Here is a 129,191-nt window from a genome sequence, read left to right on the forward strand (position 1 = left end):
GAAGTCCCACAGCTTTTCTGTTATTTTTATAATCCCCCCACCACCAGAAAAGGTCTCTGGTGGGCACTGAAGATCTGGCAGACGGAGATGACCCCGGGGACCCGTGGCTTCCCTAGAGAGCTCTGACAAGATTGAAAGGCCGTGCCTGTCGCTGTGGAGGCCCCTTTGCTCCTCGTGAATATGGGGCGATTAAACCGAGTGCAAGGCTTCCTTCCCCGACCCAGCGCCTGACACCACAACCTGGGGAGGTACTTCCTCTTTTGCCCCAACTTTGGCTCAAGTTACTTTGGCCTAATTTCTAGAAATTAGTGCCTCTCCAGTTATCGCCCCAGTTGTATCTGAGAACCCAAGGCCGCCGTGTCATGTGCCCTCAGGTGTTCCGCTTCCAGCAGACTTGTCCTGCAGTCACTCAGCTGCCGTGGCTGAGCGCGCCTCACAGGCTTCTGTCCTCAGAGACCACCTGCCCTCCAGTGTGACTGTGCTGGTGCCCCCGATGGCCCTGGGAGGGTGCTGCTCTCCCTAATTTTCATAGTACAACGAGGACCAGGAAGTAAGTTTTATCAAGAATGTCCTGAAGAGTTAAAGATAACACACACCTAGCTCAAAAAAGGAGTTTACGACTGCTATTAGAACCCCAAAGATGACCTTTATATAACTCTGGGCGGCCTGCAGGTGAGGGCAGCTTAGCCCCTGCATCATAGGACCCTCAGACAGCCTCACCGCTGTGTCCGGTCTCCGCGAAGGGGAATGTTCTCTTTTGCCCACGCTGACTGGCAGAAAGCCTGCTCTGTTCTACTTACTTTATAGGCTTTAATCATCACCTTGCAATAGTGATAATAATAATAATAACCACCACCATAATAATCCATTTTACAGCTGAGGACAGTAAGGCCCAAAGAGCTTAAAAGTCATCTTGCTCAAAATCACAAAGCCAGGATTTGAAGACCAGACTCCCTCACTTCAGGAATCTAGACACAAAATTCTGGGAGTGTTCAGAGCAACAACCTCAAACATGATTTAGTAAAATTCTGACAGATTATTGGGTGAAGGAGACACAGGGGCCTTGGCCATGATGAAGGCACCAGGCAAGGGAGCTAACAGCCCAGACTCTGGATGGGCTAGGAGAGAGAGCTGCGTCTGAAACGGCACCTGCTGTTTTAACATCTTTGCGGTGTTAATGTTCATGCACTCTGAATCCAGAAGAAAAGACGCTCCTCTAGCCACCCCGCCGCCACATCTGCCTCCTCTTGTGGCAGGAAAACAGAAGATCCTAATACTGGACCCCCAATACCATGAGCAGCAGGGAGGGAAGAGAGAGAGATGATGTTATTTCTCTTGTCTTTAAGTGTCCTTCCTATTCCAAAGAAAGTCCGCTCTTACAGGTAAGCAGCAGGTGAGCCATGCTTCATCAAATGGCTTGGACTATGCAGGTGAATATTATACATCTATATATTATACACATCAGAAGTCAGAAGTTACAGTGCTGCTCTGCAGAGATGTGGAAAGTGATGCAAATGGTATAAAGCCAAAAGCCAGAACCTGGGGACCCAACAGCTAAGGCTGAGGAGATGAGACGTGAGCTCTGTAGGAGGATGTTCACCACAAGAGAGAACAGAAGTCACGGGTGAAGAAGAAATAGCGGGTCTACTCCTGGTGCGCAGCCGGCAGTCAAGCAATAAGATCCCGGAGAGTTGCTCATCAGTGAGACAGGCAAAAATGCACTTTCTCTTTGCCTCAAAAATATGAGCGGCAGTTGGTAGTTGTGACTGTTTGACACAATTAAACTCACTGCAGATGGTATAAGTCTTTGCACTGTCCTGTAGATTGTACAACTACTCTGAAAATACAGCCGTTTGAATGGCCCATTACTTCATTTCTTCCATTCCCTCAAATTACTTGATGCAACAGCTTCGTCTTCAAGTCATAGCACGTTTACCTTCAAGATTCTGCAAGCGCTTAGCAGCAATTATAGTGACAATTCCCATAGAATTTATGAATTGTGTGCTCAAGTTAAGGTCTGAGCTGAGAAAGTGGAATTCCCTTATGAGATTTTATTGCAGAAATCTCTATCCTAACAACACGCTGCCATCTTCAAGGCGATTAATCCAGGCCCAAGGTGGCACACTTCTTCCCCAGTCAGGGCATAAAGATGATGACTAAAGACGTACAAATATTCCTAAACAACATATCTGAGCTCTAAGTATGACTAAAGTTGACTTCATGATCTTAAATTCACAGACGAACAGCTTTTAAACAGAGCTTCCAGAGTTGCACAAGCATCACCTGCCACACAGCAATCCTGTCTAAAGGACAGTGTCCACAGCGCGACCCCAGAATCTGCTCTACCTGAAAAGACCTTCCCGGGGAAGTTACATTTTTGTTAAAGTCTCCAGACTCTGATCCAATACGACTTAGTGCTTTTGTTCAACCACACACATGCACGATCTCAAATCATCCTTTCATTGGTCAACATTGCTAACAAATGACAAAGGGATGAAATCATACTCACTGAGGGAATTATTCCAGGTCAGAGATTGACTGTGATTTTCACTTAATTCATATTATATATTTTATATAAGTAAATATGTTCCAAGAAATAAATATTGGAACATATGTCATATATTGGAACATATATAATGTATGATACAAATAATATATAATATATATTGGAACATTATAAATATAGATATATGTTCCATCTGTAAACGATTACTTCATTGAGCCCCTCCAAGTATCTTCAGATCTATTGTACCTGCTACATTCATACTTACTTTGATTTCTCTTCTTTTTGGTCGACTAAGTGTTGCTGTCTATCTCTAAAGATAGAATTTTTAGTCCAGGACAAGACCTTTGATCTCCAACATGTCTATTCTGTGACTGTGATGTGTGAACCCAGAGAAAGGCCCTGGGAATTAGATGATCACACTCAAGGCCTTTGACCTTTTCTACCTTCTGCTGCTCATAGCAACAAGCTTAAGCCTCATCTTACTCTCCACATGGGGTTTTCCTAACAGTGGGGTGGGAACAAATGGTTTAGCTCTGTACAACTTTCCACTTGTAGATACAAACCCTTTTTAGGAAGGAAAGACCCAAGTAAGAAATTTTTGTGTCTAATCTCACAGGGTTCTGGGTACAAGAGTTTTTCTTACTCCTGACCTTCATGGCTGATTCCAAGATGTGATAACGGACTCTAACCCAGCTCCCCACCTGAATACATTGGCCTGTTTACCTCCTTGGTTCTTGTTGCTGAATTTCTCCAATAACCTAATATCCTGATTCATTGTTTTGACTGAGTGCTAATTGGCAAGTCAGACCTTCTGGTCTCCCACGGAAAGCACCGTGATGCCCACAGTTTACCCGCACCCCCGTACTGCATTCCAGTAGTACTAATACTGTCCAGTAGCCCTAAGACGTCTAGCAGTAATAATATTGTCTAGTAGAGCTGTCAGCTGAGGTGGAACCTATGCTGAGCCATTTCCCATTAAATCTAGCAACCACTAGAACAGTTGTTTTCTGATTCCCACTTGGAACGACTTGTGCATTTGAGGACAGTCTGTGTCTTTATAAAAAGTTATCTTCTGCTTGTAAATTCTCTTTGCTCAAAGCCCCACCTCACTTTTTTTCCCCGCCATTCAGGCTCTTCCTCTGGGTCAGTTCTTCCGGGATGACTCCGGTACTAGGTCCAGCAGAGAGCAGACAGCCCTCACCTGCAGGTGGGGACGAGTCTCACACTCCCAGACTCCCTGACGTCTGCTTATCCCCCCAGAAGAGTTTGCTTAGGTAACAGCTGAAGGACGTGTTTGGTTTTTTGGGGGGAGGGGGAAGTTTTTTAGGAGGTTTCTTTGTAAGGAAAGCAATCAGAGTGAGAAAAGAGCCCAGTTTTTCCAAGAAGGCCGGCTACAGCTGTCTTTGTGAGCAGGTGAGGACAAGAGGGCAGGCAGCTGTTGCACCCTCAGGCTGCCCCTCTCGGTAGAGACAGGTCCCCAGAATGTCTCCCTCACAGGGGCAGCGAAGCGTGGCTTTTTGAGAGACAGGAAGTAAGAAGCGTGGGTGGGCAGGGTGTTCGACAGAATTTTGAGGAGTGGTTTCAGAATGAGGGGAGAAGGGCTCCAGACATGCTTGAGGGATTACAGAGCAAAGGAGAGGGGATTGTTTATGCTGCTTTGTTTATTTTTCTCAGAAGTGGGGCTGTGGGCTGTGAGCTTGATACCCCTGAATGTTTTTCAAAAGACAAAGATAAAAGCAGAATTCAGTTTTAATGTTTGATAGTTATTGTACATTTTAAAATATCTCCTAGGGCAGTCCATCACTTAGCTTTTGCTGTGTAGCAAATTACCCTAAAAGTTAGTGATGTAACAAAACAATTAATTCTTTAGGTCACAAGTCCTTGGTTGCCTGTTTGGCCTGGGCTCAGAGAGGCAGTTCTGGTCTCACAGGGACCCGAGTACATTTGCCGTCAGCAGCTGGTCAAACAATTATGATTTGTGGGGTTTGCTGGCCATGAACTAGGCCAGAGGTTGGAGGTTGGGGCATCTGGGATGCATGTCTCTCCTCTTCTTGGGAGAAGCTGGAAAGTCGCATTGTTTCTCCCGTCACTATGGTAGAGTCTATTTCTCTGTTCCCTGAATCTGGGTTGTCCTTGTAGCTTGCTTTGCCTGTATAATATGCAGGAAGCCAAGTTGTATCATTTTGGAGCCAATTTGCTTCTGCTGTCTTTTTTTTTTTTTAAGAACACTACTGGGTTACCCATGAAACACTGACAAAATGTCACTGAAATCCGAATTGCAATCTGGAGTTGAACGCATGGTTCGAAACTGGCTATTTTGGGTAGAGAATCAAATTTACACAATACTGTATTGTTTCAGTAACTTAAAACTCAATGTCTCTCTTATGAAGTTGTGACATTGCCAACCCTTTTCACCCAACATCCATGAAGCACTAGATTTCCTGAGAAATGACAAGTATTTATCAGAAATGACAAGGACAAGATTACTGTCCTTCCTTTCATCAATGCAGATTTATTGCTGTGCTTCACTGATAGACCCCACATTCTTTGTGGAGGTGGTTATTACTGTCTGACTTGTAATCAAGCAAGCTTTAATGGGCATAAGGTGTTTCTACCATAAACTGGAGAAATTCACAGAGGGCACAAGTCTCAAGATCCTCAGGAGAAGACGTTGAGTCTTTTAAACTCTACCAGTGACACAAGACAGGACAGACATCTCAGAGGTTGAGAAAAACCAACAGCCAGAAGAGAGATTTCTGGGGTGGTTCATGGCCTCAGAGACATACAAACTATGTAGAATGACCTCACCTCCCACAAACAAGTGATTTGGAATACAGTAACTAGGATTCCCACAGCTTCCTGTTCTAATTGGAAGGAAACCTGTGGGCAAAGAATGTCGCCTGCCGTCTCAGTAAACAAAAGGATGTTTCAGCCATCAAGTCCTGGAAGTAGAATCAGATCCCAGAGGTTAAGGGCTCAGTCCTACAAGACTGCTCCCCACCAACTTCTGACACTCATTTCAAATCCAAGTTATCACCTGTGCATCTGACTGATGGGCTATAGATTGGAGGCTCCCACAGCCTCCTCCTCAGTTTCAGTTAATTTGCTAGAGCAGTTCACGGACTCAGAGAAACAGTTTACCTACTAGATTACCAATTGATTTTAAAAGGATATAACTCTGGAACAGTCAGATAGAAGAGATGCATAGAGAAAGATGGAAGGGAAGGGCAACAGGCTTCCATGCCCTCTCCCCAAATCTCCACACGTTCACCAACATCCAAGCTCTCAGAACCCTGTCCCTTTGGGGTTTTATGAGGGCTTCATTACACAGGCATGGTTGATCAAATCATTGGCCATTGATGACTGATTCAAACTCTAGCCCCACTCTCCTCCTAAAGTTGTGACTGAAAGTTCCAACCCTTTAATTACATGGTTGGTTCTCTAGACAGCCAGCTTCCATCCTTAGCTGTGGTCCAAAAGTTGTCTCATTAACATAAAAAAAGATACCATTTGCACTCATCACTTGGGAAATGCCAAGGGTTTTAAGAGCCCTTTACCACAGTATCACAGAGGGTCTTTGCAGGTAAATGGCCCACCCTTGGAGTATCATGTTCTACCCATCTCCAAGGGGCCTGGGCTTTATTTTTTGATGGAGACACCACACCACTTTGGGTCACTCTGGGTCTAGATATCCTCAAGTAGAATGATAAGGCAGAGGGATTGAAATGAGGAAGTGAATGGGCAGAGGAAAATTGGAAACAGTGATGTCTTTTAAATTCAGCTTTGGAGCTCCCTCATACTCTCGCTGACCTTAGAAATTTTTGGTTTATTTGTGTAACAGTCATAATAATCACTGTGTGGGATAGTGTAAAAAATATGTGTTTCTGTGACTCACAAACCAGGATCTGAATCTCAGTCTGAATTAGCTATGCTAATTACTGGCTGAGATAAAGTAGCTTAGCTGAGTCCTTCAGTTCTCGGCAGGGCTGTTGTAGGACACCTGAACATACTCTTGTTCAGGTCTCCTTTCTTATTGGCTGATGCCTGTATTCAATCAGGTATCAAATATTTTGAATACTAGCTCTGCTTCTCTGAGTTTCATTTTCCTCATGGGTAATAGGAGGCTAGTGATATCATATTCGCCAGTTGCTGGAAAGAATAAATGAAATAATACAAAGTTCCTCAGACTTTACTTTCATTAATGAGATTCCCTCTCATACCTGGAGATCTTGTTAAAATGCAGATTTTGATTCAGTGAGTTTAGGATGGCTCCTGAGATTCTGCCTTCCCTACAAGTTTTTGCTGGCCCAAAAATGTCACATTAATTAGCAAGGAAATAATGTATGTAAAGCATCTGGTACAAAATAAATGATCAGAAATTATTGCTAGTTGTTATTCTCAATTATCATCATCATCAAACTCAAAAATGTAAATTGCTTCCATTTATATTTAATTATCACACAACAATGATAATATTTCATTAAATTATCCAAGCTGACTTTTACTATAAACCTGGCTTAATTTCAACAATGGGCTCTATCCATATATGTTTATTCTTTATATTACATGGTTCATTAATTCACAATTTAAAAAACCAGAGAGAATGACCATAAAAATCTCTTCAACTTATCATTTTATTTTAATTCTCTCTCTCCACTTTAGTAGATAGAGAAACTATAATTTATTGAATTGCAAGAAGTATTCTTAGTCTCACCCAATCAAAAAATATTATTGTCAATAGTAATACTTGTTAGCTTCCTCCAGGAACAAAACAGTACACTAAATAATGATACCGATTATTATGTGTTCGGAGAAGATAAAACTGGAGGAACATGCACCAAATTATCTGAAAATGATGTTATCATAGCCTCATGTCAGAAGTTACTTCTCCAGTTTTTACTCTTTCCATATAATATAGTTTTATACTCTCAGACTTTTCGTCAGTCTTATGTTTGACATTTATAATTAAAAATTTAAAGGAAAAATAATTATTATTTTGGGTCCTTGGTTAATCTTGACTCTCTAGAACACTAATATCTTTGTAAAATAGAGAAAATTTCCTTCAGAGTAAAGTACTTCCCCTTACTGTCAAATGTTTTTACACAACAATGAAGGACATGATGAGAAGAGTTTTCCCTAAGGCCTCATTATTCCTTGGCAGTAAATTAGGCATTCAAGTGTTTAACTTTGTAGTTGTGCTGGGAGTCCAGCTCTTTGAAGTCTTTGGTAACTTTGGTTTAAGAGCTGAAAGAGTTAACATAATTCCATGAGTAGAATCAACTCAGAGTAGACACACTGTTGAACAATGTGTTATATTTTTATGGTAGTCTTTCTCAACTGTACAAGAGACATTAAAAAAGCATAAAACCAATCAAAATGGAAATGTATTGTTTGCTGTTTCGGGTGATACCAAATCATAGAATCTTTGACCCTGATGGGATTTTTAGGCATCATCTGTTCCAATCCCATTTTTAGGTAAAGGAACTGAAATCTCCAGGGGTTAAATGAATCTGATTCCTGGTAAGGTTGTTAGAATGACTGCCACAGGAGAATAATGCTTTGGTTTAAATTATACATCTATAAACAGACCTCAGGACTTTTCTCCTTGGTGTACAAAATTATTTCCAATACAAGCTTCAAAATCATCATGTGAGTTTCAGAGTGCTGGAGCTAGAAGTCTTCCCCTTGTTATGTAACCTTCTGAGTCCTTTGGGATAAAACACTGAGAGCCCCTCCCAGACTTCAGCACAGTAAATGACTTTCCCATAAAATATCCATAAAGCTAATCATTTTAGTACCTGTTTTTACAGTTTTAAAGTTCCTGTCTATTCCCAAGTGTACAAACCCTGTGATGCTGTAGATTTGGAGTTAAACATCTAAAGATCGCATGAAGACAACTGACTATAAATGAGGGTCATAGAAGGTGGAAATCACAGCTTAAGATCAGAAGTAATTTTTCTGTTTTAGATTTTCAATTGAAAACAAGAAACTGCTATAAGAGAATGGTTCCATCAAATAGGATGTGTAGGCTTTCCAGTACCCAAAGTCAGTTTTCACACAGATGGAGAATGTATAAATTATTCAGTGTTGGTCTTATAAAATCTGGTCCAAAATGCCTGACTTCTAAGTTACTGCTCTTCGGGTGGTAATTCCTGTAAGACAGGAATAATCAAAAGCAAATGTAATGTTAAAAACAGGTATGGTTCCTGAATTTGGGTGTGAAAACATATTAATGTGTGTTGGAAACAGGAAGGGACGCAGTTGTGGTGAGGCTAAGAGGCTAAGGGTTTGAGCGTCAGAGTTCTCCTGGGATGTGTCTGCTCTGTTCACACCTGGGGTTGCCTTTTAAAGATCACCACATCTTTGGCCTGGTGTACAGTGATAACTAGACTTTGGTCCCAAACAGCTGCATTTCTGATTTATCTGCATGTATGATTCATATCCATTCTTTCATCCTCTTTGGAATTGAGATTTATGCCCCTTCTCTCTCCCGACTGTTTGCCTGATGTATCCTCTTTTTGGCAGAATTTTTCAGAGAAAAATGGGATCTAGTCCTTAGGAAAAAGTAGAACTGATGTAAATTATGAGCTGTTTAGCCCTTTCTTACCTGTGGTGGAGTTAAAGGGGGAAAAAAGCATGTACACACACATACACACAGTAATGAGGAAGAACTCAGGGAAAATGCATAGAACTACTGAGTTCCTTAAAATGATAGTTCTATTGGGGGAAAAAAAGTGGGGAAGAAAATCAAATTTAAGCATCATATCACAAGTATAACTGTTCCTAGAGTTTTATGAATGGGTATTCAAGTTTGCAAAATGATGACAAAAATTGTCTGTTCTTCATGTCAATTTTCATCCAGATGAAATTTTATCAAATAGTGAAATCAACTATACTCCTGGTTGTTATGGGAGTTTGAAACCGAGAGAAAAAAAATGCCATTTGAGAGAAAAAAAAAAAAAGTACCATTTTTTGATGAAGTAGAAAGCCCAAATTAACACTAGGTTTTATCCTTTATAAACTAGGCTAGGAGACAGTGGAGCAGAAGTCATATTACCCTTCTGGTTTGATATCCAATCTGTTGAGGCTCCTGGCACAGCCATCTCCATCCTTTAAGTAATGCTACAGGTGATGTTCTGAAGTTGTAATGGAAATACAATCTCTGGTTTGAATCTCTCAAGGAAACAGTGAGGACCAAAGTTTGGCGGGAGGCCATGGCCTCCCTCTTGAAGGACTCTGGAGGCTCATCAAATGTCCCTAACCTGCAGGAAGCTCTCACCCAACAGACAATTCATTTGAACAACTCCCGAGGAAACTGTAGTTCATGGTACAAACATTGCTAGGTTGGTTTTACATTTCTTAGAAAACCCTGTGAACTTCTTAGCTGTGGTACCTACGTGATGGTCTCCATTCAGCCTCCATTCTTACTCATGATTTGGAATCTGGGATGTTGGGATGCTGAGAGGGAAAGGAGCCTGAGTTAGTGGTAGGGAGGAGGGGAGAGGGCCTGGAATCTTGCCAGAAAGCAAGCATGTGGAAGCACTTTCCCTGTCTTCCTGAGGACCCCTGTGGACGGCCTGCACGTGAGGTGCAGCTGAGGTCCACCGGAGCCTTATGACTGAGTGACACACTCAGCTCATCTTTAGAGACAGGGTGGATTTGCCCTTTCCCAAGCCTAAAGCTGGGGAACTTCCTTACCTTAGCCTCTTTAATACTCTCAATATTAGTTCCGGACAAAGGAAGAAATATTGAACATGACGTTCTCTTCCCCCAAACTCAACTCTCGGTGGCCTTGTCTTACTTCACCAGTCTCATTTTCTCCCTTTTCTCCCCTTCCCCCTCAGACAATTGTACCCTCAAGCCATGTGAAGTTAATTTTGGATCAATCACTTTAGGTATGAGTCTTCAAGTTTTATTAAATTTTTTTTCAACTCATTTCCTTATTTTTCCCTGAAGGTAAATGACTAAACAAAATGCTCTTTTGTGAACAGTAAAAATTGTTCAGTGGGCAGACAGCCAGCTTTTGCTTGCAGTTGCTACTAAGTGGCTTAGATGTACACTAGAAGCAGCACAGTGCTTTCTGGACCAGTAATGCCTGTGTTTCACGATGGTGTTCTAGACAGGGGCCAGCGTCCCCCTTACGGTTAGAATGGTGGGAGGTGTAGATAACAAGATCTGTTCTTGTGCTTTAGGGACCCTTTTTTCTCCAACATTTGCATGAGGTAAATGAAAATGATCTCTTACTCCATTTTCCACTGACTAGCATCACCATCCTCATGGTCCATCCCATAGCTTTTAGTGATCTTCCTGCTTAACCATCAGTGAACTTTGAAAGAAACGTCCCTGCTTTTTCCACACCCTTTAATTTATGTGGTCATCAAATAAAGAGGCACATGGCTTGAGATAAGATTGGTCCTTAGACACCCTGTGGGAGCACCTCAAAGTTTTAATAGCAGCAATTACATGGGGCACTTGTGGAGCACTCTTATTTAATTTTCAAGGAAATTTCAGAAAAGGAAAATATCAGTTAGATCTAGGCTTCCAGTCTACAAAATGACTTGACTTTCCACCTTATTGCTGTTGGCTGATAAATGTCTCCTTGCTCTTTTGGTATTACACTAAAATGGCATATTCCTGTGAAACATTAGGTAATTATTTTTCTCAAATGGAAAGAAACTAACAGGGTAAATGTCATTTTGTGTTCATTCAAAAGACCTTTTAAAAGACATGCTCAAAATACTCCAGGAGATCTTGAAATGACAATATTGGTATTTTCATATCAAATATGTTTACTTTAATAACTCAGATTAAGGACATTGTTTCCTCCCTAGTTTCTATTTAGATTTTTTTTAAGTTAATGGTATGTGCAAGCTATATTGCATTATAGACTTTTTTTTTCTGGAAAAATTTTGAAAATACAGAGAAAAAGCACACACACACAAAAATAACACTCATGACTTTACCATTCAGGATTGAGATTTATAACATTTTTGTCATGAAAAAGATAATGTTGAAGTTCTCTTTGGGATTTGCTGACTTTCCAAAGTGTATCTGGGGAAGTGGAATTGTAGAAGTGGGACCTTTTGATGGTATCAGCCTACTTTTCTGAAGCGCAGTGACTGCTGTGGTGACAGCTGAAGTGTACCAAACAGTCAGACTCTGGTACGATCTGTCTTCTCCAGCATATTGCCAGCATGCTATTGGCAGTTTACCTAATTTCACTATGTGTACGAGAAAGTGACCACTTCAATACAATCAGTGGTGTATATAAGCACTAATGATTGCTACCTGGTATCTCATCCACAATGATTTCATTTCTGAATTGGCACAAATTTTGTTTTTCCCTTTGGAGAGTTTTCCCACTGCTAATAATTATAGTTTGGTGAGAAAACATATATTATTTCTATCCTCTAATGCCAGTAAAGGAATATAGAGACCATAAATACAATTTCCTCTCTAAGAAAACACTCATCAACTCTTTTTTTTTTTTTTATCTGAAGGGAGTGGGCTTATTTCTAAATTACTTTAAAGAATGAGTGTTTAAATGTTAACCTGGGTGCTAGCTCTCTCAGGGAAAGAAATAGGAAGATGAAACAGAGGAACATTCCTAGAAATGAGTGTGTGACCTATGTGGTCCTTACAGTAAATTATACAAATTCTACATTTGTGTTTATGTGTTGTGGCCCTATTAAGCTGATATAACTTTTCCATGAAGTGGGCAGGTGGATTTCCTGTAGTACCCCCAAGCGCCTGAAGAGGTATGTTGTTTTCTTGTGTTTCCATTACAACATAGCGACTAAGAGGGAATCCTCTGTGGTATTTTCACATCTTTTATCTGTAGGTTGTACTTGTATCCGAGAGGTGAATATTAATAGCCTCTTGGCAGCAGAGTGACTTTCTTAAAAAAGGGGTTTCCCTGTGTATGGGTGGATTAACCTTTCAAAATATATGTTTCTACTTAAACCACTTAGTTACTGTTTGATTCAAAGGTTGTCATAAAGACAAACCCTCCACATCTGCCCTTGTAGTACGCTCACCTAGAGCGGAGAGGAGCTTTCAGTATAGAACATGGTGAGTAACGTGGGCTTTGTGCCTTTACTTTCATTTCGCTTACTTACCAGAGCTTGCGCGAACTTAACTTCTTTTTCAAATGCCTAAACGTTCTCGTATTAAAATGGCACGTGTGATTGATTTTTGAGTTTGGTGACAAAAGCATTTAATTTCTGGCTTCATGCATTCCGTGTGGGAAATGAGAGAGAACTTATGAAGTGTAATAATGTGTGATGCTCTCCTTTAAAATTTTTATTTTTATTTTTTTTTAACAGTTAGCCCTTTTGTCCATGTCAGGTAAAGTGAGCTTTTGAAATGACACGTTTAACTGTTTGATGTTGTCCTATTTACTTGGCTATTTCTAACAAGCCTGTAAATAATAACTAAATTTCAGTCGTCATATGAGTAATTTTACTACGCTTGTCCTCTTAGGCTATGGTGCAACGCTTCACTGCCTTATTTAAGCAATGATCAGGGCAAGGATCCAGGTAGTGTGCGCCACTGTCTTGGACAGCCTTCATCGTATTCTTCATGGTATTCTAGAGTCATGTTGATGGGACGTATGCAAAGTTCTAAAAGAATGTATTTCTAAATATAAAGTCACTGGATTGATTTATTTAAATAGTTGAATTTTCCAAAGCAGATTGGAAAATAAACTTCCCTAGGTATAATTTAAGTGTAAGCAATCAGGTTGACATGCAAGGAAGGTTCATTTTAAAAGCCAGCAGTGGACAAATCTCGACCAGATGATTATGAGCAGTGTGATGCTTTTTCATTAACCTAACAACATTAAGTTTCTGGCATAGCCACAAAATTTCCTGCTGTAAAATACTAAGCAGCTCCATTTTTCTTAGGAATCTCAGGCAGTGCCCTGTTGCAGAAAATCCAATAGCCCTTTTGAAATGGCAAAGCATCCACAGACCTGCCCCCACAGCATAAGGTTCACATAGGGTCTTAACATTATGGGTGACAAGCAAGGATCTCTAGAATGGGTCAGTGTTAACACAGTATTTTCAGAAATGCTCTCCTCAAATTTTTGAGGCTATTTTTTTAAAAATCAGAATTGTAATAGATTTTTAAAGTCCAGAAATTAAAGAGAAACAAGTCCTCTTATTTCCTCCTTTTCTTTTTCACTGTCTCTGTCTCTTTCCTGTCTTTCTGTCTCTCTCTCTCTCCCTCTCTCTGACTCACTCTCAGCTAGCTTCTCTCTCTCTCTACTAAGCATGCATTTTAATAAGTACATCACTGGCTTCCAGTACAATTTTTCCATTGAAATTTGCAGCCACTATACAATTTCCCAATTTTAATGAGATAAATGAGACACAAATGAAAGAGGAAGAAATAATGATTTTTAAACATGGGAAACTTAGTATACTCAATTCCTCCTGTTAAAGGAATCAGAAACACAGCTGTCAAAGGGACTTGTGGAACAACAGAAGAGACAGGGAACCGTCCGATACGCCTGATCAGTCAACGTCCCTGACTCCTTGACTGTCTTCTTCCACTGGTGGAGGGAATAAAGGTGCTTACTAAGTTCTTTGTCAACTGAATACTTCCTGCCGAGGACAAACCTTAAGGCCTCATTTTGACTGTTAACTTTTAAAAATTGCTCTTTAATGTTTTAATTTTAAGCACTTTAGCTATCAATTTCTAAACTTTGCTTCCTCATGAAGATGAGATAATGAAGGAAAACCTGCTGGTCCCAGGTGTTACTCCATCTGTTTGGAGTTGTGACAGTTTAGATCTTTCAAATATTGTTTTCATAAAGGAAGAAGGACTTAAAATAAAAGAAGCATATTTTACACACGTATGTCCTCAAATCTTTAAGAAAGAGGAGGGCATAAAAAAATGTATATGTCTTTCTACTGAAATTGCACAGGGCATGAGTAAAAAATTATTTTATTTGAAAACACTGCCAAGAATAAATATCCCCAGGGTTTCTAAAATAGAAACAACATATGAGTGAAAATTACTCTGGTAGCTGCAAAGCACAGTCCCAGCAAGCGGATCCCTGGATTGATCTAAGAAAGTAAAAAGCCTTGGATGACAGAGAAAGAGTCACAGTGGGACGGTTAGTACACAGTTAACAGATTATTGTGGTAAGTAACCAGAGTTAATTATTCCATGCTTTTGCCAATCTGACAACTGTAAATTCTGCAAGAAGAAATATATTAAGTGGTATAATTCATAAAATACATTTAAAGGTAAATTACCCCTTTCACAGTTTTAAATTACATCTTAAATGACAAAGATGGTGGAGTATTTCCTTTTGATGTGAATAAATATTGGTAAATAGAATAAGCTACATCCAGAGGACTCTAAAACAAATTGCATGCTTACAAGATCTATCAGTACGTTCTTCAGTAGGTTGCCATATTCATTTTTTCCCTTCAATTTTAAAGAATATATTATCATTTTTCATAAACCCTCTACTAGGAGAAGCTGTTCAAAAATCTCCTGGGAACATGGCTTACATTTTTTAAACTACAGAAGGCAAAACAACTGTAGATATTAAAATAAGCAAAAAATTGTTCAGCCTGAACAACAGGAAAATGTGCTTCCCATTTGAATTCTTTTTGTAGAGAGGAACGAAACATATTGGAACAGGATCAAACTGATCAGGCTCGATTTATGATTGAAAAAAGTGAGTAGGAAGATACTCAACTTTAAAGTGTTTCTTGTAGACAAATTTAATCTTACCCAACTATGTATCAAAAAATAAGATGAATTTCTAATTAGAAATTGTTCTGTGGCTCATTTAAAAACAAGAAAAAATATCAAAAAATAAACATTAACATTTAGATAAGACTAAGGCAGAAACTACAGAATTAGTCTGAAAGAGTCTTGAATTTCACATGTAAAAACCAAAGGATGGATTCTGTATCTGAAATCACAGAGGTCAAGTCTCATCTCAACTTTTCATTACCAGCAGAAGGCATTTATTAAAATCTCAGGAATGAGCTCAGTGAGCATTCATTTTTATTATATTAAACAGCCTTTCATTTATTTTCATTTGAGTCATATTAAGATAGTAGCACTCTCTCTCACTCTCTTTCTCTCTCTCTCTCTGTTTGTTAATCTAGTGATAATCACCTGGATGTTAAAATTCCAAGGCAATTTCTATGTAGTCATGGATATTTAGATTTATTACAACTGCTTGATTTTAATAATAATAATAATAATAATAATGACATTATCTCTGAAATGGTTTCTATTGCTAAAAATTTGGTGCAGATCAGAATATACTCACTTGAAGCAAGTCCCACAAAACAAACAACACATCCTTAATCTCCCATTTTCATGATTATCAACAAAATAATCAACATTCATAAATAATAGCATACATAAAATATTTATCTCCCATAATAAAATCACTTTCTCTACAGGCTTTCCATTGAGTTTTAAATGTTGAACAGTATTTAAATTCTACAATATTTATTTAAAGCTTATTATTCACCAAGACAAGGAGGCAAATCTTGTAATGGAGGTGAATTGGAAGTGCTTTCAAATGCAATCTCTTGTTTAATCTTTATGTTCTTCCCTTTGAAGATAGGAAGTATTATTTTTACTTCATAGATGAGTATGTTTGGGCTCAAAGAGTTTAAATAATTTGCCAAAAGTCACAAAGCTTGTTGTGTATAAGAGTATAAGAGTTGTTGAGTATAAGAAAGATTGGGATTTACATCTTTTGAGTCTTAATCCAATCATCTTTCTAATATACATGTTAAGAAAGGTGAATTTATAATTTGGGGACCTCATTGAAGTTCTTCAATAGAAGTCCACAGTGCGAGAATAATTCCTCAGATAGAGCTGGATAAAAGACCCAGAGTAAGCACTTGCTTGTCTTGCTGCAGAATGAAGGACCATTCTACAGACAACAAGACCCTCTCTACAGGGTAAGAACTGACCATTGCTCATATTTCAGTAAGCCTCTAATACACATGCGTCACAAGTGATACTGCAATATGTATAATTCTAGGATGACCAAGTTGACAGCACTTAAGTGTTGGAAAGGCTCTTAGACATTATAATTCCAATCACTTCAAATCTGAGAGATGGTGATAAACAATTTACCCAAGGACAGGCAGTTTAGTGACAGCCCTGGGGACGGAATCGTGGCCTCTTGAGTCCTAATTCAGGAACTTTTCCAATTTCAGTACCCAAACGTTAGTTTTTCATATGGTAATAGTGCAGGTGCCCTGAAGTGATTGAGCAATAGAGAATCTGTGGTGGCAAAGAATTTTACTTTATTGCTATAAAACGAAAAGGCTTCTCAGAAGGAAATAGATGATAAAAGTCCCCTGATTTGGCACCTTTCTCAGAAATATGAAATGGAAAAAAAAAAAAAGCTCTTCTTTTAGTCTTCTTTTAGGTATTTCTTCCTTTTGGTTTAGCCAAACAATGTGTAGCCAAAAATCTCTTTCTTATTCTCAATTTCCCGCAAGCCATTACTGTAAACGAGAGTGATGTGTAATTTTCCTCTCTTCCAATTTCTTCCACAACTGCAATCAAAGAGCCTTAAGTACCAATTTAGATACAGGAATCTTATTTACTAGAGAAAATAAATGAATGAAAACCTAAAACACATGCTTTTTTTCCCCCCCAAATGGCATTATCATAGTTTTAAAAAATCTTGATCATTTGCCTAATTTAGCATAAAAATTATCTGAAATATTTTAATGGAATCTTAGCTGTGTGCTTATCAATTTAGGTTTTTTCTTTTTTTATATAATCACCTGATATACTTTATAGTCCCAGTTTCTAGGCTAAGTGAATTCCATTTTCTTTTTTCTTTTTTTCTTTTTTTTAGCTTTTTGAAGATCAATGACTTTGATAGGAAGCTCTGGGAATAAAACTTCTTGAACATACAAACTGGTTTAAAGAGTGATTTGGGCTAAACTAAAGTATTATTAGGAAACCATATTCATGATTTTGTATTAAAATGTTACAGTTCCGTGTACTGGCATAATTAATATCCTTCAATTCATTCATTCAATATCTGTGGCACATTAAACCTATTACAGACACTGAACCAGGTACTGGAATTTAGCTGTGAGCAAAACAGATGGAAAAATCACAGAAGTTACAGTCTAGTCTTGAAAAATGACCTTCAGCAAGTACTCACTCACACACCCAAACAGCGAAGGTACAATTATGATAAATGCTACAAAGGGGAGGTGCATGCAGTTGCAAGAGTGTATGTTAAAGGAATTTGTACAACATAAATCAGGGAAGATTAACTGAGGGAAAGAACAATCTAAGGAGGAGGAAAAACAGCTTCAAAGATTATAATGGAAAGGGGCATGGCACTTTCAAGGAACTTACAAAAAGACTGATGGGTGGTAAGAAAAGAGGCTAGAGAGAGGGTAGAGTTCAGTGGTAGAGCTCAAGCTTAGCATGCATGAGGTCCTGAGTTCAATCCCCAGTACCTCTTCTAAAAATAAAAAAACCTAATTACTTCACCCCTCCCCCCAAAAAAGGCAAAACAAAAAGAAAAGAGGCTGGAAGTTGCTTCTGGGTCGTTGAGGGTGGGGAGCATTTTTGGTTATTGGGATCTGGTGATGTTAAGCATCTTGCAATATTGGAAGACTTGTCACACGACAAAGAACCATCACTTCCTATATCCAATAATGACTGATTTGAGGCATGCAGAGCACTTTAGCTGTGATAAGGACTTTGAGCCCTGTAATGTAAAACCATGAAGGTGTTTATATCGTGGGGGTGGCAAAGTCAAATATGTGTTGTGAAAGGAACACTACGTCTACAATGTGGAGAGCAACTTGAAGGGAGCCAACAGTGGGAGGAGGCAGACCAGCCAGGATGCCACTCTAGTTGTCCAGGTTGAAAGGCAAAGTATTGTCCGTGGTTTGCCAGCATTGGAAAAAAACCTATAAAATACTTGAAGTTATTTCTTACTAGCCAATGTAATACAACATTAAGCATAAAGAAAAGTTTGTTTGGCCCGTTAGCTCCCCAATTCATTCTTGAATTTTGTACAAGTTGCCTAATTATAGTTTGAGGAGAATCAAACACGGAGGACAATAGCGTCCATGACTCCTGCCCATCATAAGGGTTAGCGATCCTGGTCATCGTCCCTAATGCTGACAGTAAATATGTGGCAGTGATCACCATGGAATTTTAGAATTCAAAGAACATTAGAGACAATCTGGTCAGGCCTTGATTCTGCAGAAGAGGGCTAAAACCTGGAGAAAATCATTAAAATGCTTAAAATTTTACATCTAGTTCATTTAGGAATTGGGATCAGAAAAAAAAAAAGTAAAAAAAAAAAATAAATAAAATAAAACTTCTGGTTTCTAATCTAGTGCTTTATAAAATATTTCTTTCTTGCTAATAATTGCAAGGATCTCAAAATTAATGGAATATTATTTACATATTGGCAACAAATAAACTCATACTTTGGAAGTTACAAAAGGCTGTGAAAAATAGACTTGATGGTTCCTGAAAGTCAATAGAATTACATTTTTAAGAGCATTGTCTTTTGTTTGTTCATTTTACTTTTTTTTTTTAATTGAATTTTAAAGCCTTCAGGCAGGAGATCATTTCCTTGTTATGCACAGGCCCTACCACCACCTAAAGTCACCAATTTATCTTAGCTTCCTGACCCCGCAGGCTTTTTCCCGCTTCTGACTGAAACCACAGCTCTTTTTTCCAACCTCCACTTAACCAGCTCAGCATGGATTAACCATGGTGTTCATTCTCTCTGTACATAGACTGGCACTCAAGGCACGCTGAATGCTCGCAGCTAAGAACATTCACTTATTTCTGCCTCCAAAAGTCGAGCAGTACTTTAACCAAAAGTCAGTCTTTGTGACCAGGCTACATGTGACCTTTTTTTTTTTTTTTTTGCAATTACATAATTTAAATAAAATTTGTATAAGCTTTTGATACTTGAGTCCAAAAACAGATGAAAAAATTGTTCTATGCAAGCCAATTTGAGTACCTGGGAAATATCCCACAAAGGTGAGTTACCACATTCAAATTGGAAGTGGGTGAGGCAAATTTAAAAGACTGGACAAATATAAAGATCTCAAAATATTCTGTTTCCAGATAGCTTTGTAAATGTCTCACAATTCTAATTCCCTTGTAAAGAAACTAGAACTAAAATTCACGGGAGATCTGTTGTGGGTCACCAAGTCTGTGGGGAATGCCATCAGTAGGTCTCTGCTGCGAAAAAAGGGCATAGCAACTGATGAGCACTTGTGTGTTTTCAGTTACAATAAATTAATATGGAATTAATTATTCTTCATGAGTCCCAGTTTTAACTAATTTTGTAATCAACTGACTCATTGTAGTTCTCATGTGATCAATAAGAAAGTATTTATGTATTAGACACCAATATATCACTTCTTAAAAAATCAATATAAATACTTTCATATATGTAAGTATCAGTGCATAGGTATGTAAATTTTTCAGCATATTGTGACATCTTTATTATTTATCATATATAGATAAAAGGATAATAATTTTCACAATGGGTTAGTACTTACCTAGGGCATTTCATTCTACATGTACTGAACCTGGTTAATGTTTGATGTTGAATTTAATAAAGGTGCACTCTGGAATGAAACAGATTTTCTGGGTAAGTATTATGTGTTCTGAATTGTATGCCTTAGAGGGCAGAGCATTTTACATAGATAAAAATCACTCATCGGCCTCAGGTTATTTCTCTTTTAAGTAAAGCTCTCATACCTTTGATTGCACATTTATTTTGATACATTCCAGTGCTGTAGCATAGACCTGATCAGCATAACAAACTTATACAACAGTAGAAGAATTCTTTGGCAATTTCTAATGTGCTGTTTTCAAGATCTGTAAAACTGATTTTTGCATAGTTGACTATGACTTGTGATACTCACACCCTCACCCTTGAACCTGACTTCAGAGACCCAAGTGTATTAAAAGATGACAGCACAAATGGCAAAAAGCTCATAAAACTTGGTTTACTTCCAAAAGTCAGTTTATCCTCTAAAGTTGGGTTATTTTGGAACTGTGGATTGTGTAAACGTCTGCTTAAACAATCAAACAGCTTATGATCTTCACTGATGTACTGAAATCCATCCAAGAATCCAGGACATCCTTTGGTTAAGTTAAACAGAAAGCAACAGCTGCTTCTTAAGAAGTAAGAAACTCCTTAAAAAGAGGAGGAACTGACGGGAATAGCAAAAGGAGGAAGTTACTCAGTGATGGAAACAAAGAAATTTGTTTGCTTTTAGCTGAGAGGATGCTGTCAGCCAGCTAGGTACTCTAACTCCTGTGGGCTTTAATTGTAAATCTTTTGGTTCCCAGAAATTATATGTGGTTTATACTAGTATTCCTCCAGGAAAACAAAAGTATAAAACAACTTCAAGTAAAATTTTAAGCTCTCTTAAAAGGACTTACATGAAAGACAAAAATAAAAGGATGTAAATAATCCACTAAAAATGTCTGAGCAACTGCTATTGGTCATTATAAGTCCTATTATCCTCAAACTCTTAATTGTCAATATCATTTATTTTTCATTTTAACATCTTTTATTTTATACAGTTAGGTAGCCTTCTTAATTCTGTTAAAATATTTGGTCCTCACTGTGAGATATGCACCATGTGGGATCCTGGGGATATGAAAATAAGAAGCACCTGGACTTAGGCTGCTAAGGCTTAGCATCCTATTTTTTCAAAAAGATGATGAATTCTTTGAAAGCAAGCACCAAATTCTTTACTTGGAATCCTAGAATCAGAGAATTTTAGAGTCACAAGGAATCTTAAAAGTTATCATCAAGACCAACCCCCACACACCACACACTGAGCTCTCCTAACATGAGCTGCCCCACTATGAGTCAAAATGGTGAAGGGACCACAATTATTTACCTCCTCCCTCCTGGACGCTAGCACAATGACACTCATTAACAATTACAGACTACTAACTACATGCCAGGCACTACTGTATACATTTTACATGTATCAACATATTTCAGCCTCATTACAGCCCTAATGAGGCAGGTACTGTTACTATCCCCATCTTACAGAAGAGGAAACAGAGGCACAGGAAGGTTATCATCTCCCAGTCGAAGAGTCACGAGAGGAGTCAGGACTGTACTCCGGCAGGCTTGCTTCCCAGCCTGCTCTTAATCACTGCGCTACTCTGCTTCTGTACATACGAAGACTTTTGTTTAAAAGTTTCCTTGTTTGTTTGTTTAAAACTTTTGTTTTAAAAGTTTACGAATGAGAGAAGGAAGCTCTATTTTTTTTCGCCCTATGTCTTTAAACCACTGATATTACTTAGCTTTTCTCTCTCTACCTTATTTACCAAACTTTAACCTGATAATTTAGTCCTTTTCCAAAAATTTTTGAAAGAAGGTGCCATAGATTCTGGAAGTAATTTCAGAAGAAGGATCTCAGTATTTAATTCATAGTAGCTTTGTTGGCAGAGAGCAGTCACATTATGGTCACACCTCTTATTGTTATGAGTCCAAACTCGTTCTGCTCACCTTACAACAGGCCAATACATCGGGAGACAAGGTGTTGGGGCAAGGAATAATGATTTTATTTGCAAAGCTGGCAGATCGTGAAGATGGCAGACTAATGTCCTGGAGAACCATCTTCCCCAAGTCACAGTTCAGGCTCCTTTTATACTAAAAAGGGAAGAGGGTGTGGTTATGTGTTGCAAACTTCTTGGTGTTGAAACCCTTTGATCTTGCACCTTTCCCTGCAGGTCAGGTCATGATGTTCCCGGAAACCTCCAACAAGACAAATGTTATTCTATGTTCTGCAACACTTTATATGACTGGAGGAGTGTTGTATCCTTAAAGGTCAGAGCCTTGAGAATGGGCTGTCCTGTATATTTCAGGCTCTAGGCAGCATTCTTTTACAAAAGGTGCGGAAGCAGCATGACTAAGCACAGGAAACAGAGCACAGGGTTAGAGCTAAAGGAACAGACCTAATAAGATCTAATATGGACCCAGATTTGTTCTTCTCTATTACATTATAAATGATGATAGTGTACAAAGTTTCTGTGTCTCATAGGCCACATATGTGAACATATCTGGCAGAAATAATAGCTTTTCAGATGACCCTGCAGGGTGAAGGACAAATGTCCCAGACATGAGAGAAAGAATAGATTTGTTGACTTCTACCTAAAAGCTAACAGAAATAGGAGTATACCAGGCAGACACCATAAGCAGCAGTTAAAACTTGACTAGTTTATACCGTAAGTACTTCAGGATGAACTATCTGAGAAACTCACCTTGAATGAGCAAAAGGTTAAGAGGGATCAGGTACCCAATCTTTTCTTTATCTTTCTACTATTTGATATTCAGAAACAATTTGCTTTAATGAAAGTTCACCATGTTCTATCTCAGACATGATTGCCCCATTCTTGGATCTGTTTCAAATATTTTAAATGTTTAGCAAGGTAAAAATATTTGAATTACACATTTTATAAGAAACAAACGAACCTCTATCAAACTGCAGTGTGCTGCTTAGAATTGGGAGTTCTGACTACGGAGTCTCTTGATTTGTTGTAGCAGGTGCCTGGCTCCTGCCTGTTCTCATGTCTCCACACCTGCCAATAAAAATTCAGGAAGTCTATTCCCTCCCTTCCAGGCTGATTTTGTGCTTTTGCTCGGTGAAAAATTATAGGAAAGAGAATCTCAGTAGAATTCCTTGTCTTCAGAGAGGCACACAAATGTTTGCTAAGTCTTATGAGACTTCTGAAATTGTTCATTTTCTCCACAACTGAAAAAAAAAAAAAAAGTGAGGCACTGATATTGAGAAAGGCCCTGTATCCCTAGGGTTGGCTTGATTTTATTTGCTTCCACGTGAAAGAGAAGCCCTTTAGTTGTTGTCTGTTTCTGATTCTGACTTGTTTCTGTTCCATTAGAAAAAATCCCTATCAGTGAAAATGGATAAAGTATTGGGAATTATAATTATTCCTGGGATGTCGACTTTTCTGATGACCACTAGTTGACATTTTGTCTTCCTGGATAGAAGAATAGCAAGTTTAAAATTCCAGCCAATGAAAAGGCTTTTCAGAAAGGAAATACAAGTTTGGTAAACTATACCTTTGAGATAATAACTATCTGATCTCTTTCTAGTGCCTCGGAAATATTATCTGTGAATTTTAAACTATAAAATTTTAAGTCTGGACATTTCCCTCTCCACATGCTGTTTTGGGGGTTATTTGCCACCAGAGTTCAAATAATACAGCATCATGACCTAAGAAATTTATTTTATGAGGTTTTGTCTATAATGTAAACATTTCATATATTACTTTTTAAATATTCTAGTACTAAAATTAGATCTCACCTTATTCCAGACTTGAAATTTCATCTGTAAAGTGTTTAGTTATAAAACAACAATAAAAAAATCATAGACTAGGAGTCTAGTGGCTTGATATCTAATGCTAGATCAGCCATTAATTAGCCAAACCACTTGCCCTCTTTGGGCTTCTGTTTCCTCTCTTGTAAAATGATGGTGTCATAATTCTCAGAATATTATCCAAAGTTTCAATTTCTGTGATTTTTCTGATATTCCAAGACCCCGTGTGTCATCTCAGTTCCACGGGGAAACTAGCATTTTTTAAAAAACTATTTTAGGAATAATGAAACCATTAAAGACATGTTTTAAACCTTCCTGTAGTTTTATTTTATTAATTAAAATTTAAAAACCTCATCTTCCAGGAATTACAGTGTGGGAACTTATTGCAAGCCACTCTTTGTCAGGTAGCACCTCACTTGCGTGCCTTTCAATGCGTTTGCAGAACTGTATAATATTTCCAGAGTGTCACATGAAGAAATCGGGCAATCCTGTGATTTTGTATAGTTAAAAGTTAACTGTACTAGTTGGTGGTCTAATTCCTACCGCAGTCTTGAAAGGCATTTGCTTTCATCTAGTAACTGGCTACCATGGTGGCAATGAATGACTTTTAAACAGCTGTCACAAACTGAAAACAAAACAAAATTAAAAAGCCACCCTCCCACACTGTACAGACAGCTTGCCAATAGTTGAAACAAATCCTTCTTGGAGCATTTTAACAAACAGACTTTTTTGGGGTTGTTGTTACAATTAAATAGAAACTCATAAAACACAGACAAGCTGAGTTCATGTTTCCCACAGACCTGAACTGCCTGACTTTTCTAATGGGATCACAGCAATTAGTGGTTTACAGATGCATTTAAAATGTGTTAAGTGCCTGCAGAAATTGGCTTTTAAAACATACACAAGTCTTCAAATGCTTCAATCTGAAGAATCTACTATAATCCCCAGGAGGGACTGTGATGTCTGTGTAATGTTTAGCCACAGTTTGGTGCTTACATTGCAATTAATATTAATAGAAAAAGAGTGGGAAATGGAAAAAAAAATCTGTGTCTTACACACATTTTAAAAAATTTCCTCCTTCTCTTTTAATGATCACATTACCAGTTCCCTTGTTATCCTGAAAATCAGAAACAATCACTAAATTCTACTGGAGAAAAAAGCTGGAGTGAATGTTGTTCTGAGAAGAAAGCTCTTGGTGTCGCTGGTCGTTAGGCACTCCTGGGAAACTCGTTTCTGGACTGTGGCTAATTAAACCACAAACATGTCAGTCTGACAACATGGAAGTTTACGACTTGTGCGTTGGAATGTCCAGCTTTCTTTACTTGCTCCTGGACAATTTCTCCCTGTCATGAGACTCTTCTTGAACTGAGAGGCTGGGTCCTTATGTTTACACCCAGTATTTTACATCTGATTAAAACTAAGCAGAAGGCAAGTTCACAGTCTGTCTTCTTATACCTGGCAGTGTTGAAAACAAAACATGAGAGAGAAACATGGCTTTGAGGAAAAATGCATTTAACAAGTGGTTTCTCCTCCAGTGACTGACATAGTTATCTTCACTTGACATACAGCCAAACCTCATGTCCTTTATATTTTTTTTCTTTTAGATTCCGTGTGGACGACTTTCAAATAAAAACGAGAAACATGAAGAGAAACTGGTAATGTTCACCAATCAGGTAGAAGATTCCGAAAGGTAATGATGACATTTCATTTAGAGGATGTATGACTCTAATATTAATATTCGAGTTAGAGCACTTCTTTCAGACAAAAGTGATGAGTCTATTCAAGGGAGATGAGAACCTATCTGGATACAACCATAAAAATAAGGAAAAAATGGTGGATAACAGTGTGAACTATTTGAACACATTTTCTTTTGTTGCTATTCAAAGGGCAAGGATCGTGGTAGGTTATGGTAGTTATTTGATTTTTTTTAAATATTTGATATATTTCCCTTGACAAGTTTGGATCTTAAGGTAATTTCTCTTGAATAGCACACATTTTCTCTTAGGAAACAACTCTATTTCATTAGTAAAGAGTAGTTTTATCTTCTCTCCTGAGTTATTAAATCCTTAGCTCAGGTACAGGGTAAGAAATTTGCTAAATCTTTTACCAAAAAAAAATCCCTTCTTCAGTCATTTTCTACATTCTATCAACCTCCTTTTATGGCTTTTCTCAAGCTTCAGCGTATTCATTGACCCCCACCGTTATTTCTCTGACTGCTTATTTGGCACCTTTTTTGTGCGAGACATTGTGCCAGCTGCTTGCAGAAGATGAATCAGGTCTGGTCCTTTTCCTCTAGCTGCTTGCAGTTTAGAAGTGAAAAGCCACACACAGACCTAAGTATAATGTATGTTGAATGTTTTGCTTTATAAAAGGCACAGATAAATTGCTCTGAGAAATCAGAGGACAGTGAGATTCTTACCTGTGAGAATAAAGAGATGCATGAAGAAAATTTGTTTGACCTAATTCTGGCAAAAAGAAAATACGGGGGAAGATGGAAAAAGAGAAAGAAGCTGAAGTCAGAATGTGTACGAAAATGTTGTGTAGGTAAGCTGAGGACTTGTGTTGGGACCAATGAGCAGTTCCGTTTGGTTTCTGCATCTGACGTGTAATATAAAACATTCTGAGTGAGAGACTAGATAGCAGAGAACTTATTCTATAAGCCAATGTTTCTCTGTCCATAAAGACAAAACTTTCAAGTGAAAGATCATTTAAACAAATAATAACCCTCAGTTTCTTAAGTCGGTGTTGTTCAAACTAGGGTTCCCATAACCCATGGATGTGGAGACATACTCTCAGGGTTCTTGGTCTGTGAAAAACTTTCCATTATAAGAGGCCTGTATGTCCTTCTTCTGTGAGAATCACAACTCTGTACAAGGAGAGCCATTAAGAATTCTGAACAAGGGATTGATGATAGGCTAATCTGACAACAGGGTTTGAAATGGGGAAGGGGGAAGACTAGAAGCTTGAATAAATATAGAAATGCTGATTTCTCCCATTCCTCTCAGTTACATCCAGCATTTACAACAAGTGTTAAAAAGGCTAAAAGCCTTTAATCATATAAATTTAGCATTTTATTGTGCACTACTCTTTATTATTCTATAACTGTGCTGTATGTATAAGTCTCATTTCCTTGATAAGATTTTATCTACCTCAAGGGAAAGAACCTGGCATACAACAGTATAACCCACTTTGACAGTAGTTCTACAATAGCACTGATCAATTTCATATAAATTGTTATAAAATGTGTACGTGAAATATAAATTCACATCACAGGAGTAGGTTGAGGATTAACTGATTATATTGACAATCTCTAAGATATTATAGATATTACAGAAACATTGAAGACAACATATTATGTTGAACAATTTCTAGGAAAGAGGATACCTCATTCTCCTTTGGTAGCAAAGGTCCGTATTTGGGATATTTTATCAGTTTGCGGAAAAAAAGAATGAAAGAGAGGAAAGGAAAGAGAGGAAGTGAAGAAAGAAGGAAGGAAGGAAGAAATGCAGGCAGACAAACCTATTATTTCTGTGTTTTGGAGATACGTATATCCTAACTTTTCCTTCAGTTAACCGTGATGCGAAGAAGCAGCAATTACCCTCCCTGCCTCCACCATGTGCGCGCGCAACCCCCCGCCCCCATTTTCTTCCATATGGAGACTTACAAGGACTCTGTAAGCTCCCAAGTCCCATTCTATTGCCTCCCTTCCTCAGAAGTGTATATTAATGTTTAGAGTCTCTCCATTTACCCATGATGAAAATGACTCGGAATTTAGTAGTTAATGTACTTTTTTTTCCTACAGTAGTAAAACGTGTGTGTTTCTGAGAGAATGAGAGAGGTAGGTCCTTTGGCAGCGATTTAAAATGCTCGGAGATGGTTTTCATGTTAGCCTTTATGGTGAACATGACCTGGGGTCCAGAGGAAGGATGAGTGGATGAGGCAGATGTCGCGCTCATGCTTTTATCTCGGGGGAGATGAGAGAAAGAAGAAAGGGAGGCAAGAGGCGTCAATCAGGGCAGGAATGGAGGAGTGAGGCTACTCGTCTTTCCGTCTCTCTCTCCTGAACCGACTTCTTTCTACTTGAACCACTTTAGATTCTGCAGGGGTAACATTTGCAGCCTCTTGAAGTATTACCTATTGATATCATGGTTGTCGTACCACACTTTCTTCCAAAGCAAAAAGTGAAGGGGCAGGGGAAACAACTTTGATTCCAGGGAGAAATCAAAGTAAATACAATATTTTACAGTTTTTATATTTCCCTTTAAAAAAAGCTCAAAGCATATTGTTTAAAAAGCAGCCCCACTCAACATATTATGATCCCAAAGTTCATCCTTGCTTTACCGGACTCTTATAAGACCAGCTCCTCGTCTGAATTTTTCTAAAGCAGATTTTTCCCTGTCCTAAAATTTATTTTAAGAAATGTAAGTACTTTTTAAAATAAATTTTGTGTTCAGAAAATTATCACTGTAACCTAGCCAGGAAAACTATTTTGATTCATTATAGTTTCAAGGAGAGGTAATCTCAGTAGAATAGGATGAATGTTAAATTCTGATGATGTGCCCTCTTTACCTGGCGTTAAACTCATTCACATTAGCACTGACTAAACCTATGTCTTAAACATGGTGGAATATCTCTGATATTTGTTGCCTCCTGGGAACAATATACTGGTTTTAGATGCACTTAAGGAGCTCCTGTGTCTTTCCCTATATTCAAAGCATTCAAATGTCTTTATGCAAAACATTGGTGTACTTTAAGAAAATTAAACAATAGTTGTTTGTTTGTTTTTTTTTTCCCATGTGGATAGTGCACTCCCCTCCAGATGCAGTATTTGGCAGCCAAACAGCTGCTGGCCATTAAATGTCCCTTAAAGCTTCATTTTTTGCTTATGAAGGGAAGAGTAATGTAGGGACGCTTATGGGGTGATGGGTAGATGTTTTGGTTTGAGCAAGACTATGTGCTAAGCAAAAGCTAAAATGATCTTTTTTATGATATCATCAGCATTTTTACAATTCTTTTGACCTTTTTGTTTCTAACCTCTTTCTTACCTGACCCAAAGTTAAACTATTCTGAAAGGGCAGAATAAAGAGCCATTTATATAGTTACTGTCCACATTGTAGAGAAGTTAATAGTATCATCTGCTTTCTCAGACAGACATTATTTTCAGTCCATTCACACTGTTCTGTCAGATAAAAGAAATTAATTTTGAAGTGCTGAGTGAGTATTTTTAATGACTCACAAAACATCACAGATCATCATAAATTTTTTCTCATGAATTTTACTAATTCTTAGTCATGCTTTAATTTAAATAGTTTCAATATTAAAATTCATGAAACGAAATTTGTCAGTTTTTCAGAAATTCTAGTTCTTCAAACTAGTAAACATCAAAGTTACGTTGGGTTTCAGGACAACAGTCTAATTAAGCCTCTTCTCTTTCCAAAATAAGAAAGTAGCATCTCAAGCATGTGTTTCTGTGTAATATCTTACATAAAATCAGCCTTTATTGGATGGATACACTTACAGAGGTTTAAGATAGGGGGCTTTTAGAAAACTTGGGTTTTCAGTCAGACTCTGTAGAGTACATTTTGGAAAAGTTTCTTCCATACAAACAACACCCATGGGGTGAACACAGACTTTCCATTTTCTGAAGCCCAGCTTTTCCAAAATGCCCGAGAAAATATCTACAGTATATCTTTTGTTCTGTCTTTAATACTTTATGCCTACATAAACTCTTTGATTCAATGCAGCAATCATTTGTAAATTTCCTACTGTGTGCTAGGAAATGTTTGGGGAGATATCATTGGAAAGAACACCAAATTAGAATTCTCCAAAGGAGCTACTTATCACTTACCTGGGAAGGGCTGGTACTCCCTCTCTGCATGAAATTCGTGTATCTGGAGACCGAGTTGCTAGCTGTTACCTCAGTGGAAATGTCTTTAAGTGTGGAGGCGCAGAACTCCCTTGGAGGTCTACATTAGGCCTCAGGAGGGCCACAGACAACAGGCAGCCAGCTGAATGAGTTATATGTCTGCTCTTTCCATGTGTGACAACTCTTAAGAGTTGTCCTTTTCTCACAGGAGGCTTCAGAGTTTAAGCTAATGGCATGTCCTCCAACGTGGTAATTAAATACACAGACCCTCCTAAGGAAGTACATTTAGTTCCCATGGCTTGAATCTGATGTAGTTCAAAGCCAATTAATATGATGGAAGTTATTGCATTAGCAAAATTCCAGTTTTCAAGGCAATTTGAAAATTATGAATTCACCGCTCTATGCTATGCTAACAGGAAGTTATGTAAAAACACAAAGTGAGGAAATAATGTGGAAAAATGAAGGGATTTGAGTTTGGAAAATTCGATTTGGTTTTGGTTTGGCTCTTTCTCTTTTATTCCTTCATATAAATTGAACATTTAAATTTAATATCCTCAGTGAATTGAGTTTTTTCATCTCTGGGAGGCTTCTGCTTCGAATACTACGTTCGTCTCTGTTCAAACATAGGTTTACTTTAAAGGAGGCAGGTTATGTTCAGAATTTATTTGAAATAAATTTTCATTCCCTGCATTTAATCATTTTTATCATTTGCTAATTTTTATATTGACATAGTGCCCACTCTATATCCTGATATACCTCTCTGTTAGGAAGGATTGTAATTACTTAAATCACACATCACCTCACTTTCCAAGGCAACTGCACTAGAGAGTCATTTTTCCATTTCTCATTTAGGAAATCCTAAGCTAGAGACATCTGCTTTCCAGATAAAATTAATTCCATTGTTCTAAGCATGTAAGTTCCATTATTCTCTGTATATTACCAGATCAGTGTTTTCAATTATTACAGAAAATAAAGCATGTGAAAAAGTGAAGTATCATTTGTTTTAAGACTCAGATCATTTGGATGATTTGTCTTTTTAAAATTTTTATTTTACTTTGTACTGTATCACTTTATTTTAGAACGTAAACAGGAAAAGGAGTGTAAACATTAGCAACAAAACTTAGATGAGTTTCATACCCTATGCTGCTGTTATTATCAATATTTGAATGTGACACTGTTGAGGTGTTATGCATAGTCAGACTTACGTTTATCTAATATTTTACACAACTTGGAAAGTCTTTTCACCTTTACATCTAAATTTAGCATAGGTTACAAGCTACAGAGAAAAGTAAACTTCAGTACGTGATTGTTGGTTATTTCCAACTGCTTCTGTCTTACCTTTTGAATGGTCAGTTGCTCTTTACAGGAAAAGAGCTGACCACGGGGCATAGCACGTGGTTAATGTTCTGAAATTTTTGTTGAATGAGTGGGTAAGTGGAGACTAATTTAGCCTCTACTCCTCTGCTAAGCAGAACACTTTTCTGAACATTACAAATTAACCTGCCGCCATGTCATCTTCTTATTTTCCTTAACTTTCTCTTTCTTTTTGAAAATCGTTTTTATTTTCTAATTATAACATTAAAACATGATGTATATAAGTCAGTTCTTTGTGTGTGGCATCTCTAAGAGTTGTTATATTTATGCAAAAGGCTTTAGTGTTTGCAAATCAAGATGAAAAGGAAGAAATGGAAACTCAGGTTTAATCCTCCCATGCAAAATAACTACTGATAGAATTTTTCACCTCTCTCTCTACAACGTTTTGTTTTTCCTTGAAAAATGGGACTACAGAGAAAAGGTTGTTTTCAAAAAAAAAAATTTAGGTAGGTCTATTATGAATATTTTCCCAAGAAAATATTTATCTCTATAGTATCCAGTTATATAGCTGTATCGATATTTATTTAACTGATTCCCTGTTTGAGACATTTATGTTTTATTCAGTCTCTTACTATTAGGAACAATGCTGCAATAAACATATTTGTATTTAAACCTTTGTGCGCATTCGTTTTTGTTTTCCTAGGGTAAATTCCTAAAAGTGGAATTGTTGAGTGAAGGTTGAGAAAAGACTTTCGATATGCACTTAACAAATATGCACTTAACAATGTTCTCAAGCGAAATAATGCCAGATTACCTCCCTCCAGAAGTCAAGTAATTTTTCTACATTGTTATTGTTGCTCCGAATATTATTTACTATTCAACCAAGTACTTCACTCTGGTCAAAATTTCTTTCCTAAGAATGCCATCCCTTACTGGAGTTAAAAGTTGCTCTGCCACTTCAGTTGGTTGACTTTCTAGACGTCCTTCTCCCCAGATGAGACAGCCTACTCCTTGATTTCCTCTATAGTCAATCCCATCAGTCACTTCTTTTCTAACATCCTCGTTTCTTGACCTTATTGTCCATCTCTCCAACCGGGCTTGTTACTCTTTGGCCAATGGTGCAGCTTTTTTTCCTAGAACTTATTTTACCACCACAGCTCTTCTGATAGTTGGTTCTTTTCTGGCTGTTCAGCTGCTCTAGGGAGGTTTTTTCCAATTTTTAGTCTTCAGACATATGACTGGCTGTAGGTATTTAGAGCAGAAGTGAGGGACGGGATCTCAAACTACTACAGTTTACTATGTAGATTTTCATGCCGCACTTCACCTCCACCCCAGACTTCTTTTGTGCCTCCTGTCCCTGAATCCAGAGGCTTTTGTTTTGTTTTGTTTATTTATTTTCCAGAGGCTTTTGGTTTCATCTTTCCAAAAGAATCAGTCTCTGGCCACACATGGGGTATATTTGCCTGGCTGCCAGGGTTCACATGAGGAGAGACCTCAGGGATTCAAATGCTCCAGAATCAGAGAGAGAATTGGTTCCCTAGTTTCAGCATTGTCTTCAGTCCTTTCAAGTGCTCAGCTTCTCAGATATTCTCTGGAACAAATTGTCCTCTGTTTTTGGTGGCTTCTCTCGCTAAAGATGTGGCCTTTACCTTCCTCTGCTCCAGTAATTCAGTTATGACTTCCGATTTTCTTTTCCCCAAAATTGACTGAAAAATGTTCATCTACTGTTTCTTCTCTCCCAATTCTCCTTGCCCTTGTAGAGTAAGGATGGTTTAAAGAATCCCATTCCTTGGGATTTTAACAGGGCTCTAAGAAAAAGAGTTAAATTCATAACATGCTATTTACCATTGATGTCTGCCTATTACTGAAACATGGTAAAGTCAAGATCAATTTGGAGAATTATTTTAGAAGTGAGACAGGATTTAGATACTATCTGAGGCTTTATGTTTTCTGTCATTTTCAGTTTGTTGGTCAGAGACTTGGTAGTTCATCAAGTGTATTTACATCCAGTTAACTGCAACGTGCATTAACTTGTCTCATTTAATGCTTTGCACTCAAATTGTACCTTGCTGATCTCAACCCCAGCATTTTGACTGTTGTTTTCGTTTGTCGGCTCTGCCTTGGCCCAATACCTTACTGTTAGCCTCTTGGAATCACTTAGTTATTGAGTGTCTTTTCTACTGAGCAGAGATACGGATTTTGCTTTGTAAGCCACATTCAAAATCTTGTTCATTAAATAGCCGAGATAAGCTGCTTTACATGTGTTGATAGGATCAGCATGTTTGTTCTTAATTCTGTCTTCTTATTTGATGTTACTATTAATTTTAGATTTACAATGTTTCCTTCTCCACTTGGTCTGTCTTCTTTGCATATTTGAGTGCTTATTTTCGCATTTAAGAAAGCTTGTATTTTTATTCTAGTAGTTGCCTAACTCTGCGCTAAGAACTCTTAAAATTCCCTTAATCCTTTTTTCCCCTTGATTAAGCTTCTGTTATCTGATTTGTTAGATTTAAATGGTATTCTTTGACTCCTATCTATAATCTATGCAACAATCAATGAATTTATTCATTAGAAATACTTCTACTTTTTCACAGAAATTATTCTACTTTTCCCCCTCTCACAAATTTTTAAATTATTTTTATGTTGTCAGAACACATAATTTACATAATGCCTTTTCATACTTGTTCTCGTCTTTGTTTTAGCCTTGGGTATATTCTTAGACCTACTATTTTAATACTCATCAGCAGTCCTTTTGCCAAAGCTCCTTTAGTTTTGACACATGTAAAACAGCATAGCTGAATACAAGATTCTTTACTCATACTTTCCTAAATTTTTTTTTTAAACACCATGTCATTTTTGTCTTGCTTTCGATATTTCAGTCAAGAAATTTTGTAAATTTCTTGGTATTTTTTTTCCCAGAGGACCAATTCTTAAAAAATTGAATAATTTTACTAGACTCTGTCTTGTAATTTTGAAGGTATGAGGTGGGGACTGGGAGGCACTTTCAACAATAAGATTAAGATTTCGTTGTTGTTTTTTTTTAACTTTGATTAGTTTTTATGGTAGCTCTATTCCATTGTTTTATTTTTCTTATTCAGAAAAATGAAACGTATTGGATCTTTTTTGCTGTTCTATATTGAGCACTTTCTTTCTGATCCTATTTATTTCTTCATTTCATTTTTGTTCCTCTGTTCAAAATCACTTATGAGACTTGTAGTCAAATCTATTCTTGCTTGGACACTTTACAATTTGGCCTTCACCTAGGAGATGACTTTTACCGTTTTTCCAATTTGCCTTCCTGAATTTGATCATATCTCATTTTAAACTGTGCTTTTGTTCACTTCTGTACTGGGTTTTTTGAATTTGTGATTTAAGGTCCTCCTTTATATCTAAAAATGCTTATTTAGAGATGTTTAATTCTTGTTGGCGTAGGTGTTTTATCATAATTTCCCTGTGCTTCATGTTTAGGTTTTTAGAGACTATTTTCATCAGCTAAAATCTTTTGAGTCTCATTTTCTATTTTCTTCTTGTGTTTTTCATGGTTGTCACTTGTCATTTTATAATCATTTTCTTGGACTGGGAATAATAGATGTTTTTATGTTGATTTGGTGATAATGTCTTGCTAGGTTTCTTCTTTTAAGAGGCCCCTCGCCTGCTAGTAAAGATAAATGCTTTTTCTTTGGTAGTTGGTCTGTTCGAGGTTGATGTATCTTCTGACTTTGTTTTTATAGGGTTCAATTCCCCAACTTGCTCTCTTGTATCTCTTCACTACCAGACTCAACAGGATGCTTCCTCCTTCCAGGTCTCACCCTCTCCTTCACGGTGGCGCCTTCCTAAGGGAGACAGTTCTCCACGGCCTCTCACACTCATGCGCGTCTGACAAGCAGAGGCACTAACTGCCTTTGTTCTGGGTTACTTTTTCAAAGATATTTACTGAAACAAAATTCTTAGAAGACAAAAGGAATAGCTTCTCTGGACTAGAGGGCACAACTACTTACAGTCTTGGCATATAGTGTCTCCCTTTGTAGCAGGTAGGCATATTTACTGTCCAGGATAAAATATTCACTTTCCTGAGATCAGGGCTCCTCCTCTGTAAGGCAATGCACTTGGTCGCCAGTGCCACCTGGCCCCTCACTGTGAGAAGCAGGCTTGAGAAACTAGCCCAGTTTATCAAAAGGGCTGATACTCTGGCTCCTGCTCTTTCAGTGAGCTAGAAGTCCTTTGTCTCCGGTGTAGGAGCCTCATCTCTTCTGTCAGTATCCGTGAAACACTGACCGGCTAAATTGTTAGTTTCCAAGTAGGGTAAAGTCTCAGACTCGTCACGGTTCTTGATGGCGGCCTTTTGATCTCTGGGTCCCCAGAAACCAGTTCTCAGACTCATTCTGAGGATTTTCCCATTCAGAATGGGACTTTCCCCTCTTTTATTTTTCCCTCAAATTTTATGGTATATTCCTTTTAAAAAATGTATTGTGAATATTTTCAAACATATACAAAAGCAGAGAGAATATTATGGTGAACCCCTTAATCATGATAGCAGTTTTTATAATATTCAACACATGAGCAATCTTATTTCATCTATATCCACACCTACTCTGCAACTTTGGATTTTGAAGAAATTCCAAAATGTCATTTCATTTCATCTGTGAATATTTCAGTATTTCCAAAAGATAAGAATTAAAAACTAATACCAACAATATCATTATTACACCTAACGTATTTAACAATAATAATAACTGCTTCTTCTTAAATTTTTTTAAACTTTTAAAAAATTTGTTAATTTATTTTTTGTTGAAGTACAGTCAGTTACAATGTGTCAATTTCTGGTGTACAGCACAATGTCTCAGTCATGAATATACATACATATATTTGTTTTCATCTTCTTTTTCATTAAAGGTTATTTCAAGATATTGAACATCGTTTCCTGTGCTATACAGAATAATAACTACTTCTTCACATCACAAAATATCCAGTCTTAACATTTTTCCAATTGACCTTTTTTTATTTACAGTTTATTGAACTAGGATCAAGCATTTAAGTTGATTGATCCAGCTCTTAATTATCTTTTGGTCAACAGTTCCTTCTTTCTCTTCTTTTTTTCTTTGCAGCTTTGTTGTTGTTTTGTTTTGCTGCCTTTGTTCTTTTGAAGAAACTGGATAATTTGTAGTTTGCCAACAACCATCATCGTGACCCTTTAATATACTCCTCTGTCTACTGTATTTACTATAAATTACTCCTTGGGTCTAAAAGCCTGGTCAGAATCAAGTTTTATTTATTTATTTGGTAAGACTACTTTATAAGCTATCTTATATCTTCTACCAGGAAGTACTTACAGCTGGGGGTTACTATCAGCCTCTGATAATTGCCTAGATCCATTCATTCATTATTATTATAAAATAAAAATGGAGCATTCTACCATTTCTTCTTTATTATGTAGAATACTTTTATAAATAGAAATTTCCCGCCAAACTATAGACTATTCTGAGACATGGATTATATAGTGGAGACAAGATAAATAACTTGTTTCTGTCATGTACCTGTTTTGGAAATAATGAGGACTTGTTCTTTCTCAGGGAGATTTTGTGGCTGTTCATCACCACTAGACCTCAACGAGTGTGCTTCTCTTTTCCACCCAGTCTTCACCAGACCCTGCTCTGGTGTGGTTGCCAAACCTAGCTCTGTTGGTTTGGAATTAAAATTTATAGTATTCTCTGTCTCCTATTGCTATGGACTGAACTGTGTTCCCCCCAAATTCATATACTGAAGCCTGGAACTAATGTGACAGTATTTAGAGATGGGGTCTTTAGGGGATAAATGAGGTTAATTGAGGTCATAAGGGTGGGGTCCTGATGAAATAGGATCAGTATCCTTATAGGAAGAGATGCCAGAGAGCTAGCTTGAGCTGTCTCTATACACACAAATGAAAGAAGAGATCATGTGAGCAAGATGGCATAATCTGCAAGCCAAGAGAAGAGGCCTCAGAATAAAACCTACTTTGCTGGCACCTTGCTCTTGGACTTCCCAGCCTCCAGAACCATGAGAAATAAATTTCTATTTTTGAAGCCCCCCAGTCTGTGGTATTTTGTTATGGAAGCCCCAGCAGGCTAAGACATTTATGCTACAGGTGCCTGCTATGGATTTAATTTGCTCTTCTTGTTGATCTGTAAGGGTTTGGGAGGACTTGTGGAGGAATTTGGATTAGGCAACTGCTAAAAATTTAACAGGAATCCAGAAGTCCAGGCAATATATTGGGAAATAGTCTCCTAGAGAAACACAGGTACTTAATTATTATCAAAGATATGATTCCCAAATCTAGTTCAATTTATGACCAGTAGAAATGTTCTAGAGAACAAGGATTCATTTCATCTCTATATAGTGCTAATCTTTCCTTTATTATACGGTGTAACTTGTTAGAGGATGATGAGACCCCATCCTCATCAATGGCACACGGAAAATCACACCCATCCTTTTGAGCAAAGCTGACAGAAGGTCTTATCTATTGACAAGTAAAGAGCATCCACTATCTCAGCAACACCATTTAAAAACAGTTTTGTGGTTAAGAGTGTGGTTCCTTGAGTCAGACTGCACAAGTTCAAATCACACTTTTTAGGTAAGTTACTTCATCTTTCTAAAATCTTCATTTTTTTCATCTTCCTGATGGGGATAATAATAGTGGTGAAGATTAAATAAAATAATATTTATAGAGCCCCTGGCATATAGCAAGCATTCAGTCATCCTACAGATGTATTTAAAACAATCAACAAACAATCAATATAAGTTATGTATAGAAAACATTTTGCCTTAAAAATATTTCAAATTTCAATAAATTTCTCTTTACTTAGAAACCATCATGTAAAATTAGGTGTAAGTCAATATAATACTCAAAAATAGGTTATTAACTTGTCTCTCGCAATAAGAAATATAAGAAGCATCTAGGACAGTTCTTGGCCCATAACTAACTTCAATAAATATTTGTTGAATGAGTGAATAAAAAACATATAATGAAAATATACAACTCATATTTAGCTCGCCCCATTTGGATCAAAGGATAAAGGACATTGATTCTTCTGCAGTTATTCTATGGAGCTTCAGAGCCACACATGAGTATTTGTGAGACTTGCCATAACTTTATAGATCAGAATTTACAAGGCTAATCTGAAGCCTTGCTATTTCCTCTGAGCTCAATATCCTTTCTATTTATAATGCTACTTGGGTTCATAAAGCATCAGTCATATCCAATGTAACATTTTTTTCTGACATTCAATGAGTGACTTTTGACATACCCCGTTCTCCAACACAAATACAAACAATTCAATTCAATTTTGACACTAGCTACCTAGAGTTAGCACAGACCCCACAGGTTAAGGGCTCAGTCCCACAAGACTGGCCCCACTTTGAACGCCAGTCAAAAGTCCCAGGGGCCACCTATACTTCCTACTGACCTGTTATACATTTGGGGCTCCCATAACCCTCTCCTCAGGTTCTAAATTTCACTCGAATGTTAATACCTCAACTCAGTGTTAGAGCAGTTAATTAGAACATTTAAAAATCACCAGACTTATGAAATAGTGTAGAGAGATTTAAAGGAAATATAGCATCTACATAGACTTAGTTGCTTAATTCAATGACATTTAATAAATCATGTACAGAGGTCCCCAGCTTAACAATGGTTTGACTTAACCATTTATGGAATTTATGATAGTGCAAAAGTGATGCACATTCAGTAGAAACTGTACATCAAATTTTGCATTTTGATCTTTCCCTGGGCTACTGATATGCAGTGTGATATTCTCTTGGGATGCTGAGCAGCGGCAGGGAGTGGCAGCTCCCAGTCAGTTGTGCCATACCAAGGGTAAACCACCAATATACCTACAACCATTCTATACCTGTACAACCATTCTGTTTATCACTTTCAGTGTTCAACAGATTGCATGAGATCTTCAACCCTTTACTATAAAGCAGGCTTTGTGTTAGATGATTTCGCCCAACTGTAGGCTAATACAAATGTTCTGAGCACTTTCAAGGTAAGCTAAGCTAAGCCATGACGTTTGGTAGGTTAGGTGTATTAACAAATGTGTTTTCAACTCATAATGGGTTTATTGAGATGTAATGCCATCATAAATCAAGGAAGATCTGTATTGGTGTATCTTGGTTTCTACCAAACTTGAATAGATCCAATTTTAATGGAATTTTCTTTGATTTTCCTGAGACTTGCTAATTAATTTCTCTTTGTGATTTAGAAGTTCCTGCTTTACAGCTGTCAAAGCTTAATGTCTTTTTATGTTCTGAGCTATGCATCATTGATCATTGTTTTGTATTTTTTTAACTGATCTTGAGGACTTCTCTGCACTTCTGAACAATTCTCTGAACACTCATGGTTCCTTCATCTTTTCTCTTCATTTGTGGGCAGCTAACAACACCAAAAAACAAATGGCAGAGAAATGAAACAAAACAAAACACCCAGACCACACACAAGGTATTCTCACTAATGTGACACTCCATGACGATTCTTTTCCAATGAGAAGGTTTTCCTCTAGCTGACCACCTCTTTTTCTTTAGCTCTTAGCCCTTTGGAGTCAATGCTTAAATGTATTTCTATTTTGAGGCAAAATGTCAAGAAGTAACCCCCATAAATACAAAATTAGATAGCTCTGTACCCTCAGGGGCTTAGTACAAAAAGAAAAATTCAGGTTATTTCCAAGTCTAACATTTCAACACTTTCAAGTAAATTTGTATTTAAAAAGTCAGAGCACTGAGTGATGTGTCTATGCTAAAATGCCTCTGCCAATAATGAATAATTTGTAGACTTCTCATTTCTCAGACTACCCAGTTTGCTCCTCTCTCAGTTTTCTGTCTCAATAAAGGGCAGCCAGCATCTCTGCCCAGATTCGTGAATAGCTTTCTAAATGGTCTCCACACCTTTACCCTTGCCTCCCTGCAGTTTACTCTAAACCCAGCAAGCAGAGCAGTCTTTCCAAAATAGAAGTCATCATATTACGCCTTTGCCCAAACCCTCATCTCCTCAGAGGAAAAGTTGAGTTTTTTTTTTTAATACCCATAAGCTCTCCTTGAGCGGCTCCTTCTTACCTCTAGTATTACCGACTAACCTCCCCCTCTAGCTCCTCTTCTCCAGTTATATCTTCCTCCTTGGCATCTGTTGGACACACCAGGCAAGCTCCAGCCTTAGGGTCTTGGCACTAGGGAATATTGCTTCCCCGTGCCATGTGGCTCACTCCTGCACCTCTGGCAAAGCTTGCTTAAACGTCTCCTTCTCAGTGAGCCCTGCCTGTGATCACCCTATGTAAAATTGCAATCCCTGCCTCCTCAGGTCAACACACCATAGTTCTGACCCCACTTACCTTGCTTTGTATGTTTTCTGTAACACCTCTACCTGTTACTATGCTAAATAGACAAGTATTGCAAATGGGAAAGAGAAAAGAGAAGAGAAAGAGAAGTCAGTTAAGAACCAAGTCTAACAATTACAGAAGAGAATGAGAAAATAACAAATATACTGAAATTTGATCAACCCCCTTGGTAAGTAGGAAAATGCAAATTAAAACAACAATGAAAAACTCATGGTTGGCAAAGATATTCACACATCTAGAGCTGCCATCAATTGCAGGAAAATAAGAATTCTTACACATAGCTGATAGGAATGAAAATTGCTGTAACCAATTTGGAAAGTAATCTAGAACACTATTAAAAGTTTGAACATTTATACCCTAACTTTGGTAAATCTATTCTATGTAAAAAAAGTACTAGTATGTAAGAGTATATCTAGATGAATATTTCTCTTACAGCATTGATTATAGTGGCATTAAAAAGAAAAAATAATTAGAAACAACTTGGTAGTCCATCCTAGGGAAACAGTTAAATAAGTTTGGTCCATACATAATGTTCAATATTATTTAGCCATTAAAAATAATTGGTTAGATCTATATGTATGAACCTGGAGGAATGTTCAGAGAAATGCAGAATAACCAAATAATTAGCAGGGTAGTGTATAATATGACTGCATTATTTTTTAAAAAAGGAAGAAAGAAAATATCATATATCATATAAATAGACACATATTTTTATGAGCATAGAGAAAAATACGGAAAACGGGTGCTAATACTATCACAGTAACGTGGAACCGAGGGAAGAATAAGGTGATTAACGTTTTTATCTTCTCTAATGTTTGCTTGTTAAAATGGGAGTACTTTTAAGTGTGAAAATATCCAATAAAGAAAAAAACCAAAACAGGTTATTATTTGAAAATATATAGCCTAATATTTTGATAGATACCTAATAAGTTTATGTATCATATCAGAGGACTTGGCTTTTTTAATCTCTGTCCTCAGAAAAAAAAGCGACATGTAAAATCAATTACATGAGTCCAACACTGAGTTGATCTAGGGTAGTTCCATTTATTTGCATATGAGGAAAATGAGATCTTCATGCACAAGGCAGGTTCTCAGTAGATGGCCACTGAATGAATAGATGGATGCATTAATTACCAGACAAAGAACGAGCTAAGTACTTGCCCAAATCACAGCTGGAACCCAGATCTTCCCATTCCAAGTCCAGGCCTCTTTCCATTAGGACATGGGCTTGGGAAAGCAGCCTGGAGAAAGATGGGTGTATTGCCTAAAGCAATGACAGGTGTACCTGGAAAACTGTAAACATTCTGGCTCTAACTTTGCTGAGGCAAAATCATGACACGCATGGTGAAGAACCATAATTATCTTTCTTCTTAGAAAGCTTATTACTTTGTGTTTTGGGGTTTTTTTTGTTTTTGTGTTTGTGTTTTGCTTTCTGAAGCATACAAAGCAATGCTTAAAAATTAATTTTAAACACACAAGACACAAAACAGTGCCCGATAATCAGATGTTCTACTCTGGAGCCTGCTGCTGTCAGAAGCAGCCCAGTGACCACATACCATCTTGCATGGAATGGCCTCATGGCTTCTGTGGTGTCCTCCTGTGGTCCTTCCAAGCACTAAATAAAGCATCAGCATGGCTACCCAATTGTTCCCTTTTGTGGAACATTTGATTAGCACGTTTTCTGGACTTTCCTCACACACCAAAACTTCTTTTCTTGCCCCCTACTCACCCAGGCTCGTCAGAAGCATCCACTGACGTAGCTTAGAGTCCATTCATAAATTAACCATAATTATTGCAGCCACCAAATTTCCCCCTTGACCTTCAACTCCTACTCTCTTCCCCAACACACAGTTCTGCTTTTACTAATATTCAGAGCCTCTTACCAAAAAGTGACCTTTACTTTCACTCTCACCTAGCAGATCCAAAGAACCAGTTTCACTTTGTAATACTTCCCTCAGGGTTTAGTTCCATGTAAGGTACATTATTTTCCAGTACAGTTCTGGTTTTTTGTCTTAATAGAGCCTAAGCAAGGGACTTGAAATGGCCAGCCAGTCTAGGGGTTGGTTTCAGAAATCTGCTGGATGCAAAGAAACAAAAAGCTGAGGGAACAAAAACAAAAGCAAACAAAATCTGTCGTGGAAAAGATAACCAACATGCCTACTTGCTGGTAGCAGTTCCTTGATCATTAAATCAGCCACAAAGTAAGAGGCAGCCCCAGTTCTGTTTGAACTGGATTGTTTGGTCAGAGGAAAAGGATGTTTTCTCATCGGCAGTCGGTTGGTGGTTACCTCCAGTACCAGGGGAGCTGGGACCCTGTGGGTCAGGACGTGTGTGCTCAGGGGTCCCTCTGTGCATCCAGAGACTGCTGGGGACCCAACAGCTGCCAACTGCCACAACTTTGTGTAAAGTTGAAAAATGTTGCTCAGAAGTGTGGAAACCCCCCTGAGACTGGCAAGTTCTAACTAGGTATAGTTTTGAGAAATTGAGTCTAAATAAAGATGATGGAGGCCCCTCCTATAAGAGTTTTGAGAAATCTTGAACTCTAAAATGTCCTCTTCTTAATTTAAGACTAAGTAAAGGGAGTTTTGTCATTTTTATAGTATCCTCTTCATAAAACCCTTTCTGCAGTTGTCCCAGTACTCCCAGGTGTGGGGGTGTCACCTATTGGGGTGAGAACAAAGGCCGGAGGAAGTCCCTGTAGTGTGTCTACATCCATTTGGGGTCTGAGAAGACAATGACTCAGAGCGGTTGCAGTGTCTCCACATCCCAACAGAAGGAAAGCCAAACGCCACCCCAGCATTGACAGGTACGGGCTTTGCCTCTGACGGTGGGTTTTGTAGAGGGGACACATTTCCTGGGGCACTGCCAGCCCATGGAGTGCCTTTGTGTCACTGAGAACCAGGTGCTCCTTCTGCTGGTGGATGCGGCCCCGCACAAGAGCTCCTGGCCTGGCAAGAGGAGAACTGGAGAGACCCCAGCCTTCCCCTGCACCAGCCAGCGGCTCTCACACAGCAGCCTTGTCAGCTACTCTGACAAGTCACCTGCTCTAATGAGTAACCCTCCTTAGCATCCTTTCTTATCTGAGGGTACCCAAGGGATGCTTCAATGCCAGGCACTGTGAATTGGGGTTTACATGATCCATTTTCTCTTCGCCAGGACATTGGTCCCTAGCCATGGCAGCATGATACACACAATCAGTTCCAGCTCAGTGCAGGGGAATTTGGAAGATTAAAATCAGTTCAGTTATTAGTTTAGTCTCACATCTCTCAGTCTGTCTGTCATGGGTTGAAATCTTCAATCAATGGTTCGCAGTTGCCACTTTCTTTTCAGATCCATTGACCCCACCTCATGGCCAGGACTCATGGAGGCCTTGTTTTCCCTGCCCTCTTCCCTCTGCCAGGCTGGGGTATTTCCAAACTAGACTCTTTTCTGTGGGCCCCATGCCAGACTTCCTTTGCTTTTAAATGAAAACTGCTGTCAAAGTAACAATGAACTTCTCTGATGTGTCTTTCAGCTCAGTACCCAATCAATCTTACAAATATTTTACTAAACTCTTCCTGGCTCTTGGATTCATCCCTTCCTGGGTCCCTGAGGTTGTGCCCTCACCCCAACCCCCCCAATATCTTTGAACACTTCCCAGGTTTCCTTTTCTCTGGGTTCTCTCAGATTTTCTTATTTTTTGATCTTGGGGCTTTAAACTATCTCTTCTCTCTTGTCCTTTGCACAGTGCTCTCAACTGGGCCTGCCGCATTGCAACTGGGTTCTCTCAAGAGTTTGATTTGTTTTGTCTTCCAGGTTCGCTAAACTTCCTCCTAATTTTTTTTTGAACAACTTTGTATCTCTAGCCATCATAGAAGATCTGTCTATACCCTTTTCGAAATAGCTCTTTAAAAATATTACATGTTAAAGGTGATCTCTTGCTTAGTACACTCCATCGTTCTTCTTTCTTTTATCTTTTTAGCATAACTACCTCAGAACTGTGCGAGTATTTTATGAGAGAAAACTGTAGGGTCACAGGGCCGACCATAGTCACTTTGTGGTGGGGGAGTTGTTCTCCTAACATAGTGCATGATTTTGTTAACACGCTCTTTGAACCTACTCACATTTTCCAAATAGATTATACTAAACTCCTAATTGCCTTAAGGCAATTAATCTTCTTGATCAGTAGAGCGGCCCTCACTAGATCTTCTGAATCATGTTTATTAACGAACTTGACGGCAAATTCATCGTAAGTTTCTTCAGAGGCAGGAAAACGTTACAGTTGTTTTTAAGAAATCCTGGAATGTAAGTGCCAACAGCAAAGGGAGGTTTTTTTCCTTCTTCTTCTTTTTTGTTTATTGATATAATGTGCTGACCATCAGAAAGACTGTCTGGCACATAATAGGGGTTCACTAGTTATTTGCTGAATGGATAAATGATAAACTCCAGTCACTTTTTGTTTTGCTTTTTTACCTCTGTAGCGCTGTGAGGATGAGTTCATAAGTAAACAGTCTGCCATGCCGTGTCAACCTCTTTGTAACTGAACATTTAGGCCACGGATATCAGACTCATATGTTTGGGGTTATTTCTTTCTCCAAATGCTATTCTCTACAACGGAGGTCGTATACTATTTTTCAGCCTATTCCCATAAGTGTGTGCACCATTCCTGTAGTTTATTTAGTATTTTGGTTTGAAAAGGCTTTTAAAATGTCATTGTTATGGTTTACCTTTTCTTTCCCGTAGTTTACAAAAAAAAAAAAGAAAAAGAAAAAGAAAGAAATCTTTCCTAGCCCAGATCCCTAAGAGGGACCAAATATTTATGCTCACCCAAAAATATGTCTTTTACCTACACCCTTCTGTTCTTTTCTGGAATCCAGTTTTTAAGACATGATTAGACATTTCTGTATTTACTCAACTTTAAAACTGCCTTTGCCTATAATCTTAGTGAAGAGTTTTTAATGTATGTATTTAATCAAACAAGCAACATTTGTCCTCACAGAAACCTTTATTTCCACAGCTTAAACTACTCTCATATTAGTAAATCTATATCATAAATTCCACTTCTCACTGATAAAGTCTTTAACTTTCTTATAATGCTATTCTTGTTAATTAAAATAGTATTAGCAATCCTTGTTTCTCTGGTGGCTTACGTATTTTGAAGAAAATTCCTAAATTTGCCCTCAAATTCCTTTCAAGTTCTTGGGTGAATCCCAATATTTTGTTTATGTTTAGCTTTATAGCTAGGCTAGAATAGATCATATGTGTACTTAAGCTTAGACCTAGATGTAAGGGACACTCAGAATCTTTAACAGTAAAGTCAAAAATCAAATTTCTTAACCCTGAACAGCCATCTACTTGGTGAGTGCAACTCTGACATTGTCCTGGTAGCCCCATTGCTTTCTAACTGGTGTTTGCCTATCTTTGATGTACTTGACTACATTGTACTTTATTGAAATCCATTAAGCCTAATGCTTTGAGCCAAATCTGTTCATGTTTGTTCTTGAATGTTTTAATTTGAATTCCCTTGGATCTCTTTACTAAAGGAAAGTCCTTTAATAGTCTGATGATATATTAATCAGAAAAAGTACAATATAATACTTTTATATACCCCAATCCCAATTGACAAAAATATATATATGCATATGAAGAAAAAGGGTACATGTACCATGGTTTTACTCTAAATTTTCTATATCAAAGTTGGATTACTATTATAATAATTATTATGAAAATCTTTATTACAGAAGATTAGAATATTTGTTTTCCCTATTTATTTATTCAGCATTTGTTGAGACTTGATGTTGCTAGATATGCACACTTTTATTTGGTGTGAGCCTATGTTTTTAAGCAACTACTAATTTTTTGCATCTGCAAAACTAAATACTCTTCCCTGGGTATTCTGTAAATTCATTTTTGTAAAATAAGCCTGACCAATTCTTTGGTTTTCCAGATCTGACTGAAATTCTGACTCTAATTGTGTTATGATCTTCATTTCACAGTCAACCACATACAATCTCTTCCTGTTCCAGTTCCTAATTTATAGCTCTAAAAATACAAACATTGTACATGCCTTTTCTTTTCTTACAGTGTTTAAAAAAAAAACTGTTATAGAAAAAAGAACTGTTCATGAAAAGATCTGTCTCTACCAGTATCTCTAGCTGATCTGTTCTAATTCTTTACCTTTGGCAATCTATACAAAATCCCTGCTCAATGAAACGCAGTGGTTAAGAAGAGCTCATCTTGGGCAAGTTACTACATGCCTTTGAACCTCGCTTCCTCAGCTGCAATAGAGGGAGAGCAGTTCCTACCACATGGGGGCGCTCTGTGGTTCGCATGGGAGAAAGCACAGACTGTGCTTGGTGCGGTGCCTGGCTCAGTAGACGCTGCCCCATCACTGTGACCCGCCCGGCCAGGGGGACTGTGTGTTGGTACATATTTCAACAAGCGTCAGCTGAGTAAGGGTGAATCTCACCTTTTTAGCAGAATGCTAGTTTCCCATCCACTCTGTCATCACTTAATAAAAACAATGTCACCTCACCCACCTGCTGGTCCTTGTGTTTTACTACAGAACGCTACCTGGCCTGTTTTTTCACTTGATCTCAGTAATGCCAGTTTTATATGAGATTCAGTTTTGCTGCCAAGTATTCTAACTTACCCAGTTTTAAGAATTCCTCCTCTAGTCTTTGTATAGTTGCATTTATACAAGTACATGAGCTTTTATGTCAATCTTGTAAAGATGTATGAAGAACAAAAAACAATTTTATACCAAATAACTGTTTCATTTTACTGGTTTCTCATATAATCATGACCTTTGATAATTTGAATCTGAATTCAATGAGTTGATATTTTATAACAAACAAAGAGAAGCCAGTGTACTTTTTTCCATTTCACTCAAAAATAAATGACCCCATTCTCTATACTCAGACAAGGTCAGCCAATATTTTGTATTATAGCTTTTGTTTCTTAAATTAATAAATATCCGTTTTAAATCCCTGTGATGTTCTCTGATGCCAAAGTTTGTATCATTGTGTGTAAAAAAGTAATTAATGAAAGAAAAAAACCCTTTTATGTACATTACTTTCATTTGGAATCACATGAAAAATCATGAGGACACAGGCTTTTGAAGGTTAATGAGCTTTATACAGAGAAATTTTAAAGAAATATTTGTTGAATTAAATGAGAAAAAAATATTTCTGAGTTTTGGGAGTTTTTTTCTGTTGTGAATGGGTTTTAGCACTAACTCACATTTCCAAAGGTGGACATATCTAATCTGGAATTATAGCAGAGAATTTCAGCAGACCCTACATGTTTATTATGAGAAGTCTACAGGGAGGTGAGATGCCAGACATTTCAAAGCAAAGATGAAGATATTCAAGGTTTGAGGTTTTGTTTGTTTATTTTGCTTTTTTTTTTTTTTTTCTATCTGGGCTTTAAAATTATGGCAGAAATAGCTCATTTCAGTTTTGGAATCCTTGGGCTAGAATAGACTATCAAAGTATTTGATTCACAGAAAAGCTCTTCTGCCATATTCCTTTAGAAAAGTGGAACAAAACACTAAATTATCTTTGCTTTGTTTTGGTTTGCACTAATTTCACAAATCTCAAAGAAGATTTACTGGCCTGCATCTTAGTTTCTGCTACATAATGAAATGCTGATTTCATTTTTATAAGATGGTTTCTACATTGAGCATAGTAATTTAAGTGTCAAATCAGATTTTATTTTTTTAGGTTTAATATTTATGTACATTTTAATTTTAAAATAATTTCAAATTTCCAGGTTCTTTTTTTTTTTCCCTGAGCCATTCAGAAATAAATTACCACTGGATTACTTAGTGTACATTTCCTACAACCAAGGACATTCTCCTGTGTAACCACAAGATAAGCATCTATCAGGAAGAAAAAAATTTTTCCTCTACCCTCTTAGGTTCAGTGTCAGAGGGGCTAAGAATTTAACAGATTGACAAGAGAAAAGGAATATACATTTATTAATATTTTTAATTTGCATAGGACTTCACAGAAAATAAATGAAATTCAGAGAGGGAGTTAGACTTAAGAGCTTTGATACCCTTCTTAATAAAGGAAAGAGAGTTTGGGCTTGAGGGGACAATAAGCTGTAGTGAAGTTACTGAGAGATATATGGGCCAGTTTAGTGAGGTTTCTTTACACAGACTCATGTTGGTGCCAGCTCGTCATCTCCAGTCTGGGTCTTTCTTCTCATCCTGGTACAGGAAAGGAGCAAAATTTATGCCATATTCACAAAAGGAAATATGTGCCTAGGGAGATCAGGGGAGAGCAGATACCTTTTCCTGAACTTGTTAATTCTTAATTGCCTTCAGCTCAAAATAATCCTTCTGTCAAAGTGGCATATTTGAGAGTGACATATTCTGATCAAAATCAAAAATGAACATTGTTACAACACTTCCATCGAATCCTCCAACCCGTTCACTCTTTTTGCGTATTTTCCTGTTCATGTCCTTCATAGAAAAAGAAAGATCCAATGCAGGATCATAGTTTGCCTATAGTTTTCACGATTTTTAGCCTCTTTCAGTCTGGGACAGTTCCCCAGTCTTCGCTTGACTTTCATGACCTGACACTTAAGAAGACTATAGGCTTGATGTTTAACAGAATGTGTCTCAGTTTGCTTTTGTCTAATGTTTTCCCCATAATTAGATTCAGATCATACATTTTTAGCAAGAATACTACAGATGTGAAGCTATATTTTTAATGCATCTTATCAGATGATCACTTTGGATTTTTCTCATTATAGGTGATTTTAATCTTGATCATTTGAGTAAAGTGGTGTGTGCCAAGATTCTCCAGTGTAAAGTAACTCTTTAGGGTTTCCTTTAGTATCACTAAGTATTGGAGGAGGGAGAGCCTGTGAGATTATGTAAATATCCCATTCCTCATCAAAAATTCAGCCATGAGCTTTAGCATCCATTGAAATTTGCTATTTAAATGCTTAATATGATGACTACCAAATAGTGGTTTTCTGATACCATAATTTCTTCTACATTTATTAGTAGGTATTCCAATGTAATAAAAAGATTTCTTCTGTCCCCATCTGTTTCTTTTTAAATGTTATATATATATAAATGAACGAATCCTATTTTATTTAGTTAATGAGTTATAATGTATTCTTATCATTAATTATTTTGATGCTGAAATTGTCCCATATTTAACTAGTTCTTAAAGTACTTCCTAATTTCTGGAACAAAAAAGAAATTCTAGGCTCAGCAATTTCACATCCACTTGAACACTGGGAAATAAAAAAAAGAAAGAAATGAATATAAACTGCTACAACCTTTAATGAAATTAACTTACCACTGTGGGAGGAAAGCTATTTCAATTAAGCCTATTACATAAATGTAAAGCGATGACTACAAAAATCCAAAAATAAACTTTATTGAAAAGGAAGTATGTTTTATTAAAAGTTTAAAATTCAGTGAAAAACAAAAGAAATGAGCTAAAATTATTACAAATGTTCGCACCACACATTCCCCTCTTTTTCTCCTGAGCTGAAAACGATGAAAACCTTAACAGAAAATGTGAACATAAGAAACTAGTTTCTACCTGAACTGAATGCAGAGCGCCCTCTAGAGGCATCATTCAATCAATGCAATATTTTCAACTGCAAATGAACCTGTTTATACCTTTGTAAAACGTTTTCAGAAGCAGTTCTCATTAAATACGTAGGTTTACTCTACACATACTAATAACTGATCATGATTTGACTTAGCATGTTATGAACCACCTCTAACAAAACGAATGCAAGAGATTCAACAAAAAGTGGCTCCCACTTTATCAGCTAGGCGGAAGAATTGGGACGTGTGATTGCAAGATAAGAAATGAAATCAAATTGTCGTGTCAGTTTGTGACCCTTGGTAAAGCTGTTATGAAATATTCCAAATATTTCACACAGAAGAAATGTCTCCATAGTTTATTCCATTATTTCCTCACCATCCATAGACGAGTCAGGTGTAGATTCTGCTCGGAAACTGCCTCATTGTCATCCTCCACCTGGCAGCTGCAAACTCCAAAACTGCGGACGAATTAAAAAAAGAACTGTGATTAATCACATGTTAAAATGAAACTTCAAGACAGATATGAAAAACTCACGCTTAAACTGATATAGTTCAAATAAATATTATTTAATGATCAAATAAATAGAAAGGTAAACTATTTCTACTTAAAATTTTTTATACAGCTCTCAAGTATATGATGTCTAAATTATTTAATGCTTCAGATATAGTTATTAAAATATCTCTTTCTCACCATTTTTGCAATGATTTAAAATAATTTGCATAACATTATTTTACCCATGGCTGGCCTTAAAAAACAAGTCCTTTCAAATATTTGTCCCAATGAAATTCAGCTTTAACAATATTGATTTGAGAGAATAGTTTTAAGATAATATTGTTTTGTTATCTGATGATAATTTTTACCCAAATACATAGTCAATAGCATAAATAAATAGCATAATAAATAGCATAAATAGCAATGAGATACTAGGGAAAATATTATAATTATTAGATATGACTCAAAATGCAGTCTTCCAACCTTCCCAGAGAATGTCACAACTTGATATTGAGTAAAGTAGAGATTTGAGAGATTATACATTTTGATAAATTAAAGGAAAACTGCAGATGACACCAAAATGACCAAAATGTGGTTATATAAGATGAATATACCAGATCTAACTTACCTACTTTGCTTTTTCAAAAGAGACACAACTGTAAAAGATATAATTTAATGATCCTGTTGAAATGCTTATTTCCAAGAACAGTGTAGGGGAGAGAAATTCTTGGCTGGGGCTCTGTAACAAAAGATAGCTTAAGGGAAAAAGCACACAAACTTAAGTTTTCTGTGACATGGGAACCCTCTTAAGGAAATGAAGATTCAAAGAATTGGCAAAATTGGTATATTTAGTATAAATGCTTTTATACTAAACTGAACAAAGAGAGACAATTATGGAAAAATAACTGAAATGTATGGTGAGGCTAAAGGGAGATAAATTTTAACAAGGTCTGTTTATACAGATTTGTCTTGGCCTTAATTTCCCGTCCTTGATGATAAGAATGTTTCTTTCTTCCTGGTATAAGGAGAGCATTTTTCACAAGGGACTTTAATCTCCTGTTTTCAGGAAGAAAAAGGGGAGATCAGAATGCTTTTCTTTTATCTGCTGTTTTTTGAGTGTATTTTGCTCAAAATAATCCTTATGCTGCAGTAGCATGTTTCAGGGCAGGATACTCTGCCATTGTTCAGCATTCACAATTAAATATCTAATTTTGCTCTGCATGGATAGCTACTTTAATTTTGATTTCCATAACTCAGTACGAGCATATTTACCCTGGAGAACCATGTGCAAAAGCATTAACAAATTTTAGAATAAGTGCCAATGCTTTCCTGACCTAAAAATAGAGGTTTAACTTGTTCATGATGCTGGTTGGAAGTTATGTTTCCTATCACCTGAATCCTTAAGATTATTGACTTTTTATAGTCTTTGCTTCTTCAAAAGAATGAAATTTTAAACAAGTGAGAAACAACCTTGATGACAGAATGCCATATTAACACAATAATAATAACACAAACACCAAGGAATCTACCTCTATTGACCCATAAAGCTACCAAACTCTGTCTTCCTGTATTCTTGTCAGTGGGTGCATTTTGTGGCGTTTTCAACTCTGTAATAAATAGCAGGGAAAGTAGCAATTTTGGCATGACTTTGTTTTTCTGCTGTTCCTCTTCGAGGGACCCTGCTTCCCAGAGAAAAGAAACTCACACCCCAGCAAACCTTGGTCTTTTAGGTTCAGCCTACGCATCAGATCTAATGTGTAAAAATGGTGTTATTCTTCTCTTAATAAAATCTCACGGAGCTTGTTAGGAGACGGGAGAATCATGCTGACTACTTGCCTTTGGATAAGATTTTATTCCTTATTTATGTTTCCTCTCAAGTAGCAACCTGACCATAGGTTTATTTCCCGGGAATTGGAAAGGGCTCCTCCACTCCGAAATCCCTCCTGCTGATGCGGGAAAGTCTATAGCTTGTGACAGAAAAGTGTGTCCCAGGTCACAGTCTTCACTGTGAGGCCTTGGTCAGCTCCTTTTCCTGGGGCAGATGCGCTGAGAAGAGGAGGGAAGAAATCACGTGGATCCCAAGGAGAGCCTAGATGGGACTTTTCAGGTTTTTTTGTTTTTGTTTTTTTTTTTTTTGGAGGTACTGGGGATTGAACCTAGGATCTCAGGCATGCTAACTAAGCACGCGCTCTACCACTGAGCTATGACCTCCCCCCTTTACGTGGGACTTTTTAATACAAGCTTCCCCTCCTTCAGTACTACCTGGTATCCTTGTTGACCTCAGGCCTAGTTGTCTTTGACTATTTGTTCTCTTGTCAAACATTAAATAATCACTGGGAGGCTCTGGAGAGAGGATGAACTTGTGCCTGCCTCCAGGAAGGTCTCATCTAATGGAGGAGACATGCGAGTAGACACGCCGTTACAATCAGGTGTAATAAGCCGTGGAGTGGGGGAAATACAGGTTGCCATGGAAATACATAGCTGGAACACCTCGTGCAATCTCGGGTGCAGTTTCCATCCCAGGTTTAAGATGAGAACGGCATTTAGCCAGGCAAAAAGGCCAAGTTGTGCATGTACCAGAGTATCTTCAGTTGAAAACTGTGTGTGTCTACAGACGCTGTACCCTGTCTCAGTCTGTCACTCTTCCCTCATGGATGAGAATGTCTCGCTGGTGCAGAACAGTTCCAATAAGGAGGCCAAACCTATCTCCGCAGGAGAGTTGTAGGGGATGTGGGTCCTACAGCCCGTGCAGACCTGTAACCTTTCGCGGTCTGATCAGCACCTGCAGCAGCGCTTTATCTCTGCTCCAGTCTGGCTCCTCTGCCCCCCAGTTCCTCCAGGGCACAGCCACGAGAGGTCTGGCTCGGGTCCCTGGCCTCAGTTCAGCTACCTGGCACATCACAAAAGCAGAGAGGAAGTAAACAGGGATCCAGCCAAGAATGCAGATTGAGGGCAATAACAGAGCCTGAGTTTATAAAAACTATCCCTATCCTCTGGGCTTTACTTTCAGACTTGCGAAGACCACTTTTAGACATGCATTTAGATCATTAAGCCACATGGCCTTGGGCTAAACTCTAGGAATACTCATTCTTTCCTGAGGCCAATGCTACTTTCAAAATTCTGTGAGCAAACCTTTTCTCTCCCATTACCTCCTTAAATCACAAATGTTAAAGTTCCCAATTACTAAAATACTTAAAACGCCATGACTTGTGGGTCTAAAACACATTTACACAGAGTAACTTCTTTATTGAGAGTTTGTTCCTCCCCCAAATAGCCAGGAGTGCACGCTGAGTACTGATCACAATGACAAAAAGTAAAACCTACAAGTTACTGCTTGATTGTAGGTTTATAGACAACACTTCTTATTCTGGGTCCCCAGAGGTTACAATTCCTGGTCTTTGAACATCTGGAAGCATTTCCTTTAGAGAAGAACTTGCTATTGATTTTTCCTTGTCTTGTATTTGAAAATACGCTTTGTTCTCCAGAATCTTCCCTAAAAACACTTGGCTTGTGAAGGAAGATCAAAGCATTAAATGTGACCTTGGCAGCAGCCTGGGAGGAAATGTGGACATTTGAGGTCGGCGAGTGTGTGTAAGAAGAAAAAACCCTAGTGTCCCTAATTCTTGCCCTGGCTTTGCTATCTGCCATTTAACCCCTCTGAGCTTCATTTCTCTGTCTTCTAGAAGCAGGAGAGGAATTAAATGATCTTCAGGTTATTTCCAAGATTGTGGTTTCTGTTTTGTCTACTAAATGTAAATTTTTTTTTGAGGAATTTACACTACTTGTCAAGAATAATGAGGCAACCGTAGCACGTAACCATAAAAATCAGGTCTGGTGGTTTTGGGCCGCACGCTCACCAGAAGACATTATCAGTGACTGGACATTCTGTGGTCTTAAAGTATAGATAGCCAGCGGCGTTCATGTACAAGGCACAAAAAGTTGAAAATACGACTGTCCTACAAATATAAAATGAATGCACGTCAACTGTTTTAATTCAGCTCAGTGGTTAATGAGGTATCCAGAAAGGTAAGAAGGCTCGCTCAAAGAGTATTTGAAGAACTGGGTATTTACAGGCAATTTAATAAAGGAATATTAGAGTAAGATGTTTAGATTATGTTTAAAAACTGGTAATGCCTTATAAGGCAGTAAGCCAAAATCCTTGAGATTATCTTTTCTATCAGTGAGGATTCTGCAAATGAACAATGTCTAGGCTCTAATCAAATAGTAACATTTAAATCATTAATAAACCTTAGATAAGCCTATTAAATAATAGCACACAAAGACATGCTGTGTCCCTCGCTTGCTTTATTGGATAATTTTTTGGAGGCTTCTGTACTGGAGACTCTTGAATATGGGATAAAAGTCTGAGGGCTCCAAGTAGACCTGAAACACATTCCCCTCTTTCCCTGTTTTCTCTGGTTTCTCACTGGGTTACCGGGCAGGTCGTCACCTCCCAACAGCAGTTTAGGGGAAAACAGTTCACACATCATATATAACTTAGGGAAAGCTATTTGTGAAAAAAGCTTCATGGTCACATTGGCTTAGCCTACTATTCTATTGCTAAAATCTAATTCATATTAATATCATTTCTATTTACTTTCTAGGTTGCTTTATTCTTGTGGGTGAAGAGTAGGAAGGAGGGATAGTAACGAAGGAGATTCACATCCATGCAAGTTTAAAACAAGCAATGAATAAGCCAAAGGCCCAACAGGAATTTACGGGGCTTCACTGAGTTCTGTCACTACTAGGAGAGCTCTCAGCCTAATAGTACCACCTATATAATTCTCTGTTTACTTGCAATTTCATAAGGAGGCCACCTCAAATCAGGATTTTAGTTAATCGATTCAGAGTCATTTCTGAATTTTCACAGTTCTTTTGTGCTAAATTTTTTTTTTTGAAATCAAAATGTACTCAGACAAATGATGATGAGATTCGAATTTAAAGTAGTCACTCATGGCAATAAATTAACATGGGTTCATGACGGGAGAGGTCAAGAAAAAACAATAGACCCTCTCTTCAGAAAGAGACAATTACAACATACATAATTTTGTATTTAGTTTGATTTAGGGTGATTCATGAACCTGCTGCATCTCATTCTGGACTCTGGTCCAGGACTCCAAACTTAGGAAAACCAGGGCCACATAAAAGATAGGCTGTTGGTGAAGCACCTGGTCCTCATAGCTTGTCTCTAAGCCTCTCCTAATACCTGACTTTATAGGTCAGCCACAGGTCAGCTGTGGGCACCAATTGGCTGTTTTCTTTGGAAATGAAGCAGAAATGGCCCTTATAATGGAAAACCTAAGCCTAGTTAGTTGGGAATGACACAGTCCTCTGTGGTCCGGCTGTAGTCACTCTTCCTAAAATCACTAGCAACCCAATGGTAAATTAAAAAGCCATGGGCTTCAGAGTGCGTACTTACCCTGCCCCTCATAAGTCAAGTGACCTTAAGAAAAGGTACTTAACCTCACTGAGGCTCACATTTCTTATCTGAAAAAATAAGGGTGGCTAAGGGATAGGGCCCAGAGTAAGGACAAGTGGAGCTGCACCCCTCACCTAATCAGCTGAGTAGAACCAGGGAACAGATCCTAAGGTGAGGATAAGAGGTACGCAGGAAAACTGAGGCAAGGTTACGTAGGATTTGTTCTATTTGCATTTAAAAGTTCGGTAGAGTGTTGTTTTTTTTTAACTCTACTCCAAACCTTGGGTCATAACGTTATATTAAGAATATAATTTTGCTGTGTGCAATTATTTAATGATCTGAAGAGAAAAGGAGAGTTTACAACTTTTATTAATTCTTTCTTTCAATTGTCAGAATTTAGAGCTTTATAGGAAAGAAATCAACCTGGATAAATAGTACTTTCTTTTGTAAAATAACTCTAAGGCCTATTAAAATTCATAAAATGTAATGAATTTCACTAGTTAAAAACAATATAAAACTATTTTCATTCACTAAGTTCTTATGTTAAAGAATAATCTAAAAGATCTGAGAAGAATTTCATAAAACCCAAGTAGTAACATAGCCTTTATCCAAGGTGTGACTAAACCTGCTGATTATGTTTTTAACCAAATTTTTTGTGCTTTTAAAATTATTTTTATTTTCAGCGACATACTACATTTATGGTTCCTACTTTCCAAACTTATTTGTTAGAATGTTCAGTAACTGGGCCAGAGCCTCAGAGTAAGAGCAGTGGCATCAGTCACTAAGGACCTAGGTCTGGTGCTGCACCCTGACGTATGTTGTCACTGGTCCTGCTGCCAGCCTCACAGTGCAGCATTGTTTTTCTCTTCCTATAAACCAGGCCATAGAAAGTGAGAAACTTACCCTAGGTCCCACTGTTATGTTCAACCCTAAAAGCCTGTTTTCTCCATTGTATTGCATCATAATGCTTCTTTCAGAGCTTCACATGGAAGTTCTGAGGCGCAGTCATTAGCGATGACAATGATGATGACAATGGCCCTGAGAAGCGAACGAAGCATCAAGTCCTGGCTGAGCTATAATCTCTTAGCTCCATGCCACCCATGGCCCTTCAGCTCTGAGCTGGGCTCCTGGGGCCGAGCCCTGTCCCTGCCACAGTGGTCAGCACTGAGTCCCCCCATCCCCACAGGTGTGACCAGAAGCTCCCCACCTCCGGTCCCCACCGCCTGTTTCTCTTCCTCTTTGCCATCACTTCTCCTCTTTCCATGGGGGTCAAAGTCACTGAAGCTCTGGTCACCAGAGAGGCTCACTCTGCTCCAAGACCAGGAGCCCATGAGTTCCACAAGGGCCCCTCCCTCTTTGGCTATTGTTCTGAGGGACGAGTGTGAACCCCGCTCTCAGGGCAGGGAGCAGGGCCCCTCTTCTGAGGCAGAACCTTTGCTGATGTGTCCTAGTAAGACACAAAAAGGTGGCCGTTGGCCTCTAAGCATATTCACCACTAAAGCTGAAATACTGTGCAGATCATCACTGATTATGATTATTTCTGCGAAAAGTCGGGACCCTGCAATAGTGGATACTCAATGAATGATTGCTGAGTTTCGAAGAAGGCACATAATTCAAGTGTAAAAGCACACACGACGGCAGTAACTGCTAGGCTCACGTGTCCACACTAAAGCTGCTGTCAACGTCTCCTTGCTTAATGATTTTTGTCCCAACTTTACCGGTCTTGTGAGTTTGAGATTATTTGCATACATCTTAAATAAGTAATTCACTGTAAGATTTGAGTTAATATTTTGAATTAAACTTCATCATGGAGTCACATTTATTCAATAACAAATATTTATTGAGGGAGGTCACACTCTGGGCCAAGAAACAGAGCAGTGAATAAAAGCAGACAAAGGCCCTTCTTCTTTTACGGGGCAGGTGTGAGGCCTGTATGGGAGCTGGGGAGAGGAACAGTAAACAAATATGAAATCAAAATAATACCAAATTCTAAGGAGAAAATAAAACAGAATGAAGGGCCAGTAGTGATGGGTGTGAGAAAGCTACTTCAGGTGAGTTGCTCAGCAGAGGCTTTTGTGATCAAGTGACATGCGAGGCAGGCTCTCAGTGGCACGAGGGGAGGAAAGGGCACACACCAAGCCTCGGTGTGGGAAGCATGCTTGGCACGTTCTGGACACTGTGATGGGGCCTAGAAGAAAAAGGCAGGGCAGAGGGGAATAGAAGATGAGCTCAGAAGCAGAGCAAGGGAGCTGGATCATTTTGGGACGAGGAGGTCACAGCGGGTAATCTCAAAATGATCCCCTCTGGGATTTGGATTCAGTAACATGTTTGCCACAGTGGAACATAGTACCAGAAACTGTTGCGACCTCTTGGCAGGCAAGTCTGGTTCAGAATAGGTCAGAAAGCTGCCTCGGGGGCTTGGCATTCAGTCTAGTCCAATTCCATTGGACTAATTAATTAATTGGGAATCTAATTAACCTGAAGGATTGGGGGCAGTTATTAAAGGAATTTTGTGACTCTTCTCTGAGAGTTGTGAGAAGCCATGAGGATCGGTCCAAACTCAATGCTATGCACGACGAGCGTTTGAGCCACGAGGGGTTTACTGTACACCCAGTAGCTTGTTATATATGGTGGCATCATATGTGGGACATGAGGTACCAATATTACACAGCCCAAGAGAGAGAATAAATAAATATAAAATGGAAGGGTTGAGGTGTATTATTTAGAGATTTTTTTTTTCTATTACAAATAACAGACACCAAAAACCTAGCTTAAAAAAAAAAAAAGACAAAGCTAATTCATTGTAAAGATTTAGGGTGATTAGCAGAATGTAAAGGTAGAAGGGCATTCATGGCTTACAAAGGGCTGATTCAGGACTAGAAAATTGCCAGGACTCCATCTCACTGCTCTGCATTTCCCGACCCATTTGCTTCATTCTTAGCTCCCTCTGTGCAGAGAAGAGAGTCTCACTGGCCAAGCCAGGATCGGTTGTTTACTCTTGGTCCAATCAGTTATAACCACGGAAGTGAAGTCAAGTAGTGTCAGCAAGCATGGCTGTCAGAGCCCCCTTCTGGGAGCCATTCTCAAAGGAGGTAAAGGACTGGGCAGAGAGCCCATGTGATTACGTCACCCACCTACATATTTATTTTACTTGGAGACACCTTTTAAAAGTGCTCCTGAAAGAACTCCTACCTCAATCCAAGGGGTTATTTTTTAGGGGGTGAAAAATGGTGAGGCAGGCAAAAAAAAAAGTAAAAAAAAAAAATCACAAAATGAGTGCATTTTTCTCATGAACTGTATTTTTTATGAGAAAATTTCTCCATCAAGCCAACATGATCTAATGGAAAGAAAAATGGACTTGAGTCAGAAAATCTGATTTAAATCTTGACGTTATCAGTTAATTGTCATGGGAATGTGAGCAATTCATTCAGGTTCTCTGATAAATGATACAAGTTGGACTAGATTGTCATTAAAGTAACTTCCAGATACTCTTTGGCTTTAATATACTATTTCCATTTGGTGGCAAATAATTGCTTAGGGATTTGTTCTCAGGTTAATTGGAAACAGAGCAAAAATGGTCAAGAGACAAGCTATAGAATCCTACAGATCTGAGTCCGATCTTGGCCCTGCCAATGTTTTGCAGCTTGATTTCACATAAATTAGTCACTTGGTTAACTTCCTAGGTCCAAGTTTGCGCATCTGTAAAATGCAGGGAATGCTGACTATTGCCATGGATGATTGTGCCCGCTGAGTAAGAAAATGTATGTAAAGCTCAGGCTCACTGTGCACGCTCAATTCTGGTCACTGTCATCAGACCGTGAAAATTCGTCAGCCTGTTGGTATCTTACTTCATTACTTTGAATCAATGTGCAAGTAAGTGAAAATTAAACTCTCATAGTCTTTGAAGTGATCTCATGGCAGCAACTATTGAATATAAAATGAGATTAGAGATCTGAAGATTCTAGAGAGGTATCATACACAAATAGCACCTCCGAGTCATTCACAGACACGTAACAATTTTAATGACCTTTGTAAAACCTGACTCTCCCGTGTCTCCCGGGTAGATGTGAAAGCGTGGAGCTGGATAATACAATCTGCGATCTGATTGAGAGGAGTGCTTCTCCTGATCCCAAAGGGTTCCCCCCGGGGGCCATGCCAAGCTACAGAAGTCTGTGTTCTGTCAAGGTAAGAAAACACCTTCTTTCTACTTTCTCTCCATACACCTTTCAAGAGCGTGTTCACCGAGAGGAAGGTATGGGGACAGTCCCCACGTCATTTACAGTAACAGACTTCCTTGATGGCTGAAAGGACAAAGTGAACCAGTATAAACTTCTCTTACACAGTCACTTCCTGTTACTAAAGAAACCCTTCAGCAGAAGGTCCTTCCAGTTCAGAGTGTGATACCAGGCGACTGTGACCACAGGAAAGGGGGCAGAGCTCATGCCCTCGGTAAGAATGCTTAATGCAGCGACAACTCATTTTTTTGGGAAGGAGGTCATCTAATTTATGTAAACCCACTTAAACAGGGTTACTAAAATCAGCACATCTCATGTCCATTTTTTAAAGGAAAAGTAAGATTTTCCTTATTAAAGGAGTTGTTTGAATTTCCTCTTGTTTCAAGATATTTGTCTATGGTGATTTATGTAAGCAAATAAAATTCAAGGGGAAGCTCAAGCTAGGACTTTTGTGGGTGACTTTCTAGAAATACATCATAAATGACAACATAAGCTCTTAAGCTCTGCCACCCTTCCAATTAGAAACATCTCTAATGATCACTTCAAAAAATTCTAATGTAAGTAAATGAGAGAGCATGACTGACATTAGAAACATTTACGTACCTCCTACTTTGGTTCTTATTTCTAAGGTACTTCATACTCACTGTGGAAAAGCTATCCTAAGCTCTGAGAAAACTGTAAGAACCATGTAGAGACAGATTTCTTGTGCAGCTAGTGAAGCTTGCATTCCCAGAACAAATATTTACTTTTGTATCTAATTTGCATTCATAAATTTGTATCCTTTTTCTCTTAAAGGAGGCCCTGGAATTGTATAAGCCTCAGGCCTCACCAAACATGTACTGGCCTCTGAAACCCTCTCCAAGCCCCCCTGCTAGAGGGCATCTGGGCATTTGGGAACTTAGTTTCTCCTTCTGTCACACGCACACACGTGTGCACACTCGCACGTGTGCACGCACTCTGTTTTGTTAAACCTGCCTCTTCTTCACTTCATATGTTGTGGATACCCCTGTACCTCTTTCTTTCATTCATTCAATGAACAAATAGTATTTTGTGTGTTCTATATCTATGCACTTCTTCTGGCTTAGAAACTTACTTCTGAAAATGAAGTACTTCTTTTCCACGTTAGAAGTGACTCTCTGCTAACGATGAGAGGCCAAGGAGACTTCTCTCCCCTCCCTTTCTTCTCTTCTGGCCCCTGCTCCCAACCCTCATACATACACCTCTAACTCCCAGCAAGGGCTTCCTCCCCTCATGGGAATGTGTTCTTTTCTCTAGCAGCTGTCTTGTCTATCCCAGAAAGAAAGTTAATGAAGAGAACTTGAATCCCTCCGGTACCCTGACCCTCATGTTCTCTGAGTCTCAGCCCCTAAGACTCATTTGCTCACGACTGACTTCCCTCCCCATTCTGTTCATCGTCTTCTAGATTCCTCCTTGTATGCTGAAGACCACTCCTACATCCTTATTGCCGTCCTCTGGTTAATTAGTTCTCTATCTGGGGACTTGACTGGAACCTCTGTATCTCTTTAAGATACTGTTTCCCTTATTACTTCCTTGAGGAACTTTGCTCGTTTTCCTATACATATCCAGGCAAAGAAGAGCAGATTCCTGGCTGATGTTTTTTTTTATTTTCTACCTGAAGTGTGAGCTAAAGACATCTAGCTAAGAAGGTGAGAGAGTACCAGGTGAGGTCCAGTGTTTGAAACAGGGGAAGATATGACATGGACATTGAGAGACAGAGAGACAGGAGAGAGGTGCAAAACTAAAGTGAGTTGCTGAGTAGTGATGAAGACTGAGTTGAGTTTGAGTCACCACATTACAAAACTAATCACTAAACTGTGTTTGGGCTACTGTATCTTCAGTCTCTCCATCACCTCTTACCAGCTTAAAAGATGTTCAAGTCTCCTCCACTTTTGAACACAGATAACACCTCATATTCTTCTGTGGGTTATGTTCTAACTTGCTCTTACACATCACAGCCAAGCTTAGTGATCATGGTGTCCAAGACTTTCTGGCCCCGTCACACCACTGACAAGCTCTACCTTTATAAATCTGTGGTCATTTTGCATCTGATTTTTTCACTTGTCCTCTCATTTGCATTTGACACCATTCATGAATTCAACTTTCTTAAAATGTCTTACTCCATTGACATCTATAAAATTATCCCCCCAAACCCTCCCTGTTTTCCTCTGATCTTCTCACTCAACCTTCACTGACTTCTCTTACATCACCTTCCTGGGTTATATCAATGTCACCTAGAGATCTGTCCATAGTCCTTGGCTCATTAACTACAAGATACATGCTGATGACTTATGACATGGGGACACTTACTAAACATGGAGTTCTTTTCTATATTCACATCAACTTCACTCAGCATTTTCAAAGGTGAATTCAATATCTTTCCTGCTAAAACTGCTTAGTTCCCCCCCACAACTTTCCATTGCCCATCTCCCAGGTTAACTTATCTCCAGAATCCTTCCACAAATAATTGTCAAAGTCTACAGGGGACTGTTGAATGTACACTCACAAGCCCAGTATCGTATCCTAAAGCTGGTGACTGCCACTGGTTGTCAGATGCTCACCTATCACTGCGGCTTCTAGATGTCAGCTGTACCGTGCTCGAATGCGTCATCGTGGCACCACTCACTGTGCCAAGTCAGCCTAATATTCTGATATGTTCTCCAGAGCCCAAAAGCAGCTAAGCACTACTACTCTCTCCACTTCAGTGGAAAGATTTCCCCTCCCCCAACTTTAGCTACACGGGTCCCCAGGGGTACTTTACACAGTCAGTGTTTGTCAGAGGTATGTGTAACAGTCTTTTTGATTTTCCGTGGTTTGGATTTTAGCTGCCATATATTGAGTGACCACTCTGGGTTGGCTGTTTGCAAAGCATTTCTATACATCAACCCATTTAATCCTTATCTAGATAGGAAAACTGAGGTTCAGTGAGGCTAAATAATTTTCTCATGGTCCTACAGCCAGTAGAATTGGATTTTGGACCTCAACCTAGATCTGTCTGAACTTGAACATTGCCCTATACATGGTGCTTTTAGCTCCCCACCCCCCTCATATAAGAATCATGGTGACTGCACCCGAGCTCAAGTTGGTGTTAGGAATGATGCTGCTGTCAGAGCATCATTTAAGCCTTTCTGGCTTAAAGCATCACTCTGGGACCAAGCTGCTGTGGCTTTGCCCTCTCTCTTGCTCTCTCTGAGGGTGAAGTCTCCCAGGAACCATCCCCAGAAGTCTCTCTTTTTCTCACAGACTTCTGTCATATCCTCCTCCATTGTCATCTGAAGTATCTCCAACTATTTGATTCCTTAAGTAAACACAGCTTAGTTTCCAGCTGGAATCTCTGCTGAACTACTATTTACGATAATACTCTGCAGAAGGAAATCCTACATTCAAAACAAACAAAAATTTTACGTTCTCACTGAGATAGTGATGGGACTGAAAAAAAAAGCATAAGAAAAATTCTTTTTGAGGAAGACAAGGGTGAGCCGATGACAGAGGAAGTGTGGAGGGCATCTGTCACTTCCCCACTGAATGAAGTAAGCAGAACAGTAAGGTAGACTCCCTCCCTTTCCAGGAGGAGGAAATGAATTTCTTTATGACTTCATGCGATGGGAAGAGTGTAGCTGAATAAAAGAAATATGATATAATGAAAAGGCCTGAGACATATGTCATGTTCCCTTTTTGTTCTGTCTTTGCCAAGAATAAGAGGGAGAATTACTATAAGGAAAAGTGAACAGACTGACTCATTGCTTTGAGGAAACAGAAAAGCATTATTGAGGAATATGAGGTATTCCATCAGTGTGTAAGAAGGTTTTAATATTCCGGGAGAGTTGAGGTAGAAAGTTGGTGAACAGAGAGCACTGAAAGTCTTGTAGGCAACTGACAAATAATTTTATTTCAAAAAAAATTTTTTTCACTGGAATTGAACCCAGGACCTCATGCATTTTAAACATGCACTCTACCATGAGCTATCCCCTCCCCCTGGACAAATAACTGTCTAAGTGAGAACAATATTCAGCTCCAAAATGGGTGTTAATGGAAGTTATACTAAACCAAGACCTGGTCTTAACACTATGAGAAAATTAACATACGAAAAATAATTTATGACCCTGTAATTGTATATCTTCAAATGCAAAGAAAGTGAATGAGAGGCTTGAAATGTATTTCCTGGACAAGCAAGTAGATTTCCAGCAATGCTTGGGAACAAGGATGCAACCTGGGGGTGGGAAGGAAGTGTCCACATTTTAAGATGATCCACCAGAATTGAATTTGCTTAAGAGCATTGTCTTGTCTTTTAGATTCAATCTTGCCTTTCCGGTTTTAACTAAAAGACGGCATTAGGAATTGGCTTTTAATAACTTTGGTACCAGCTGAGGGAAGATTTCCCAGGGACTGGGGACAGATTCTAGCTCTGGGTGTTCTCAAGGTAAAAAGCCGTGGGAAAATGCTTTGGCTGGTTCAGAGAGTAATTTGAACTTATGACACTTCGAAAGATTACGAGGGAAAATCTTCTTGGAAACTACAGTAAGTTGACACACACTTTCTGTAACCACATAGTTTAAAAAAAAAGATCTCGTTTCCCTTTCCTTATTTCCCTTTTTTGAAAGTTAATCTATATTTCTTTACCAAAATATAATTTGGATTATCAAAATCTTATTTTCTCATCTATAAGTGGCAAGAATATACTGACGTGAGTGAAAATGCGCAGGCACTTTGTCAGTGTAAAGGGCTAAGCAAGCCCTGTTTTTGATGATAATGACGTGGGATTAGCTTGAGCCTCAAAATCTTTCGAGTTTTTCTCATACAATTACTTGCTTCCTCTTTGAATCCCATTATATAATTTTCAGTGGGAGTACCTGTGGAATGTTTCGATCCTTCTTCTTCTTCTTCTTCTTCTTCTTCTTCTTTTTTTTTTTTTTTTCCTGTTAGGGACAAAAAGTTGCATTGCTGTATGAGGCTCTGTTTACAATTCCCTGGGAAATGTTTGAATAGTTGGCCGGAAAAAACAGCAAATTCTTAGGCAATGAGAAGGCAGGTCTCAGCTCAGCTGCTGCACCTCGTGGTGTTTGAAGCTCACAGTTGGCAACCTGGGTGAAGACACTGAAATGAGCTATGTATCTTTCTCTTACCTATGAGTTCAGTGAGTCGTTTGTAGTCTTAGGGTTCTAAAAGTATAATCAAATCTCAAAGCTAAACAGATGAGTGGATTAAGAGGCCGGGTTGTGTCTCCCAAAATATCACCAGAGAGTTAGGATGATCCCATGACTAATCAATGATGTACTAGTCTTTCCATTCATTGCAAAGATTTTGAAGGCTTCCACTATGTGTGAATATCAGATATATGTCCAGATAAGGAGATCTCGCTGTGTATGCGCACCCCGAACCCTATTTTAAAATGAAGTACAACACCAGGCAGCACAGGAAAACAGAGACACAAGTCGGTAAGCTAAAATCACACTCTAAGACACAAGAATGAAAACTGTTACAAAAGAAGGGAGACAAAAGCTCTCCCTGACTTTTGAGAGGCATCCATTTGTTGCACAGATGGCTGTCTAAAGAAGAGGAGAAGTGAGGTAAAAAACTGGGGCTCCTCTTGGTTGGTAAGTAAGAGACACTTTGAGCCGGGCACTCTCTTACTCAATGTCTTTCTTTTCCATTGCTGCGATGATTTGCCCCAAGTTCACAAGAGAAGGAATTCGAGAAAACTGGAAGGCACAGCTTGTCCTTTGGGAGATGCAAGCAGTAGCTGGAAGAGGACTCTTTCTGTCTCAGTGAAAATAATCATCCTAGAAACTCCAGTGCAGGCCACTTTGGCGGCCAGAGGAGCAGCACAACAACACTAGGGGTGTGGGTGGAGGAAGCCACCAGACCTTGAAGGGAAGAGCGGGAAGGGCGGCATCCAGGGGGAAGTTATAGTAGATCTGATCATTTTAAGTGATTAAAAGAACATAAGGCATCCAGGAGCCTGCAAAGCAAAGAGAGAGAATGAGAGTCTCAGGGTTTCCACTGAAAAGGCACTTGGAGCTCAAAATATTATCCTTACTTTTGGAATCATTAGTCTACCTTTGCTTGTCACCTCCTAGCCTTCTATGACTTCACCAATTACATTTGAAAAAACTTTAGATACGCCTTTCTTATTACACAAAAAGAAGAGTAACATAAGCCTCTGGGTCCAGAAGTTTGTAAATCTGTGACACTATTAAGGAAGCAAAATTCTTGGCGTGGGAGTTACCATAACACGTCCGTAAGAGTTGTTTAGCAAATAGATATTCTTTCGGTTCTTGATCTGTTTAGCTCTGTGATGGAGGTGGATCTCTCGTAGGGACTTCCAAACCCAAGCTGGGTTTGGAATCTAATGCCTCAATAAGCCTTCTTTCTCACACAGTCTTCCCCATTTCTAGTTTGGTTAGAAACAATTTATTTAATGAGTGTGGGGGGAAATAATGAACCAAATGGGCACTTTGAGCTCTCACTGAGGAATGCTTAGCTCATTCTAACGTCTACCTTCTAGATGAAATGCGTCTTATGACTTTTTACCTTCTTCTGTACTTGTGAGGAGAGTGAGGCTTGACACACAAATTAGATAAATATCTTTTCCTATAGGATTATGGATATAAGCAGCAAAAAGTGAGATCATTGATTTCTTTTTTTTCCTCCAGTGAGGGAGATTTATGTTTTAAAATAAATGCTCCTTAAATCACTAAAGATCAGTTAGCAAATGTTTGCAATTTTTGCAGGCTATCCTATTGAGAGATTTTTTAACTTTTTTTTCCATTGAGTCAGTTTACAATGTTGTGTCAATTTCCGGTGTAGAGCACAATTTTTCAGTTATACATGAACATACATATATTCATTGTCACATTCTTTTTCACTGTGAGCTACCACAAGATCTTGTATATATTTCCCTGTGCTATATGGTATAATCTTGTTTATCTGTTCTACGTATGCCTGTCAGTATCTACAAATTTCGGAATTTGAGAGATTTTCTTTGCGTCAGGATTGTTTTCAGACAAAACACTCCCAATATATGTTATTTGATCACTTGTGTCCCCACAAGTCATCACCATAGTCTCCTGTTATTCCTCCATCATTTTTATACGTACAAGCTCTTTCATGATTATTATACATAACTATAATTTTTGGTTGTTTAAAAATAGCATTTAAATATCTGATATAATGTTGCAATGTCTTGTCTCAGGAAGAAAGCAGTCTTTTTCACCTGAGGTCTCCAAGTCAGTCACTTGGTGATTATGAAATGATGCAGAATTGATTTCTTCATCAGTGGAGTGGTCCCTCTAATCTTCAGATCTTATATTAAAAAACCAGAAAGTACATGAAAGACATATCTGTTTTGCTCATCTAGTACTTAGCAAACACCCAATCCACAGTCCATAATCAATAAATGTTTATTATAAGAATGAGTACATGAGTGAAGGTGAGGTCAACACATAGGCAAAGTACAGGAGAAAAATAAAGTGATTTGCAATGACATTAAGTGATCATGGATTATAGTCCTGGCAGAGAAGAGAACATTTATTTTTCATTCAAACATAGAATTACAATTTTTGAAGGCTAAACCTCTCTTTTGACCACCATTCATTGGCAGTAGAAATTAATTTCTGGACAAGCAGTGGTGGGAACTGGTAAGATTTTGTTTGGACATGATTTCGGAGGTTGAGCCAGTTCATGTGTAGTTCTCAAGAAAGTTCACTTCCCTTCAAACTTTTCTGAATTATATTTCTTAATGGGTTCCTGCATCAAACAAGTAAATTATGTTTTGTCCAATAACTTTTAGCTGTGTTATTCATGTCTCCCCACATAGGGAAAAGGTTCTTTTGTGAGGGGGTTAAGCCAGGGGGACTGGGTTCTAGTGTGGGTTCAGCCACCTACACGTAATGGGATGACGGGGGCAAGTCACTTAACATCTTTGAACTTCAACTTAATCCTTATTAACATCAAAGATGCCTCTCCTAACAGCCTCACAGGGCTGTTCTGAAGTTTAAGTTGAAGCAGATAAATATTTCAAACCACAGAACTCACATGTGCAAAATTGTAATTTTCTTTGTGTTTTAAGATGAATTTAGTTTCAATCTAGGACTGCCATCCTGTCTTTTAGAAGATAATTTAATCCAGTTGACTGCAGGAAATCTCAGCCACTTTGGTGTTTTCTCAGGCAATTTATATTTTCAGTGCAGTCACAGGCAGGAATTCTCTCTTCTGTCTCCTTCTACTCATAACAGCACCTACAGTCCGTGAAGCAGGTTTTGTGAAGAAATCCAGGTGGAATAGGGTTGCCAGATATGGCAAATAAAAATACAGATGCCCAGTTAAGTTTGAATTTCCAGAAAATATTGCATTGATAAACAAGAAAATATTGTATGGGACATACATACTTTTAGGAAAAAAATTTTGTGTATCTAAAATTCAAATTTATCTGGATGTTCTAGGTTTTTCTGGCAACTTTGGGGTGAAGGCATCCGGGCTGCAATAACCCACCATCTTACTCTGCCATTAGCACTGGTGTCATCTACTCCTTATGGTCTTTTCATTGGCATATAGCCTCAGTGGCAATCAGTGAAGCTTCCAAGTCCCTCTTCTTATCTCCTGTCTTCAGATCCATGTGGTAAATACTGCATTTTCCTCAATTAGATGGTGAAGACTCCTTAAATCATTTTAATTAACCACTTGTGCAGCCTTCTCAGGAATGTAAGAAATTTCTGGCTCCACTTCCAGACCACTCTGTGGTTGAGCTGTCTGTCTCAGAAATTTCCTACCTACACATGCCCCAGAGTTCCAGCTGTGGGCCATGGTGCTATGGAGAGCTTCTCTTCAAGACTTGTGCCATTCCCAGGCTTAACCCAAGGGGTAAAGCTAAAGCTCTGTCTGCTCTTTGATGTTCAATCTGGGCAGTTCAACAGATGGGATGAGTCCCTGAAAGTAGAAAAGCTGGACTCAGTTTCCTCAAGATGACTCACAGCATTCAGGTACTCTTTTTCCCTATTCTTTTTGTTCTCTTCTCATTTTCCCTCAGGTCTTGATAACTTTATCTACTCTTCTCTGTGCACTGTGGTGGTGGTGGGGCAGGGAGGGGGGCCAGTGCGGCAGAGAAGGAAGAAATAGGTTATACTATCTCTCTCTTTTTTAACTGAAGTATAGTTGGTTTACAGTGTTGTAATTTCTGGTGTACAGCATAGTGATTCAGTTATATGAATAAAATATATTTACATATATATATATATATATTCCTTTTCACATTCTCTTTCACCATAGGCCATTACAAGCTATTAAATATAGTTCCCTGTTTTATACAGTAGGACTTTGTTGTTTATCTGTCTCTTCATCTACTCTCTTTTCTATCAGTTGTTTATGGCATAAGATTCTTTTTGCTTTTTTAACATTTTTTTATTGAGTAATAGTCATTTTACAATGTTGTGTCAAATTCCAGTATAGAGCACAATTTTTCAGTTATACATGAACATACATATATTTGTTGTCACACTTTTTTTTCGCTGTGAGCTACCACGAGATCCTGTATATATTTCCTTGTGCTGTACAGTATAATCTTGTTTATCTATTCTACATTTTTAAAATCCCAGTCTGTCCCTTCCCACCCCCTGTCCCCTTGTTGTTTATGGCATAAGATTTTATGCCTTGATTCTAATTTTTTTCTCAAACATTTTGTTATAAAAATTTCAAATATATAGCCAAGTTGAAAGGATTTTATGGTGTACCATAAAATGTACATTATACCATTAAAATTTCACTCAACTTGTTTATTGTGTATCTATCCATCTGCCCACTTCTTTTCATCCATCAATTCATGTTACTTTGTGAGGCATTTCAAAGCAAATTACACAAAAGGAATTAATCTTTAAAATTAAATATATATATACAATTTTCATAAACACACTCTTGCAATTCAAAGCTTTGGTTTTCAGGATGGTCTCTAGAGTTTCAAGAGTCTGTTTGGAAATTCAAAAGCTGAACAGGGGCTGTTTTTCCCTTTGCCGTCAATGACAAACTTATTCAGCCCCGAGACAGAAATTCTTTACTGAGCAAAGGATTAACTACATGAAACGAAGAACTGTGTGTGCTTGTGGGAGTCACCAGTTAACACTGCAACACATTAACTTATCTCATAAGATATAATAAAGCACAGTGCAAATGTAGGAAATGTTATTGAAGACCACCTTTATGCCTTTTTAAAATTCCCCCATAGCATGTATGATTATTTACGTTGTTTATTTATTATATATTCACCAAGGTTAGGAGAAAAAAAATTTAAGGGGGTTTTGTATGGAGGCAAAATAATGTTGTTCACATAACCAAATTAAGAAAGGGTGAAATATTTGCCTATAAAGTGAATAAAAAGAAAATACATTTAAAGAGAACAGCTTTTAAAAAGTGAATTGATATTCCTACTTGATCCTTTCTGATTTAGAGACAAAACACATAACTTTGTGTATCCCTGTGGTCGTTCTCTTCTCAGCTGTGTTCTGAGAAGTAGAAGTGTACTAGGATTTCCTACTAAAGATTTTTTACATAAACAGATTTGTTAAATTAAAGTATATATCACTACTCTGTACTCTGAAGGTACCATGTTAGTTCCCAAAGCTAAAATGATTAATATTGATCCTACCTTCAAGAGGCTTACAACCTCTCGGGAGAGAAAGGTAGATAAAACTAACCGTGGTTTTATGATAAGGGCTGGAACTGATGCTTCACAAAGCGCCGTGGGATCACAAAGGAGGAGGTTACTGACTGCTTTGGAAAACCGGGGAATCCTTCTGAAGAGGCTGGCAGTCTGGCTGGGTCAGATGGTTTACTGCTTTGGGCAGCGCTGAGGCAGGCATGGAGGTTTCATATAGTCTGCACTTTCATTAAGACCACAGACTGGTTGGCAAAATCCAATTTGCCCTATGTTGTATCTGATATGCCTTAAAAACTAAGTGTGTAGTGAAAATAGACATGGCATGAAAGAATTGCTTCAAAGTTCCAACCTAGAGGGACACAGGCATATGTCCCCTATGAGGCTATAGAATTTGGAACATGCCTTTTCTAGTCCAAGCCCAGATATGGGGTATGAAAGAGAGGTAATCTGCTAGTTTGGAGGCCAAGAAATTGACATTTCTGATCTTTAGATCTTTTATAACCTCTTGAGAAGATACCTGATTCGGCAACACTATAGATTTAGTCTCAGGTGGGGAGGAGGCTTTCTGTGTGTCTGAGCACTACGTGTACTTGCACTAAAATCGTTGGCACTATTTTAGGTTTGAGAAACATAGAGTGAACACAACAGACAAAAATCGCTGTCGTGGAGTTTACGTTCTAAAAGTGGGAGGCAATGAACAAAAAAGAGAAATACATAGAGTATGATACACAGTGCTATGGAAAAATATAGCAGGAAAGCACTGGGATGAAAGCAGTTTTAAATAGGGAGGCCAGGTAATGTCTCGATGAAGAGATGGCATTGAAGCAATGACCTGTTGGAGTTGAGGGGTAAGCCATGAGGTTATCTAGCAGAATAACAGTTCTTGGCGGAGACAATAGGAAGTCTACATGACAGGTTCATGGACCAGTAGTGTGGCTGGGACATGGATCTGAGTCAGCAAATGGGAGATTGCTGAGAAAGAGGTCAGAGCAGCGCAAGCTAGCGTGCGTAGGACCCTGTGCGCCACTATAGAGTTCTGCTTTCCCTCTGAGTGAGCTGGGAAGCCACTGAAAGATTTTGAGCAGAGGAGTGACATAAAATGGTACATTTTAAGGACTCAGAGTGGCTACTAGATTGATAATCGATGGGAGAAGAGCAAGAGTGGAAGCAAGGAGGCTGTTAGGTTACTGCAATAATCCAGGTAAGAGGCGATGGAGGCTTGGTCATTGCAAAGATGCTAAGCATCCTGCCCAAGGTCACACAACTAGTAAATGATGGAATCGGGCTTTGACACAAAGACAGAAACCAGTCACTACCGGATGCTCTCTTAAGAATTTTCATGTGAATAAAATTAGGAAACAATCATTGAAGTTCCCATTTTGAAAAGTTATAAATATGCGTGTTTATTTCATTTCACCACTCCCCACTTAAAGCGGGAAGTCTCCAGGCACTGGGGCAACATACTGCTCTCCTTTTGAAATATATTTTCAGAGAGCCTTAAAAAATGTCCAGATGCATTGGGGTAAAGGCTGTGAGAGGAAAGGAGGAGTCAAGGATGACTCCAGGGTTCTTAGGCCAGAGCATGAACGTTGTCATCGATTGTGATGGGGAAGACAAGTTCTGTGGGAGAAGATCAGAAAGTAGCTTTTATACAAGTGCAGAAGGAAGTCCCTAGTAAGCATCCAAATAAGGATGGCAAGTAGGCAATTAATATAGGACTTTGGAGTTCAGAGGTGTGATTCATTCCGAGCACCCCGGGTGAACTGATTATTAAATACTTCAATTACCACGAGTTGTTAAAGATTTTAAATATTACTTTTGATAATATCCAGTAAGTGGTATTACAGCTGTCAATCTCATCCGTGTAGTACATAACGCACATATCCAGGTTTATTTTTACTAAAATCCACTTTGATCACGTAATACCTTTGTGCAAAGGTCTTCAATAGCGCCCCATGGCCTATGCAATAAAGGTAAAATTCATTCGTCAGAAATTAAGAGCCTTTCACAATTTGATCCAATCAGCTTTAGACAGACCGGTTATACTGGGCTTGCCTGCATCCTTCTTACTTAGATTTGTCCATCTCTGTTTCATTTAAGTTCCTCCCCTTATGGTAATAGATCTCTAAATATCTCAGTTCTCACCATCTATGAAAAGTCTCTCCACCCATCAAGGCCCAGCAAGAACTCCAACTCCTGCAGTAGAAATAAAGCTGAGAATGCGCTCGCTCTCTGACTTCTTACAGGCAGGCACACAGGCTACACAAACTGTGTGTGTATGTGTCTATATATATACAGACATTTCACTGGAAGTAAGAACTTTTATTTTCCTTTGGAACCCGCTTAGTACCATGTTCATGGTAAGTGGTATGTAAATGACTGACGGCCCCATCTTTCAGCTCATGTAATTATTAGTATCTAAGCTCTCACATGTTATTATCGCAGACAGCAACTCTAAGAAGGCAACACTGCTCCTATCCCCATTTTACAAATGTGGGAGCTGAGCCTTAGGGTCCTTACACATTGCTCCTGAATTTACAAGCAATGAATGGTACAGATGAGCTGCAAATCCAGATGACTGGACTCTAGAGTCAGCTCTTTTAGTCACCACGAGGCACTCTGTCTCCTACCTAGACAGCACAGTCACTTAAAAATCCACGCAAATAGATCCAGGAAGCAAAGGAGGTTTTTCAGCCTCAATACTGAAAGAGTATTAAAGAAAAAGCCATGTTTATTTTACCTGCCAAAGGATCCCTCCAAGCATTTATAGAAATGTGATGATCTCTCTTGGACTAATTTTGAGAGAATTATCATCAACCTGAATGATAGCTACAGACCAACGATGGGTAGTTCCTTGGTCTTTTACTTCGCCATATTTCCCTTTGTTCGTTATTTTCCTCTAGATATTATTTTAGTCACTTGAGAAATGAGGACTCTTCGAAATCACTTTGGAAACATGGAGTGATGTGTCCATTTCTCTGAAAATTATTGCAGCCAGTGAGACTTATGAAACAAAGCTTGACTAATAGCCAGACTCTTAAAGTATACAGCACATGCGAGAGGGTTGGAGGTGAGGCGAAGAGGGCATATGTAACAGAAAATATCCAGTTTTTTTCCCTAGGACTGGACTAGTGCAAATCCCTTTTTTCCTCAAACCAAACTTGGAGCTCTCTAGCAAAGTTCTTGTTTATTCATAAATCACCACATGGCTCTCTGGAGCTAATAGAAAATCTGTTTTTTGTTAAACTGCCATAGCAGAAGAGGCAGAGGAATTATAATGAAAAATGCAAAGATATAGGATTTCCATTCAAAGAAGCAATCACACCATGATGTGCTACGAAATGAGTGTGCAACAGGATACCTGTGCAAGGGGCCCAAAGACAACAGTGCCAAGGAGAGTACTTTCTGGCAAGACAGTGTTCTTTCTTGGGCTCACGACTTAGAAAACAAACTGGTTACTGAGGAGAAAGGCGGGGAGGGATAGATTAGGAGTTTGGGATTAACAGATACACACTACTATGTATAAAATAGATAAACACCAAGGACCTGCTGCAAAGCACAGGGAACTATATTCAATTCCTTGTAATAACTTACAATGGAAGAGAATTTTAAAATATATATATATGTATGTATGTATGTATACGTAGAATTGAATTGCTTCGCTGTACATCTGAAAGTAACATTGTAAATCAACTTCAATAAGAAATAAGAATTAATTAATTAATTAAGGCCCTATACCCTAGTCGTAGATGTCAATGCAGTAAAATTGCTAGATCACTTCTATGAATTTTAAAATGTATGAATTTTAGATATTTTAATTTACCCTTGGTCAGTAAATACGTAAACTGACTCAGGATATCTTAAAGACTTGACTATTCAAACAAAAAAAAGACAATGTTCTTTCTAACCACTTCTTTAGATCAGTGTTACCACATTACTGAGTTATTATTACCAAATACACAGGTAAGGCTGACAGACGCCTTGAGCCATATGTAACTCTGTTGTGTGTGTGTGTGTTTGTGTTGAGGGGGCAAGAAAAATATTTTTATGTTATTGTCTTTTTTTTTCTTTTCTGATGAGTAGATTTTAGTGTTAATGAAGTGTCGGTCTCCAGGAAATCCCTGCTTACATTCCATAAAATCGGATATGTGAGTCATAAGTTTTACCTTTAGAACTCTGAACAAATTTGATTCCCACTTGTATTTTTGGAAACTGCCTTAAGGAAAGATCATTTTGTTTCACTCACATGAACCCCCCCCAACAGACCAAGAAGCCAGCAGAAAGTAAACACACATACATACACATACAGACATACACATTCTAGGTGGAGAGAGTGCGTGTGTGGGGGTATGACTCAGTTCTCAGTTCGGGAAGCAGAGGGAATTCAGCAGGGCTGGAGCACAGGGGGAACTGGAGAGTGGTAGATCTGAAGGAGACAAAGGAAGGTCAGATCTTCGCCACCCACTCATTTCCTGCTAAAGAATTTGAATTTCAGGAGTTTTAGGATTTATCCTATACGTATGTGCGTGGCTGTACGCCTGAAAGTAACATTGTAAATCGACTTCACTTCAATAAAAAATAAGAATTTAAAAGTTAATTAATTAATTAATTAAGACCCTATACTCTAGTTGTAGGTGTCAGTACAGTAAAATTATTAGACCAAATAGGGAGATCTAAACAAAAATGTAAATTCAGTGATTGCCTGTAAATTCCTTCTTTTCTCCTTTCAACAGCACATTCTTCCCTTGCCTTTTCTTTTGCTCCCTCTCCTCCGAGTCCAGAATGAGGTCTTCTGCTCTATCCTGGGCCATGGGTGCAGCTCCAAGCGTTTGCTTTTATCTGCACTATCTAGCAAGTGTGCCGTTGCCTTAGTGCCCTGTAAAATGACAAGTCAGCTTATTAAAGCTAAATGTTAGTGCCCCCCAAAAAAAGTTTTTTATCGTGGAGTCATCGAGAATACCTGGATAACTTATGAAAAAGACAGTCTGGAGACTTGAATCTTGAGAACCAAGCTTAATCTTCCTGCTAATATGGAAGATTAGCTTTATGAACAATGCCTGATATCTTTATAATGAATTATCTTCTCTTTCAGTTCCATAAGAATTAGTAGCACTTACAGAATTATCTATGATTCATTAAATGTCACACCGCGAAGCTCACATATACAGGACACTGTCAGAAGGTCCTGCCTTTAGGGAAGCAAGTAACCAAGCTGTCAAAAGGTCGACAGTTACTTACTTGCACTGGGAAATACAGTGAAATTATGGCAGTTAGGCTACTGAGGAAAGGCTTGGTTTGCCCAGGCGTTCTTGGTAACTTCCTCCTCCAGCGGGAGAAACTGCCAGTAAAGGAAGAATGACAATTTACATACCATAGCAAGGCTAATCCGCCTTGTGTGTTAGTCACAGCACGCCTACTTGAGACATCCTGGGAAATCCCTATCTGGAAGAGAAGAAAAGTTAAAATCACCATTGCTGTGCTTATTCTGTGGAATTCGTGGACAGAGTCACTTCTATTCATTTTCAGTGAAATACTGAAAAACTGTTCCTGTGATTTTCTATCATGAGTTAACTGTTTGTGTGATCTTTTTTAAATTTGATGTATTTGCTCTCACTTTAAAAGATACCATAAGAGACATTTTCTTTCCTTTTTTTCTTCCTACTATCCAAGACTCCAGGAAAAACAGCTTCCGTGGTAACTTGCGTCCAGAGCACAACTAGAATGAGTGGTGCGGAAAGTTGTACGGAGCTTGCAGAGGTAAGAACACATTTCTAGGGGGTGAACTGACTGTATTTAGCATCAACAGCATTGCTACTGGCTCATTATGCAATGATTAATAAGAGTAGAAATGGCTAGTTTGCTTTCTTTAGCTAAGACCTGCTCTATATTTTTTAACAATGTTATTCAACAACAACAAAAAAACTAGGTGATGGTTGCATTTTTTTTAACACCTCTGAGCTGCGTTTCTTCTTTTACAAAATGAGAAATTAAATTCCATCCTCTCAGCTTTTCAATTCTGTGTGTTTCATATTTTGTTCTTGAGTTAGAGGAATTTGGTTCAATGTAAAATTTAAAAAGAATATTATATTGATGCGGTTAGAAATAAAATCTATTATAGCAATAGAGTGTCTATGGTAAAATATTTATTTATATATGCAATTAATTATGTAATCTTTGTTTGTTAACTGGTTACTGCAACAAATACTAATTGAATAAATGAATGAATGAATGAATAAAAATGTTTCTTAAAGGTTTTTTTTTGAGAGATAACTAAGATATTGTAGGAAACTCAGTGAGACTCTTGTTCATTTAGGTGTTTAATTTAGCAATGTCAGAACTTGAATATCTTAGAGGTTGGTCTGGTATTAGGATAAATGAGAAAATAATGCCCAGCCACTTTGAACACAGATTACATTTTATAGGGAATAACTGTTCTTTAAATGGGCCCTTAGAAGGACCAAAGACTAAAAATCTTCCTATTTATTGCAAATAGCTTTATTAACAACTGGAAAGCAAAGCAAATGCAAATGAAAAGTTTCCCCCAAACTTTGTATTTAATTGATTTTTTTTCATTTTAATACATATCTAAGACATATGAACCATGGTAAAATGTTGATTGATCTCCAGAGAAATCCCTACATTTATGGCTTATAAGCCATACCTATTGTTGTGATGATCTTGTAAATGATTTTTATAAAGAATTATTTATATATAACTTATTTATAAAAAAAATCAAGAGTCAAAATATTTCATAATTTTTTCAGAGAAAATTGTATATGGAAAAAAATGCACACTCTCTGATTACTCTTAATCTAAATTCCCAGAAGGCAAGGTCATACAAATGTTTGCTGGTCACAGATTTTTTTGTGTGTGTATATCATAGATGGAGAAAAGACTTTTTGAGGACCTAAAATCCATGTTCCGAAGCACAGTGTGGAATGCAACAACCTTGAACTTTAGTATGAATATGATAGTCTGTGAAATTTATTAAAAATAGAGGTCAGATAAATAGGTGGAGCATAGAGGATTTTTAAGGCAGTGAGACCATTCTGTATGATACTATAATGATGGTTACACGTCTTTACACATTTGTTCTAAAACCATTTGTCTAAACCCATAGAATACACAACACCAAGAGGGAACCCCAGTATAAACTATGGATTTGGTTAATAATGATGTGTCAATATAGGTTCATCTATTAACAGATACACCAGCCTGACAGGGGATGCCAATAATGGGGAAGACTGCCACGTAAAGGGGCAGCAGGTGTATGGAAAATCTCTATACTTTCCACTCAGTTTTGCTGTGACCTAAAATTGTAAACAAGAAGATAGAGTGCTATGGCTCCCTTTCAGACATTCTGATTCAGTGTTCAGAGTGTTCTATGTGTAGCAAGCTCCTAGGGAGACTTTGATGCACTCTTGTGGTGAGAACCCCTGGCGTAGAGTCCAGGCTTACCGCACCTCTGCTTTGCTGAGCACAAGACACTCTCAGCAGGGTTGGCTCACAGCATTTTCCACATCAAAGCTGCCTAATATTTAGTCTGTTCTGATCCAGAATGAGTCCAGACCCCTGGAAGTCCTGAAAAGGAGAAACCTCAATTGCAGGACCAAACATACTTGCCACCTAGAAATTGATGTCACTTCTGGCACTCAGCCAAACCAGCTGGGGGTCAAAGGAGGTCTAATCATTCTGATTTTGTTGACCCACAGAAAAAAATGTCTCTTTTAAAATGCAGTCTTAATTATAAATGGGTCTGAATAGGAAGTAGCTAAGAAAACTAAGAACTGCGTTTATAGAAACGTAAGATACCATCAAGACCTAGAACGCTGAGTGAGACAAAAGTAAGTAAAGATAGAAAAATAGTTTTATAAGTCATTTCTAATGCAAAAAGCCCTTGAAATCCCATGATGATTGCAAAAGAGCATTTCCTGTAACGTTTCTGACAAAGGCCAACATGTTCTGAAAATATTTCTTAAGTGCTCGTGAATACCGTTAAGCAATTTCGTGGTCCACAATATCTACTGAGCCTGAAACTGAATAGCAGATTTGGGGACTACCCTCTACCTAATTTACTGTATTACTTCTATGACTCAGCCGTGAGGTGGTTATAAGACTGTTGAGTTGGAACAGAGAAATTAGTACTTAAGGGAACCTTGCTGGTGGTCGATTTAGACAGATGGCAGGCAGTTTCCAGAGCTTTTGTGCTTTCTTTAAATACATTGAAAAGAAAAAACCCTGTAAAGAAAGGTGGTTAACTTTTTCACCGTGCCAATGATTTATTGTTAATCTAAATTTGTAACCTATTGGGTTTATTCAAAAGACTGCTTAAAATTACACCATGCCAGGTAATCTATGCCCACCTCCATAACATAATCGTATGATGGTCATTGAGGGTAGTTAATTCATTGTAGTTTCCAGAATCGGTTTGCTGCCACTTAACTGTCAGGTGTTGGTCTTTTTTTCTTGATGGTTCTATCACTCCTCTGACTTTTGCCCGGGCCACTCTTCAGATCATGGACACAGCTACAAACATAATTTTTCAGAAATGTTTACTAGGTAAATACCTAACATGTATCCATGAAACTTACCTGATTTCTATACACATGATATGCTGGGTTTTTTTTTTTTTTGAAAAGGGTTGAAATCCAAATTCATAAAATCCTAATTTCTTGCTTGCCTCTTAACAGACACATTTACAATTTATAAGAGCATCATTTTGGTAGTTGACTCATATAAAGGAGTCCAAAATATAAAGCTTATTCATCAGCAGGTCTCTTTGAAAGGCTACAGTGTGGGGATTGCCACTGCTAAAATATTTTTTAAAAATCACAACATGAGAGTCTGTGAAAGAAGCATTTCTCCTGTTTTCTTAATAGACTGTTCTGTTTCACTTTTTTTTTTTTTTAAGTGTGCTCAATCATCAAGAAGAAAGAACTTACCAAATCCTCTTGAACAAAAGATAAAGTGCTTGGAACAACAGAGGAAAGAGGTAATTCTGAAATACTAGTTGAAGCAACATGCATGGATTGATGCTGAGAATAAAACAGACAGTGTATCACCTAGTGCCTTTTATTTTTGTTATAGGGTCACAGTGTTTATCTCTAGGACCCTGGACTGCATTACTTTGAGAGCAAATGCATCTTTCTAATTCACCTACATATTTCTTACTTGGCCTCTCGGTGTTAAGAAAATGAATAAAAAATAGCAAAGTCATAAATCCAATAATTATAATCTTAACTTTTTTCAAAGCTGAGATGTTTCCTCCGTGTGGGCCAGGTGAGCTTATCACCTGTCACCTTTATGCCCTGCAACTTGACATACCCTGAAACTCAAACTGTCAAAGGCTTTATTGTACAGTTGACTTAGGTGCTATGACTTCATGAGTTGGGGTCATTATCATTAAAAAGAATCTTTTATTCTAAAATGCTTTGGGAATGTGATGGGTATTATTTTGAGTTCTTTTTTGTTTTCTAAGTTATAATAAATATTAGAACCTCCTTATTCTCCTAGATAGAGAAAGAAGTGAAAAGTCAGCAATTTTAGTACTATGTTGTCAATTCTGTAATTCCTTTTCTAAGTCATTTTCTGTATTACAGCCTTCATGTTTTCTCCTATAGTGCCTTTTACCCCTCTTTGTACTGCATAAAATATTGTGCCCTTCTGGAAAATTACTGAGCTCTAGCAGAGTAAAATTACTATAGCATAGAAATGCTAGTCCCTAAAATGACAACAGATCAGGTATCTTTATATAATAATATTATATAGTCTTATACTAAATAGTCATCTCTAGTTCCAGCATAAGAGTTACTTAGTAACTGCTAGTCTGGATTAGATATTTTGTTTTGTAATTAAGAGAAAATCTTGCTACCTTTTAGTCATTTGACTATCCCCTTGATGTCTGTCCCATATTGATAGGTGTTGGAATTTCTCTTAATATGAGAAGTTGTAGACTTCCCTTACAGGAAAACTAAAAACAAGTCATAGTGTTTTTTCTTTTATCTATTTAGCACATTGTTTTAAAACTTTCAAATTGTTTTCTGCTTAATTATTTCTAAATATTGCCTTATGACAAAACTATTATTCCTTGAAAGTCTGTACCTTCAAAAAGGTGATATTATTCATTCACTGAGTGTATATTACAAATCACGTGCTGATTTAAAAAAAAAAAAAACCATAGTATTGCAAGCAAATGATTATCAGTTAACAGGGCTCAGAATTTTTTAATAGAAATTCTGCTGTTAAAAAGCTAGAAGAAATATTTCATTATAATAATCAATGTAAGAACAGAGAAAAATATGAAAAGATTTGAAAAAAGGCCCTTCATATATTAATAAATCTCACAGAATACCATTAATATATTTTTTATCAGAATCTGGTTGGATTAAAGAAAGAAGATGAAAATTCAAATAACTAAGCAAAGTTAAAAGTTGCCAATAAACTGTTCAGCTGACTAATCATACCTAAGACCTAACAGTTTTTCATATGTGAACCAATTATGAAAGGGTGAGAGTGTGTTCAAGTAAATCATCTCAGATCTACCAGAACTTGGTGGAATTGTCTTCACCCATGGCTTCTAATAAACTTCAGTAACCTCAAAAAAGTGATTTCATTTTGGCTAAGTTTCCAAATGGGCAGAAATCCTTTGTTGATTTACTAAATTTTAATAATTTCAGCTCCTGGAAGTTAACCAGCAATGGGATCAGCAGTTTAGAAGCATGAGAGAGTTATATGAAAGAAAGGTAAACACTTCTCTGCCTGGTATTTGCTTTAACTCAGTCATCTGGGGGAGCCAAGGGTGTGAAGATTCTCATTGATTTCAGCTAGAGGAGATTTGTGGATAGCCAGCGGTCTGTTGAAGAATGATAAGGGGGTGGTGGGGGTGCTGAGTGTGTTACTGGCCCCTTGATACTGAGGATTAATGAACAAAGGAGGGTGTCAGTGAATTGTCTTGAGTGTGGCAAAAGAAAGTGCTTAAAATAGCCTCTAGCGATGTCTCTAGAGTTGGCACGAACATTCATCACAGCTCACAGAGCATCCTGGCCTCGACTTTCTTACTAGCAGCCATAAAAACACAAGGTTATATGTGAGGGCAGAGATGGCTTAAAGTTCAGACTGTTCTATGCAAGGCTAGCTCTCTAATTCTTTGGGGGATAAGCTATTTTCCACAGATGGAGAAACAGTGTGAGCAGTGAATGTGTGAGGGGAAGTGGGGCATCCCCTCCTCTCTCTAGACTATGTCCTCTGTCAAGAAACTTCTGGGAGAAAATATCTTTTAATGGGTAAAAGTCAATTTATAATTTAAAATCATCCCACATTCAAAAAGAGAGGAAAGAGAAAGTAAACACCCCTAAATAATTCAGAACTAAGAAACTTAACCACAAGTGAGTAATACAGCAGTATTGCTCTTTTCTTCCCCATTTTGATACTCAGACATATCAAATTTAGAAAGAGCAGGATAATGTCCCCCTCCACAATGCCATAGTCAAGCCACCTTGTAATATCAACTCTGAGGTGGGTCTCCCAATTTTAAAGAACAGGATCCCAGAAAAAAAAATGTTTAAGCTACTTTCCTCTACTTTCCTGAATGACTTGCAGGTGCATGAAGACCTCGGGTTAACAAGGGGAACAATTCCCATCTTTGGTCAAGTGCCCGTCTTCTCAAACTGGATGGTTGTTACTCGGACTACTAATCTGGTTTTGAGTAGCAGATTAAGCCCTGCAGGTTACCGATGAAGGCCATGTCCCTTTTCTGTGATGTAGGCATACTCACTTACCCCTGTCCCTCGCTGCCGTTTGCAGCTCAGGCAAGGCATTAACTGGAGAGTTGAGAGTAGAATGACAAGCCTAGAAGGCTCCCTGTCTACCTGTAGTCCCTGGAAAGTACTGTGGTTTGGAGAAAGGGAAACCCTGGCGGCTGTTTTGGCTTTCCTGTATCAGAAGCTTCTATCTTTCTTTTTCTTTCTTTCTTTTTCTTTCTTTCTTTCTTTCTTTCTTTCTTTCTTTCTTTCTTTCTTTCTTTCTTTCTTTTTCTTTCTTTCATTGAAGTATAGTTGATCTACAATGTTGCCTTAGTTTCTGGTGTACAGCACATTCAGTTATACATATATATTTTTTCATATTCCTTATTATAGGTTATTATAAGATATTGAGTATAGTTCCCTATGCTAAACAGTAGGAACTTGTTTACCTATTTTATATATAGTAGTATCTGCAAACCACAAATTCCTAATTTATCCCTCCCGCCCTTTCTGCTCCTCCCCCATCCCGCCCCGGTAACCATAAGTTTGTTTCTTTTTACATGCAAACGTCCTGATCTGGGTTAGGGGCGTGAAGTAGAGCCTCTCCCTAGGGGACGCCCGGGAGTGGGGCAATTCTGTCTCGGGCGCTTAGGCTGGGAGGGAGTAAACCCAGAGGTATGTGGGGTTTAGAAGAGCTGTCTGTGGGGTTTAGCTGCAGCTGTCTATGACCCACTTCCTTAGGTTGCAGAGCTGAAAACGAAACTGGACGCGTCCGAAAGGTTCCTGGGCACGCTGGAGGAGGAGCGGCTGCAGAGTCAGAGGGAGATTGACAGGCAGCACCGCCGGACCCGGGAGCGGCTGCGGCGCGAGGAGGTGGGCGGGGCTCGGGGAGCGACCGCCCCGCCTCCGGGAGCGAGGCGGGCAGGCGGGCTCTGGTCCCCCGGCTGTTGAAAAGCGACCGTTTTATTACAATCAGCCCTTGCGGAGCAGAGTGTGCGAGGGTGTTCGGGTTACGCAAGTCCCCAGAGCCCCAGATAAGGGCCACTTCTCTAGAATCAAAAGGAAGGAGGGGCCCCGCTCACTTCCTCCTTGGTTGCACAAGTAGGCTGGCCTTAGTTTGCCCGGCTCTACCCGCTTGGAGAACTGATCCTCGGATTTGAGGATCTCTTTCTAGGGCATTTTAGCCCAGGAGAAAATCAATTTCGGTTTTTTGCTTTTACTCATATTTTTATTACCAGTGTTGATTATATGATAGTACCTTGTATTTGTACAGCTGCTTGTCAGCTTACCGAAGTTTTATACGTAAGTACGACTTTTGTCATCCTAAAAAAAAATAATAATAATATTTTAAAACTACCTCAACCCCATCCTCTCATTTAACGTTCTCAGCCCACCTGTGGGGGAAATCTCATTTTCGCCATTTCAGAGATGAGATGTAGAGTGTAGATGATTTGTCAACGTCGATAACGTAGCATTGGGCAAGCGGGACGTGAACCCAGTCTCCAGATCCCGAGGCCCCACTAATCCTGCTGGGAACTGGCAGGTGGCCACTGGGAGGACGGCTTCTCTTAGAGTCCCGGTTTTACTGTTAGTTATGGGACTTCATGGATATCATATAAACTGGGAGGAGGCCCTTGATTTCTAATGGCCTCTCATTTTTTCCAGGTGTCTTAGGAGAAAACTAGAAGGGTACATTTTCTCAGGTGAAGTCTTATCACTGCTATTGTGTTGCATTGGCTGTATTTTAAAAAGTGCACAAGTTTTAAGGCAATATCACAAATCAGTGCAGGCGACATCAGTCCAGGTTTCCTACCTTGCTAAGGATTTCCTTGCCATAGTAAGTCATAGGAAAACAAGATTTTTGCAACTCCCTTTCTGCCACGTAAGAGGCCCTTTCTGTTCTGTTCCATTTACACCCAGCACAGGAATCATGGTGATTTTTTTTTTTTCCTGATGCAGTTGAGAGTATTTTCTAGTTGAAATAATTTTCTCTTAAATTATGCTAAATTAGGAGAAGATTGGTAAATTTTCTTCGTGTACATAGAGGCCTTTTGTATTTAAACAAAAGGAAATAGAAATCTTTTCACTTTTAAGGTAAATGATTCACCTAAAGTAGATTTCTTAAATCTAATCATTGTATTGGGAAATTTTAGTTATTAAAATAACATATTTTAACATATAGAAGACAGTTTCTCATTGTGATTTACCTAAATTCCGGAATATTTATTTTACTAGGTTAAAATTGCGGTCTCATTAAGAATCCAATTCCCTCCACAAAAAGTCTACTGTCTAGAATATAAAATTAAGAGATAGGAAAGAGATGTTGTCTGAATCCAGGGCCTGCTAGTGTCTAAGCCACCGACCTTGCTTTGGTTATTTAGAACACTGGATTTCTCGAAGGTGACCTGAAACGTGGAGGGGTGATAGGCAGTTGGACTAGCTCATCTCTACCTTTTAAAAGTCGTAATCACAACAATACAGTGCTCTGAATAATTATGTGGTAAAGGGTCTTATTTGCCTGAGGTTTTATCCTCCTCTCGCTCTCTCCAGTCCAGAAGGCTGCAGGATTGGGCTTTGAGATATTTGGTATTTTTTGTTGCAATGACACTTTTTGCTTTTTAGAGCTTTCAATTATTTTTACTGAGTCACCTATCCATCACCTTGTAGCAGTGCTTGGCAAGTAGCTTATTGTGCAGACCCATCTGACCCTTAAAAATGCGGAGTAGGGATTTTGATGTCTTTTTCTGGGATCACAGAACTTAGAACTTAGGATAACACAAAGATTTCTTCTGTCCTAATCCTGGCCTCCACCCAGAGAATATTGCTCAGATGGATTGCTAAGTGAAAATCTAGCAGGTCCTGTTTTTATTATATTTCAGGAGTATTCCTACATCTGAGTTTTATTGATTTTGATTTTGTTTTCTTGCTCTCTACTTCAGAAGGAAAAGGAGAGCCTGAACAAAGAATTACATGAACTGAAGAAAGAGAATAAGCTTTTGAAGGAAAAAAATGCTCTCGCAAACCAGAAGAAGCAACATTACGAATGTGAAATAAAACGCCTCAATAAGGTATCAGGCCAGGTCAAGCTGGGGAGATCAGATGAGAAGTCTTTGTACCAAAAGCATATTCTTGATTGAGACTCAGCAAAATCTACACTGCAGTGTGCCTCAAAGTTTTGGAGGCTTGCACTAGAGGTCTTTGTAATTTTCTAAATCACTCCTATCTGCCTTGTTCAGGCATACATGGCTAAGGAGTTTTTTGGAAATTCATGTCCCTACAAAGAATTGTCATGAAAAAAGAGAGACGTGGAGAAATTTTAGAAGAGAGTAAGAACACTTTTTTTTTAGTTCAAAGAACCACATAAAGCAAGTGGGTGTTTGCAAACAGTAGTGTATCTCTTAGTCAACCGCAAACATTTCCTGAGGAAACAGGGTGCTCTTTAAATTCACCACTATGGAGCCGCTGAGTGTGATGCAGACTATGTGGAAGCACGCTAAATGCCAAACCTAAGGCTGTGATGGTGGCCGTCCTGAGACTAAGACTAAAACTTATCTCTAAAGGGGGAGTCTGGGGAGTAGGTCTATTAGGAAAATGCTGCTGATTTAATTCCTTTGCTCCAACTTAGATATTCAAAACGCTGTCTGTGAATTACTGCAAAAGGATGACATGTGAGTGCGCGTGTGTATGCATGTGTGCTTGTGTGTGCTGTTCTATGGACTAATGTCTTAATTTTCTGGGAGGAAGGGATTGCTGACTTGTTCAGGGAAAAACATCAAGTCCTTTGCTGTTGATTTTTCCAAGAGCCACTTGTAGTGCATGGTTGAGTCAAGATATTCATCTCTCAAGCTAGATATTTCTTGATCAAAGTAACAGAAATTGTCTTCTAAAACAGGAGTAGGTGATTGGCCTCCAACACGTGCTCAGGGCTTGTATTTTGAAACGTGCACCATATTGTAGTTAACTTGTGTTCAGAGTTGTCCTTTAAAGATCCCCAAAGTTGATAGTTGTGTAGTTGCCTGTATAGTTGATAAGGTGCTTTCCAAATGTAGTGCTACATTTGATCTATTTGTGGGGAAAGTTATTATCCAGGGAAAAGTGGGAAATTGGAAATTGACTTCATAAACAATGCACTTCTCTGTTCTTTAAGAGAGAGAAACAGTGTTCAGAGATACAGATTCAGAGCAAACGATTTTTCCTGTTTATTCTCTGCTGGAAATCTTTGGCAAATGAATTCAAAGAGCTAACACTGAGATTATATTTGAAATCTCTCCAAGTTTTGATATTTTCTTCTGTTCCCTAATTATCGTAAGCTCCACGTGAGTAAGATTTTTGCCAGGCTGACTTCTTTCCTACACATAGTAGGCACAGTGTTGAGGGCCCACAATACTTTTAGTAGCCCATTAATATGTTTAATTTCTCTTAAAATCAGAAGGAAAAAAAAACCTTTTAGATTGAAAAAATATTTTCATGTTATATTAATATATTCATTTCTCTGCAGTTATGAAATAAAATGTTAATATATATTTATTTGGAGGAAGGGTCTTACAAAGACAGCAGTTGTTATGGGGCCCCGAATTTCTCTATTTTGATCACTGTTGTAATCCAAGTGCTTAGAACAGGGCCTTGCTCATATTATGTTATTCAGTATTTGATGAATGGATGAATTAAGCTAATTAATTTAATTGACTAGTACATTATACATTCAATAGCCAATTCTCGCCCTGAGAGTCACGCTTTAATAGGCATAACACATTACTTATGAGTAGTGAAGACAAACAGAAGGGTACTTCAAGCCAGAAAAGATTTCATCCCACACATCTATACCGTCAACTGTCACTTTAAAAATGTGGATAGAAAGCGATGTGCTATGCAGAGAGATTCCTATCTCATTTAGTGCAAGTATCAGTGTCTAATGAAGTGTAAGAAATTATTATTTTGTTTTACACTGTAGAATTTTCTTTTTTTTTTTTTTTTTAACCGCTGTAGTAAATAGAGGTTACTCAAAATGTTGATTTGGGTAGCTGACTGCACACAATTCGTCAGTATGGAATTTGGGGCTCGCCCTACTTACACAAACTGACTGCTTGCAGACCCAGTCCCTCAGCAGAAATTTGTAGCATGTCAGCTTAGCAGTTAACATATGGCTTTCAGAAGTTCACGTAACTGTGTGTACTCAGTTCTGTTTATTTGCTTTGAGGGAGATACCCAAGGGCATTGTTTTCATCAAGCTCTTGAAGAGAAGCCAGATGTTAAGTGAAAGAAATAACCTGAGGTCAGCCAACCAGTGCCACTCATGGGCAAAACTGACTTGTCTGACATGCCACCGTTGTGACGTGGGCAGATCTGTTGAGTGTATCTGTGCTGATGGTAAATTGCTATTCTAGAATAGCTTACCTGTGTTTCTTCAAGGAAGTTGGAAAACCCCAAGATAGAATAAATGTCTACTAGACTTACCTTTCATTATGACTCATTTACAGGATTTCTAGAAGTCTGAATGGCCTGAAAGGTAGACCAGGAAACTCAAATATAACAAGAACCACGAAATAGTATATTCACAGCTGTAGGATATGGAACCAGCATATTTAATTGTCTCAGTTCACTTGGTTCACCCCACCCGAGATTATCTCTCCTATTATTAATATATTTTTTTAAATATAACTATTATGATACTTCCTAGAACTACTTAGCTTAGCAACAGATTCTAACAAAACACAAATTATTAAACAACTTCTGCTGTTTAACAATTCTTGGAGGAAGAAAAAAGTTTTGTTTTTTCTTACAACTTCCTGAAAAATGATACTTACATCAGATTAGACAGCATCCGTATATTATAAGACATCTATTAGGAAATTTATAGCCTGACTACTACACATATATCAGACCATAAATTTTTCTTTGCTTTTCTACCTTTATGACCATATCGTATAGTAATGCAAGGAAGTGAGTTAATAGTATCATCAAATGAGTATCATTGAAGCTACTAAAGAAATATAAAGGAACTGACTTCTTGGAGCTCTGAAAGTGAACCTTTTAAAATTTGCATAGAGGACTCATTTGATAATAAGTGAGTAGTCATATTGTGTGTGGGCTCCGAGACCACAACAGGATGAGTGAGTTATGTTCTGTCACAATTTTTGATGGCCATTTTATTGAATTCATCATGAACCCAAAGTCTTTAGAACAGAGACAATGTCTTTTATATAATCTGACAAAGTAGAGTATATGTGTGGGTACTACGGGCTTATGAGTAAGGATGATAATCTGGTTGGCAAATCTAAGTGTCTCATTTCCTTCACCTCCTTACCCCACGATGAAAACACCCAAGTTGTACTGAATGTCAAGAAAGCAGATCACTCTCTTTCTCCACCCTGTAGTGGGCTAGTGGATGTTTTATTGGAGAATAAGTATGACTGTGGCTAAGCCACGGCAGGGTATGCCAAAGGAGTACAGAGCAGAAAGGACAATGCATCTAACGGATAGTGAATCTGCCTGGGTTCCCATTTTTGTGAGGTTCCCACTCTCCTGTTGGGCACGTGGTTACATAGCAGAAACATATTACTCAAAATGTCACCTGAGATCAGGAGCCCCAGCTTGTGAGGAATGCAGATTCTCAGATCCTACCCCCAGATTTACGGATTCAAAATCCTTGGGGGCAATGCCCAGGGATGGGAGTGTTTGCTAGGCCTCCAGGTGATTCTGATGCTGCCTAAAGTTTGAGCCTAATTGATAGAGAGTATATCTGACTGCAGCAGAGAATCTAGAGAAGGGCTATAGAACTATTTTTCTTTCGTGGTTGGCTATGTGGAGGGGGCTCTAACATCAAAGCTCTCTTAAGTAACAGTGAAAGTTGACTATCATGAGCATCATCGTGGAGAATAGACAGAGATTCTGAAAAAAAAAATATATATATATATATATATTTTCTGGCACATATATATATGTGCCAGAAAATCAGAAAGAAGAAAATTATTCAATGATGGAAGTAGCATTAAAAGTGAAATTCTACCTTGGGCGTGCATTTGAAGTGACTGCAGAGGAATTCGTATGATGTGGCGACTCTTAGGTCACCCATGTGCTTATCTTATGACATAGGCTCTGCAGGATGCCTTGAAAATGGAGTGCTCTTCACCTTCTGAGGACTGTTTGGGGAAGTCTGAAGCGGAGTGCAGCCGTGAGGAGATGCGGACAGAAATGGAGGTCCTCAAACAGCAGGTGAGAAGTTGAAAGTGGCACGACCATGTGGAGAATTTAGTGCTTATTGTTCATCCTCCTTTAGACGTTTTTGGAAGTCTTGTTCAAAATGTGTTGAAAGCTTTTGCATGTATTTTAATTAGGATTACCTAATTTTAAAACTTTATGGGAAAATACAGATCAGCTAGTCCAACACTCACACACACAGCAAAAGAGAAAATTGAGTTTCAGACGGGTTCAGTGGCTTGTCCAAGATCGCACTCTTAAAAGATGAGCGTGCTAATTAACCTTTTGGTGAGATTCTATTAGCACTGGGTCTAGAGAGTTTCATGGAGACGTGATTCATTTTGAAGACACTATGAACCCAAACTCTGTACCTTCTCAGAAGATGGTAGCAGCGGGCTGTTATTCTGTAGCTGCAAGCCTCCAGGCTTTTGAACAAAGAGGGCAGTTTTAAAGGGAATACTCTGCACGGATCGTAGCCGCTGAAGAGCCAGACCTGTTCATCTAGCCCCACACGAGGACAGCACCTAGGAATTTACTGATGCACAATGGTGTCCTCTTTCCCGCTTACCCAGCTTCACTCCCTGTTGCCAAGTGCACAGCAAGAGTAAAGGATGCCCTCCCTAAGCTCCTGTGTGTAACAGCAGCACACGGCTGTGGGATATGGCATGGCCTAACCTACCTGAGTCTAAATTGAGCTCAGCCAGTTGGAGCTAACTTAGCTGAGCGGCCACCCATGCGCATCACATCTCCTTTCCTATGAGAGGTTAAATAAACTAGTACAGGTAAAGGGCTGGAACAGTTTGTGGTGATACGGATGAATACAAAGAGATCAAGGAATTCCAATCCCTGGAACACACACTGTCAACAGTACATTTGCAATGGGGGAGAAGATTTCATAGGACAAAGAGCCATTGTTTTTCTGCTGCTCCTGGGTATGACTTATTGGCTGTTTTGCGCTAAGCAAGTGCCAGTTACAAGGATCCTTGATGCGATACATGGAAGAATTGAGCAACTCTGATTTTGTTGATATTGTTGTTTTTATTTGCTTTATTGTTATTACTTTATAGGAACTAGCCTATCTATAAGCCTAAAAAAAAAAAAAATCAGAGCATGTGATGGTAAAGTTGGATTTTCTCTTCTGTCAACCCCATTTGGATAATCTGCTTCAATACATCCAGGATCAAATATATAGCTTAAAAACAAACCCATGAAGGGAATAAGGGTAATATTCAGAGTGCTAAAACTCTGGCAAATTCTCAACCCCAAAGGTACCATTGGCGCTAGCCAGGATTCCTCTGAAAAAAGTGCTGCTTATGTTCAGACACTTGAACCATCTTCAGTGCTCTCATCTAATGTTCACCACGTGCAAGAGAGCTGCTCTTGAGCAGGGAGTTTACAGTAATGGTACAGTTCGTATTTGACACAGACAATGACAGGTATTCTTTTATTCATAATCCCCAAGAGTAGACCAGAATCCTTCTCCTTATTTTTTGTGTGGCTCTTTTGCTAACTTTCTGCTTTCACATTTTAACTGTGCACATTTCTGATCAGGTACCCACAGTCATTACATTACCAAGTGCTGTGTGGAACCCTAAAGGATTGAAATCCACAAAGGAACTGAGCTCAAATCTTGGCCACCTAAGTGCTGACATTGCTGTCAGTGCTGTATTTGATAAAGACTGCTCAGTTGTAATCACTTGATCTTCATCCCCTTCAAATGCCTCTGGTAATTATTCACTGATCATTGGTTTAACTCTCTCTGTATCTGAACCTCAGCTCTCAACAAAAACAAATAAACAAAAAAACCCAAAAAACCAACTCCAGAACAAAATGTCAGCTTGACTGGGTTTAGTTCCCTTGCAACACTTCTGGTGAATAAAGCCTTAAAATTAAATATGCATATCTGCAGCTAGATCCATATATAATGTTTAACTTCTTCCTCTCTTGCCTACTACATTTAGTTCTGTTATTATTGACTTAAAATTGATAAACCTCTAGTTAAAGGTTATTTCACTGTTGGTGATGATGATGCAATTCACATTAACATTACTAAACAAAAATCTAGCTACTAGGTTCCCATGTAAGTTGTAATTTACATCTGGTTTTAGAGGAATTCCTTTGCTTCATTCCTTAAGCTTCATTTGTTTTCATAACTCTGTATTCTAGTCTCTAGCCATCGGTCAACACGATGCCGATTAAAACAACAATAATTAAATATGGAGTTTTTTTTGTTTGATTACTTTTCTGGACTATTTGGAGTACCTCTCGAGAGGCATTCCAGCTGAAATGTTACTCTTTTTTATGATGTACCCCCACAATACTTCTAAAGGGCAACTCTGGTCAATACCTTTCAACAAGCATTGTTTGCTTTCCTACATACATGAGCCTTTCATTTCTATTTTGTGCTCAACATAATGTATATTTAGAAACTTTGGCATGTCAATATTTAGTGACATCACTTAACAGCTATTGTCAGTAAACTGTCTTTAGACCCTCAAGCAGTAATTTGTACATCAAAGTCTTGTCATAGGGGTGGATGATTTGCTCCAAAACAGTGACACTTAACATTTGGAGTGACCAGGGGGAGGCCAGGTGTCATCACAATAATGAAATTGAATAATGGGTAAGGGGACTTTCTTTCAAAATATCCATATTATTACTTTACTTTTGAATTCCTGTTATATGCCCAAGGAGGAAAAAGTGAGAGCTGCCATTCTAAACAAAGTGAAAGATAAAATTATAGTCCTATGTATCAAGATGGAGTCCTACCATGAAGAAATATTCATGAAAAGAGGTTAGAAATGTCTCAGACTGGACAGACCCAGATAGCACCCCTTCTGAAATCATTTAAATGGCTTAAGAGAAAAGGAAACTAACAGTAACAGCAAGTTACTATTTCCTAGGTGCAAATATATGAAGAAGACTTCAAAAAGGAGCGATCAGACCGAGAAAGACTTAATCAAGAAAAGGAAGAGCTACAACAAATTAATCAAACTTCTCAATCCCAGTTGAATAAGCTGAATTCTCAGGTATAAGTCAAAGCAATCTTTACCAGCACATGTGTATTTTATTTTTATTTTCTCACTTTAAAAAAATCAAGACTTTTTGGCCTCCATTAATTGATGGATTTTTTTTTGAGAAGTTAGCACCTGGGATGAAATCATTCTTAAACAATCTTGTAAGGAGATGAAAATGACTGGGCATTTCTTTTAACATAAATATATTAAAGACTTACCCAAGAGATTGGATTCCAAAGTCTTGATAAAATTCAGTTCTTTTGATCTTTTTCTCATAATATTTATTCTGGTAGAATGGGAGTTGAACTACCTAGCACTCAGATTCAAAGCTGAAACACTCTAGTACAGTGAAGTTGTTTCTATATTCTTGTCATTTTCTTTGAAGGGCTGTGGTGTAATGTTCCTGTCTCCAAAAACATACATATTTCTTAATGTCATTTATATATCTAGTGAAACCAAGAATTTTGTTCAGTAGGTTCCTAGATTTAATGTAACTGGAGCATTCTCAAGAAAGCCAGATAATGGTAACCAGTTTATTGGAACCGAATATATTCAATGCAAGCATATTGAAGTTAAGTGTAATAGAATATATATAAAAGTAGACTCAGGAAGTTGCTGTGATGGGTAAATCTTGATGTTAATGAGAGAACTGTAGCTAACACAATTTTAGCTTCAGAAAAGAAAATGAACCACAAAATTTTTAGTTTGCAAAATTATGCAATGCTTTTCAATAAATCAGAAATCATTATGGTACATGCTCTAACAGCTCTGCAGCTTCAAGGTTCTTAATCTTAGGAGAAATGTTAACTACTTGTCATCCTCTTCTTCCTAATAACAGATTGTGAATTAAATTTAGTTTCTTCTTTGACATCTTTTTCAAGGACTAAATTGAAATTCCTAACTTTACATGGGAAATTATTTAGCAGAACCATTTCCTTTCTAAGAAATTAGAAGGAATAAGATAGTGGTAAAATATAATACAATGATTTTCTGAAAATAATTCATGCAACCTACTTTACACAACAATGGTTGAAAAAACATTCTGATTGCTCTTGGCGAGGAAAATTACCTCTCAATTTTTATGTCTTACATGCAGAGTTGCCCTAATTTCTTCTAAGTTGTCACCACACAAACTATTTTACTTCCTGCCAAATTTTAATTTTATTCATTCTGTTACAGTAAGTTCAGATTGATGACAAATATTTGTCTAGATTGGCAATGTTCTTGCCATTATAAAAGTTCTAGTATTGCTGGAAACACACAACCCTCTATGTATGTTATAGACCATCATCCACAATAATTTTCATTCCTGTGTCATCTGTAAAGTAATTTTTGATTAATTTCAACAAAATTAATGTATTGTCTAATTACAATATGGTATAATTGTGCTTATGAACTAAGGGAAGATCTTAGTGGTATGTTAAAAATATCAAATTTTTCTTTATAATGATAGTCCAAGCATTTATTGTTCAACAGTCTCATTCACTCAGATAGAAAGATGATAGAGTTCATAGGATGTACCAGTCAGTTTAACAATCTACGTTAAATGTAGTAATAACAGATTAAATGCCATGATTTAAAGAATTGGCATTGCTTTATTTGAATAGTATATTCACTGTGGTCCAAATGGACCATCTGACCAAAAAGGAATTTTTAGGTCAGTCCGGCACTAGTTGTTCCTATCACTGAGGAATTTTTAAGCCAATGACTGGTAAAATAGTCGGTGTGGTGAAGTGAAAGACACTTAGAAGAAATTTAAGGATAAAAGTCTGTTCATGCCTGCTTTGACAATCAGTGAGCACCTCGAGCAAATATTCAACTTTTCTGTCCTTCCTTTTCTTCATCTGCAAAATGGCAAAGTTGGGCTATATGATCTCTAAAATGTTTCTTATGACTCTGAAGCCTCTGTCTCTAAAAATGTTGCTTAACCTCTCTCAGTATACTCACCTGTAAAATATAGATGATGATACATACCTCATAACTTCACAAAGTTGTTCTCAGGGTTAAGTGAAAAAAATCATTACAAAAGCATGTAGCTAAAGGCATGGCTCATAGGTATTTCATAAATAGCCTATTGAAAGGGGAATTTTTAATAGTTTCATTTAGTTGTATAATTAGCATGCCACATTCAATGCCTCATAATCTAGTTTTGATCCTTGCTTTCTGCAAAGCAGTCAGCTTTATGCTGTAAGGGAATTAAAAAATGATCCATGCTGTTAAAAGACTCACAATATAATGAGGGGGACATGTATAGTCCATCCATTTGCAGATTTCATTTTTGCAAGTTTGCCTACTCCCTAAGATATATTTGTCACCCCCAAATCAACTCCTGTGCCACCTTCAAGGTCATTTGTGAACTTGCATAGAGCAGCAAAAAACTTGTTTCCTGAAACACTTGTTCCCAGTTGAGGTCCACAAGGTGATGCTTGTTTCAGTCCTCATCCTGTAAGAAGCGTCTTTTTCATGGACTATTTAGTGCCACATTTTCCCCATTTTTGTGCTTTTTGTTGGTGATATCATTTTTTAAAGTGGCCCCCAAGCATCGTGCCAAAGCGCCCTCTCATGTTCCCGAGCACAGGAAGGCTGTCACGTGCTTTACAGAGAAAAGAAACATGTCCGATAAGCTTCATTTAGAGATGAATATAGTGCTGTTGGCCATGAGTTCAATATTAATGGATCTAGAATATTCATCAAATAAGGTGACTTTAACAGAAATTCACATAGAACAAGATAATGTATTAATCAGTTAACAAAAATGGCATGACCAGGGGCTGGTAGGAACCCAAGCCTGCATTTCCCTGGGAGTCATGCATGGTTCAGTATTTGCTATTTAAGTGTTCATAGTGACTTTATAGAACATAACTGATGCAAATGATGAGAATTGACTGTCCCTAGTACACATTGGACCTGAAAAGTCATATAGTAAATGTAAAATGCTAAATGGGAGGACCAAGGAAGGAGAGAATAATTCTGTAGGTGGGACTTGGAAGAATATCATACAGTAGGAGACATTTGACCATGCTTCACAGGGATGTGGAGCATTGAGTGTAGGGTTGACAATGGCATGACTCAAGAGTCCAAGAAAAACCAGCTTTCCCTTGCTATGCCAGATGTTGGGGGAACTCCAGGTAGGTGACTCTGCTAGTTAAGGTTGGGCTTTAAATAGTGTGAAGCATGAAGTATAGCAGTGTGACTTTGAACAAGTTACTCAGCATCTCATGCCTCAGTGTCCTCCCCTGTAAATAGGAATAACAATGTTACATATCACATAGGGGTACTGGGAGAATTGAAGGTGAGTTATTAAGCGTAAAGCACTTAGATCGGTGTCTGGCATGTATTAAGTGCATATGCAACTTCTAAAATTTATTGTGGAAGCCTCTGAATGTGCCACTGATCAATCCCAATTACATTCAGTAAGCAGTAGATGCTGTTTCTATATTAATATCTATGTCTATATCTTTATATAGCTAAATAGATCAACCTAAAACTGAGAGTTACAATGGCACCAACAAATTGGAATAACAATTTTTAGCCAGCAAGCTTTCCAGACTTCATTTGGGAATGTCAAGGTAGAACCAATGTGTGTCTGGAAAATCCAAAACTCAACTCTTCATTGGCATTACTGTTATCAGTGCCTCACCCTTGGGCTTCTGAGCAGGTCACCGCGAGCTAGGTTAAGAATAGCTTTAGGACACTTGAGCTCTTTCTGATACACAAATGCCTTTGTTTTCTTCCACAGATCAAAGCTTGTCAGATGGAGAAAGAAAAACTAGAAAGGCAATTAAAACAGGTATGTTGATCCTTAGAGTCATCAACCCTCTTGTCACGTTTGAAATACCAACTTTAGGTTTTACTCACACATTTATTCCCGAGGACAGCAGTTTCTAACGGATTCAATTAAAGGCATATTCAAGCTCTGCTACAGATTGGCCTAAGAACAATCCATGTTTTTCATGGTCAACTGAAACGTCAGTGGAGAGATAATGCTTAAGTATCACCAAGGTCTCTCAACCCTAATGCTCATGAAAAACACACGCTTTACAGAACATGTTACCAGGAGCACAAGCTTTAGTGTATGTTCGTGTGAATGGAAATTTCTTCATAGACCCACAAACACCTAGGAAATACATTTCCTTGGTGTTTCTTGAAGTTGCTCAACCAGTTGACAATGGAAAACTACACCAAAGACTTGTGCCTTCTTTTGAGAAAGCAGAGTATCTTCTTGGGCATTGAAGCCTTCTACCTTGTTCTCTAGTAGCCTTAAGGAATGAATATTATTTCTCTTAATTCCTAATTTCCTCTCTGGACTTTAGTTATGCCAGAAGGGTCTCTGGCTGCAGTTTAAGAAAATGTATTTTTTGGCTTAATGGCTGGTTTTTCTTAAGCAAGGACACCCTGGGAAGATAACTGAGAAACATAAAGTTCACTCTCGACACCTTTCCAGGGTTTTTAACTTCTTCAACACAGAAAAATTACTAAGGTTTTACCTTAAGGAGAATTTGGCCTGGGAGCTTCACTGGTATCCATCCACAGTCTACACTGACAGGTCTCCTCTCTTGACTCACGATTATGCCAGATTTAGGCTAAGCCTTAAGATTTAAACCAAACCTTGTGGTTGTATAAAGTGAGTGTCAGTGTGACTTTGCAATCTCACCCACTCCCGGTGAACCGGCAGCACCATTCTCCTCAGATGTATTTCCCAACCTGTAACTGCGGCTTGAAGCTCCCTGTGTGGGATCCACGTGGACCGGAAGTTCCTGGGGCCATGCGGGATCTGCAGCAGCACCCAGTAAGTAGAGCTCTCATCCAACAAACAATGGCTTACGTCTCTAATGTGTGCTGCTGTTCTCTTTTGGTAGAAACAATGTCTGCCTCTGGAATTTTGACACATTATTTTATCTGCATAAAGAGCTCCTATTTATCTCAGCCTCTAATCTTCAGAGTTAACAATGGTCAATGTGCAATATAATTATCTTTGGGACACTGTATCCACAGGACATATAGATATGAATAAATTAACTGAAAGGCATCAAATTGAGCTAACATTCCCTGAATGAACGTATCGCATTTTATATGGGATTGTTTTTAATGACATACTGACTCTTCCAAAGGGACATGTCTGTGTATAAAGCGAAGTGAATATAGCAAACCAGTCTGGGAGATGCCTTTTTAGTTGTAAACTTAATATTGAACTACTAAATTGCTACATCTGTGCAAAATAGTTTTTGACATTTTCCAATTGAAAGGATATTCTTTAAATGATCCAAGAAAAAGTGACCCACTTAAGTTGCTATGACTGCATCTACCCAGGCAAAATGAAATGAAGAGTGGAGCAATTATTTGTAAGTGGAATTGATCTGGACAATCAAACCGAGTAAGTCAGACTCAGCACCCTCCCCTTCCTTCTCAGTAGCAGCGTTCCACCCGCCCTCCCCGTGGTCTGGGTACTTGTCCCGACTTCCTAATTTGCCTACACAGACTCTTTAGGCACGAAGTAAATGACGCATTTTCCTGCATTTTGGATTAGCTCAGACAACCCCCTCCTCCTTAGTTGCTATTAGCTGTGTTTCTAATTATGCAAAGGATCTGGGATTTTAACTAGGGATTTTCCGAGAAGAGCACTTAGCTAGCGTGCATGGTTCTCGTTTGCCTGAAACTTTTCATACTTTTGCATTTGAGTGTGACTCAAAGCCCAAGGGAGGGCTTTCCCAAGGGAGGAGATAATGACTCTTTGGGTGGCAGAAGGATTTTGGAGTTTAATGAGCATCTCTTATTTGACCCTGGTGTGACACGGCGCACAGCTGAGAGTTTGGTTCTTGTCATGTTGTTCTGGTTGCTACTTCTGTCTGCTCTCCCTCCTCCATTTCCTTTTCTTCTTTATCTGTTTGCTTAATTTTTACTCTGCACTAGAAACATTTCTGGGAATCTCCAAATGCAGGACTCATTCCTTAGACTTTTTTTTTTTTTTTCAGAATGTAGAAGTAAATTTATATTGTGGGAAACATAAAAAGAGAGAAGTTTACTAAGGAGTTAGCACAGGTTGGAGAATTGGGGAAATATTCTTGTGAAAGCTTAACTATAAAACCAATGAGTCATTCAAGTTTATCTAGAAGCAAAAATGACTGTTTTCTTCAAATCTTCATTTGTGGAAAGAAGGCAGAAACTCACCTGCTATAAAAGCTCAACAAATTTTTCTATCAGTTATAAGAGACAAAACAGTCCAGATCACATAAAATTGTCACCAAATAAAGGTCTGTATTGGAAAAGATTTTAAACCATTTATAATGGCTACATTTTCAGGCAGTATTCAGTTCAGTATGATGATAGAATTTACAGAAACTCCCAGAGTTCACTTTAAAAGCATATTTCATGTTTCATGCTTATTTCTAAGGCTGTATTAAAGCACATGTGATGGTGTTTGCAAAATTGTGGTATATTCACCTTCTTTTGGCAACTGTCCTGGAATAGAAAACTGAAGCTCACGTCACTTATCCTATGTGTTATTTGAGACATCTAAAAATAAACAAGAAGATGAAAAACAGAAGTGATCTCACTTCCTCTTTGCGTTTTTTCATGCACCAAAAACAGCTAAGAGCCTAGGTGTCTGAGTGAGGGTCCAGTGGGGTCAGACTGTATAAATGCAGCATTTCTTAGTGTCTTGTCAGACAACTGAACTGTTGGGCTACTTTCTGTGGTCTGGCAGTCCTGTAAAATGTTCTCGATTGGCTCATTGCTGGAGAAATTTTTCCTGAGTTATTTTCAGGAGGTGATTGAATAACAGAACAAAAGGTCTGAATTCTCTGTGTCTTGGGGAGAGGTAGGAGGCAGGTGTAAGCCAGAGGACGGGGAGCAGGAAGACAGGAAGACCTTCCCACCTCCTGGGCAGGTAAAGCTGAAGTTGCTCTGTTCCAAGTAGTTTAATACAAAGATTCTGACCTTGGAACTCTGTTTTGAAATTCAAGTCTATAGCTTATGATTTGTTCAATGCAGTTCATTTTACATGTTTCTTGATGTTCAATATCTCACAGTTCTTAACTGGTGTAAATCTAGGAGAAAATCCCAGGAGAAGACTTCAGGTCTGCCCGCTCTTCTGGCTGCCTCTCTAGTCTGAATTATCTGAGCAGTTTAGAGTAGTCTGCAGAGGAACAGATTTTCTTCACTTTAACATCCTGAGCCTCTGTTAGCTGTGTCCTCACATAATGGCTTAGATTTCTTCCTTGAACCACCACAAAAAACATGAAACGTGTAAATTTTTGCCTGGGTCTTCCTGTTTCCTCCTGGGTGAGGCTTTTAAAAAGAGTCTTTGTTGCTGGTAAATTGTTTTGTTTTATTTATGGGCCATAGTAAGTTTTACAAGAGTGTTTATACTTCTGCACATATCGCAAACACATCTGTTTCCCAAAAAAGCCACAGTCCCGAAGAAGAAGAAATTCTGGCCAAACACAGAGTGGATTTAGGAGGGGAGGAGGGAGATGGTAGTAACGATGAGGGAGGTAAGAGAGGTGAGCAAGACTGGCAACAGGTTTCGATAGAAACTACTACTGTGTTGCCCATGTAACAAAAGCCACACATTTTGGTTATATTTTTAACGTGCCACTCTGTTTTGCTGGAAGCCCACCCTGCTACAGTAACGTTTTATTGTCCCACACAGCCGGACTATCAGTGGTATGCTCCTGACCAGTTTCCGCCAGATGCGCAGCACAAGGCAAATGGTAAGACCACAGCTGTAGTGAGCATTCTTTCATGTTTACATTTCAATGGGATCTTTGGGGGGATGTTTACTCAACATCCATTCATTCTCTGGGAGTACCTACTCTAAAGCTATGCTGCATACACAACTCTAATGTGATGCACCTGGGGTGAAACTGCACTCCTCTAGGAAAAGAGAATGTTGGAATGCAGACATGCGTGGATCTCAGTTCTGGCTTCTGCTCCTATGGCGGTCTCAGAGTCAGTATTCCATCTGGGGTTCGACATGAGAACTGCCAGCAGAGCCATACTGTAACAACAACAACAAAGCTCTGAAATTCTCCTACAAAGGACACATGCGCTGCCACTATTCCAGATTGGGTTTGCTAGACAGATGTTTTAAATGTCACTGGCAGACAGACAGAGGAAACCCAAGGCTCAGATCTGTGTTCCATAATGACTAAATGTCAGACTCCACATTTAGGCCAGAGTTGCCCACAATACCCACCTCGAAGTACTATGGGAAGAACTAAAAAGTCACCTACAAGGTACTCACAACTAAGAGTACTCTTCTGTCTTATTTTTCTTTGGTTTAACATTCTCCTCTCTCTTTCCAGAATGTGCTATCCTTTCTACCACTTGTTTCTGTGGTCTCACGAGGCCACCCAGGAGTGTGCTATGTAAACTGGGCTATGATCATAATCCCACTTGTAGTCTCATCACGTATAGTCAAAAGTCGGCATTGTCTGCCACATGTTTAAAATCCATGTGACACATGCCTGTGATTCTAGGCTGTTCATTTCCAGAGATTGGAATCTATCGAGAAAAGCTGAAGATGAGCCATATTCCAATTTCAGGCCATATACTTAAAATGTAATCTCATTTACTTCAGATCTGAGATCACAGAATTCTGGTTTTTAATGCAAGGGGTCCATTATGGAGTGGAAGTAGGGAGCCACAGATACCACTTGTAGCTTTGCAGGTTGTGAACTTCACAAGTCCAAAGGGTCCTTCATGGTAGTTTATGTAAACAGAGCCTCCTAGAGTTGTGCAGTACACAACCTGGACAGCTGTACAGAGAACCATGGGGAGTGGCAAAGGCCATAGCTTACAGTAGCATTATGGAGAAGAAAGATAAAAAGTGAGAACTTTATAAGAAAATGTATACCTATTTATCAGAAAACTGTAGCACTTTCTTTTTTCTTTTCTTTCTATTACAACTATAACCATTGGTTTTAATGACATTTTGGGGTTCCAGTCATAAGAGAGAGCTTTTAATAGAAAGGCATACTGTTAACCATAATGACTGCTGCATAATGCCTGTGTTTTTGAAATCCATTGTTGTCTAACAGCTGAGTTTCACCTGATTATAATTTTCCATTTTATATTACATTGGTCTGGGATGAATATTAAAAATATTTCCTCCTGAATTGAAGTTTAATCAGTAAAAAGTACAATTACCCAGTAGAGACTTCAATAACCTCTTAAAGCCATTTATATATCACTACTGGATTCTTCCTGGACCAATGTAATAGAAGCTAATGATTATATAAAATAGAAATGAATTGTGATGACCTTCAGAAACTAAATAATATGCAGAAATATAATTTTATAGTCAATGTGTGAGACCTACCGATTCTTGCCTACTTGGGAAGAAATAGAAGAGCTTTGTGATGTATAAACATGCTTTGTATCAGTGTCTACAGACATAAAATTATAATAAAACATAAACCCTTATTATGTAGGAACTTAAGTATTTTTTAAAACATTGTTTTAATCTTCACAACAATGCTATCAAGTAGGTTTTATTATTACACCATTTTACAGATGAAGAAACTGAGGCTTGGAGAATTTAAGTAGCATCTCTAAATTAGGAAGTTAGGAAGTTTTTAAATTAGGAAATTAGGAGTTAAGAAGACTGAGCCCTGGGCTTAGATTCCAGGTGTATAAGACTTCAAAACCTGTGCTTTGAATCACATCCTGTAGTGCCCTTGAAAATCAACCTCTCTCACCATATTAAAAATTTCTAAAATAATACATATAAAAATAAGCCTGGGGGCCTTAACTTGGTTAATTATACAGCTAGTATCTAATGCTCAATGATCTCTCCTTCCTAAGAACTCACAGCATATATTACCAGTGCTTCTCATTTGACATTTCGGATATCACAGGTAAAAGAACTATGTAGCTGGTACTATGTAAGAGTAAGTGCATAATAAATGTGTTATGACCTGGATCTTGCTTGGGCAGCCCTGGTGGAAATTGAAAAGGTATGTTACTGTCCAAAATTTGTCCCTCCCTGCACTTGCCTGTGGCTTGTCTGCAGCAGGTGAGGAGGGCTGATCATGGCGAGGGGACCACCATAAAAAGAAATCCCTTCCTTAAAAATCTACCTGCTCGGGATCCCTGTCGCTCCTCTTCCAGCTCCCAAAGCTGACACTATCTCAAAGCTCAGGCTAGGTCATGAGAATTGTCAGACGCTCTGAAATCACCCTTGTCACCAACATCGCACGTGCCATCATTTAATTTCGTACTGATTCTTGTTATTTTTTGTTTCATTTAATCGGAAAGCTCCTTTTGATTTGTAAGTCCAACCTAATTGCTCCAAATTCTAAAAAAGAATTTTGAGGTATTGATTGTTAAACAAATGTGGGTTTAAAAATCTTTTTATGATACAGATCTTTTTGTTGTCTTATTATATGACTAATATTTTTATTCTGCACTATTCAAGAATACATACACAAATGATCAGTATAGTCTGTGTTTTGGGCTAGAAATACCAAAAATCAAGCAATGGAAAGAAAAATGAGTGAAAAAATTAGACTCTGTTTCTGATCATCTATACAAAGAAACTATTTCTTAAAACCACTATACATTGTATTCAGATAATAAAGACTTAAAATATGTTATTTATATTTAAATGAAAAGGATCCTTTCAAAAATGTGGATATTTAAGTTAACATCAATTAGTGTACTTTATAGATTGTCCTAGTTCTTGGTTTTTATTAATTTCCTATGACTCCTGACAAATTTATTTTTCTGACCCCAATATATGTAGGTATATATAGGTACTTTATCCTAGTATCTTTTTTTTTTTTGCAATTATTCCTTTTTTTTATAATTTAAACTGAAATAGTGGCTCTTATGTCTATACATAGAATATTTATAGAGTGGTAGCCTTGTGATTGTTAGAAGATACAGTGGGTGCATCATGGGCGAATTTCTCTGATAGCACTAGATCCTCCTGTAACACTGCCAGGGTCTGGGGCAAGAATGCAAGGAGAATTGCATACTTTATGTATAAATATTTAAATGTTATGGCTCAAGCTTAGAAGCTATTGAAGTATAGTCTGTCCTCCTATTGATAAATATCCTGGCAGGCCAGAGTCAAATTCGGACTGCTCAGAGTCCAGCCAGCTCTGCCAGGACCCAGTGGCACCAGGAGACCAGAGCCATTGTCCACCACCTTCTCCTCCCACCCTCCCTCTCTGAGGGGTCTTGAAGGTGAATTTGAGGACAGTCCAGACAGCACATCACAACTTGACCCATATCGCCCTCAGCACCTCATAAACAGCACTCCTTGGCTTCGGGCCTAGGGAAGAGGACCACATGGGGCCTGGAAGCAGACCCAGGGTCACTCGGCAGAGAATTTGGGGGTCTGAGTGGAGGAGCCACAGGCTCATGCTAAAGGAAGGCAGACACACTGTGGGGTGGGGGGGGGGGGGGAGTCTGGCTGGAGGAGGCCAGAGCAGGGTCCTCCCTGGCCCAGGATTTAGGTCGGTAGGTACAGAGTACCACATCGAACAGTCTTCAGGTCAACTAATTCCCAGCCTTGCTCTCAGTTACATCTGTGGTTCTTTTAGAGTACCTTGGCGACACACTGAAATCAAATCTTCTTTCAGGAACTAAAGATCTAAATAAAGGTTTTCGAATTATTTGAGACTTACTTGGCTTTCCCTGTTCATAGCATTAAATAATGGCATTTTCCCACACTGGGTTCCAGTTTCTGTTTAAACCTATGATTTTACAAAGAACATTTTAATCTCATTTTATCTGTTATCAGAATGGGATGCCAAATGACTTCCATGTTTCCGGAACAATTATGGCACAATAGAGTCAGCATAACCTTGAAAACAGCTTGTTTATTTCCTCGTTTGTGGAACGTCAGAAGGCTGTGTTGTTCTGCCTGTGTTGTACGCCAGTCACTTCTGGACCTTCCAAAATTTCCATATGGTGCCGAGTTGAACTCTGTCTAATGAGGTGGAGCTCAACTCTTACATAGTTGGAGAGGCACGAAATTTGGGGATGTGAGACTGTGTTGTGAGCAAACACAATTATTTCTTTACAATACAGAGATCAAAGCCCAACCACTATAATTGGCCTTTACCAATGTCTAGTAATAACTCATTAACTGAATACTGACTGAACTCATTACCATAACAAAGTTCCACAAACTAGGTGGCTTAAAACAGCAAAAATTTATGTTCTCACAGCTCTGGAGGCCAGAAGTCCAAAATCAAGGGTTGGCAGTGTTACGCCCCCTTCCGAGCCTCCAGAGGAGGGTCCTTTCTTGCCTCTTTCAGCCTCTAGTAGCCCCAGATGGCCTTGGCTGTCACAGCAGAACTCCAGTCTCTGCCTCTGTCTTCACATGCCTGTCTTCCCTCCTTGTCTGTGTTTAAATTTTCCTCTTCTTATAAGGACACCAGTGCTATTGGATTAGGCTAATCCAGTATAACCTCGTATTAACCTGCTTATGTCTGCAAAGTCCCCATTCCCAAATAAGGGCACAGTCACAGGTACCAGGGGCAAGGACTTAAGCACATCTTTTGGGGGGACACAATTTACCCCATAACACTAGCTATGCCAGGAACTGTATTTTAGGTGTTTTATACTTATCATCTCATCAAAACCCTCATAGCGACCTTGTGAAACGAGGACTGCTCCTGTCCCTGCTTTTTAAATTGTGGAGACTGAGGAGCAAAGAAATAAGGTAATTTGTCTAACCCCACCTGGCTAGTTGTTAGCTGACACAGACAAGCCCGTGCAGCCTAACTCCAAAGCCCACATTATAACCACGAAGCAATTTGGACCACCCCATGCTCTACATTAAGTAAAATATAATAGTGTTGTATTTTGCACATATAGTATTTAAATAAATTCTGATGGTCCTGTCCTGAAAGCCAGAATCTTTATTTCTCACTTTGTTTCTCTTTATAACTGTCTATATCTAAACATTACAGATGACTTTACAACAGTAAATAGCTTCGATTTGTTGGATTTTTTCCAGCCTCTAATAGTATGAAGAGATAAGGGAACCAGTGTAAATAGTAAAAACTACTTAAGAAATGTAAGAGAAGAAACTTAGAGACTATGCTTTGCAGAATTTTCAATACAGATGGATAAAATATCAGTAATATTTTTCTTTTGTAAAATACGTTCCTTTCTTAATTATCTCGCCAGTGGTTAATAGAGAAGATTAATGAAACTTAAAGGAAGATAAATCTATGCCTGTTTCTAGATTGTTAGAAAAGAATTCCAGGAGAAATGACACCTCACCTTTAATGCTCTAAAGGTCAGCTTAGCAGTAAACTAAGTGATTTTGCTAAGGGACTATTAAATACAGTGCAAAAGCATATTTACATGTACAGCAACATATGAAAATACAGATGGTAAATATATTCCTATTAAAACACTGATTTCATAAGCAAAGACAAAACATTCTAATTAGCAGTCTGTATGGATAGATACAGGTAGATAGACAAATAGATAGGGAGGGCCTAGATCAGAAAAATGGACACAATATTGCTACGATGTATATCAAAGAAGTTCTGCCTATGTTTCTTCTAGGAGTTTTATGGTTTCCAGTTGATTTTTTTTTTTAATGTAATGGCCACAGTTCTTAGAAGAATATTTTTTAAGCCTGGAAAAGTAACTTCTTATCTTCCTATTACTAAAATGTTGGTTTAGCGTGTCTTTTAAATACCAAATGCAGAACAGCAAGTATAAAACATTTAAGATACACTAAATTGTTACCATGAATAAGGAAAACACCCTATTTCTTGGCGATAACATGATTTTTTTTTCCTGTTACCATAAGTAGACTTCATCGACTTTGTCTTTTCTGTGGTTCTATTTGTGGCAGTCTGTCCTGGTCCTACGAAAATATTCCAAATTTTCGGTATCGGTTTTCGTGATACACTATCACACCTTAAGAACTGTGATCTTTTCTATGGGTTTTTAAGCTAATTTATTTGGCGGTTCTTTCTCTGGGGTGAGTACTGAACCGAATAGTAACACATGTGACTTACTTTCATAAGCAAATACAAGCCACCAAATGCCAGCGAGAATGAGAATAGACTATTCCTCTTCGGGCATGGTTAGAACTAGGCCTCAGGTGAGCTCACCAAATGGTGAGCGTATGTCAGTGCCGAAAAGAATAACCCTCCGTTTGCCGCCGCCTGATTTCTCAGTGCAAACTCGTAGGGGCTCATGAATAAAATACTTCTTTTTCTGGCCAACCTCGAAGTTTGTTAGCCTTCAGCCAGAAGAAGAGAGATGAATTTTTAATTTTGAATCTGAAACATTTTCCTGCTGTTTCTCATAGGTTTCTCAGAAAAGAAAGTCAACCAGTAGACGCGCACACAGCGGAGGAGCGCGCGGGCCCGGCGGGAGCCTGGCGGCGGGCCCCCCCACTCCCTCCGCTCTGCCGCGGCCGTGTCTGCGCCGCTGCCGGTCGGCTGCTGCGCTCCTGGGGCGCGCTGAGGGTCCCCTCTGGCACGGATGCGGCCGTGGCCGCGACGGCCGAGGTGCTGACCAGGTCCGGGGAGCTGGACTCTACAGCCGTCACAGCTCCCAGTTTCCTCCCAGTGAGGTTTGCCGACGGATTCTGCGCCGTTCCCCCAAGCTTTCCTCCGCACCTCGCTGCTGGATTTACAGGGATGATTTCATGATATCAGCACCTCCACTTGGGGGTGCAATGATATTGCATGTTGATTTAAATATTTAAAAATTTCCCCTTGGGGGGAAATTTTCTGCAGCTTTAAAACTTTAATATTTGCTCCCATTATTTTTATAGGGGCTTAATTCTTCAGCCAGTGTAACTAGATGCTATGTTCATCATTGTTGGTCTTCGTGATCCGGTAAATAGGATTGAAGAGGTGTATATATTTCCTTAAACTAAATGAGTATTTCAGCCTGAATAAAATGGTAAACTTGGAACTATTCTTTAATCAAATCATTTCTTTAAGATGAGAAATTGTGAGCCTACTTCATTTGTAGGTGGATTAGATTATGAAATATAAAAATCCTAATGTGATGGTGATGTCTTTGCTACATTCGTACATACTAACAGAAGTAGTTCAGAGATATATGGATTTGCAGCTAAATCTGTTTTCCTTCCTGTGCATGTGAGTAATTATTAATGAAAAACATAACTCTGACTTCTCACACCAATTAAATTGGAAAACAAATGTAGCCAAATTTTATTGCAATTAATTTATACAGGGACGTAACAGATGTCTAAAGCTTAAGCAGATTTAAAAGTATTAAGTTCATCCATTTAATAAGGATTCTGCGAGGACCAACTGGTGATCCTCTTTGTGAGGAGAGATAAAGCAGGAATGTGAGATCCATGGATATCCATACTTCTAGGATCTAAAGAAAACCAGGAGCATTGGCTGAAACTGCAGTCGAATAAACAATCCAGAGATACAGCTGAGACAATTTAGCTCCGACTTCCAGAAGTTATGCTGCTTAATTCCAGCTCAGTTTTTTGTTTTTCAGTTTCTGGAAATACTTGAAGCTTTGTGTAGTAGGAAGGGGAAAGAGCCTTACGAAGTTAAATACTTTCAACCTCAGTCTCTGGCTACTTAATTCTTGATAATTCTTAAGAAAGAATTGTCCCTCTCTTAATTCACTAAAGCTTTATTTTTCCTACTACTTATTAAAGAGATACATCATTTTGGGCCAATACTTCACTACTGAGTGAATCAGAAAAACAACAGTTTTATTGAAACATTTTGGTGTACTTTTTAAAATTTCCATTTCCTCAGATTAGTGAAAAAGTCATTGTGATACCAACTTCTAGTAGTAGATTATTTGCCAACCAAGCTGTGCCCACCAGAATAAAAACTGAACATACATACAAGAAGTACCCCTTGATAGTCTTGATACAGGTCAGTTCAACAGCAGTAAAACATGATTTAACCATCCTATTACCATTATTGAAGTCATCCTATTACTAATTAGCAAGTTTCCAAGCATTGGCAAGATTGTACAAATGCTAATGTATTGGGAGAAAATCCAATTTAAGTGAGACCTAATTTCATCTGAACTCCCCGTGGGTGACTACAGATGTGCGAAGAGGACCCCTTGCTCAGAGTACAACTGTCGTTCTAAGAAGATAGATTTGCACAGCCCTGGCCTGAGAGTCAGCCAGTCCCTCCTGTGTCCCTCCCCCTGAGTCATTTGTTTGGGGACATCTCTGTCTCAGCTCATTAGAAAGGCCATACCCCTCCGCTGTGCTACTTGCTTCATTATCCCACGCAATTTGTAGAAACTGTGTGAGGAGAGCTGTGTCCCTTTGAAATGAGAGGAAGTCACACCACACAGTCTCTTTTCCTTTGGAAATGTAAGACTGGGCACATTTTAGGTTTTCAATGATCATGGAGAATTTGAGCTTTGACTTGAAGGTATGACATGAAGAGAAGGGTATATTTACTTTGTCATGGTTGTGATGTGATGTCAGAAGGAAACTTTCCTCGGGGTTCAGTTAGGTCTGGGATTTAGGCCAGCCTTAACACTCAATAGCATCAATTTTTCTTTAAACCCCATTTTCATTATCAACAAAAAGGATATTTTGGACTAAATTTCTAATATTATTAAGCATGGACTAACTTCTTGAGGATTTTCCTTAGTTTATTTATTGAGCTCCATCATCCGGCAAGAGAGTTATAAGTGCCCCCTTGTTGCAGGTGATTAATCAAGGTCTCATGGCAAGAGAAGGGCAGAGCCAGGATTCAAAACTGACCCAGAGCCGCCAGTTCTGTGCAAGCCACAATTCTGCTTTCTAGATTACCCCAGTAAGTTCTACTTGTTTTTATGGTTCTATGGGTTTTCACCAAATTGCTCTGCAAGAGCATATTTCTTAGGAGAAAATATTTTGGTAAGAAAAAATACTAGATACTGCATAGAATTTATGTTACCCCCTGAGTTAAGAATCTCATTTAAGCTCCTACGTAGAAAAAGAAACATATACATTTAACGTTAAGATGAATTAAAGGAGTTAGAACACACCCTCGAACCATACACAAAAAAACTCAAAGCGGCTTAAAGACTTACATATAAGACATGACACCATAAAACTCCTAGAAGAGAACATAGGCAAAACATTCTCTGACATAAATCGTACCAACTTTTTTTAGATCAGTCTCCCAAGGCAATAGAAACAAAAGCAAAAAGAAACAAATGGGACCTAATCAAACTTACAAGCTTTTGCACACCAAAGAAAACCATCAAAAAACAAAACAAAACAAAACAAAACAAAAAAATGAATAGACAACCTATGGACCGGGAGAAAACATTTTCAAATGATGCAACCAACAAGGGCAAATTTCCAAAATACACAAACCACTTATGCAACTGAACTTCAAAAACAACAACAACAACACAATTAAAAATTGGGCAAAAGACCTAAAATAGACATTTCTCCAAAGAAGATATACAGATGGCTAATAGACACATGAAAAGATGGTCAACATCACTAACCATTAGAGAAATGCAAATCAAAACTATAATGAGGTATCGCCTCACACCGGTCAGAATGACCATCATTTAAAAAGTCTACAAATAACAAATGCTGGAGAGGGTGTGGAGAAAAGGGAACCTTCCTACACTGTTGGTGGGAATGTGAATTGGTGCATCCACTATGAAAATCAGTATGGAGGTTCCTTAAAATAACTAAAAATAGAGTTGCCATATGACCCAGCAATCCCACTCCTGGGCATATATCAGGAGAAAACTAAAATTTGAAAAGATACATGCACCCCAGTGTTCACAGCAGCACTATTTATAATAGCCAAGACATGGAAGCATCCCAAATGTCCATTGAGAGATGACTGGATAAAGAAGTTGTGGTATGTGTGTATGTATGTGTGCGTGTGTGTGTGTGTATGTGTGTATATATATATATATATACACACATACACACACAATGAAATACTACTCAGCCATAAAAAGAATGAAATAATGTTATTACAGTAACATGGATGGACCCAGAGATTATCATACTAAGTGAAGTAAGTCAGAAGGAGAAAGACAAATACCATATGATATCACTTATATGTGGAATCTAAAATATGACACAAATGAACTTATTTATGAAACAGAAAGAGACTCACAGACATAGAAAACAAACTTATGGTTACCAAAGGGGAAAGGGGTTGGGGAAGGGATAAATTAGGAGTTTAGGATTAGCAGATACAAACTACTGTATATAAAATGGTAGAATAACAAGGCCCTACTATATAACACAGGAAACTTTACTCAGTATCTTATAATAAACCATAATAGGAAAGAATATGAAAAGGATTCAGTATATATATATATGTATATATATATATATATGTATGTATGTATATATTCAGTGTGTGTGTGTGTATATATATATATATATATATGTATAACTGAATCACTTTGCTGCACACCAGAAACTAACACAATATTGTAAATCAACTATACTTCAATAAAAAATAAATTAAAATTTAAAAATGTAAATGCATTAAATGTACAAGTATGGTCCTGAATGGTTGCTTTCATGTACCAGTACTTTTTCATGTAGCTCAGTCACTGGTAGAATTGAATCTAAAGGACATATGATCTCCCAATTCAATAATTCAATTTAACAATTATTCTTTAAATACCCACTTATTTTCAAAAATGTCTAGGCAGCACAAAATATCTCACATTGCCTCTTGCTCTGTGCACTATTTTTGGTTGAATCCATACCTGGAGGGGAGGACAGAGTCATTTAGCAGCCATTATTCTCCTCAATTTGAGGGTACTTTTGCCACTTTTCATTTCTGTCATTTTTCTTCCCATCTTCCTGGGCACCTGAATGACAGTAAATCCTAAGGAGATATAAAATCAGATGCATTGCCACTGCCACCACCCCATGAACTTCTTTTTGCTGGCTCAAAATTGCTTAAGCTCTAATTATCAGCTCAAAAGGAAAGAAAATATTTGCTATAATCCCTGCTTTTCAATAATTTTAGAAATCATTTCCCTTGCCTAGTTTCCTTCTCACATATCTACTCTTCACTCTCATCAGTCTTTCTTCCAAGGGAGAAAAGTGTCAAAGGGAAACTGTTATACATTTAGCCTTTGTGATTCCATAGACGAGGAAAGTTCTACCAGTACACTTGTTAGGCACACACCCACGAGTTCAGCCAGACACCAGACACCACGCATGCACGCGTGTGCACACACACACCCTGCCTCTGCCTTCCCAACCTTCTAGGCAACACTGGGGGGGTCTGTAATTTCTCCATTAATGGCTGGGTAGATTTTAAATAGAAAATTTTGCATAATCACACTAATTTTTTCCATCTTGCCTCAAATCTTTGTGTGTATAATATATTGCCGAGAATATTGACAAACTCTATCCTAAGCCGCCGATAGAAAGAACCAGTTAACTTGCCAGTGATTGCTCTAAGTAGCATAAAGAGAATTTAATGTTTGCATGTGAGTTTCACTGATTTGCGCCCTGCGCTCAGCAGTTGAAATAATTCCTCTCTGCTCTTCTTCCACTTTATTCCATTTCAGCATCAGAAGGAAGAGTACAATTTATAAGGCTCATGACCCACTTCTTCAGTAAACTACACCCAACCCTTAGGTTTCCCAGCATGTTCAACTTACCACTGAGAATTAACTTGCTGGGAGTGTCCATCTTATTTTGATTTTCCTGAGTCTGCCCTTGGCTGGCAGGAGTGTGCTTGGGTGGACTGGCGATCCCTTTTGCACAACTGTGGGGGAACTCACGGCTCCCTTCTTCCTCCTCTGTGGCTGTGGCATGATGACCCTTGTCAGCCAACACAGACACACTCAGCTGATAAGCACGAGCCCCCTCCACGCGGGACGCCTCTGCAAACAGGGGGGCTGGCTGTGCTGAAGCAGAAGAAAAATGGAAAAAGGAATCAAAGGAAGAAAACCTTTCTCTTGGTCCCCCTGGAAATCTGGTTTGTAGATTGTGTACTCAGGAAAGAACACATAGAGCACACCGCAGCAGGAACAAGCCAGCTCTGGGAACGGAATGAGAGCTTGCTGGGAGAATCAAAGTGGAACAAAACCTTGATCCCGACACAGTCATATCTGGAGGGTATTTTAAGAGATAAGGGTGCTGATGACGCTGCTCAGTGTGTCACCTCCCGGGCATTTGCCACACTCAGGCTGTATCCACTTGCCCTGGGAAGGCAGGATGAGGGCATACGTGAGCAAGATCGCAGGGCCCCACCTAGGCTGAGATCCTCTGCATTTCCCATAAGGGGTTACAGCTTTGAGCACGAGTTGGCATGTCAGGAATGAGACTTACACCTTCTCTCCTCCTTTGATCCTGTTTAAGTTCCATAGGTCCTTTCTCTCTGTTCCTGGGTGGAGGCCCCGATGTCTTCCTGCTTCCTGACCTCTCCTGAATTGCTTAAACTGAAAATATGTCTTTCTCTTCAATTTCCTCTATTTTTTATAGTCTTCTCATATTCCTTTTATGTAACTCAAGTTTCAAAAAAGGCATGATGGATGCTAGCATGAACATAAACAGTATGACCCCAAGTGCTCTCAGGAGATGTGGGAACTTACGTTGGGGGGTCTCCAGATTCCTATTTCATAATCCAGACCCCTCTCTTGATTCCTAATAAAGAGCTCAGCAGGTCCTAAACTGATGAATCACGCCTTCCCTTCTAAAGCCATTCTGTCTTCTATTCGCTCTTTTCATTTACAGAATTGTCATGCATCTAGTCCTGCAAACCAGAGACCTGTGAAACACTGGCCCCTTTGCCCTCTGCTTCTTCTAAGGGCCATCAGGTTGCTGCCCATTCTACCTCCCCAATATCTCCTGAATCTCTCTGTTTCTCTCCTGAGCCCTCCCCCTCAGCATCTGTTGATGTGCTTGCATCACCCCTCACCTGGGCTACACCTCCGGTCCACATCTCAGCTGAACACATTGCCCTGCATCCCTCCTAACCTCTCCAGGAGCGGCTTACATTTTTTTTTTTTTTTTTTTTTTTTAAGCAGCATGGAGCCCTGAGCTGAAAGAGCTCAGTTTTGTAGACCATCTCAAGGCTGTTCTGATTCCACACTGAGCTACCCCAGACACCCAGCCACTGCTTTCCCCAGCATCCCTCACATGCACCTGAATGTGCCGTAGAAGACTGGGGGAGACCAGTGAGGACACTATTACAATATGTGCAAAAGATTTTTATTTATAACCAACACTCTTTGTAATTGCTTAGTTCTTCTAAGGAAACAGTGTGGGAATAGAATTGGTGTTGGTGAAAAAACAAATCTGTGTACAGCCCCCATACACTCACAGAAATAATAAATTTCGAATAATGAGTCAGATAGCTTACATGTCACCCTTTGGCAGCCCAGTAAAACTGGCAGAGGCTCTGGTTTCTGAATCTGTTTCTATGAAGTCTCCTGGAGCAGTCCTAAGAGTCACCACTAGGGGTGATGGAGAGGCAAGTGCGCAGGGCCCTGGACCTACCTGATCCACAGCGAAGCTTCCCTGCCTTTGGGTGTGGAGATTAGAGCTCCATTTAAGAGTTCATTTGACCAAAGTTGTGCCCTGTTTTAAAAGCTTAGAAAGCAGTGGCCTGTAGAATAGTGCACAAATCCTTATTATGGCTTCCAAGACAACTCACAACCAAACAGGTCTTCCTCCAGCACCCTCCACTGCCAAGTCAGCGGCGTCCTTCCCGGCCTCATAGAGAGCTGCCCTCAGAGAAGTCTCCCCCCAGGCACTTGCTCGTTTCCCCTTCTGTGCTCCCAACCACCCCTGCTGCATACATTTACCACCATCATGCTAGTAACACTGTTCTATAAGCTACTGGTTTATGTGCTTGTCTGCTTGCTCCTAGAGAGTGGTACCCTAGTTATGTTTATACCTCCGGCATGCAGCACAGTAACTCTGTGAGTTTGACCAAACTACTCAACCTCTGTGAATTTCAGATTCTCCCAGAGTAAGCATTCCACACACTACCCGGTGCCTTCCAGACCCTCTGAGATGGCTTGCCATCTCTGTTTCGCCATCTTCATTTTACTATCTCACCATGACCTCCAAACCTCATGTCAGCCCAGATGGAAACCCAGATGTGAAATTCAGAACCTTTCAGAGGATCCACAAGTAATCTCATCCCTGCAGCAAGTTTCTCATGGTTTGTACAGGCTGTCCTGAAGATTGTGGGGTAGTGAGGATTGCATCTGTAACTCCCCGCTGCAGGTTCCTATCTAGTGTTTGTGCACCCTGCCTTGCCCTCTGCTACAACTCTGTCTTGTTATTTTTATTTTTACTTTCTCTTCCTCCTTTTTACACTTAGTGTTCAGTCTCTGACCTTTACTCCAACTTCCAACTCTCTTCCTCCTGTCAGCAGCAACAAACCTTTACCCCATTGTCATAAGTATAATGATGGTCACTTATTTTCAAATGCCCTTGAGGTCTTACCCTCTCTCCAAGAGGAGTATCCTGTCCTCTCCTAGGCAAGGGACAGGCAACCAGGTGATCTGAACCAGGCCAGCTGGCTGCTCCTTTGCCAGAACTTTGACTTCAAGTCAACAGGAGGCAGTGGTGGCCACCCTGGCCTTGAAGACTGACCATGTTCTACAACTTCCCTGTTTGTTATTCATCTGAGTAACCTAGTATCTCTCCAATCAATTCTTTAAGTCAGTTAGTTTCTCCAACCTACAAAAGAATCTTAATCACAAATGTGGAGTTAAAGCTCAGAGTTTATGTCAAGGATTTTGTGAGGAATTTACATACATATACATATACATATTTTTATTATATCTTTTAAAATGGAAAGTAGAACTGATGGTAGCCTTATAATAACATAATCAAATCCAATATAATCAGAGGAGTTAAACAATTCAAATGTTATTTTTGCCAGTCTTACAAAATATTACCTTGGATCACTGCACAGTACATTTTAATATACATTAAAGTGGAAAATACTATAATAAAATATAAGATATCATTATTCATTTGAATTTCCTCTGAAATCTGACAAAGCCCCTTAAGAAGGTATTTAAATGAAGCAACTTTGGGAAAAGTTGCAATGAAATAAAACCACCAAAGCCCATGTCTAATTTCCTGATTTCTTTCAATGAAGTGCCTGCTTGCATATAACTGATAATTTACATTTTAATAGGTTGTTAATAAATAAATCATAGGAAATGGAATTCCTTTGTGGAAGAGCTATACCAGATGAGTTCTGCTTTAAAAAATCAGGTGGTGTTTCTTTCCAGCCAAGTTAAATCCTAGCTTGACAAATTTCAGCTTATTCTGCAGCAAGATGTTGCTTCAAATACAAAGTAGTTCCTCAATGAGAAGTTAAGGTAAAATTCCCGATGGCTTCAAAATTTTCTGTGAATCAGTACATCTTTGGACAATTGGTCAAGTCTACACATATCCTAACTCTCATCTTCATCAATGATCTATTTTGGATGTTACATTCTAATACAATGTCACGTACTGGAAATTTCTTTTGTTTGCACCAAACTGTAGTGTGTGTGGCGTGATAGGTGATACAAAAGAAAGAGAGGCCAGTTCTGTTCTTTCTATTGTCTAAAGAAAATTATTCTAGCAGCTGTGGGGAGAATGCGTTGAAGCTGGGGGGAGATTGAAGCTCCTTTTAATTTCCAACCTATTCCTTAGTCTTTCAAGGTCTCTAGAAGTATCATCTACCTTCTATAAATCACAGGCAGCAATCAAAATTTGGCAATTTAAATTGAGCAAAATATAATATTTAAGTATTCTAGTAAAATTTTGTAAATTTTTTAATCAAAATATATCATTGTATATTATTATTACATAAAATTACGTGTATTATTATACATATAATGTAATATTATGTATTAATATTTCAATAATCAGCAAAATGTAGACCCATTTTTCCCAAAAAGACAACTAGCCTTTTATTTACTTTATATTATTCCTAATTTAATAAGGCTCCAACACTATGACAGAAGTCTATATTTACTATTAAGCATTAAAGTTAATCCTAGGGCACAGATTCATTACCAAAAAAATTTACAAAGTTAAAATGAATTTTTTTAAATATAGGGAAGTAGAGAGCCAATGTTTCTGACATAAATTCATGTTATAATCATAAATTTAATTATTTTCCAATTTTATCATGTTTTTCAGAAGAAATTACCACTACCAATATTTGGCAAACTTTTAATTTACCTTGGAACATTAATTCTAATTCTTGCTTCATTACCAAATAATTTAGCGTCTATCTCCTGTGCCCTCTACCTATTGCTTTCCAGTAAAATGAAAAAATTGTCAAGTTAAAAATAAGGATTTTTTACCAATAGAAGTAATTGAGAGCTTTTATCTTAAGTCCTGCAAGAAATTTTGTTTTATCAAATAAGAATGTAATAAGTGAGCAAATTTTGTAGAAAATTTTGTAGAAAGAGCAAAGGATTTGGAGGCAGGTAAGGATTTCGCTCCTGATTGCCTCAGGTATGAACATGAGCAAGTGTGTGTAATGTTAATGACCCTCAGTTCTCATAACTGAAAAGGGACAAGAAAGTAATCTAAGATTTTTTTTAAATTAAATCATATCAAATATGTGAAGTTTGGCACTTGGGTGGTGATCAACATATGTCAACTCCCTTTGCTTACTGTGTTGGTTAAAGAGATTTCTCTTGGGTAACATTTCCCAGAGTGTGCTTGGTAGGAGGAAAACAGGAGCTGTGCAGGGAAGGATTTCCTGTCCTTGTAACTGCAGGAAACACTTTGTCCAACCCAGCTTTTACTGTACGACCTTTCACATCTTTTCATGTGAAGCTTGCAAGTAACAAGCCTCACATTGTGAACTGTTCTCACCTTGGGAAGATTTTAAGGCATGTTGAGAAAGAGAACGTAAATAGAATTAACCAAAAACCAGAAGTCCATCCAAAGATTAACCTCTGCAAGACAGAGGCATAAAAAGTGATTATTCTATGTTAAGTTCAGATATATTATGCTTATTAAAAGAGTAGACCAAACAGAAAAAGGGTTATCTTGTCACATATCACTCAAAGACACAGGGTTAACTTCAGTGGATGGGACAGGCTAGAAGTACAGAGAAGGAAGGACACCCTGAGAGTCGGTGTTACAGATCCCGATGAGGAAGACGCAGCTGTGGATGATGGGAGGAATGGGTGTGATGTGTAATCATTTTGCAAGCATGAAAGTGCCTGTCCAAGATGGCAAGGATGATAGAATGAAAAGAATAACTCAGAATATTTAATAGCTTTCTTGATTTGCTGAATTAACAAGCCCTGGAGCCTCCCTACCTCTGAAACACTAGTTATGTGCAACAATAAAGTTTCCATGTTGACCAAGTCACTTTGAATAAAAGCCAAATGCATGTCTTCTCAGCAACATGGTAGCAGCTAATGTGCACATATCTGAGGCAGGCTTGGCTATTTGCTAGAGTAATATATCCGTACCTATTTTCAGTGCTTACTTCTGCCAGCCTCGGTCTATGATGTCATTCTGAGCAATCACTTGGCAATTTTGAAGTGACCTGCCTATTGTTAGGCTACACCTAAGTCCCTTTGGTGTCTGACAGAGCAAAGTAGAACACAAAGGCATGTATGAGAAAAAAAATCTGGACATCTAACCAGCTGTAAATCAAATAATAAATAGACTCATTCTTCAGTTTTATAAAGCTATTCTTTGAACTTAAAAATTCTGCCTAAATTTGAGTATCTTTCTTTATATATAATAGATGTGTTTCAGGATGTTGACTGTGTTTTGCAGCTAATGCTGGTGATTTATTTGTTGTCTTACATGATAAAATTAAAGGCATATTTCTAACCAAGAACTCCAAGTAGAAGTGAATTTTAAAACTTCCAGCAAAAAGAGACTGATTATCAGGTTTGAAATTGTGCTTGCTGTTGGACTTACTAGAAGTTGCTCACAGTCCTTTAAAAACTTGCAGAATTTCTCACGTGGTAGATTTTAATTCTACCATCGCTACCAATTTTCAGTGATTCCAAGGTTATGGAACTTCTCACATTCCCCAAATTCTTTTGACCGTATGTTTGTGATTTCCAAATTTAACGTTTTTTCTCTTTGGATTGGGTATATACTACACAAATGGGGATCCTGTGGTGAATTCAGATGAAAAGAATGAAGAGTAAGAGTCTAGAACTCTGTCTTGCCTGAACTCGTCTCTGAGCCTAGACCCAGTGCTGGGACAAGACTCTTTCATCTTTGGCACAAAGGGAACGAGCTAGACCCAATATTTCTAAAAGTTTTCCACCGAAGGACGTGGAATGAACGTGTTTGAAATATAGACAGTTTTGGAAGATTTCCATCATAGATAAAAAAAAAAAAATTTCAGGCTAATTGTGCCGTCTAAGTCACAGTATTTATTTGTTTTCATATATAAAGTTTGAATAAAACTGAGATGTCAGACAAATGTGACATGCATGCTCTGTAACTGCTGATAGTCTAGACATAGCATATTTCCCCAGGAAGATGCATTCTGTAGTTTTAAAACCTAACAAAACAGTTTCTTCCTATATTCAAGTCTTGAGAATCGGTTTCTAACGATGTTAGACTGCAGTATCATTCATCGTCAGTAGGTGCCACCACGTAACATAATTACTAGACTGAAAATTCCTTAGTTCAATGTCCATCAACTAATTAGTATATTTTAAAGTTAGTGTAATAAATGTAGAAGATGCAGAAAGTAATTTTATTTAAAACTGGGAATCTAGAAAAAAATTAAATTCTGTAGATGAACGCTCTACAAAACCAGTGGAGGAATGGCAGCTTCCTTTGGAAAGGCATCCATTATTTTCCTGGGGTTTGGGAGAGCAAACTTACTCTTATGATTGAATATGTTCCTGTTCTGCCTTGCAAAATTTTAAAATAAAAATATGTTATTGTTTCTAACTACATTAAAATAACGTTCCTTCTTAAAGAAAAAATAATAATAATAATAACACAATGTCATGGAAATTTATAGGATTTGGAGTTAGACCTAAATTTGAGTCCATCTCTTCCACTTACTACCTGGACAATCTTAAGTAATTTACTTGGCTTTTTTTTTTTTTTTTTTTTGCCACAGAGTCCCTATATCTTAACTGCAGGTTTACATCTCTGACAAGAGTTTTTGGGTGATTGATAATATACATAAATCACCTGGCATATAGTAGGCATTCAAAAAACAGTTGTTATTAGCAGTGGTCACATTTCAGCAAAACCTCAGAAACTGCTTTACCACCATGGCATCAACATGGTAGTGCTGAACATTATTAATAGTAGTAATATTAAAGTTAATTTTAATTCATTCTAATGCAGTGTGAATCTAACATTTAAGAGGTAAGTATATTTCCACATCAACTCAAATTCCACTTAACTTTTCTATTCTCTAGTTGGAAACTGAAAATATACTTAGATTAGCTAATCTGGTAGCAAAACTTGAGGGTCAGATCAATGGCTATTTAATTCAAAATTCATGAAGAAATCATACTCAGAGCAACAAGCCTCCACAGCTCTGTGAACAGCTCCTGCTCCTGGGATCCCCACCCCCCCAGCCCCCACAAGCTAGGCTATTGGGCAATTGCAGATCAAGGTTCAGGAGTTGAAGGAATAAAGAAAAACAACATTCCTCCTCTGTCTTTCCAGTTGGTCCCCCATAGACTTTCTCAATATGGTTTTGGTCCTGGTCTGGTAAACAGTTTCAGCCTAGAGTTCCTCACAAAATTTTTCCAAGGTCTGGAGAAACCAGAAAATAAAAACACCTGCAGAGATGACACCCTCATATAAGAATGCCTCAGAAATTTCTTAGCAGGCTTGGACCTGATTAAGTGGTGAAGAACCACAGTCCGGGCTACTTAAGTAACATAAATTTACTGTCTCACAGTTCTGAAGGCTAGGAGTCCAAGATCAAGGTGTTAGCAGGGTTGTTCCTTCGGAGAGCTGTAGGAAAGAATCTTTTCCATGCCTCTCCCCTAGCTTATGGTGGTTAGCCAGCCATCGCTGGCTTTCTCCACTTATAGAACATTCACTCCATATCTGCCTCCTCTGCACATGGCATTCTCCCTATATGCATATCTGTGTTCAAATTTCTCCTTTTTATAAGGACACTAGTCATGTTGGAAAAGGGGTTCATCCGACTCCAGTATGAGTTCATCCTAACTTTAATTGTATCTGCAATAATCCTATTTTTAAATAAAGTCATATTATGAGGTCCTGGGAGTTAGGACTTCAACATATGGATGGGGTTGGGGGGCACAATTCAAGTGAGTATTCCTTGCTGACTTAAAGATACTCTGGTGCTATGGTCTATATCTTTGTGTCCCCTCAAAATTCGTACGTTGAAAACCTAATGCCAAAGGTAATGTTATTAGAAGGTGGAGCCTTTGGGAGGTGATTAGGTCACGAGGGCAGAGCCTTCATGAATGGGATCAGTGCCCTATTAAAGAAGCCTTAGAGAGCCAGCTCACTCCCCTACAGTGTGAGGGTGAGGACCCAGAAGAAGTAGGCCAAGAAGTTCTGCAACCCAGAAGAGGGCCTTCCCCAGAATCGAAGCACGTTGGCACCCTGGTCTTGGACTTACAGTCTCCAGAACTGTGAGGAAGAAATCTTTGCTGTCTATAAGCCACTCAGTTTGTGGTATTTTAGCAGCTCAGATGGACTCAGACATCCTGTGAGCACACAGCTTCTGAGCAAGCCTCCAGCTGGACTTGCCTTCCCTTCAGCAGAAGTCCTGTCAGTGGGAAAGCTTGCTCACGTAGCAGCTAGAGGTTCAGGGCAGAGGGTGCTCTCAGGGGCTCACCTCTCCAGCCCATGTTGGACAGCTGACCAAAACCATATTGAGAAAGTCTATGGTGGACCAACTGGAAAGACAGTGTGATCCTGACATTCTGAATTTTATTAGTGCTAAAGACTCCACCCAGAAGTCTTTTCAGGTATCCTTAGAAATGGCTTTAACAACAAATAGTTAAGATCTCAGTGCTTAAAGTGAGATTTTGAAGTATGAAAAGAAAGCCATATGCATGCGCATGCCTCCACAGGACTCTTGGTCACAAGGTTTGGTTTTTCTTTTCAATAAGGGTTTTTTTTTTTTTTCCATTCCAGAATCTACTTATTGGAATACCTTGTCTGTTTTTAGCTCATTCTCTTGAAACTTCCCCATCCCCTAGCTAGTGTGTCATTGCTGTTGGCCGTGGCGGTGGTGGTGGTCTACCTTTGTAGATACTTAGGCTTGTCTAGAGCAAGATTAATAACGATGCCTGGGTTTTGAGAAGCAGTCGACCTGCGCCATAAACAATGTCATGACTGCCATGACTCAGTACGTGTCTTTCCCCAAACAGAATCACACATAAAATTCCTAAAACTGACCCCCCAAAAGTTGAGGACTGTTTAACAATTGAAAATAACCAATGTCAACAATAAGTTTTTCATTTAAGTACAACTGAAATGAAAGCAAAAGGGAAACGCGTTAGCTAACTGAACACAATACTACCCAGCAAGACCAAGACGAAACCACCAGTGCTTTGTAATGAAGTGGCGAAGGATCACTGAACTTCTGGCACTGATTGAAGATAAGGAGAAAAGCTACTTTACAGATGCCAAACATATGGCAAGAATTCTTGTTTGGCAAACTGAAGAGCCAGTGTCAGTGTAGATAATAGACATTCTGAAAAGTCAGCTGTCTTGCTTTGATGCAATAAACAAATCTCTTAAGGGAATCCCTTCAAAGCAGCAAAAATCATGACAATACAAAGGTGAACTCTGCAAATTTTCTTCACCGTTTGTATCATCTCCAGCCTCCAAGGCCTCCATCCTGCAGCTTTCTCCAGGTTCTATCCCATTGGTTTCACAGCACTTTTTATAACACCATTTGGTGTATGAGGGAGAAACCAATTCATGAGCGATTTCCTCAGACTTTCCTTGTGAAAACAGTCCTGCAATAGTGACTGTCCAGTTTTGAATCTGACCTTTCCTTTGGACTCACTCACGATAAGAACAGTATCTGAAGGCCAAGCAGCGGGGAATAAACTGTAGGGACCAGGTCCTCCTCTTTGTTGGGAAGCCCGAATACTCACAGATGCCGAGGACATGAGGGTGCTGAGCACATTGCAAGTGCTTAAAAGAGAATGAGCTGCTTGGCTAAAGTGGGTTAGAGTAAGTCTTTCCCAACCAGCCCATCTGCGATTTATGGTTGCCCAGCTCCTCCCCAGAGGCAGAACGTAAAATGGCAACCAACGAAATACTTACGTCCCGGGAAGTGGGCTAATTGGGGCGCCTTTGTGTGTACAGTTAAAACAACACTCTGCATTGCTCTTGGCATTTTGCATTTATAGGAGCACGTTTGAGCCACCCACACCACACAAGCAGAGCATCTAACTAGAAAGGGAACAGACACGTTTTCTCCTGGCGTAACAGAGCCACAGCTAAAGGTGCTGTGGAGCCTCCGTCACACTGATCTCAGCTGGTCTTTATTTCACCATCTGGCTCCTTTTCTAGGGCGCCCTCAAAGGGGATATCCCTAACTAACCCATCAGGGCCTTCTCTCTCCTACATCAGGCCATGTGGAAGCAACAAAAGAAGTCCATTGTGCTGATTTTCTGTGTGAGGCCCCATACCAGGCTTGTTAGCAGAAGCCTCCTCCTTCACCCAGCCTGGCTGGCCTCCCCTTCGCAGTCAGGAGTCTTCATTTAAGTCCCTTTTAATGAGAGGAGCTGAGAGTGAACTCAATTGTCCCAACCTTCCTCTTAAAGGAACTGGGCTCCACCCTCCCATCAGAGCGACTTCCAACAGCATTCCTAACAAGATTCGGTAATGTTTTCCTATGATGCTTATTCTGTGCCTACACATTTTTATTTTTGGAACCAATGGTGTTACTGGTTCACTAATTTGACCATATTCCATAGTAGTTCTAAACCCCTTGTCATTTCATTGGGTAAAACCAGTTTACGAAGAGATGTGTGCAGCAGTCAAATAAAGAAGGACAGTGTGCAAAAGCTCTTCCTGCTTCCAATTATTTCAGTGATTTATTTGGGGCTAAATAAGCCACTTAATCTAGGAGTGTTTAAATAATGCTGAGCAGTGTCTGAATCTCAGTGGTGGCTCTTTTGATTTAAGATGCATATGGGCTCCCAGACCTGCCTGTGGACATCACCAGGAAGTCTATTCTCAGCTATTCTCTTTGTGCTTGTTTCCAGCTGACAATGTTCTTTAAATACGGAGTGGCATGTTCAAAGATGAATGTGGCATAAATTTTGCTCTGACTTATGATTGGAACAAATACATGCTCTCACATTTACCTTTAGGAAATCCTTTTGTCATTGAGTAGAAAATTCAAAACAAACTTGTCTACAGTGTTCACATCCTTCATTTACTCGGTATGACCCAAGCAGCCTTGCTTGACATTATAATGGACTCTCACCCATGGAGGTCAAATTTATGAAACACTTCCATATTGCACCTTTTGTATGAGATCTTTAGTAAAACTGGGCAAAACTGGCAATATAGCTCTTTATGGCAGATTGAGAGGTGCCCACATTTCCTCGGGTGTTGTCTTAACTCAGGGGCTTTACCATAATGTTCCATGGACTGTCCAACAGCTGTGAATCTGGGCCTTTAGACACTGATTTCCTCACTGTAAGAAATGACATTATTAATGTTTACAGATGGTAGTTCTCAAAGTGTGGCCCCCACAGCAGCTGCATCAGTAGCAGCCGGGAACTTGTTAGAAATGCAAATTCTCAGGTCAACACCGTAAAAGTTGAATCAGACCCTCCAGAGGGTGTTGTAACAATCCCTCCCAGGGCCCTGATGTGTGCTGAGCTTTTTTAGGGGAGATACTTAGCGGACAGTCGATTTTACCTGCACGGTAATTGGACAACACAGAGAAGAGTCTCTCTTGGGCTGCAGAAAGTCTGAACAAAGCACTGTCTAGAGGACCATAAATAATCTTTTTGAAGCCTTTTGCCTTTACTACAGAAAGGTTGAAATTTCAATATTTCTTGTTCTCACCCCAATCTATTTTAACACATTAATCACATTCCCTGAAACCAAGAGCCCGGTGGAAAAGAAGCAGCTGAATAACTGCAGGCAGCGGCAACACCTCAGATCTGCACAGCAAGCACGGCTCCCACGAATAACCGGCAGGCTGTGTGCCTCTTTTAAATATTTTGAAAATGAGAATCTCTGTCTATAGGCTATTCCCTTTCTTCCTTACTCAGCTCAATCTCTTATTCAGGATGTTGTTTCGCCCAAGGACTCTAGGCTTCTCCCAATAGGCTTTCTCCTCAAGCAACATGTTCTTAATCCTCTCAGGTCAACTCTAAATACAGGCACTCTAATCGTCTTTTCTGCTGTTGTTTCTTGACTTGACATGCCAGTAATTTCCTTTAATCTCTTCCCATTAATCCCCAAGTTCATATGTTGAGCCCTCAGGTCCTCCTGTCATTTTCACCAGTCTTTTTGGTCCTGTGTGGTCATCCCTGTTCATTCACCATCTTCTGCCCAAGCCATTATCTGATTAATATCCTTCAATCAGTCCTTTGAGTCCTTTCTCTTTGCCTTTTCCTGGTCTCTATTTAAAATCTGACAGCATTCCCTGGCCCTTACAGAGGTAAGCTGAAGAGCTGTCCACAGTGACGGGAGGATCCAAGACAAGATGAGATGGGGATGGTCCCCTGGTGGGCGAAACATTTTAGCATAGACTCTGTGGAAGAGGATCAAGGTTGTTGAGTGCAGCAGACCACAGACAGAAGTCAGGTTGGCCAGCGTGGCGCCATATCCCCATCATCACTTGTTTTGTTCTGGGCACTCTGAGCATCCTCTGGTTCTATCTCACACACCCTGCTTTGTGTGTCGCTTCCAGTCTTTGGTTTACCCTGTGCCTCTGTGCAAGTTACAAAAAAGTAGTCCCTCTGAGCAGACACATCCGCAGGGCAGACATTTAACAAAGGGACCCTTCTGGGTGGACGAATACAGACAGGTGGCCTTTCCCTTACATTTACACAGCCCTCAGGGCTTAGCAAGTGAGAAGGGGCTGGATTTCGAGGTCAACTGCTACCCCACAGCCCAAGCTGGTGCCTTTGTTTTACGCTAAAACTGCACAACCTGACCCATGGTGCTGCTTGTCTTTGCCCCAACTTCTTACTGCTCTAAAGCAGTGGTTCTCTAAACACAAGTCTTGGACCATATCACATCACCATCACCTAGAAATGTGTTAGAAACACACATTCTCTAACCCTGCTGCAGACCTCCTACCTCCACAGGCAGCAATCTGTGTTTAAACAAGCCCTCCCCCGGTGATTCTGACACATGCTAAAGTTCAGAAACACTAGAAGAATACCTGATACACAATAGGCAGTCAATAAATGAATAAATGAACTTTTCCATCGAAACTAAACTCAAGCATCCTCCCCTTGAAGACAGTCCCTGCCCGCCTCCATCTCGTCTGGCTATGCCCCGTCTGTGTTCTCACAGAACTCTGTATCCCTGTGAGACAGGATTCAACTCACTGCAGGAAGTCAGTGGCCTTCTTGGCTCTTTCCATGACTTAAACTGGGGCTCCTTGAGGGTAGAAACTGTGTTTACTGAGATTCACTTTTGAACCCCTCAGCAAAGAGTGTGGTCCCTGATGGGAACTCAGAGCACATGGAAGGAAGCAAAAGAGAAAGACACAACTAAGAAAACAGACAAATAATAAAGCAGTCTTCAGGCTGAGAATTGATACCTCCCCAAAGAGCCCTGGGCTAGAAGTTTTTTCTGTATAAAATTCTAATCAATTCAAAAATGCATACTCAAAATGATCTTTCCTATTGTGCCTGAGATAATGTGCTATTTCCATGTGTTCAGCTGTTTTCACACTTGTAGCCTCCCTGGTGTCTCTTCGTGTGTCCAAATTTCCCCCTCTTATAAGGACACCAGTCAGACTGGATTAGGGCCCACTCTAACGGTCTCATTTTAACCTAATCACCCTTTAAAGGTCTTAACTTTAAATACAGTCATGTTCTGAGGTACTGGGCATTAGGGCTTTGACCCATGAATTGGGGTGGGCGGCATAATTCAGCCCAGAACACATGGGAAAGCAAAGTAACATGTGTCCTGTATGTGGGTTGATCTGGGAGCAGGTTCAGCCATTAATCAGGATCTTAGGCAAATGAATGCACTTTCTCAGGTAGATGGATATGCTATTAGTCTGCCCTCTTTCATTTGATTATCTGTACCCAGACTTAGCTGAATCCATGGATCCCAGCTCAGTCCCAGAAAAGTTCAGGATCTGTCTTCTGACTTTTCTGGATGTGCAAGCTACCATTTTAACCATTCTTAAGTGTTCAACTCAGTACCATCAAATACATTCACTATGTTGTATAACAACCATCACTGTCTGCTTCCAGAATTTTTCATCATCCCAAACTGTACTCATTAAATAATAACTTCCCATCTGTCCCCAACTCACAGCCTCTGGTAACCTCTATTCTTTTTTTCAGTATGTATTAAGTCACTCTTCCTATGTACCTCATAGAGGTGAAATCACAAAATACTTGTCTTTTTGTGTCTGGCTTATTTCACTTAATGTTTTCAAAGTTCATCCTGCTGTAGCATGTGTCAGAACCTCACCCCTTTTAAAGGCTGAATACTAGTCCATGGTATGTACACGCTACATTTATTCATCCATTTACCTGTTGACAGACACTTGGATTGTTTCCACATTTTGGCTATTGTGAATAATGCTATTGTGCAAGTAAAGCTTTCACTGTTTAGAGTAATTCAATAGTTTCAAACTGCTTTCCATGAAGTTTCATTTGCTTTCTATATCAGCATTCCATCTGAGGGTTAAAAATACTAGTTTTACTGGTAAAGGAGAATGAGCTAAGGCTTTGGAGTCAGATTAAACGTCATTTCTGCCTTCTATTTTCCATGTGAACTTGGGCAAGCAATTTAACTGATTAGGGCCTTAGTTTTTTCATCTGTTAAATGGATCAATGGAATAATTTCTGTTGCACAGATTGTGGTGAGGATTTATGAGACAGCATATATAAAGCACCTAGTCTAATGTTTGGCAACAAGTAAGACAATGACAACTGGTAACCATGAGTATTTCTTCCAAATGGCCACATGCTCCAGCCCCTACACTTTGAATCTAACCGAACCACTCTCTATTTGATCAAGTTTACCTTCTGGTCTAGTTTAAAACTTGGAGAAATATCATAGGAGAATATAGTTTTAGAATTTTAAGGTCATTCATGAATGAATTACTTTGAGGCCCATCTATTTAAAAAAATGTTTATATGGTATCAAAGACTCCTTCCATCCAAGTGAAAGGGCAAGGATGATTGACTTTTAAGGTCCAGACAGAAAACAATCATGGGCCAGGCCACTGAACTACAGTTTTATATTTGTAAAGTGGCATTTTGTCCTCCTGCAAATATATGAGAATCCCTGGGAGGATCCTAGCTCATATGCCTAAATCCAGGAACAGTATGGTCCCAGGGTGTGCAGAAGAAGTACAGAGATTCTACTCACCCCAAGGCTGCCCTGTAGTGAGTTTATCTGCTCTGGGTTGAGCCACTCATAGTCAAGGAATACAAGGGAATAAGGGGAGAAATAGAATGTCCTGCCTCAATCCAAAGACCCTTGTACCTGGAAACAATCTGCACATTCTAAAAGATTTACTCAGACCTTAATCATTTTAATTTTAAACTAAACCAAAAATAAATAATGATCCAATTAACCATTTTGGTCTTTTGAAATAAAATGAGTCACAGATCTAGTTGACACAGTGACATCCATACAAGATTTAGGTTTCAAGTCCGTGAAACCAGAATCAAGTAACATGTTTAGAGGTTTACTCCGTAGGTCTTCAATCGGCTTTTAGAGAGATAAATGAAACTTCTGAATAGGTGGGCCATTTTGCTCTTGTGTTGCAAATTAGAACCATTATCAGAGGTCAAGTCTTCAAATTTCCAAGTTCACTGTAGATGGCCACTGATACTGACAGGAAGCTCTCTTTGCTATATGTCTAAAGCCATTGTCAGTATCACAGATGCAAGGAAGTGACCAGCATATATTTGAAGTTGAAGTCCAAGAAATATTGTTGCTGAAACGAACAAATGGATGATTTCTATTACTCTCTATTTTTGGAAACATTGATACCAGTTTTTTTTAAAAAATCAAATTATTGTTTCTTTCTCATCACAGTCAGTGTTACCTACTTTGGTCCTCCACATTGATTAAATTAGCTGAATTTTTAACAAATTTCTAGTGTGTTCCTAAACATAAGAAAGTGTTCTGCTTGCAGGTAGATATTTTTGTTTGTTTTCCAGCTTAATTATTTGGTTTCTGCCTTGCTACTTGTGAATTTAATATTTTAAACAAATTATCTCTGCTATTATCCTTGTTATTTGCCTTTAATGCTGATCTCATTAAAGAGAAAAACTTTCACCAACTTTTGGAGTTAAAGGTTTGTTTTTAAGTAAATGTCCACTAGATGGAACTATTGTTTCAAAAGAACACGGGTAATGC

At 38.7% G+C, this 129,191-nt stretch overlaps 1 protein-coding gene across 4 annotated transcripts; it reads left to right on the plus strand.

Annotated features, from left to right (window-relative positions):
• Positions 1 to 25,498: 25,498 nt before the first annotated feature.
• On the plus strand, positions 25,499 to 107,644 carry TNIP3 (TNFAIP3 interacting protein 3). 4 transcript variants are annotated; one of them, XM_064477182.1, is made up of 13 exons: positions 25,499 to 25,561; positions 59,949 to 60,069; positions 76,453 to 76,539; positions 79,694 to 79,774; positions 81,459 to 81,524; positions 83,265 to 83,396; positions 85,463 to 85,591; positions 89,616 to 89,735; positions 92,624 to 92,749; positions 96,477 to 96,527; positions 97,413 to 97,526; positions 100,389 to 100,449; positions 107,031 to 107,644. In XM_064477182.1, the coding sequence occupies exons 1-13, from the start codon at positions 25,530 to 25,532 to the stop codon at positions 107,057 to 107,059; spliced, it is 1,149 nt and encodes a 382-aa protein (XP_064333252.1). In that variant the 5' UTR covers positions 25,499 to 25,529; the 3' UTR covers positions 107,060 to 107,644. The 4 variants fall into 4 exon arrangements, with proteins under 4 accessions (XP_064333252.1, XP_064333297.1, XP_064333348.1 ...); XM_064477227.1 differs by having other exon boundaries at positions 97,428 to 97,526; XM_064477278.1 differs by lacking the exons at positions 25,499 to 25,561; positions 59,949 to 60,069 and adding an exon at positions 76,010 to 76,355.
• Positions 107,645 to 129,191: the final 21,547 nt, after the last annotated feature.

The sequence above is a fragment of the Camelus dromedarius genome, chromosome 1 (genome assembly GCF_036321535.1).
Source record: "Camelus dromedarius isolate mCamDro1 chromosome 1, mCamDro1.pat, whole genome shotgun sequence".
In the NCBI taxonomy this organism is placed as follows: Eukaryota; Metazoa; Chordata; class Mammalia; order Artiodactyla; family Camelidae; genus Camelus; species Camelus dromedarius.

Excerpts from the sequence above, each read along its gene's own strand:
- TNIP3 (XM_064477182.1), top strand. The coding sequence starts at position 25,530 with ATGTTCACCAATCAGGTAGAAGATTCCGAAAG. Across the intron at positions 25,562-59,948 it reads CAGGTAGAAGATTCCGAAAG|ATGTGAAAGCGTGGAGCTGG; the intron begins GTAATGATGACA and ends TCTCCCGGGTAG. Across the intron at positions 79,775-81,458 it reads TGGAACAACAGAGGAAAGAG|CTCCTGGAAGTTAACCAGCA; the intron begins GTAATTCTGAAA and ends TAATAATTTCAG.